Source organism: Lissotriton helveticus, chromosome 12 (genome assembly GCF_964261635.1).
Source record: "Lissotriton helveticus chromosome 12, aLisHel1.1, whole genome shotgun sequence".
Lineage (NCBI taxonomy): Eukaryota > Metazoa > Chordata > Amphibia > Caudata > Salamandridae > Lissotriton > Lissotriton helveticus.
In genome coordinates this window covers 322,095,151-322,239,329 of record NC_136073.1, presented here as the reverse complement: position 1 = coordinate 322,239,329, position 144,179 = coordinate 322,095,151, and positions in this window count along the sequence as shown.

Below are 144,179 nucleotides of genomic sequence, written 5' to 3'. Positions count from 1 at the left end.
TAAATCAGTGATGTTATAAAGTGGGACTACTCACCTGTGAGGGTCTCAAGACGCTAAGTGAGGAAGGGTAGGTCTGCAGTTCAGTCGAAGAGCTGGGTCTTGAGGTCCTTCTTGAACTGCGGCAGTGACGGTGATTGCCTGTGGTGCAGAGGCAGGGAGTTCCAGGTCTTTGCAGTGAGGTAGGAGAAGTATCTTCTGCCAGCCTTGGTGGTGCGGATCCGTGGGATGGTGGCCAGGCTTAGTTAGGCAGAGCGAAGATGTCTGGTGGGAGTGTAGAAGGAGAGGCGGTGGTTGAGTTATGCAGGTTCAGCATTGCGGAGGGCTTTGCAGGCGTGCGTGACGAGGTTGAAGGTGATAATTTTGTTGGCAGGTAGCCAGTGTAAGTCTCTCAGGTGGCCGTTGATGTGGTTGTGACGTGAGATGTTCAGGATGAGTCTGCCAGAGGCGTTCTGGACATTCTGCAGCTTCTTTTGGAGTTTATGGGGAGTGACGGCATAGAGTGTGTTGCCGTATTCGATTATGCTGCTGACAAGAGCATGAGTGACAGTTTTCCTGGACTCAGTGGGGATCTACTTGAAGATCTTGCAAAGCAGGTGGAGAGTGTGGAAGCTGGAGAACAAAACAGTGTTGATTTGGTGGTTCACTGAGACCAAGGAGTCTAGGATAATGCTGATGTTTGTGCATGGTCTGTGGGTGTGGGGGGGTTTCCGAGCGCTGCGGACCACCAAGAGTCATCCAAGGGGGAAGGGGAGGAGGCCAGGATGAGGACTTTGGGCTTGTCTGAGTTAAGTTTGAGACAGCTGTCCTTCATCCAGGTGGTGACTGCCTTCATCCCTTTGTGGAAGTTGCTCTTTGCGGCTGGGGGTTTGTCTGTGAGGGAGAGAATCAGCTAGGTGTCATCGGCGTAGGAGACAATGTTGAGTGCAAAAGCTTCTGACAATGGCTGAAAGCGGCACCATGTAGATGTTGAAGAGGTAGGTCCTCAGGCAGGATCCCTGAGGCATTCTGCAGCTTATCTCTGTGGGTTCTGAGTTGAACAGCAGTAGTCTGACTCTCTGCGTTCGGCCTGTGAGGAAGGAGCGGATCCATTCTAGGACTTTGTTGTGGATTCCGGCATCATGGAGTCTTGTTCAGAGGGTGTGGTGGAAGATGGTGTTGAAGGCGGCTGTAATGTCCAGGAGAATGAGGGCAGCAGTCTCGCCTCGGTCTAGGAGGGAGTGAATGTCATCTGTTGCAGAGAGGTGAACGGTCTTGGTGCTGTGGTTGTTGCAGAAGCCCGATTGGGAGAGGGTCAGGATGTTGTTCGTTTTGATGAACTAAGAGAGTTGGGCATTGGTGGCTTTCCTCTGGGAAGAGGAGCAGAGAGATGAGTCTGTAGTTCTTGAGATCCGTCAGGTCAGCATAGGGTTTTTTCAACAGGGGGTAGATCTCTGCATGATTCCAGTCTTCCTGGAAGGTTGCAGACGCGATGGAAAAGTTGATGGCGCAGCAGAGTTCAGGTGCGATGGAGGTTTTGGCTCTGTTGAGGATGTGGTGAGGGCAGGGATCAGAGGGGGCTCCGGAGTGGATGCTCTTCATGATCCTAAGAGGGTTATCAGAGGTCAAAGTGGTCCAGCTGGTCAAAATCTGCTGGGGTTTGGAGCCATTGGGTGTGTGGTTACAGGTGGGGTGGGGGGGTCATGGGTGCCAGATCTCCTTGATCTTGCAGTGGAAGAAGGAGGTGAGTATGTTGCAGAGGTCTTGAGATGTGGAAACGTCTGCCCAACAGAAGGACATAGTACATTTTCAATTAAGTAGCAGCAACAGATTCACCCTACTGCAAGTCCACTCACTTCCACTGGGGTGCCATGTACTCATTTCATGCTTGTCGTGACTACTGCAGGATCATAGTGGGTGCCGTCCAAATGCCAAAAATGCAGATATATTTGTACATAACGAGTGAAGTTACTTTTCAAAGACGGATATTTAAACAGGACATAGCACCAGAAAAGACTGCAGCGGTCCCACACTAAAGGCAACCAGGTCCTCTTTGATTTAATGTCTTTCAGTGGTGGTGGAGGCAGGCTAGCAGGGACAGCTGAACATACAGACCAGTAATCTGCTTCAATCATAATGCGTTTTTTGTAGGTATTTAATGGGCATTTGGACTGAGTATGGGGGAGCTTTTAGGGAACTCTCACCTCTCTGTCAGATCCGATGGTAGTTGGCTGGATTACCAGAGCATCATCTACCTGAACACTAAAACACACACACACAGAACATTTATGTAGATGAAGGTCAGTATTAGTACAAGCATTCTTCACACACAGTCAGGGGCACAGCTTGGTCAGGATCATGGGGGGAGTGAGCGTCAGATTTCCCAACAATCACACTGGCATATAATGTAAAACTACATTATAAGACAAGTAAGTTGCATGAGAAGGGCTTAAGAGGCAGTGTTGAGATAGAGGATATGGGTTGGTAGGAGTACTAACTGAGAGAAATAAAATATTTTGTAAAATAAAAAAAATAGGGTTTTCAAAACAGAGGTGAGAGAGTGTGTGTGTGTGTGTGTGCATCTTTTTGTCAGTGTGCACATGCAAAAATCCCAGGTGAAATCTGACAGGGACCTCACCAAACCTGACTGAAAGCACTTGTACCCAACTATTCATCAGAAAAATGAATTTATTAGGGCGATATAACACACCAAACACCCCCCTGAAGCAATGCCTCTGCATCCTGCCCTCCTTCTCTCCCTTTATGCCTCACCATCATCCCCTCTCCCTTTCACCCTCTGTCTCATCATTTTCCTCTCTCTCCATGAGTCATACCTTTAACCTGCTCCCTCTAATCTCCTCTTTTTTCAGTTGAGTACACCCTTCACATGGTCTTACCTCACCCTCCTCCATATTTCCTGACCTGTTCTCAGTACCACGCCCTTATCTGTCCCTCTCTTCCTCACCTCCACCCTCTCTCTATCTTGCTGTGCTTTCCTTCTTTAATACTCTTCTGCCCCGTGCCCCACCCTCCTCTTTCTGCCTCACACTTTTCTTGTCAATGTTTCATCCTCTTCCTCCCCATCGCTCCTATTTTTCCCTGCAAAAACACTCCCCTCTTCTCATCACACTCTCCTCTAATCTCTGCTCCACCCTCCCTCGCTCCCATCTCACCTTTCAGCTTACTTTCTCTACCTCACTCCTCTCAGTCTTTTTACACTTTGCTCTCCTCCCCTCTCCACGTTTCCATCTTCCCCAGCCCTCCTACACACTGTCCACTCTCTCCTGTCTCTTTCTGATTTCTACACTAATCTGTTCACTCTAGCCTTCCCACTCGGCTTGCACTCTGTGTCTGTCTGCCTCTTCCCCATCTTGTCAGCTCTTTCCTTCTACATGCTGTCTATCCAGGTCTGTCAGCTCTCCCATCAGCATGCCATCCCCCTTCTCTTTGTTTTTTCTGTGTTGAACCCATTGCACTTTTCCTCTCGAACACTACTACCCTATGCTGAGTTTTCAGGTGGTCGTCCTCTTCACCCACCACATAGGTGATTCTCCCTCTAGTCTCTGAGATCACACTCGCCCCCTCTGGTACGAAAGCAGCACCGCTCATTACATCCAGCACTGAGACATGTCTCCCACCTGTCCTCATGGGCATGCTGTACACAGGAAAAGATGTATTTGCTATATAAAATGGCTTCATAACCGAGGTTGCTGATGTGAGACCCTACACCCTTTCTGTGCTGATGTCTGTGGGAATTAAAGTGTTTCTGAATGTTTTCTGCTCCCACATATGTGAGGAATGTCACCACTAGAATACTTTTATAGTAAACCTAAAACTGCTACTTCAAGAGTTAGTATGCTAGTGTTCTAGAGAGTTAATTTCAAAGTAAAAGTCTTGATGCATCTTATTTTGTACCTGCCGTGCCCTTCTTTCCTGGACTCTACATTTAGCTAATACTGGGGCATATTTACAAGCCCCTATCGCCACCAGAGCATCATTTATTTGACACTCCGGTGGCATAGCACCATTTACCATATTTACAAGGTGACGCTAAGCCACTTAGCATGGCTTAACACCATCTTGTAAATATGTCCCTTTCTGCTGCACTCGTCTGTGGCACAGGGCGTGCAGTGGGTGTTACTGTGGGCGTTCCAGCACAACACCTATTGCATTTTGATGCTGCCCTAGATTTACAAGACTGAGGCAGTGCCAAAGACTAATGCCATGGATCACCAGGCATTAGAATGGTGATACAAGGAGAAATGTTTGCACGGCACAAGGGAGTCCAGCTCTCTAGGATTTCACCTGACTAGTATTTTACCAGCACGGTTACTATTTTTATGTAAAAAAAATGGATAAAGGAGGGAAGGTATGTTTCTAAGTTTTTCTACAGGAGGACAAAGGTTGATTTACATATGGTGCATCCTCGTCTGTAGTGTATGGAGCAAAACAATAATGGTCTGGAATGCTGCAATAATTATCAGGGCCTAAATTAATTAAATCATTCCACCATTCACCTTTTTATTCTTCTCAGAGATACTCCCTAAGTGCAAAAAGCAAATATTTTGATCCTGTCCCTCACTGGGTTTCAGGGTACAATCTACATCTCACTGAGGAAAACTAATAAAGCTGGGACCATTATGAGATTACTTGTGTTTCTGTTGAGTGGGGACATTACATGGCTGAATTGGTCCTATCTGAGCATGGCCAAGACTGATTTGGTCCATGACAATAGTAACATAGTGAATAGAAAACATGAACTGGGGCTCCACCCAATAAATGACCAGTGTCTGTGCTTAATTCAAGTAATCCTCCCATCACTTTTTGCTTTTTTCAGCACATCAAAAGAACAAAGATCTCAACAGAAGGTCTTAGGATATACCTTAGGAGAACAAAAAATACTTTGTTTTTTGACAAACTAAAATATCTCAAATTGGAAGTGCACATGGTCTGCTGCCGCCGGAGCTGCTTGCAGAGGACAAGGAGGATTAATTCTGCCTTTCCCAATGCTTTTATACCCCTGGAGAAGGGGAGGTCAACCCTGCCTCTCTGATGACGTTGCGCACATGTGGGCACGCATCACCTTCTACCTCTTCTACCTTGCTGTCTCCTCCCTGTCCCCTTTCTACCTCGAAGACATCTATGCTGGCTCCCCCTCGGATGTCACTAAGGGCGCCGTGCTCCTAGGTGCGGGAGGCGCCGCTCAATGGTATAGAGACTTTTATGATAAAATAAAACAATTTATCAACATAGCTGCCACCTATATACTTAGGATATGGGAACAAAGAAAATGCACTTCTCTAATCATATCACCCAAGCCTTCATCCAGCTGAAAGAATTACTTCATACTATGCCAAAACTACAGTATCCTTCAGCTTCCTCAGCTACCATACACCACTCAAATCAATTATTAGATAATCTTGCTCAATCATCTTCAACAAGCTTAAGCTAACATTGAACAATATACAGGCAGAAAAAAGTCATACACCTGATAATCTTCCTATAACAGCTCATAACATCCAAACTCTGAATATTTTAAACTTTTTCATCCCAACTGTTGTGGTAAATCTGTGAGCCACTATTGCAAACCACCCTCGGACTGGTTAAAGCCCAGCTAAATTATGAGACTTCTTTTCCCTTTTCTCAAAGCTCAGCGGCTGGCCTAGTTTAACTTGTATTTAGGACAAGGTATTTTCTGTATTGCATGGAAAACTGCACTGTGAAATCCCTCCTACAAAAACTCATCTTTGACCTTAAAACCTTTCAGCTAGTCTTCTTTTTACTATTTATTCCCTGACAGAAATTTTGGGAAAATGCATTTTAACCAGCTCCAGAAATTTGTCAAGCACAATAACCTCTGGAGGCCTTCCAGCCAGATTCTGGCCATGACATATCATGCAACTGGTGATTCTATTTGTTGTGGATGACTTTTAGACCTTCAGAATTCACCAAAACTATCCTGAAATTCCTTGGATGAACTGGAGCAGGGAATTTGTGGCCAAGTCATCAAATTAATTACATCTGTCCTAACTGACCGTCAGCAGATCACTAAGTAACCATCTTTTCTTTCCACACCTTAGCTATTAAACGTTGTTGTCCTGCAGGAATCAGTCACGCCCCCATTGCATTTTGATCCACTCTTCTACAACACATATAGGTCAGTTTCTACATATATGTAGACAACACTCATATCGTATTTAGCTGTCTTTATTGAGGTGCAAGTATAAGCTTTGAGTAAGATGGAAAGACTTTGGAAAGCTGCCTTATTCTAGTGAGTGTCTTTAAACTACCTTAAGGTAAGTTCTACCAAGACTGAGGTGCTACTAACATCCCAAGTCTCTCCTTCAGAGCTCATGACCTGCTGGCCTGAATTTCTAAAACCACCACCACACCCAACTAAGGTCATACACAATCTGGGCAGTCACAACTGGCATGTCTCGCAGGTGGGGGGGTCATACAGGGGTTTGCGCGGGGGTTCATGTGGGGGGATATAAAAATAAAAACGTGCCTTAGCAGGCCCCGCACCTCCTCTGCTCCTGGCCGAGTCTTGCCTTTTCATGCTGCTTTCCTGCTCTCCTGCCTCCGGCAGGAACAGGAAGAAGGCAGCCTCCCTACCCTCTCCGAAGCCAATCACAATGCTGCAATGGCAGTGTTGTGACAGGTGAGGATGGCGCCCAGCCCGGCGCCTACGGGGAGCCCATTTTTTCTATGTAGGCTGCACAGAGAAAATCCAGAGTATGCCTGACTGCTCACACGTGGGGATAATTCCCCTGCTGTGCTGAGAGTTCTAAGGAACAGGCGTGGCTGTGACGAGCTGAGCTCGTCATCAGCACACGAGCACTGTGGCTGATGACGAGCTGAGCTCGTCATCATCACCGGGGCGCTGTGCGCGCCCCCCGCCTGCCAGCACAGCGGGGGAATTACCACCGCAGAGAAGGGGTTCAATACCATTTTAGGTTTCTGCTTCTCGAACTGCAAGGAAGCAGAACGGTATGCCTGGTTGGGAGTGGTCAGGTGGGCGGATCAGGGAGGAGTAGCTTGCTCAATGTTACGGGCCCTCACTGTTTAGTCGGCCCTCTGGGCGGCTAACGGCCATGACGAGCTCAGCTCGTCATCAGCACATGAGCACCGTGGCTGATAACGAGCTGAACTCGTCATCAGCATGGGAGGGGTTAAAGTACCATTTTATGTCTCTGCTTCTCAGACTGCGAGAAAGCAGTGGGGCGACGCTCCTCTGCCCTAACAGAGCAGCCGTCTCTGAATCTGGCCATTATTTTTAAAATTAAGCTATCCATTAAAATATAAGTTACAAAAATGTTCAGTATGCACTTTGCTCAAGTCAAAATATCGATGAAATGTTTACTTTACGTCAACAGCAATGGGCAGTAGTCAATGATTTGATTCAATCTTGGGTAGATTAAGGTAAGGCCATTTATTTAGCCTCTATTAAAAACCTTTTCTGCATTAATCAACTTGTGTAAAATACTGCAGACTGCCTTGTATTTGGCTTCTCAAAGACATGACAGAAAGTCACCAGTCCTAAGAACCCTGCTATGGCTATCTGTTCAATCTAGAATTGCCTTTGGTTACTATGTTAACAAATGCTCCCTCCTCGCACCTCTGTACTGTAGTTGTTTCCACTGTCAGTGCTTGGACATCCCACTGCAGCAGGCTGCTTGAGGCTTCTCAGCTGGCTTTTTGATTTGCATACCTTTTTGATTAGTCTACTTGCCAGCATAAGTCCCTTGATTAGCAAAAACGGTTTGACATTTGGCATTCTGTAGGAGTTCACTGCAGTTTGCAGAACAAACATATAAAATAAGGGACAACCCTATACCCCACCACCCTACTTTACTTGGCCTCCGAGTGCTGAACCATGGCTGAGAGACTCAGGAAGGATCCTCACAGGTCGGAATCATGGCCACGAGGTCCAAGACAAAGTGGTGCCAGGCATTCTTAGTTGTTGCACTGTTTCACTTTTAATTTACATGGAGCTTGCATTTCGCATGGGATGATGAGGGTAGTGTACATCCTATTATGCGTGTAGAGTGCATCCAGGCTTAAGGTTCTTCAGATGCGCAGCATTCTTCCGGTGCTGATTTTGTACGGATGTGTCATTTCTGTAAAAATTGAAGACTCCCAGCAGTGTCAAGAAGCCAATAAAGTATCGTGGAACAGCAACAACCATCCTAAGAAAACACCACTGTCAATTAGGACTTCAAATCCCAGAATGCTCTAGTGGTAGATGTATAAATATGGACCACACCCAGAAACACGCTCTCCGTACTAGAACGTTTCTAGTGGATCAAGGCTCTTCTGGAGAATTCCCCGTGCAACAAGTGATTCCTAAAAACTCCTCAAGGAGCTCGCAAGAAAGATTCTTTGTTTGCTGATTCTCCAGGGGCCAGGCAATGTGAAAGAGACTACAGGGGTTACAGTAGGCACCCGGTTGCAACACCGAACTGGACAGTTTTGCAGCATTTTTTTTAATGGGGCTCACTTTTGCAGAAGTGCTGCAATATCGGTCCCTAGTAGCAAAATCAGTAGTGCTTCACACTTGCGCCCGCATTCTTCCGGGAGCTGGTCTCACAAGATTACCAGGGCTGCTTTGAGTTCCAAGTCTGGCCCTGAACACCACACTCTTGCATCAGAGATATGTTGTCACGCAGAGGGAAAACATTAGAGTGAAGTGAAGCCAGCGTTTAAAAGTGGACAAGCCACCTGGATAAAGTATCCCATTTTTCCCAGTTAAACAATGTACAAACTAAATTCATTTAACTTAAAACCAAGACACATCAACGTTCTTCTGCGCTTGTTAACTCTTTCAAGAAAATCCTTTAAGACTTCAGATAACAGAATTTAACCATGCAGAGAATAATGAAGGAAATGTTGTTTTAAGTAACTCCTCCAATTTAAAAGCGCATTTCTGTTTGTCCAAAAGTCGTGTTTAAAATCATGAAGGTTGTCTTCATTGTGTTTATTTTAGTGAAAACCTCCTGAGTAGATCCCAAATGCATAGTTCCCATGCTGCATTCCACCTCTGCAGCCAGATTCAATGTATATTTAAACAAGAATGTGAGGAGGAGGGGAGTGGGAGAATCACAATCACTTATTACCCAAGGTGGAAAACCAGCAAGTCTCTGGGTGGGTTGTGAAGGAGGTTAAGTAGATGTTAAATAGGACAATGAGTAATTCTCTGTTATTTTAGATTCCGGTCTCCTTCCTCTCAGACCCTTACCCCACATCATTACCTCACCTGGCCACATTGGTTACCTGTTTAAATAGGATGCAGGGCTAGTTGTGCCATGAGGGGACCCCAAACTGAACATCTTGCCACCCCCGAAGAAGACAGGTGTTGAATTGCTGAGCTTCTGACAGGGGCTAGTGGCATAGCTATGGTACTAAGGGCTCTGGGCAAGGTAAATGTGTCTGCTAGCTAGACAGTAAAACAGCCATTATTTGGGAACATTGGGCCCCAAACACCCTCGGACTCTGGTGACTCTTCATCTGCTGTGGTATTAATAGCTAATACCCTGAGCAGGGCCTTATTACCTAGCCAGTGCCATGTGTTGCAAGGCCCAGGGAAGGACCACCCCTCCCATAAGCTTTGCACATGAAAGGACCAGGGGAGGAGGGGAAGTGCTGTAGCAATTGTACCTTGGGTACTGATGCAAGTGTCCCTGGCCACTGGCTGGACAGTTAAATACAGCCATAATTTGGATGCAGTAACCCACATTCCCACAGGACCATGATGCCACTCACTTGCCACACTATTACTAGCTACTCCTGTCTGGAGGCTTCCTTTCTGGTGCCTCACAGCCATGGTCCACGCCTGTGAGATCAATGAGACAACAAGTCTCCCAAGAGCCTGGCAGCTTTGGATGATGTCTGCAAGGCAATGGAAGAAGGGATGGTGGTAGTAGAATTGTGCCATGGACCCTGATGCAAGCAAAGTAAATTGGACCCATTTTCACTTGCTAGTCAGTATAAAACAGCTATAATTTGGAGACATTGGGTAACTAATATCCCTGAGCCCTGATGCCACTAAACCTGATGTGCTATTGGCTCACACTCCTGAGACTGTTCAAGAACAGTGGCACACTAGGGAGGGAGCTGCCCTCCCTGGGTATCACAGTGCTGAACCATGGCTGCAAGGTCCAGGGAAGGGACAGTCTCTCCTGGGAATTGCAGTGCTGCAACATGACTGAGAGGCCAATGGAAGAGGAGCAAGCAGCATAGCAATGATGCCATGCGCCTTGGTGCAAAGTAAAAGTGCCCCCTACCCTGCCCACTGGCTGTATAATAACATATAGTCATTATTTGCGTGTATTACACCTAATGTCCCTAGGGCAAGGCACCATTGCACGTGCTGTAAAATTGATGAGTATGCCATTGACATGGGCCCATACATATAGCGATTGAACAGCGATGCTGAGACCATGGTCGAGCACTAGATTATGGCTGGGAGTCCTAGGGGAGTGGAACATTCTCACCTGTGCTTCACAGCACTGGTCAATGTCTATGAAGCCCAGGCAGGGCACCAGGCATTCCCCAGTGGGCCGAAGAGGTGGTTGCTGATTTTGTGGCCGTGGGGGCCGGTTTTGTCACTGGGGGCTGGTTTTTTGGAATATTGGTCCCCTGTAACAAAAGTAGGAGTGATGCTTCGTATTAGCACCCCCACCCCCGCTCCCAGGGCCGGTGGAGCAGCAATCAGCAATGGCTGGCTGCTGTTCCCAGTCTGCCCTGGGCTCAGGGATGGAAAGATCCCAGCCCTAGGCCTCGCAGTGCTAAACCATAGTGAGACTACCCTTTTATGGGCCTAACAGCTCTAGGTCATCATCGTAAGACTAAGTGATGGGAGCCCTCTTCCCTAGGCCTCATTGTTATGGTATAGCACGATGAGGCTAAGGAGAGGAGGCCTGTGCTTCGAGGCTATGGTCTAGTGTTAAAAAACCCAGGGAAGAGGAGCCGCTTCCCTGGGTATCACAGCTATGGTCCAGCACTGTGTGACCAAAGAAAGTAGGCCTGCAGGCATGGTCTAGTACAGTGAGGCCCAGGGCACTGACCCCTGCTCACCATGGACCTCGAGCCTTGCTCTAGTGCGGAAAAGCCTATGGGAGAGGGCTCGCTCTCCTGGGTCTTGTAGCTATGATCCTGCATTGTGAGCCAACTCTTCAAAGCCCTGGTGAGCGGGGCCTCCTCCCCAGATCCTCTCAGTCATGGTCTTGTGCTGAAATGGCCAGGGGAGAGCTACCTTCTCTTGGAGGTCAAAGCTATGACCCAAAGTTGTCAGGCCAGAGGGCCCTGTGTAACAAACCCTTAGGTAGGCCACTCCCCTCGGCCTTGCAGCCATGATATAGTGCTGTAGGGGCCATGGGAGGAGGCACTTTTCTTTCTCTACCACTGCTGGGCCTCACTCTGCTGGCTTATAGCTGCCAAGTTTGGGGAGCCCTCATCCTATACCTCCCATATGAGTCAGCACTGTGAGACCCAGAAAAGAGAGGGCCCTTTGACTGGTTTTTGTAGCAATGGCCTAGCACTGTGAAACCTTGGGGAGGGAGAAAGAAAAAGATCATTGCAATTTATAGTCCACTGGTGGGGCCTCATGGTGGTGAGCTGACCTAGGGACCCTGGACAGTTGGCCCAACTGTACCCTCCATAGGAAATTAATTGGACCTAAGTTAAATACATAGATACATTTATGTTTATAATCAGGTTGGCATGTTGCAAGACCTTTAGAACAATTTGTATCTGAGTGTAAGTCAGCCATAACCAAAATAAGAAATGATATGTTGAATAAATAAGAGGCAGCAACTGCGAAATTGGGCAAAAGGAACATTTTCACAATTTTTTTACAGCCAGGACAACCATATTTTTGGTAATATCAGCACCATATAAACAAATATACAATAACAACAATGCTACATATCACGGGCGACAAAGATTGATAAGAATGTCATTTTAGTTCACACCCTGGTCTTAAAAACTACAAATCTCCACAACATTAAGTGGTTTTGGACTTCATGACCTCCCAATTTGGGAGTTTGTATTTGAAAAACACAAGGTTTGGTGGATGGCTGTCAAAACTAATTGTGACTGCCCAGCAATATTTGGGTACCTTCAGAGCAAACACCATGACAACATTTCCTCTGAGGGTACTGAGATCACTTCTGGGCTTGTCGTATTGTTTAAATTTGGTAGTCTTCAGTCCATCAGGGTAGTGAGCATAATGTCTTCCACCATCCTGAAGGACAGAGTAGAGACGGTCATGCTTAACATTAGGCCCTAAGTCTGACATTTCTAAAACATTATTTTGTGACAAAACAACAGACACCCTATGAGTATTATATTTCAAGCTGTTCATATGATGGGTTACGTTACACCCATAGCTTAGCACTGTGTACAACATAGAGGTCACAATTTAAAACCCAAATATTATTTTAGTGTGGTGATATTCCTCTTGTGGAGATATGGTTAATTCCCTAGTCATTGTGTGGAAAACAAGTATGGTACACTTGCCTTTCATTCTTTTAGGCACTGTATAATGAGTGCCAATGAATTGTCAGACAATAACTAAATTGCTATTATTTGAGCTCAATTAACTGTTGTGACCCTCTGATTGGGGCATACTCTGTGGTTAATGCTAATTTGAATACATGATGTAATCTTACACAAAGAACACTGTTAACACATAATAGTTTTTTCATTTAGTGAGGTAATGAAGAAGTTCATACATGGAGATGCAGCATTAAATGTGAACTTGACCTTTTTAACACACTTGTTTTTTCCAATGAAGGAATGTTGCGCTCAAAGGTTGCTTTTCGTTAATACAGATGTTTCAATTTCTACATAGACCATTGTTAACAATTGAAGGATTAGATATTTAGAAGGTTAGAAATGTAGTTTTATACATGGAAAAACAGTCTTAAATGAGAAAAAACCCACATTAATTCGTTGCATGAATATGATTTTATCTTTGTTTAAATGAAAAGACAAGAGACGTTTGGCAAAACAGGAACACGTTGGTGTAATTACATGTAGCAGGTGGGAGAGTATTGATAGAGGTGGGTCTAAAAACAGACTCAGAGTACAGAAGTTTTAGCTGCCCATATATACATTTTGTGGATGCAATAAAACACTTTGACAGCCTTTGAAAAGCGTCATAGTCATAAATACCAAGAAAAAACAGCAGATAAGGGGCTCACAGATGGCTCTCGACCTCTGGGAGAGATAGTGTGGGCTAGTGTGTGCATGTCTAGATGTCCGGTGTGGTGAGAGTGTGAGCACTTTGTGTGGTGTGCATGCTGTGCCCTGATTAACTGCATGTGCCTAACTACATGTGGCATCTAACTTTGGTATTTTAAGAATGTGCGCCTTTAACCAAACATATTTAATTGGGGCTAATATCCTTGGTCCTGTTTGTGGTGGGACTACCTATCTGTGGGATCGATCAGAATTTTCCCTGGGTGCGCATTTGTTTCGAGGCTAAGTTTAACCACAGCTGTGACCTGTCAATTGGTAGGCCTGGGTTTGAGTTGCAGGGCCTGTCTGTCCACGTATTTCTGAGTTGGGGTTGTTGTAGAGGTAATCTCTGATAAATCCGACAGCATTGATATGAGTTTGTGAGTAAGAGCATGTATAGCTTGGCGGTCATTGATATCATATTTACTGATATTCTCATTATTACACGTACAGTTGTCACATCAAGATGGCATTCACTGAGATTCACTTGACAATGCGGGCATAACTTATGGTGTGAATCAACACTGAATATACTGGTATTGACATCACTGTGCATGCATAGGTTCCAGTGTACATTGCTTTGCATTTACTGGTATTGACATCATTGGGTGTGCAGAGATTACAGTGTATATCGATATTGGAATTATTGATACTGCTACTGCTATGCGCGCATACATCAGTGTCAAAATTGCTATCATATTTATCAGTATCAACTAACTTAGAAATGATGAAAAGAAGTTGCAAACTTAAAAATGCTGTCTGTGGACTATTGTATTTCTGTGAGAAGAGGAGTGATCTTGTTCCCAGGAAAGCTCCAAAATCTGATTGGCTTAATGGAGAAAAGGACGCAACATTTTGCAAAAGCTTCAGAATCCGATGGTAATCAGAGAAACTTTAAAATAGCGAACTGATTCCCGCTCCAACAATTGATAATCTGTGCTTTGATTCAAAGTTCTGGTTTGATTTGGTTAAGATATATTTGTTTTCTCCTTCTGCAGTTTTTGGCCCAGGCCAAATTTAAGGTTGCATAATGTGGGGGAGGGGGGGGACGGAGCAATCAATATCTGTTAACATCTGCCACGATGTGATCATTAAGGCAATTGGACCACTCACTCTTATCCCACTTAACACATAGAGTCCAATGGCCCAAATATCTACGTATGTTTAATTTTCCACATTCAAGTACTCACTAAATGAAGAATTTACAACAACAGATAGTTCCAGTGTTCTGAACAGTCTTATTGGCTAAGCCACTTCCATCATTACATACAGAGTGCTAATGTTCATAATATATATGGTCAAAGTAGTTAAGTATGATAATACACCGATGATGACAAGCCAGCCCTCCTGGTGCATTTCTGTTTAATAACTAATCTAGTTCAATTCATTTTCATAAGTTGTGGAAATGTGTTGAGGAGAATTTGGTACTAGAAGTGGCAACACTTGCGCACCACAGAATAAAAGGGAATCATTATGATCTCAGTCACACACCTTTTTCAGTCCCCAACTCTTGATGTTTGCTGGAGAACGCATAATGGATGTGTGATGTTTTGGGGCCAATAGCTCTTTTTTGTTTTTTTAAAACATATTTTTATTAGAAGGTATCAGCACAACACAATGCAGAGTATATTGCCCAGTACAGTTGTAGTATAATGGTACATAGTACATATCAAACAATAGTATCCACATTCCAGCAGTCCGTAATGTACGTCATGGACCATATAGTTGCATGTACAGAACACATAAAACTCATCACTGTCTTCCACTCCAAGTTGTGATCGCCATGGGCCATGACCTCTCTGTGGACAGTGCTGTAAGGACATACAGGAGCCATAGCCGAGGATTACTGCATCGACGTGCTACATAGCATGAAACCTTGAATTGAACATATACTCGCTTTCTTCCCCACCCACCTCACTCTCCCGTAGACTCAGCAAACAAGGAAATTGTTTTTTAATCATATATTCAGTTCAACCCAGTATAGCAATTTATACAAAAAAATTCAGTATTGTGGACCCGGGCAAAGAAAATCAGTATTGTGGACCCGGGCAGCATCCCACTTTATACTACAAGACTATAGTGTAGCTCATTTAATGCTTTATAGCTGTGTCAATGTGTTAGATGTGAAATATCCATATATATCCTTAAACTCGATTAAAATATTGGAAATGAAAAATGTATAATCAGTTGATTGTTATATATAAAACAGTAAAAATATTACTGATCTATATTACTATTCTATACCAGAGTCTAGTCTACCTGGTACAGTTTGGCTCCAGGAGATACATTTGTTTCTATCTTTTATGATAAAAGTAACTGTTGAAATCAGGCATCAGGCATCAGGTTATGTAATCTTTACAACATTATACTGTAGCACAGACACGTGACTAATTACACTACACATTGCATGAAGGAGAGAAGAGAAAAGCTGGGCTGAGATTGAACAATGCAATATGTATTAATTCTAGGCTATGCTGCTGTCATAGCCAAGCAATGGAAGTAGGGTACGTTTCCTTTCATCGCATTTTCTCCATTTGTTTTACACTGACATGTAAAAATGCTTATAATGAAAGTGGATGTTGTCTGGGAAGGAAATTCCAGAAGGGCAGGAGGACGTCTCCTTATATAAACTAGAAGGAGCTAGGGTTTCTTGGATGTAAAGCAAAACTGGGCTTGCAAGGAGGGGTGTGGACAAATGTGTAACACCCAGCAGGCCGATATGTTTTGTCAAGTCAAGTCAAGTTGAAAATTTGTATAGCGCACTGCTCATCCAGAGGGTCTCAAGGCGCTTGAGGGAGGGGCGTATGTTACTTATCGAATATCCAGGTTTTTAGTTGTTTTCTGAAGGAGAGGTGGTTCTGTGTAAGGCGGAGGTGGATGGGGAGAGAATTCCAGGTTTTGGCCGCTAAGTAGGAGAAGGATCTTCCACCCATGGTGGATCTTTGGATGCGTGGAATCGCGGCGAGGGCTTGATTGGACGATCGAAGTTGGTGGGTGGGGGTGTAAAAGGTCAGGCGCGTGTTGAGGTATTCAGGTCCTAGGTCGTAAAGGGCTCTGTGTGCGTGAGTGAGGAGACGGAACGTTATTCTCTTGTTGACGGGGAGCCAGTGGAGGTCCCTCAGGTGGCCGGAGATGTGAGCTTGGCGGGGGATGTCTAGGATGAGTCGAGCGGAGGCGCTCTGAATGCGTTGGAGTTTTTTCTGTAGTTTGGCTGTGGTTCCGGCGTAAAGGGTGTTTCCGTAGTCCAGTCGGCTTGTGACTAGTGCATGGGTGACCGTCTTTCTTGTTTCAGTCGGGATCCAGCGGAATTTTTTTTTGAGCATACGTAGGGTGTTGAAGCATGATGATGAGACGGCGTTGACTTGTCTGGTCATCGAGAGGGAGGAGTCTAGGATGAAGCCCAGGTTACGTGCGTGGTCCGTTGGTTTGGGTGCGTTTCCCAGGGCCGGTGGCCACCATGAGTCGTCCCAAGCGGAGGGGGATAATCCTAGGATGAGGACTTCCGTTTTGTCCGAGTTCAGTTTTAAACGGGTGTTCTTCATCCACTTGGCCACTTCTTTCATCCCATCGTGTAGGTTGGTTTTGGCGGAGTTTGGGTCTTTGGTGAGGGAGAGGATCAGCTGGGTGTCGTCTGCGTAGGAGATGATGTTGAGGTTGTGTTGGCGCGCGATGGATGCGAGGGGGCTCATGTATACATTGAAGAGGGTGGGACTGAGTGATGATCCTTGTGGAACGCCACAGATGACTTCAGTGGCTTCCGATTTGAAAGGGGGGAGGCGGACTCTCTGGGTTCTTCCGGCGAGGTATGAGATGATCCAGTCCAATGCTTTTCCTTGTATTCCGACGTTGCTGAGGCATTGTATAAGGGTGCTATGACAGACGGTGTCGAAGGCTGCGGAGAGGTCAAGTAGGATGAGGGCAGCTGTTTCTCCGTTGTCCAGTAGAGTTTGAATGTCGTCTGTTGCTGCGATGAGGGCGGTCTCGGTGCTGTGTTTGGCTCGGAAGCCGGACTGTGAAGGGTCGAGGGAGCCGTTGGATTCGAGGAAGGCGGCGAGCTGGCTGTTGACGGTTTTCTCAATGACTTTGGCCGGGAATGGGAGGAGCGAGATGGGGTGGTAGTTCTTAAGTTCGGTGGGGTCTGCTGTAGGTTTCTTCAGGAGGGCACTGAGTTCGGCATGTTTCCAGCTTTCCGGGAAGGTGGCGCAGTTTAGGGAGCAGTTGATGACATCGCGGAGATGGGATGCGATAATGGAGTCTGCTTTTTTGAAAATGTGGTGGGGACATGGGTCGGTTGGCGATCCTGAGTGGATGGAGTTCATCAAGCGGATGGTGTCTTCAGTGGTGATTGGGTTCCAGGCGCAAAGGTTGTTGGTGTTTTTTTTTTTTCGGAGGTGGGTGGGGTGGGCTGGTCGCCGAAGCTGTTATGTATGTCAGCGATTTTGTTGTGGAAGAACGAGGCTAGAGATTCGCAGAGGTCTTGAGAGGGAGTGATGTCGTTGGTGCTGGCGGTGGGGTTGGTAAACTCTCTGACGATGTTGAATAGTTCTTTGCTGTTGTGGGCGTTGTTGTCGAGTCGATCCTTGAATGCTGATTTCTTGGTGGATCTGATCAGTTGGTGGTGTTTGCGGGTGGCGTTCTTGAGGGTGGTCATGTTGTTTGTGGTTGGGTTTTTTCGCCATGTTTTCTCGAGGGTGCGACAGATCTTCTTGGATTTCTTAAGGTCATCATTGAACCAGGGGGCTTTTTTACTACCGTGTTTGATTTGATGGTTTTTCAAGGGAGCTAATTCGACAGCGCTGTGGGTGATCCATTGTGTGAGGTTGATGGCTGCTTGATTTGGGTCCAGTGATTTGGCAGGAGGGTTTTGGTGAAGCGATGTGAAGAGCTGGTCGATGGTAATTTTGTTCCAGTTTCTGCGGGGATTGGTTGTGGGTGGTTGTGGGTCGTGGTCTTTTTGTAGTTGAAGTGAACGAAGCTGTGGTCCGTCCAATGGAGTCCTGTGGCGTGGTTGAAGGAGATGTGTTTGCTGGAGGTGAAGATTGGGTCGAGCGTGTGCCCGGCATACTGGATGGGTGTGTCAACAAGTTGTTTGAGTCCGAGATTGGCGAGGTTGTCCAGAAGGGTGGTGGTGTTGCTGTCGTTGTTCTTTTCCAGGTGGAAGTTGAGGTCTCCCAGTAGAATGTATTCCTCAGAGGGAAGGGCGTGTGGGCTGATGAAGTCAGTGATGTCTTCGCTGAATTGTGTGCGGGGTCCTGGTGGCCTGTAGATGAGGGTGCCTCTGAGTGTGGTCTTGGGGTCGATGTGAATCTGGAAGTGAAGGTGTTCGGCAGCTGCGAGGGTGTTGTCAGAACTGGTCGTGATTCTATTCTATTCTATTCTATACGGAATTTGTTAAGCGCACGGTCACCCAAGGGTTTCATGGCGCTGAAGAAAGCAGATGGCAGATGGTAAATGGAGGGGCAGATGGTATATTGCTCTAACCGTACGCTTGTTTAAATAGCCAGGTCTTCAAGGCTCGTCTGAACTCTGTCAACTTGGTACAGCTCCGGATGGACAAGGGCAAGGAGTTCCAGGTCTTAGGGGCGAGATATGCGAAGCTGGATCCGCCGAGTCGTTTCTTTTTAAAAGTCGGCACCGTGAGGAGGGACAAATGGGTGGAGCGGAGCTCGCGGGTAGGTTCATATTTGTTAATGAGTTGGTTGATGAACCTGGGACTCTTTCCGTGAAGAGCCTTGAAGATTATGCAGCCTGTCTTGAAAGTGATCCGATGGGTGATGGGGAGCCAATGGAGAGAGGCCAACAGAGGTTTGGCTGACTTCCTGCGATTGCTCTTGAATATTAGTCTGGCTGCTTGATTTTGAGCAATCTGCAGGCGTTTAGCGATGGTGAGGGGAAGGCCCAGGTAGGTAGAGTTGGAAAAGTCTAGCCGCGAGAGAACCAATGCGAGCACCACCTGGATGAGGGCAGAGTGGGTCAGCAGATGGGCGATTTTTTTGATCTTTCTTAGCTGAAAGAAGCAGGAGGAGATCACAGTTCCAACCTGGGTCTTCAGTGAGAGATCGGCACTAAGAGTGACCCCAAGACTTTTGGCTGACTGGGAGGGGGATGGAGGTGTACCTAGCGAGGGTGGCCAAAAGTGGGGCCCCCAACTGAGTGCGCTGTTGCTAGGAAGTACTAGCTCAGTCTTTCCTGGGTTCAATTTAAGGTGGTTCCGATCCATCCAACTCTGGATGTGCAGCATGGTCTTTTGAAATTCCTCGACAGAGTCCGGGGAGTTGAGGGGAAATACCAGCTGCAAATCGTCTGCGTAGTTGAATATGATGACCTTTCTATCTTTCAGGGAGTGCAGTAGGGGTTTGAGATAAAGATTAAAAAGGAGGGGGGACAGTGAGGAGCCCTGTGGGACACCGCAAGTGGTAGGGAGTGTAGGGGCTGTGAAATTCTCCAGCTTTACAGCCTGGGATCTGTCCGTCAGGAATGACTTAATCCAAGAGAGAGCCGCGCCGCTGAGGCCGGCTTGTTCGACACGGTGTAATAGTATGGTATGGTCCACCGTGTCGAACGCGGCTGATAGATCAAGCAGCACGAGGGCCTGATGGATTCCACTGTCCGCATTGGTCCTTAGGGTGTTCTGCACGGCGAGGATCACCGCCTCGGTGGAGTGTGCCTGGCGGAATCCCGCTTGGTTGGGTTCCAAATAATCAGATGTTTCGACGAAATTGGATAAGCAGCTGGTTACGTGAGTTTCCAGTAGCTTGGCACCATAAGGGAGAAGGGAAATGGGACGGTAGTTAGAGAGGTTGGAGGGATCGGCGCCTGGTTTCTTGATAAGAGGGACCAGGGTGGCCTTTTTGAAGGAATCGGGTACTATTCCTTGTGATAAGGAGGTGTTCAGAATAGGGAGTATGCCCTGGGGGAGTGCAGCATAGACTTCTTTTAGAATGTGCGGGGGGCAGGGATCGTTTGGTGAACCCGATTTTACTCGGTTCATTAGCTCCAGTAATTTAGGTGGTTCGATGGGGGGGATATCCTGAAGAGTGTTAGGGTTTCTGAAGATATCCGAGTCGTCTATTACAGCATGGTTGGTTTGGATGCTGTTTTTTATGATGTCAATTTTCTCCTTGAAGAAGTCGTTAAGCATGTTGCACATTTCCTGTGAGGCAGGTTGAGAGGGAGAGGTTCTGGCGTCATTACATAGGTCGTTGACGACTCTGAAGATTTCTCGAGATTTGTTTTTGGCATTAGAGATTGTGTTCTTGTGGACGATGGCAATGCCTCCACCTGTTTGGTTGATGCGGTCCTTTCGGATGATCTTGTAGCCGTCCGGGATGGCTATGACGATGTCGGGCGCTGATGAGGCGTTCATCCAGGTTTCTGTAAGAAATGCAACGTCGGGTGATGTGGTGTCTAGTAGGTTCCATAGTTCAGTTGCGTGTTTGTGAACTGAGCGGGTATTGAGCAGGATACACTTCAGTTGGTTAGTTACGGAGCTCTGTTTGGAGTTTGTGAATTTGGTGTGGGTTCTGATGCAGTCGTACTTGCAGGAGTGGCAGGTGAAGGGTCCATGGGAGTGTCCTGGGGCGGCTTGGTAGCAGTCTGGGAGACGGCCGGGGTTGAGTGCTGAGAGGGTTGCGGCGCCGTACGTAATGCGGGAGGAGTGGATTTTGCGGGGGCCAGGGGGTATGGCGCTGGGCGCGGTCCAGGCGCGGACGGTCGTAGACAGGCTTACCTTTGGCGCACCTTCGGCGCGCATGGGGCGCGTCCGCTGCTCGTGAACGCTGCGCGTAGGCTGTTCTGACATAAGTGGATAGTGGAGGGGGGCGGAGCGAGGGAGGAGCAGCTGGGAGGCGGGAGCGGGGTGGAGAGCCGGGCTGGGAGGCACAACAAACAAACAACAAAATGGCAGCAAGCCAAAAGCGAAACAGGATTGGGGCACAACCTTAATAAACGCTATGAAATGGGCAGTGGCACCGGCACAATCAGGGACCAATAGTATAAGCAGGCAAAACGAGCAATACACAATGGAATAATAAGTAAAGAACAGTCTAGCAGTATAGCGCTACGATATCAGTATAATCAGGCACAAATAATTATAGTAAGCAGTGCGAGCAATGCGCAATAGCTCTAAATGGCAATGAGCAGTCTGGCAGTATAGCGCTACGATACCAAATTATTCAGCAGGGAGCAGCGTGGGGAGCGACCGCTTCTGAGGAACTCAGGATGGTCACAGCGCTAGATCGAGCGGGTAGAGCCTAAACTTTCAGTGGGAGGGAGGAGCAGCTGGGAGGCGGGAGCGGGGTGGAGAGCCGGGCTGGGAGGCACAACAAACAAACAACAAAATGGCAGCAAGCCAAAAGCGAAACAGGATTGGGGCACAACCTTAATAAACGCTATGAAATGGGCAGTGGCACCGGCACAATCAGGCGCCAATAGTATAAGCAGGCAAAACGAGCAATACACAATGGAATAATAAGTAAAGAACAGTCTAGCAGTATAGCGCTACAATATTAGTATATTTTAACAAACAAAACACCTGCCAGTACTGGAATCAGTTTTCTATTCAACTTTGGAGGAACTAAGAGTTAATCATAGCACTCTGTCCTGGGAAGCTTGATTCTGGTCCAGGGAAGACATGGCTTGGCAGTTCGGGCTGTACTGTTCCCATGAGGCACAGGGTCAGACTGATTTCCATATGGCCATGTCTGAACTGGGGTGGCTTGGTGAGCAAAATAACGATGGAGTAAACCCAGATCTGTGACTGGGGGTGAATGATTTGCCATTGTGTAACATTCCATCCATCATCTTGTGTGTTTTGCTGTTCACCCTATGTTGGAAGGGTATGCTCAGACATGGGTCCCATGCTCACTAGGCCACTGGAGTCAAGCTATCCTGGCTGAAGATGGCTGTAATGCCAGAAACCGGTCCTGGGAAGCTTTATTCTGGTCCAGGGAAGACATGGCTTGGCAGTTCGGGCTGTACTGTTCCCATGAGGCACAGGGTCAGACTGATTTGCATATGGCCATGTCTGAACTGGGGTGGCGGAGTGAGCTAAAGAACGGTGATGGATTAAACCCAGATCAGTTGACTGGGTGTGAGTGTTTGTATTGTCAACGCTCCGTCCATCACCACCTTTGGTTTTTCTTTGTTCGCCCTAAGTTGGCAGGGTATGCTCAGACATGGGTCCCTTGCTCACTTTGCCACTGGAGTCAAGCAAGCCCGGCTGAAGACGGCTGTAATGCCAGAAACCGGTCCTGGGAAGCTTGATTCTGGTCCAGGGAAGACATGGCTTGCCAGTTCGGGCTATACTGTTCCCATGAGGCACAGGGTCAGACTGATTTGCATATGGCCATGTCTGAACTGGGGTGGCCGAGTGAGCTAAAGAACGGTGATGGATTAAACCCAGATCAGTTGACTGGGGGTGAGTGTTTGTATTGTCAACGCTCCGTCCATCACCACCTCGGTTTTTCTTTGTTCGCCCTAAGTTGGCAGGGTATGCTCAGACGTGAGTCCCTTGCTCACTTTGCCACTGGAGTCAAGCAAGCCCGGCTGAAGACGGCTGTAATGCCAGAAACCGGTCCTGGGAAGCTTGATTCTGGTCCAGGGAAGACATGGCTTGGCAGTTCGGGCTGTACTGTTCCCATGAGGCACAGGGTCAGACTGATTTGCATATGGCCATGTCTGAACTGGGGTGGCGGAGTGAGCTAAAGAACGGTGATGGATTAAACCCAGATCAGTTGACTGGGGGTGAGTGTTTGTGATTGTCAACGCTCCGTCCATCACCACCTTTTGGTTTTTCATTTGCATGTGCCTGGCCTGGGAGGATGCTACAGAAGTTAATTTCCACTTGAGGGACAAATTTACTAACTTTTCATGTAACGCAATGCAGCAACCAAAATTGCTGAGATTGGTTGCGTCAAAGGGAGACTGATAAAGAGCACCCTGTTCTGGTGCACTTTAGGCTGTGAAGTGCCAATGCACACACTATCACACTTTAGTACAAGGGTGTGTACATTCTCTCAAGCATAGATTTTGTACCAAAAGGGGAGCCTTTCAGTACAAAGACTATGCTTTAATTATTTTCCCACTTTTGTATTTATGCTGAACAATGCAGCACTCATGAAAAGTTTTACAAGTTTTGGGAACCTTTCTCCTCTTTTATGCCTACCTCGAGGAGGTGTAATGTTTTTGTGCAAATCCCTGTTTACAGTTGTTATTAGATTAGGATTTGCATTAAAACCCATGTGTTTCAGGGGAATGCCCAAGTAGTACTTATGGAATTACTCCTTGACGCAAAGTAGTGCAAAGTACATCATAGCACTAATTCACTTTGCTTTGGTCAACTACTAACACAAATCCTGATTTGTGCTGGAAAGTAAATAACACTGCAACACTTTGCATCAGGTATGCATAACAAAGGTAGCACAAACTAGGTGCACAGTTATATGCTGTGAACCTCAGCAGAGATGCAACCGGGTTTTTTGAGTAATGAAAACATTTCTTTACTTTGGCGCCTGCCTAAAGTGAGCGTTAGTCATTGGACTTTGCGTGAAAAATAATGGGCGTTTGCACTGTACCATCTTATACAAAGAAGTAGAACGCGATTTTTGTGCTGAAAAACCACACACCTCCCAGCACTAAATACCTTTAATGTTGCAACTAAACACCAATTCACAACTTTGCGCTGCTTTCCGTGACTTTGTCAGTTTATGACAGTGACAGCATTTGTAAATGTTGGCCTGTCCTTTTAATTCAGCCTGATAGACACTATTTTGTTATTCTAAACTTTTGTTAAGGAACCAGTCTTACTGTTTAACCCGATGAAAAGATGCGTGTGTATGCCTTTCTTTCCAATCTGCTGATCTCCCAAATAGTCCCAGCATATTAAAAAGTCAGATTCAATTGCAAGAGAGACCCATTATACATAGGTTGATTTGTGGTTCTTCTTATTACTCTGCATTTCTTCATTAATTATTCATCATTACCCACGAGTTTTGCTTATTCCTTGCTCAGTGCATTGTCCCTTAGCCTGGAGTGACTTATTAACAGCATCCCAGGCTCATAGCCCCTAGCTGTATTTCTAATGTTTATGTCTTTAGATACCCTAAGTATTCCTAACTGTGCCATTTTGTGAAAGGAAAGCAAAACATGCATGATACCATTTAAAAATGATGTTATACCGTCTAGCTTGAATTGTGATTACACAGGTACTTATTTTCAAAATATGTCAATCAGCAAAAAAACTGCAAAACAACCGAACAAATGCCTTTTTACGTTGACCATCACATTTCCTGATTTAACCTGACCAACACATATGAAATAAATAACGCGGGGCTGGTGCCAGAACAAGGGATAGGTGGCGAGTTTAAGAGTGCCCCTAGAAGTATAAAATATGGAGCCAGGACAGGGGAGTGGGAAAGAAAAATATCACAGCACCTAGAAATCAAAAACCTTTGCAGCATCTCTTGGCAGGGTGCTCTAGGCAAATAACCTGGCATGCATGCCTCTATAAACCCAATGGTCTTACCAGACGAAATCAGTTTTGAAAAAAGTAAAAAAAAAATAGTGTACTTCAGTAAACTAATGTAGCCTCTACAGACATTTGTTTTCAACTAAGTTACAAGTATTAAATCTGACTTATACACTCAGGCTTTCATCCATTCGCGAATGACACAAGGATTACTATTGTTTTATTAATAGCAAACATTAAACACCAAGAGACATTCCTGCGTGTCTGGTGGGATATTCAAACAGGCAATATTTATATAATATAATTTTCTAAAACCTATAGTACAATTTCTCAGAAGAGTATCAATTGTAAACAAATGAACCCTTTCTCATAGATGCTATGGAACCTGCGATGTCACCAGCTGATCCACAATTGTGACCATCAGAAAGAAATAGGAAAAGATCAAATAAATATTCTGAAGCAAATTCTTTTTAAATTTTTTAAACTAGTGTCACTACAGCCAATGTTCTCAACAGAATGTAGAGCAGATTTACTGAGCATGTTAACGGTCTCAAACTCTCGCTTGCTTTTTGGAATGTATTAATCCCATTTTAAGAGTCAATAACCTTTTATCGACTTCTAAAATGCGGCACCATACCGAATCAGTCTTCGGAGGTGGAGTATGGTAGGTATATCCCTTTAAATCCATGTGATATGTATCAGTGTTTTTAAACTGAAATACAGTCTCAAATCTTTGAAAATTTACCAACTCCCAAGTTGGGGTGTGTTGGACCTGCGATGGGCAAGCCCAGCACAAAGGGGGTAGCTTGGCTCAAGTGTCAAGGCAGTGAAGGCTGTAGGGCTAAGCCGGTTCCGACCCAATAATAACCCCCTGCACAGTCACACCAAAAAGAAGGACACCACACCACTGCTGTAGAAAAATACGATTCCTTTATATAAAAGTTCTCTGCTGTAAATAGGGATCAATTGGGGAAGCACATTCACATTTCATTTGTTATAGCACTCTGGGATTCAGGTTGAGAATAAATACAGTAAATAGGACTTCAGGAACACTGGTGTTGCATAACTATTAGGAATAGCTTTATTAATAAATAAAATAAATATCAGGATTATATATCACCAATACATGGAATAATAAAGCCTGGTTCATTTAAATGCATAGCCACATTTTCATTCTGGTATCGCTGCCACCAATTAAATAAATCAGGAAGTTTACATTTGCAAGATAAACCCACTGTGAAAAGGATAACAGTACTTGTGGAATCATGGGGAATGCATGCGGTCTTCTCTGGATTCACGGTGCACTGGGGACTCTTTTATGTTCACGCGGGGCCCATGTGCGTGTACCTAAAGACAAGGAAACACGGTAAATATGACATTTGGCCCTCCGCTGCCACCGGGGAAGGATGTCCGCTTGCCGGTGTGGTTTACTTGAGCCTACGGCAATATCGCAGGCACCAGGGTAGCACAGTTCGAAGTCAGTAGACGAACGAACGGCTGCCAGCGGGGTCACTCAGTCTCAGCGCTCGCTGAAATGAACGCCGGTGCACAGTTCCTTGATAACGCGGCACCCCTCCAGAGGAAACGACCCACCTCACTACGGCTGCAATCGAATAGCGAATCAGTCGGGGCACAGCACTTCCTACGCCAGCATCAGGGTTCTCAGGGGCTTCACGGACCTCCTTCCGACTTCCTCATACGGGGGCTGGTCCCGCCCACGGCAACAGTTTCCCAGGTCTCTGGGAAAGGGCAGGGACGCTAATCCCGCCCAATGAAGGCCGGCCTCTCCCCGCCCCGGCGCACCACCTCACCTTCGATCACTGCACAACCAGGAAGCGCGCAACGCCAGTGGGGCTCGGAGACGTCCGAGTCCCCCACGATAGGCGCTATTCACGAAGGGGGCACTGTGGAAGGTCGCGACTCGCCTTTTCTTCATGATTTTGCCACGGGGGGGGGGGCACATAAACTTGGCTACAGTCTTTTGGGGCAATGAGGCACTAGCTGGGCAGGCGCTGTAGGCGCAAGGTTACTGGAACACGCCTGACTTGAACGCCAGTCAGGAATCAGGCTATTAACCCTTGCCACTCTACTGCCTGTGCTCTCAGCCACCTCAGGGGTCAGCAGGGCAGGTGTCACTCTGGTGTCAAGTCTGGAATCTGAATTACATCTAAAATGGCCGCCAGGGACTGGGCTTTATATAGCCAGTGCCCTGAGGTACTGGCACGAGCCAGAAGGTTCTAGAACCTTCCCTGGCTGTGTCAATGGCATGGCACTTTTGAGGTGTCTTTTGGTCACTCAGAGCCACCGTACTGGGGCTCTGGAGCAGCCATTTTGTGTACCTGAGGAAAGTTATGAAATTCCTGTCAGGAAAGCGCGCCAACCAGAAAGGGCGCCAAAACCTTAAAAGGTCAGGGTTCAAGGAGGCTCCAATGGGAGTCACTCACATGAGGGAAATATGTGTCCACCATTTTAAGGTTAAACACACACAGGTTGCCAACCTCAGTTTTCATGTCCACAGGTTTCGCCAGGCGCCTTGTACATAGGTGCCAGAAACCTTGTGAGCAACTGGGTGTCAAGGAACACCTAGCCCCATGAAACAACACACAAAAAGGTCCTGGTAGACAAATAAAAAGCGGCAAATTTTGGGAGGTTCAGGGGAACAAAAGAAATCATATTGGTGAGGGGACTCTCAGAAGCAGATGGGTCCAACACGCGTCCCCCCCAGCCGAAAGTGGGGAGAACTACCCAACCCCTTGGGAGTCCTCAACCCTAAGGCGGAAATTCCTGGAGAGACCGTCTGCATTGGCGTGGTCAACTCCGGGCCGATGTTCCACCCGAAAGTCCATTCCCTGTAGGGAGATAGACCACCTCAACAGTTTGGGGTTTTCCCCCTTCATCTGCATGAGCCAGCGAAGGGGTCGGTGGTCTGTCTGAACAAGGAAGTGTGAACCAAACAAGTATGGTCGCAGCTTCTTCAGTGCCCAGACCACCACAAAGGCTTCCCGCTCAATGGTACTCCACCTCTGTTCCCGGGGAAGCAGTCTCCGTGACAAAAAGACCACGGGTTGATCCAGACCCTCTTCATTGAGTTGCGATAACACCGCCCCAATGCCAATATCGAATGCATCTGTCTGGACAATGAACTCTTTCAAAAAATCTGGAGCCTTCAGGACTGGACCTTTACACAATGCTTGTTTCAGAGTGTCGAAGGCTCGCTGGCAACCCTGCGTCCAGATGACTCTCCTGGGTTGCTTTTTGGCCGTGAGTTCTGTAAGGGGTGCCACGATAGTGCCATACCCCTTCACGAACCGTCTGTAGTAACCTGTGAGGCCCAGGAAGGCTCGGACCTCAGTCTGGGTCTTGGGGGGTGTCCAGGCCATGATTGCCTCAATCTTCGCCTGAAGGGGCTGCACCGTTCTCCGGCCCACCAAGTGACCTAAGTACACTACTGACTCCTGTCCAATCTGACATTTGCTGGCCTTGATCGTCAAGCCAGCCCATTCCAGGGCCTGAAGAACGGCTTGCAAGTGCTGCAAGTGATCCTCCCAACTGCTACTGACGACAGCTATGTCATCCAAGTAAGCAGCAGGAAATGACTCCATCCCGGTGAGGATCGTGTTCACCAGCCGCTGGAAAGTGGCAGGAGCGTTCTTGAGCCCGAAAGGCATAACACAGAACTGGTAGTGTCCATTAGGTGTGGAGAAGGCTGACCTTTCCTTGGCTCCATCAGTCATGGGAATCTGCCAGTACCCTGCAGTGAGGTCAATGGTACTCAGATATTGGGCAGCTCCCAACCGGTCAATCAATTAATCCGCCCGAGGGATCGGATGAGCATCGGTTTTTGTTACCGAATTGAGTCCTCGGTAATCCACACAGAATCGTAATTCTGGTGTGGTGCCAGGTGGTATCGAAAACACTAGAGGGAGGTAGAGCGAAGGGTTGGATTCCTGCTCCACAAAGTACTTAAATAAACAAAGAGAATCCAACTCAAAGAGGGGGAGAGAGTGATCGACACAAGTTGAAGCACTCAGTGTTTTGTAAAATACCCCTCACACACCAAAAGGCCCCTTGGTGTCATGCTTCATCATCGGGGTCTTCGCACCCCTCTAGCGGGATGCGGCGTGCTACGACCAACGACTACGCGGGAGCACTTATAGTAATGACTATGTGTGGTGTGAAGTGTGTGGGGTGTATTTATAAATGAGTGGTGGGATGTGGTGAAAGATTAAAAAGTACCTGGCACATGAGTCTATAGAAAAAACTTTTATTCTGAACTCTGGCTGGTACTGTTAAAAGAAGTGCAGTGTGAGGTCGATTCTGTTAATTAAAGAACAGGACCTCTGGTGTGCGTCGACATGTTTCGGAGTCAAGCTCCTTCTTCAGGACGGGGGCACAACTTCCCCACCTTACTCACGTATTCTTAATAAAAATAAAAATAATTGTGTATTTACAGAAAAGTGAAGTATATAGGCTAAGTGTGCCTACAGCGGTCTGCTACAAGTACAATGACCTGTAGAAAGACAAAAAAGAAAGATAAACTAATGGTTACCCTGTAGCGGGTAGTTCAAGCAGGTGCAGCTGGAACCGCACCATTGCTTGGAATAAGCCCTGTGAAAAGAAAAAGGTACTCACAACACATACAACATATAACACAAAAGTACTAGGAGTTACTAGCAGTAGTAGTCATACTTGTGAAGCTTGCTTGTTGGCTTCATGAGCATAATGGGACGTCAGGGGTGTTGCTTGATTTGCAATCTGTAGTAAGGAATGATGTAGGTTTTAGTAAATCATTCTTCACTTACTTAGGAGAAAAAGGTTCAGATGGTCGTTTTCTTGGTTGTTTTGGTTAATACTCACATAAACAGGACGCTATGATCACCGTCTTACCCCTCACGCTGCTCCGCTGGTATGAGGCGGTAATCGGGTTTGTGCTATTTATACCCTTTATTGTAATTGGGCGGAAGTGTCTACATGCCCTAACATGGGTGTTCCGCTCGTTATTGTTAATTATGTACCCATGTATGGAGCATCCGCTCATTGACCATACATAATACTCGTATGTCCGACACGGACTCACATGTAACCAGCGTCTGCGAGCGCGAGTGTCCCTTTTGCGCGCATGCGCGTTGCTTGCGTATTCATCGTCCGCCGCGCATGCGGGTTATGAAGCAGCGCTCGCTTAGAGGGCACTGATGTTTAGCGCATGCGTGCCCTTTACCCGTGCATAACGCCGGGAAAATATTGTTAAGTTAGAGGACTCGTGGGTCGAAAAAACTTACGTTAGAGATGGCACATCAGCAGATTTCCATATTCGTGAATGAAGGCCCACATTCACGGATGTATTCAGTGATAAGAAATAACTGAAAAATGAAAATGTATTATGATCTCACATATCCACAATGATACATCTCGGTTTTGTGATTGGTACCTCATCAGTATATCGCATGTTTCTAGTGAAACATTTTAGTTGGATAGCTGACCCCAGGGCACTTCGTCATTAAGCCCGATTTTATGGGTGCCAAGTCTGAATACCCATCTTTGTTCCTTTTGGAAGAGGCCATTTTCAGAGGGTAGTTGCTCTATGATGGTCCAATTTAGATCATTCACACAATGTTGTGCTGTCAAGTAATGTGTGGCCATTTTCGTGGTGCTTTTTTTACAGCGCACATTGCTCTTGTGTTCATTCATTCTCGTCTTCATGGCCCTCGTGGTCATACCTACATACTCGAGATTACAGGGGCATTTTATAAGGTAGACCACGTTTTTGGAGTTGCAGTTGGAGAACCTCCTTTGCTCCCATGTAGTTCCATTTCGGAAGGTCAGTTTAGTGCTTTTCTGTGTTAGGTGGCAGCTGCTGCAGTTGCCGCAAGGGAAATGACCTTGAATACCTATGGATGGTTGTATGGCAGTTGTTGTAGGTTTTGGTCGGGTATGTACCAGCATGTCTCTGAGATTGCGTCCCCTACGGTGAGCGAACAGTGGTTTTTCCAGGTTTAGGTTACCACATGTTAGTATCTTCCAATGTTTATTGACAATTTTGGATACTTCGTTGGACATAGTGTTAAATGTCGTCACACATATTGGTCGTTTGTTTTCATTTGGTTCTTTTTGTCGCTCTTCCAATAGTGCCTCCCTGTTATTATTCTTGGCCCTCTTCATCGCTTTGTCAATGATTCTGGTAGGGTACTCTCGTAGTTTCAGTTTTTCTTTCAGGTCCTTAGCCTGCTGTTTGTAGTTGGACACATCTGTACAGTTACGCCTGAGGCATAAAAATTGTCCATAAGGTAGGTTCTCTCGCAGGTGCCTGGGGTGAAAACTATCGTATCTTAGCAGGCAGTTTCTAGATGTCGGCTTGAAATGAGTAGTGGTTTTTAAACAACCTCCTGCGTATATATTCAAATCCAAGAAGATCAACATTTGGTCTGAGATCGAGCTCGTGAATTTAAGGAAGGCGTTCTGGTTGTTTAACCAAACTTGAAAATCTTCCGCGGATTGTCGGTCACCTTCCCAGATGACAAGGATGTCGTCTATGTACCTCCTCCAGCATTTTATATTGGATCTGTATGGGTTCAAGTTGTGAAGAATCCTGGTGGTCTCGAGGTGGTGTACGTAGAGCCCGGCCAGACTTGGAGCAAAAGTACTGCCCATACTGGTCCCGTGGCATTGCTGATAAATCGTGGTTTTATATTGGAAAAAGTTTTTTTGCAGTGCCAATGAGATGCATTCCAGCACTAGCCCTCATGGTGTTTGATATTTCCATTGTGTGGAAAATAAGACTTCTTCGATGATCAGGAGTGTTTCATCGTGGGGTAGGCTAGTATAAAGACTTTCTACGTCTAGACTCATCAGGAGTTGAGTTTGAGGGTCAAATGTTGTATTCTGCAGAAGTTGTAAGACAGCCTTTGTGTCCTTGAGGTAGGTGTTTGTTGATTGTACCAGTGGTCGTAGAAAAGCATCAGCGAATTTTGACAGGGGTTCCAAAATAGAGCCGATACCGGATACTATCGGTCTCCCTGGTGGATTGGTGAGGCTCTTGTGGATCTTAGGGATGCAATAGAAGTAGGGGATGCAAAGTTTTTTCTGCTCCAAAAATTCCCCTTCCTTCTTACTCAGCCAGTCATGTGCTAAGGCTTCTTCAATCATGCCTCCGATTTTTATCCTGAGGCTCTCAGTGGGGTCCTGTTGTAGAATCATATAGTTGCGTCTATCTGACAGCAGTCTCATACATTCGTTGTCATATGCTTCTGTGGTTTGTAAGACGATGGCTCCGCCTTTATCTGCTGGTTTTATAGTGATGCTTGTGTCTTCTGATAGAGCTTTGGTAGCTTATTGCTCTTCCTTAGTTGTATTGTGAAATGTTCGTGCGAAGGACACATCCAGTTTGTTGACTTCTGTCATCAGAGCTTTTTCAAAAGCTAGTAGCTCTATTGGGAGCAAAGAATCTGGAGGGGTAAAGGTAGATTTTGGTCTGAGGCCGGTATCAGTTGTAGGTGTTGGGGATGGTTTGTCCATGAAGTAGGCCTGTAATTTCAATTTACGTATGAATTCTTGCATCTCAATGTTAACCTTGAAGATGTCTGGTTTCTGTGTAGGCACAAAGCCCAGGCCTTTATTTAGCACTTTTTTCTGTATTTCCGTCAATGGTTTTAGAGTTAGGTTTACCACTAGGTCCCTCTCTGGTTGCTGGATGACGGTTGGTTGGGCAGGGAGCCTGTCATGCTCCTGGTTTGTCGGGGGTTCCCTTGGTCTTTGTCCTCCCATGTGATATTGTTGCCCTTCCGGTTCTTTCCCCGTGTCCCAGGGCGGGTTCCTAAAAAAGGTTGTGGACCGTAGAATCCTCCATCGAAGTCCTGGTTCCATTGTGGGTATCCCTGAGCGTTCCCTGGATGGCCAAACTGGAATGGGGGAAAAGGTGTGGGCCCCATGTATTGTGGGAATTGAGGTGGGTACCCTCTCCACCCTCGTTGTCTCGGGAACTGCTGTCTTTTTTGTCTCCAGCCGCCTCTATTCGGACGGTACCTTTGGCCATTGCTAGAGTTAGAGCTAGATGAACTGTTGTCTGATCAATCACTGTCCATATCACTGTTCTGATTTTTGGGCACATAGTCAGCTTTGGTGTATGGGTATGCTCCTTCAGGTGTGAATTTATCCTTATCCTTTCTCAATTTAGTAAATTTACTCTGTTTTAATGTGTATTCAAACTCGGTCATCTGCTGGTTTAGCTCATCTAGTCTAATCTTCAGGTCGGCTGGTGATATGTAGGTGCTCAATTGTACCTCGATTTTTGGGATTTCAATCTTTAGTTCTTGAGTGATTCTGGCTGCCGTTTTGACAATTAGGACCAACCAGTCCCTGGTGCAGTGCCAGGAGAGCAAAGACCACTCCTTGTTAAACTGTGTGTCTGATTGGAATATAAATGGTTCGTTCTTGACGATCAAACCCGGTGGTCCCATCTTGTTCCTGAGGTATTCCGTCATTTACAAGCCATGTAGTGCTGCTTTTATTTGGTTGCGTCTTAGGTTGACTATTTCGTTCCAATCATTGATGTTTGGACCAGTCTCTGGGTTGCTAAGGCCCTCAAATAGATTGATTGCCGTCAGAATTTTATCATTTCATCCTCACCGAACGTAAGGCCATGTTCGTCCTCCATTTTTTGAGACCGCTGATGTTTGTAACTGCCTAGTGTAATTGATTATGTGTTATGATGTGAGTATTACTCCCGCAGCTGTGCGCTGCCTAGACTATATCGAAAACACTAGAGGGAGGTAGAGCGAAGGGTTGGATTCCTGCTCCACAAAGTACTTAAATAAACAAAGAGAATCCAACTCAAAGAGGGGGAGTGAGTGATCGACACAAGTTGAAGCGCTCAGTGTTTTGTAAAATACCCCTCACACACCAAAAGGCCCCTTGGTGTCATGCCCCGTGGTGCCAGGTGGGGCAGCTTTGGGTACCAAAACCACCGGGCTGGACCAAGGGCTGTTCGAAGGTTCGATGACTCCTAGCTCCAGCATCTTGGCTACCTCGCTTCGGATGCTGGCCTTCACCTTGTCAGACAGCCGGTAAGACTTTGACTTCACAGGTGGGCTGTCTCCTGTGTCCACGTCGTGGGTACACAGATGGGTCTTACCCAGGACAAGGGAGAACAGCTGAGCAAATGACCCCAGGACCTGGCGACATTCCTCCTGCTGCTCAGGAGTCAGGGATGGTGAGAGTTTTACTCCATCCTCTGACCCATCCTTTTCTTGAGACGCAAGGAGGTCGGGGAGAGGCTCTGTGTCCTCTTCCTCCGATCCGTCAGTCACCATTACCAACATGACTTCGGGCCTCTCGAAGTGGGGCTTGAGGCGATTGGCATGTAACACCCGATGCGGATGCCGAGGGGTCCTTACGTCCACCAGATAGGTAGACTTGCCCATCTTCTCCAATACCTCATAGGGGCCTGTCCAACGGTCCTGGAGAGCACTCAGCTCCCCCGGCTCCATCACCCACACCTTCTGTCCAGGCTCCAACTCCACTGGGTGAGCATTGTGGTCATACCACGCTTTCATAACTGCTTGACTGGCTTCCAAGTTGTCAGAAGCTTGCTTCCACAACTTACCCATTTGGCTTCGGAAGGCCAGCATGTAGTTCACCACATCCTGGGGAACTTTCCGGGGAGACTTTTCCCAGGAGTCCCTCACCAGGCTGAGAGGTCCACGTACAGGGTGCCCGTACAAAAGCTCGAAGGGGCTGAAGCCCACTCCCTTCTGTGGCACTTCCCTGTAGGAAAAGAACAAACAGGGTAGGAGGACGTCCCATTTCCTCCGCAGGCTTTCGGGTAGACTTCTGATCATACCCTTTAAGGTTTGGTTGAACCACTCCACGAGTCCATTGGCCTGTGGGTGATAAGGAATGGTGAACCGGTAGGTCACTCCACACTCCTTCCACATTGCCCGCATATACGCTGACATGAAGTTGGTCCCCCTGTCAGACACAACTTCTTTGGGGAATCCCACTCGGGTAAAGATCCCCATCAGGGCCTTCGCCACTACCGGTGCAGTAATGGTTCTCAGAGGAACTGCCTCTGGATACCTTGTGGCGTGATCCACCAGTACCAGGATAAACCTGTGACCGGATGATGTCGGTGGATCTAGGGGCCCGGCAATATCGATGCCCACCCTTTCAAAGGGGGTGCCAACGACGGGAAGTGGTTCCAGGGGAGCCTTCAGCTTCATCCCTGTTTTCCCACTGGCTTGGCATGACACGCACGACCGACAGTATGTGTCGGACGCCACCCTCATTCGAGACCAATAAAAATGGGGGACAAGCCGGGCAAAGGTCTTGTCCTGACCCAAGTGTCCTGCCAAGGGAATCTCATGAGCCAACTCTAATAGGAAGGCTCGGTAACACTGTGGGACTACCAGGGCCCGTGACAGTCCGTGCACTGGCGCCCTGGGTTCACTGTAGAGGAGACCTTCCTCCCAGTAAACACGATGGTTCCCAGACTCGTTACCTGCTGCCTGGGCTTCAGCCTGTTGCCTCAGACCCTCGAGGGTGGGACATTCCCTCTGTCCCTTGCTTAGTTCCTCCCTGGACGGTCCTCCCTCCACTCGCCACTCAGTGGGGATAGGTCGGTCCTCCATCATAACCATGTCCTCCTCCGCGGACTCTGGGTCCACCTCCACAGGTGGCCTATCCGTCTCACGGGGCACGGACATCGAGGCAGGCTCCTCCTGTCCTCGAGATGCTCCCTCATCAGCAGCTGGGTGGGCCATTGTTCCAGGCTCCAACCCATGCGACTTCTCCTCCCGAGCAGCCGCAGACCTGGTACTCACACAGGCCCAATCAGGTGTACCCAGCATCTCAGAATGAGTCCGGTATTCCACCTCCTTCCAAGCATTGTGCTCCATATCATTGCCCAGTAGACAGTCGACTGGCAAGGCAGGGCTTACGGCAACTCGAAGTGAACCTGCAACCCCTCCCCACTCAAAGGGAACCTCGGCCACGGGATAGTGGCACATTCTGCCGTCAGCCATCGCGGCTGGGTGAGGTATGCCTGGAATCACCTGCTCTGAAGACACCAGATGACTCCTTACCATAGTCATACTGGCTCCTGTATCTCTCAGAGCTTCCCCTCTATGGCCGTTGATGGTGACCCACTACCCATACTTGGTAGTATTTGAGGGCACCAGGATCTTTGGAACCATCTCCCGATCACCCAGGGACACTAAGGTGACACCCGCCCACTCCCCCCCCTTAACTAAGGGCATCTCCTCCCCGAGCACTACTCTAGCAACTCCCGGGGCTTTTCCTCCAGTGGGAGGTGGTGGTCTCTTTGGGCATTTCACGTCTCCTTTATAATGTCCAACACCACCGCACTCAAAGCAATGGACAACCCTTGGCTGCTGACTCTGGCCAGGATTAGGGTTCTTTAGCAGGTTAGCATTAGAGTTGGGAAAGGAACTTTTCCCCTTAAAATTATTTTGGGGGCCTTTGGAGAACTCCTTTTTCTTGTTATCTCCCCCCTCTTTCTTCTGGGGAGCGCCCTGTCCGGACTTCTGAGAATCTCCTCCCGTCCCCCTCGTGGACACTCGGGTACTTGTCCAAATGTCCGCCTCCTCAGCAAGCTTACGGGGGCAAGTAAGTTTGCTGTCTACCAGGTGTTGCCTCAGCTCGGGAAGACATTTCTCGAGTAGATGTTCCTTGAGTATTAGGTTGTACAACCCTCGATAGTCTTCCACCTCACTACCTTGGACCCACCCATCTAGGGCTTTCTTGGCATAATCCAGGAAGTCAACCCAATTGTGTGAGCTCAGTTTGTGGCTGCCCCTAAAACTCTGCCGGTATTTCTCTGGGGTCAACCCAAACTTTCTGATGAGCGCCACCTTCATGGCAGGGTAATCTACCTGCTCCTCCCGGTCTCGGGCCAATAGGGCATCCCTACCTGTCGGAGGCATGTACCGGTATAATCCACCACCCCAATGCTTCTCATGGATCCCATGGGCTCTTAAGGAGACCTCATAGGCGGTCAGCCACTTGTCTATGTCGTCTCCAGCAGTATAACTGGCGACCACGTCCTTGGGTAAATGAGGCCTGGGCTCCCTGACAAATTCATTTGACTCGACACCCCCCGGAGTGATGTTACGGGCCTGGAGGTCGAGCTCTCGTAGATTGAGCTCATGTTCCATCCTCCTCCCTTCTCTCTCTCTCCTATCTTCCGTCTCCAGCTTGGCCAACTCCCATCTGAACTGTCTCTCCTCTCTCCTGTCGGCTAACTCGGTCTCTGACAACCCTCTTGAGGATACACTGCTGCCCTCCCATGAGGCTACCTTGGGGCTGATTGACATCTCACCCACCCCCAGGGGACATTCCGCAGTTCCCTCAATGACAGTACCTCTGTCTGACTCCTCCTCCTCTACCGTTCCCTCTGGGTGTGCTTCCATCCAGGCTCGCAGACTAGTACGGAGCTCCTCTCTTTTGGCCCCTCGCCTAACGAACACTCCCCTTTCCTGACAGAAATCCTTGAGCTGTGCCACAGTATAGGTCTCCAGCTCTGACATTTTGAATTCCATCTTGTCAGTGAAAAGTGTGGACAACCACCACGAAGTAGGTTATAAGGATATGAGACTCTGAGGGTCACCTCCACCCACCTCCAGAAGAGAATTTTGAAAAAACAAAATGTTAAATCAGAGGGCCACTGGGAGAAAACTCCGGGTGTGTACCTGTGACGCACACTGAATTATTAAGGGGTACAGAACAAGCACGGCTCGCAATCCCAACCGCTGAGCACCAATTTTATGTTGGACCTGCGATGGGCAAGCCCAGCACAAAGGGGGTAGCTTGGCTCAAGTGTCAAGGCAGTGAAGGCTGAAGGGCTAAGCCGGTTCTGACCCAATAATAACCCCCTGCACAGTCACACCAAAAAGAAGGACACCACACCACTGCTGTAGAAAAATACGATTCCTTTATATAAAAGTTCTCTGCTGTAAATAGGGATCAATTGGGGAAGCACATTCACATTTCATTTGTTACAGCACTCTGGGATTCAGGTTGAGAATAAATACAGTAAATAGGACTTCAGGAACACTGGTGTTTCATAACTATTAGGAATAGCTCTATCAATAAATAAAATAAATATCAGGTTTATATATCACCAATACATGGAATAATAAAGCCTGGTTCATTTAAATGCATAGCCACATTTTCATTCTGGTATCGCTGCCACCAATTAAATAAATCAGGAAGTTTACATTTGCAAGATAAACCCACTTTGAAAAGGATAACAGTACTTGTGGAATCATGGGGAATGCTTGCGGGCTTCTCTGGATTCACGGTGCACTGGGGACTCTTTTATGTGCACGCGGGGCCCATGCGCGTGTACCTAAAGACAAGGAACACAGTAAATATGACATTTGGCCCTCCGCTGCCACCGGGGAAGGATGTCTGCTTGCCGGTGTGGTTTACTTGAGCCTACGGCAATATCGCAGGCACCAGGGTAGCACAGTCCGAAGTCAGTAGACAAACGAACGGCTGCCAGCGGGGTCACTCAGTCTCAGCGCTCGCACAAATCAACGCCGGTGCACAGTTCCTTGATAACGCGGCACCCCTCCAGGGGAAACGACCCACCTCACTACGGCTGCAATCGAATAGCGATTCAGTCGGGGCACAGCACTTCCTACGCCAGCATCAGGGTTCTCAGGGGCTTCACGGACCTCCCTCCGACTTCCTCATACGGGGGATGGTCCCACCCACGGCAACAGATTCCCGGGTCTCTGGGAAAGGGCAGGGACGCTAATCCCGCCCAATGAAGGCCGGCCTCTCCCCGCCCCGGCGCACCACCTCACCTTCGATCACTGCACAACCAGGAAGCGTGCAACGCCGGTGGGGCTTGGAGACGTCCGAGTCCCCCGCGATAGGCGCTATTCACGAAGGGGGCACTGTGGAAGGTCGCGACTCGCCTTTTCTTCACGATTTCGCCACCGGGGGGGCAGGGAGGCACATAAACTTGGCCACAGTCTTTTGGGGCAATGAGGCACTAGCTGGGCAGGCGCTGTAGGTGCAAGGTTACTGGAACACGCCTGACTGTAACGCCAGTCAGGAATCAGGCTATTAACCCTTGCCACGCTACTGCCTGTGCTCTCAGCCACCTCAGGGGTCAGCAGGGCAGGTGTCACTCTGGTGTCAAGTCTGGAATCTGAATTACATCTAAAATGGCCGCCAGGGACTGGGCTTTATATAGCCAGTGCCCTGAGGTACTGGCACGAGCCAGAAGGTTGTAGAACCTTCCCTGGCTGTGTCAATGGCATGGCACTTTTGAGGTGTTTTTGGTCACTCAGAGCCACCGTACTGGGGCTCTGGAGCAGCCATTTTGTGTACCTGAGGAAAGTTATGAAATTCCTGTCAGGAAAGCGCGCCAACCAGAAAGGGCGCCAAAACCTCAAAAGGTCAGGGTTCAAGGAGGCTCCAAAGGGAGTCACTCACATGAGGGAAATATGTGTCCACCATTTTAAGGGTAAACACACACAGGTTGCCAACCTCAGTTTTGATGTCCACAGGTTTCGCCAGGCGCCTTGTACATAGGTGCCAGAAACCTTGTGAGCAACAGGGTGTCAAGGAACACCTAGCCCCATGAAACAACACACAAAAAGGTCCTGGTAGACAAATAAAAAGCGGCAAATTTTGGGAGGTTCAGGGGAACAAAAGAAATCATATTGGTGAGGGGACTCTCAGAAGCAGACGGGTCCAACAGGGTGGTATTCTATTTGTGAAAGGGAAGGAGTTCCCTGTGACTGCTTCCCCCATTGTGAATTCTTTTTTAAAATTTAGGAGCAGAGTAGGCAGCGGTTTAGGGGACCACTTCCAACTTTCAAACACATTTTTTTCCCTCTAAGAAAAACATGCTGCATTAAAAAATGTTTTACTTTATTAAAAAGTAATCAGACATAGCGTCCTGCTGACCTAGCAAGCCACCCTCCCTGTGATGGCATCCTGCCATAGTGACTCTCTATCTATCTATCTATCTATCTATCTATCTATCTATCTATCTATCTATCTATCTATCTATCTATCTATCTATCTATCTATCTATCTATCTATCTATCTATCTATCTATCTATCTATCTATCTATCTAACTATCTATCTATCTATCTATCTATCTATCTATCTATCTATCTATCTATCTATGGCTTATGACCCTAAAGGAATGAACGTGAGCCACTGTATACAGTTCATAAAACAAGTTACTCTGCAGAATGGTGGCATGGTAGAAAACACATCTGACCTCAAGAACACCATTTAAAAGGCAAGACCACCAACAACCACACAGATTCAGTGCACGTGAAAACGACAAAAGTTAGTTAAAGTTGTTTTAATGAATCTTTCAAATGTACCTTTAAAATATGTGTGCCTTAATAACATATATGCAAAGAAGATTTATATGGCCTTTTCCTATATATGTCTAACGTTGACATTTGCAAAATTTTATGAGTACCCTATACTTTACATGAAACAATTATGACTTGATTGACGCGTTTATTAACACATTTATTTGTGAAATTAGTAATATTTGTTATTCAATGTGAGATTCATATTTCAGCATAAGTCATCGTGAATGAGCTGATTTTCATGTAGGCCTCAAATCTTATTTTCTTTTCCAAACAAGAACACTATAAACTGAATAGTCTGAAGACTGTGGGAACCTTTAGCAGAGTTGCCACTTATTCTAATTCTCAATTTGTTTCTTTGACATTCACAGCACAGCTTAACTGCATTTGCAACAAACTCTGCAACATACTAGAACAGATGCTTGAGAAAGGACTATTGACAATACGAGAGCATTTTTTCCTTCACTTTCTGAAATATCTCATTGTTCATATGGCTAAGCTACCAATGGCTTAAGGGGAACTACGTAACTTCATTAATAACTTTATTCAGTTATTAGACAAAAAACAACCATAAAAGTGCAGTTGATAAGTTACATTTAAAATATGTATAAAAACAAAAACAATAATAGCACAGTAAAATATACTCATCACATTTCATTAATAGATTGATTTTCGAGATCTAAAAACATTTTTATAAAACACAGAGACAGAAGCAACAGTTAATATGTTATCTAATTTTTGAATAGCTTAAAAAGCAGGACAACACGGATTAACTTCCATGATCTTCAATATGGCCACAATCCATCTTCTCCTAGGAATTGTATAAAATTTACAGAAAAACAAGATATGAATGTCTGACTGTTCAGACAAATCATCACATGGGCATTTACTAAGTTGTATTGACCAGTTATTCATATCGGTGGAACTAAAACATCAAAATAAAAGGTTTAACCTAAAACGCGTTAATAAAAACCTTTCAAAATCGCTCTTGTTTAGCTTAACATATGGTTGCATTTTGCTAGAGGTCATTATTAATTGATGCGTGACCACGGTCTTTTTTGTCATTTCGACATTGATTCTGCGCTCTCCCAGATACCTCATACAAATATTCCTAAGGTCTTTTCTAGAAACATGACACAGCAATGCAGGATCGTCATATTAATCAGAGTAGCCTATATTTATAAGAAACATCTTTACATAACTTAGCCATCCCATCTTGCCACCGTTGTCAAGACTCATCACGTCCCTCGTAATAGAGCGGTTAAAAACACACTCCTCGGTGGTCCAGACCCTATGCCACAGAAGAACCAGTGCAACCTTAATAATGTCTTCTAAGTATGGTTGCCCTAGTTCAGTGTAACAAACGTATGTAGAGACACTATCCGGGACTGCTAAGAGATATCTCATAAAGTTGTTTTCCACCAGCTGCAACGATTTCACATTTGCATATCCCCATATTCCTGCACCATATGTAACGATTGCTACGCAGGTCGCTCTATACACAGTTAATAGCTCCCCGATTGGTTTTTAGCCCATCTTTTTACTAAAAATATTCAGGGCCACTATAGATTTACAAAACAACAGCCTCCTTGTCTTTATTGCAATATTCCATAGAACAGATTGATCGAACAATACACCTAGATATGGGAAAGTTGGGGTAAAATCCAGTGGTTTTGAATCAATGTACATTACTTTTTTCTTTTTATCTGCCCCAGATCCACAGTTCATGCAGAAAGTTTTAGTGCAATTAATTCTTAAGTCCAGGTTGGTCATTAATTGTGAGAAAGATGTAACCATCCTTTGCATGGCCAGGGGCTTCCTGGCCATCAGGACCGTGTCATCAGCGTATAACAGTGCAGGGACAGAATTTTTTGCATTCACCGGCATGTCCCTGCATTCCCAAAACAATGTTCTCTCCAGATCATTGATATAGATAGTAAAAAGAAAAGGGGCAAGGACGCAGCCTTGCCGCACTCCTCTTGCAACGATGAATGACTCGGTACACTCTCCGTTCTTGCCATACCTAACTCTGGCTAGAGCCCCCGAATAAAGCTCCCTGAGAAAAATAATTATATTTTTCTCTACCCCTAGTTTCTCAAGACTCAGCCAAAGTTTACTGTGAGTGACGCAATCAAAAGTTGACGTTAAGTCAACAAAGGTTAAAAATATGCAACTTTGGCTTTGGTGTATTTTTCTAAAAGAATGTGCAAATTGAGGCACTGGTCAATAGTTCCCAGGCCTTTTTTAAAACCATATTGTACATCACTAATTATTGAGTGTTCATTAGCCCATATTTGTAATCTATTTAAAATCACACGGCCAAAAATCTCGATGGTTGAGTCTAATAATGATATAGGGCGATAGCATAAACAGCTTGTTCTATCTCCCTTTTTAAATATGGGTACGATTATCGACTCAAACCATGAAGGTAGCAAACCATTGGAACAGGATGTATTAAACAGTTGGGTAATAAGTGGGCCCCATAGGTCCATATTATTTTTATACAGGTCAACCGGAACCCCATCAGGGCCTGGGGCCTTTCCTCCTGAGCTTACTTTTATGCTTACAATTACTTCGTTCAGGGTAATACCCAAATCCAATTTAATATCAGTGTGTGGGGTCACCTCCACCATAACATTCTGAGTTAAAGTTTCCTCCAGTGAGCTCGGGGCACTGTATAAAGCTGCATAATGCTTTACCCATTCAATCTCAGAAATGGCTATTTCTACCCTTGCCTTAGTTTTGTCATTTAAAAAAGGGGCATTAACCGCTTGCCAAAAAGCTGCAGTGTCTCTGTTCGAAGATGCCTTGCACAATAAATCCCAAGCTTCCTTTATGAAAGAAAATGACGAAAGGGCGAGACAAGTGGTGTGATTATTAATAGGGTTTGTGCGGTGTTGTTGCTTAATAGGTAACTAGTGAGAATTAGTAAAGCAATGTTTTGGAGCATTAATGTTTGAATAAGTTGTTGTTGAATTGAAGTTATCAGGTCCAAAGTGGCCTAAGATCCCGGGATATACATCTACGGGTGGTGTCAGTGTGGCATACGCTGAGTAAGTTTGGCTGCTGTGTTTCGAAGGTGCTGTGCGTGAGACGTCATCGGCAGTAACTTCATAGAAGGTAACTTTGTGTGAAATGTAATAGTTGTGTGATTTTTCTCAAAGTTCACAGAGAATAATCGTAAGGATGTTTAGGTGGAGTCACGCTGATTGAGATTTTGCTTGGAGTGTATGGCTAAATACATTTCTGATTGAATAAAGATCTATAATTAATTTCAGTGGAGCAAACAAGAGTTTACTTTTGAAAATCTTTACTGAATATACTGTTATTAATAAGCTGTGTCAAGATCAGTGCTGAAAGTAAGTTGGATTGTAAATGAGAGGTAGCTGCTGCAAGGAGTCGTTTGACCTCATAGAATGTCCTGCTGTGATTGGTCGGTTAGGGTGAAACTGTGCTGGGATTGGTTAATAGTGTCTTAGAGAGTCACACAGTTGAGCTGCACTCATGACAAGCTGAGCTCGTCACGGCCATTGGAACGTTCGCACGCGGGGATAATTTCCCGCTGTGCTGAACGTTTCAAAACGGGTGTGGCCATGACAAGCTGAGCTCGTCATGAGTGCAGCTCCACTGTGCCTCATGATGAGCTGAGCTCATCACAAGCACGGTGGAGCTGCACGAAGCACCCCTACCCCCCGCACAGTGGGGGGGGGAAACACCCTGCAGTGAACGGGTTAATATTGATAAACATTTTCCTAGCATTCTACTGATAACTTCACCTGGAGTTTTTTGGTGGTTACTACTGATAATTGTGCTTAGGGTGGTCATAGTGTAATGTTAGTACACACCCCCAGCACAACCCCTACACTTCACAGACACCACCACACTACCCTAAACGCTAAAACACTACCCCCAGCATGAACATCTACAGTACATAAACACCACTGCACTACCCTAAACCCTAAACCCTAAAACACTATCCCTTATAGTACACGAACACCACTGCACTATCCTAAACCTTAAAAGACTACCCCCAGCACGACCCCCTACACGCAGGGTAACTTTTTCTCTCCCTGTAAATATGGAGGAGCCACCTGTGCAACCAGTACGTCACAAAAAGTGACGTACTGGTGGCGCAGAGAGCTTGTAAATCTGCTGTACAATTTTTTTCATTTCTCCTCAGTTTTTTTCTTACAATATACGCTACAATGCAGAGCATACATTGTAAGAGAAAAATGCCTTCACTGATTGTTTTTGTGCGGGAAGGTGTGTGTTCCTGCACAAAAAACAAACTCCACACGACACAGATATTGTTGCACCATGGTACAAGGGTGCGTGTATCACCACATGCCTGCAGTTTAAACAGCAGTGCAGAGGGAAGGACAGACTTCCAACATATTTATGTATATTTGTTGCATCTCTGTCCTTCGGAAGTAGCTCAGCATGCTGTAGTTAAAGAGCTTACAGTGTTATGCTACAGCACTTCCTTAAAGTTCTGCAGTTATACATTCACCTTATGTGACAAATGCATTCTTTACTCAATTATGCAGTATGTATACATTTATGTAAACTTTCACATACTAGCATATACATTTAACACTTTCTTTAACTAGAGTAGTTAGTTCTGAAAATAACTATTTTTTTTGTTTTTTGTACTTTTATATATTTTTTATTTTTAGAAAGCTTTTTTTTGTTGGTGGGGTTTTTTAGAAAGAAAAAAAAGGTCAACAGGACAAACAAAACCATGAACTTTGAGGGAATAAAAAAAACTAGCATTGATGGTTATCAATTGCTTTGCAAACTAGGTCTACTGATTGCTCCCCATAACAAATTAAACTATTGCACTTCACGCAGTGCATTCTAACTTTCACGAATTGGGGACGTATGTCTGGTCGTGATGTTGGAGGTGATGCTGCAAAGGTACTTGGTATTGCCGGTGGTGGAGGTAAATTTTGGCGCAGTCTTCTAAATTGTTCGTGAGCATAGTTTACAGGATGCATGGATCGGAGTTGCTTGCGCATACTAGCAGTGCCACAGGAGTAGTTCTGGTTTGGATCTCCTCTGGACAGTACTGCCTGGCAAATCTTGCATGTTACTTTGGTGGCATTATATTTCTTTTGCCCCTCTGGAAAAGTAAAAAATGTCCATAAGATGGATGTGTATCTTTTGGGAGCGTGAGGTTCTGGTACAAATTGTTGAGTAACAAAATCATCAGAATCAGATGATTCTTTGAGTGGTGTAGCCATTTTTTTATCCAAAAAAGAAGTTCAGGTTTCCAATAGACAAAAAGTGACTTATTTTCAGGATATGTGTTCTCGTAGGGAAGGTCTAAGTAGATTAATTGAAATGGGTGGGGTTCTTCAACAGTTAGAACAGGAAGCATTTAAAACCAATGAAATCTTTATTTTCTTTGGTCACCTGGGATACGCGTTGGGTGCGTACAGCACGCATCTAGTGCGACTTTTCCAAATTGCATTTAAAAGTGATAAAAGTTTATTAAAACTAAAAGAATATAATTTTTTCCCCTTAATATTTATATTAAATACATATATATATATATATATATCTTTTTCATATCGAAAAATCTTGCGGAAGTCGCGCGCTCACAGCGTTGAGCACGTACATGATTTCATGCAGAAACGCGTGCGGTGTGGCGTGATACGTATATGTTGCGTATGCGCTTGAAGTCACGTACAGGTCACATAGCAATCGCGCATGAAAATATGTACCCATCGCATACCCTACGTGCATCCTACAGAACAAATGTAAAATGGCAGCTACGTTCTGCACAGCTATCGAGAGTGGTACGATTTGGGTGCGGAACTGCTAAAAAAATTGTATAAATAAAAGAAAACAGAAAATATTACAAAAATATTTCCAAAAATATAAAATATATATATATATTACATTTTTTTATTATTAAAAATTTGTAATGTAATCTTAAAAATAAGATATCTAAAAATGAATATATTTAAATGAAATTTGTAAATCAGTATCAAAGAAATAAATTTAACAATTAATAGATTTAAAAATTGTTACTGAAAAAATCTTTCAAAATCACAGAAAAAAACCTTGGGTTACAGGCAGGTTATACTTTGGAATTATCATTTAAAAAACCTTCGAAATTCACTGAAAAAAACCATAGGTTTCAAGCAGGTTATAGTTAGGAATTATAATTTAAAAAAAACTTGAAATTCACTGAAAAAAACATAGGTTTCAAGCAGGTTATAGTTAGGAATTATCATTTTATAAAACTTAGAAATTTACTGAAAAAAACATAGGTTTTAGGGGTGTTATAGTTAGCTGGACATTTCACTCATAGAAAACCATTAAAATACCTCCGTTATAGTTAGTTGTACTAACTGTAACTCTCATGCCTGCAATCCACTGGTGATGATGTCACATATTACATCATTCATGACATGGCCAGTGACATCACTGATGACATCACTGATGACATCTCAAATGACATCACTGATGAAATCACATCCAGCACTTCAAACACTACTTGCACATCAACCAGACCTAGATTTCCAGGACCTACCTGAAGATCAATTCATCCAAGACAAAATTCCAGTTATTTGCCAAGAACCACAAACAAGACACAGTACAAGCCAGGCTCAATGACATGAACAGTGCCAGCTTTGGACTCCAACTCATACCAATTGCGAATCCACTTAGATTCACCCCTGACACTAACTTCACCATCAAGGGACAAACTGCAGATGAAGCAACGATGGCCTGATTCCAGCTCGTCCACAAAGCGACTTCAGAACCGCTGTTCAAGCCCTCTTACTCTTGCATCTGGATGGTGGTAATTCCTTACTCCATGGCCTACAGAAATATAATATGTGTACGTATATATATATAAATATATATATATATATATATATATATATATATATATATATATATATATATATATATATATATATATATATATATATATATATATATGTATGAAAAAACGAAGGTTGCCCTCTGTGGAAAGGCCGCACCCGGGGAGCTTACACCTCCTTCGTGAGGACAGCCGTTGAGCCAGCCTCCCCCTCCAAACAAGCGCCAAACATGTTTCGGACAGCAAAGTCCTTGATCACTGGCAAAATGAAGGACGGACAACAGCCAGTATTGGGACAAGCCTCTTTATTTGAATAAGGTCCCGCCCCAGTGGGCGTTGAGGTCTCGCCTGGTGGGCGTGTGCAATGTATATATATATATATATATATATATATATATATATATATATTCACTGAAAAAACCATAGGTTATAGACCATATATAGTTAGGAATTAGCATTTAAAAAACCTTATTTTACTCACACAAAACCATTGAAATTCGCATATATAGTTAGTTGTACTAACTATATATCGCGCACCCGCAATCCACTACTGATCATATCACATATTACATCATTCATGACATGGTCAGTGACATCACTGATGACATCACTGATGACATCTCAAATGACATCACCGATGACATCACTGAAGCGATCCGGGGCGCGGCACGCAGCGCGTAACGTAAGCGTAACAGGTCATGTGACTTGTTAATAAAACTTTCTATTGGTTCATTTCACTTTTGGTTTCCTAATGATGTAAGGCTAGGTCATGTGACCTAAAAATAACACTTTTCATTGGTTTAGAACTATTTTTTTTCCAAAATGATGAAAGCCCCCACCTTTTTTCTCACTCTGACTTTCAACTTTGTGAGAGGAAGACCTATTTTCCTTACTAAGAAATAGCTTCAGTAGTAGCTGCAGCTGGTGCACCCCCACCACCACCACCACCTCCTAGGAAGAGAGGACCACCTCCTAAGGTTATCCTTCAGCAAGAGGAGGAAGAAGAGGAAGAAGAGGAAGAGGAGCAAGGGACAAGGCAGTTTTTGCCTGAGGAGCCAAGGTGGTCCCATGTAAAAGAAAATTTCATTTGGCAATTTTACAAATTTCCCCGGGGCCAAAAGAAAGTAAATGCCCGCTATGTTACTTGTCTCATCTGCAAAAAAGATTTGTCCAGAGGGACTGATAAGAAATACAGCTATGGCAATTTCACCATGCATCGCCACATGGAGAGGTGGCACCCTATTAATTATAGTGCTGCGCAGGTACGTGACCTGCAGGATAACCCCCCTCCTGTGGCCAGAACATCAAATGAAGAGACAGTGACGGGACCAGAGGCGAGGGAGACGGTCTCAAATATCCAGCTGAACTTTGGGAATGTGAAACAAGTGTGCGTTTATTGCGGCCAATTGATTTGCTACAGGGAGAGTAGCATAAATTTAATCAACGTAGCTATTGACAATCATAATTGTCCAAAACGCCCCAGAAAATAAATTATCTTTTTTTTTTGTTGCTCCTGTTGAGCTCCTCATAATGAATCATTTTCGTTTCCTCCCCCCAAAAAAACCGTTCAAAAAATACAAAAAAAGTAAAAAAAGTTCAGAAAAATAATTAAAAAAATATAAAACAACAAAAACAATAAAAAAAAAGTTCTTTTCAGAACTACCTCCCATTTATAAAAAATTGCTAGAATGTTTAGCACTCTGGCAACCTCTATTTCTTTTGATTCGCTTCCCGGTTCGCGCGCCGGTATGCGAACCGGAAGCGAAAAAAAAAAAAAAAAAAAAAAGGAAGAGTGAGCATAAGGGAAGGAAACAGAGAGTAATGTTAAAAGATACTGTTTAATAGATCTATTTACCGAAGAAAAGATGGAAGAGGGTATAATTGTGAAAAACAAAATAGATAAGGAAGTGAAAGAAAAAAAGGAGAGTAGAAGAATAATAAACAAGAGTTTCTTAGAGAATGTGAGTGAATGTTGAAATTAAGAAGAAAAACAGTAAAGGATGTGGAATGAGAGGTAGGGATAGAACCGGACTAAAAGAACAACCCTGAGGGAAAGTGTTAAGAAAACAGTGAGCGAAAGTAAATAGGAATAAAACAAGATGTATGACAGTGACTAAGGTTAAAACATGTGGAATAACAGAGAGAAAAAACAGAAAGCAGAAAAGAAGAAGTGACAGAAAAAGAATGATTGAAACAGCAAAGACATGTAAATAACATAGTGTGCTTGAACTACAGGGAGAAAGCATAATGAACAAGTAGTGAAAGAGTGATGAGTCAGAGATAGTGAGAGTAATAGAGACGGAGTGAGTGAACAGGAGTGAGGAACTATGAGAACAGAGGGACTGAGAAAAGGAGTGGAAGGAGTAGAAGTAATAGAAAAAGGAATGAGGGAAGTAGCAAAGGCAGAAAACTGAGGGTTAAAGAAATGAAGCAGTGGAACTAATAGAAGTTAAATGTGATAGAAATGTAACGAAAAGAGTACAAAACACTTACCTTATAATTGTCGTTAACTTAGTCACTTGTTATTTTTATACTTTCAATCTGTGAAAGAAACAACAAAAATTTGAAAAATATTAAAACATGTATTTAAAAATTAGAAAAGACAAGGGAAAAGATTGACAATCATCCAATTTTACAAAGAAATAAAGTTAGAGATAAACATGGAGAAAAAAAAGAGAAAGAAACGGTGATAGACAGTCAGAGACAAAAAGAAATTGTAATAGAGTAAATTACTAGGAGAAAAAAAAGGAAGATACTTTGAGTGACAGAAAAGAAGGATAGAAGAGAAAACTAAATTGAAGTTGTGTAAGCTACTAAAAGAAAGTGAGTAAGGTAAACTATATAAGGAAAGGGTGAATCAGGAAAAGAGAGTGAGGGAGAGAGGAGACAGAGGAAGTGAAGGAAAGAGTGTCAGATATAGACTGAGTGAGGCAACAAAGAAAGATAAATGAGTGAGGGTGAGTTATACTAACTGATTGCACCAAAAAAGGAGAACCCAAAAATATTTAATTTAGAAAACAAAGGGAGGAAAGATGGAAAAGACAAGCGAATCAGAAGGTCTAAAAGCTGGAAAAGGGTGCAAGGGAGAAAAGAAAAAAGCAGAGTTGGATTAGGGAAACAAAGGTTGAAAGATAAGTGGAGTTAGAGAGCAAGGGTGAAAGAGAATAAAACAAAAGGCAATGTGAGTATGTAAGGAGGATTGATAGAAGGTAGTAAAAGATGAGTGAGCACGAGATAAGACGAGTACAAATTAAAATTAACTATACAAAGTACAGAATTAATTATACATGTTAAATGGTTTATTTTTGCTGTTCTCAGAATATATCAAATTTCACTAAAAACAGTGAGTTGAAGGTATTCATCATATAACAGCGGGGAAAAAAAACACAATCAAAATGATTGTGTTTAAAAAACCCATATAACATAACCAATCAGAAATCAGAACTCCTTAAAAGTAACTTACTTTCCATGACGTCGAAGGATGTCCTATGAACAGCTTATACTCTGTTGTGCTGTTATTATTTTCAGCCCGCCACTTTCTGAAAGAAAAGCTCCATCGTTTTGACAAATATGTTACATACAATAAATGACTTCTCGCTCTCTACCGCACTTCTCCTCAAGGCCAAATCGTGTAAGAGCCATTTATAACTCTTGGAATTCTTCTAAGCAAATCCCGTCATTTTCTTTTTCTGCAACTTTCAGAAAGAAAACGTTCAAGATCACTTTCACAATCCTGTACTAGTAATATCTCACCCTTCTTTCTCACTCACATTCCACATTTCCTATGACACTGATACTGCTTAATATGCGGCAGACTTACACTACCTCTATGACTATTACAATTATTTAATTCTCTTGATCACTGTTAATCACAAAGCAATTTAAAACAGTACATAAAATTATATCAACTCCTACAATCATTATAGGCCAGTTACCTACCCTAAATTCTTTCTTGTGAAAACACAAAGTAAGAATATTTTAAGTCAAAAGGCAACATTGTTTCATAGTCAAATGAGAATCATTTCCGAAACGCCAGCTTCTTTTACATTTTAAATAAGCTGTGTAATAAGCGGATGTTGTCAAAGGACCATCATGTCATATATTAGCTGCAGTTACAAATGTTCTTCCTAAAATCAACGACTGTGTAGCCACAACATTTGTAATTAAAGTTGAAAACTTACTTTCATCAGGTTTATATAGTTGGAATTTTAAAATGACATTATAACCAAAGGTTTGTACAAAAAATGTGGACAGCATTGCGGACTTACATTACCTCTATTCCATGTTTTGATTGGCTGCTTGAATTAGCTTATTAAAAGAAACAGTTTTTCTGAACTCATTCAAAGTGCAGTTATTTTTCCATGACGTCAAGTGTTATGGTAAAAACACCGTTTGCTTTGGGAAATACTCTGTTGTCCACCACTTTCTGTAAGAAAACCTTCTTATTTTTCAGGAACTACTTAAAACTCAAAAATAACTTTTCACTCTGTACTACACTTATCCTCAAGGCCAAATAGTGTAGGAGCCATTAGAACCTCTTGAAATTCCTCAGAGCAAATCCCGAGATTCTTTCCCTAAAATTTTGGTTGTAAAAACACCAGGTAAGAATTTTTAAGGTCAAAATGCAATTTTTTTTTTAAAGTTAAAACAGAATCATTGCAGAATGACCAGCCGTTTCTAGACTTCAAATAAGCTGTGTAATGTCCTGATGTTGTTGAAGGACCGTCATGATACATAATTGCTGCAGTTACAAAAGTCCTTCCTGATATTGACAACTGCGAAGCCACCAAATTTTTAATTAAAGTTGTCAATTTTGTTCCATCAGGCCTACATCTTAGGAACATTAAAATGACATACTGGCCATATGTTCGTATAAATATTGTGGACAGCATTGCAGACTTACATTGGCTACACTCCATGTTGTGATCGGCTGCTTTTACTAGCTTATTAAAGGACACTGATTTACTGTCAGGCAAAGTTAAATATATAAATCTTTCTGAGTCTACACTAGTAGTACTTGATATCCTACAGTTCTCACAGTCATGCTGCCATTGATAAGAAAGGCCAAACAGATGATCTACATCTACACCTTCATCTTGCAATACATCAAGCATATATATTAAAAACTCCTGACAATCTTGCTGAATATTTTGAGAGAATTGCGTTTGACCTGAACATTTGTTTAACAGATTTCGAATTTCAGACACACTTTCTATTTTTGTTCTATCAGTGCTACATTTCTGTAACACAAAGTTCAGTAAACAGCAAAAACTTTGATCCGAATTGATCACAATCTGTTCTTTTAAAGTTTCTAGAGAAAAGACAACATTAACCACTACATTAGCATAGCAGTTGACACCAGAACTATTTTCAAATTGAAAACCAACAACATCTTCAACAGAATCCATTTTCTTTCTGCTTATAATTTCGGGTTCATCGACTTTTCGTCTTTTTGCTACAACCTCCCTACTATTGGTCACATTTCTTCGTTTCCGGCCTACCACACGTTTCTCAAACAAAGGATATTGAGGCAAATGTGGCGCATACTCTCTTCTTAACCTATTGTATTCCTTAACACAATCTAGATCCGCACAAATGTTTGTGACATCACACTCAATCAAGTATAATCCCGATAAAGTTCTGACTCGTGACAATGCCACATATGCCATACCCTCCTTGAACACAGAACTGCCAATATTCACCAATGCACTGTCTACACTTAAACCTTGTGATTTATGGATTGTCACCGCATATGCCAAGCAAACAGGAAACTGCTTACGGCGAACATATAAGTCTTTTACAAGCAAAAACCTAGCAGAGCAACGACCAATTAGCTGTACTTCCTCAATGCCATCAAATTTAATTTTTAAAAATTCAATTCCATCTCTATTTCTGTATTTCTCAAAATCAACAACATTACCCATTGATCCATTTACCAGACCTCTTTCAACATGTAAATTCCTTCTCAAAATGATACGGCAATTTAAGCACACATTCAGAGTCTTTTCAAAACCAGCTGTGTTAGATATAGTCTTCTCTAATGAATCCAATTTAGATTTCAAATTCTCAGACAAAATAATTGTTGCTCCCATATGCTCTATTCTGTCAATAGCTTCCAGTTTCACAATCTCTTGGTTTTCTAAATTCAACATTTTGATGTTGAAGATGGCACATTCGCAAAGAGTTGGCACCCAACATACTCCAGATTTCTTCTCAGTAATTTTCCGAAAAATATACTCTGGCACAACGTCTTCTTCTGGATACAAATTTGACAGTAATCTTGCATGTAAAGCTTCTTTCCCATGCTCGGTCACTTTTCCGATTCTAACATCTTGTAGAATATTCTTATAATCTACATCCTTCGCTTGACGCATATTTTCACGCAGTTCAGCATAATTGAAGTTTAACCATATATTAACGTTGCCAATGCTCCCTAGGCACTTCCTGGTATCTTCATGCGTAAGTAGTTTAAAAACTGGTTGTCCTTTCACTGGTGTCAGCTGCAGAAGATCACCGAAAACAATGATGTGTTTGCCACCAAATAACACATCATACTCTGTTTTGAGAACTTCTTGCATTCTCAAATGCACAAAGGCAAGCATGACATTGGAAACCATGCTTACTTCGTCAATGATAAGAAGTTTCATTTTCCTCAAGACTCTGGAAACTTCACAACAAGCATCTCCAGATAACTTGTGGTATTGTAATTTGTTATCATGCTCCACTGGCAGCATCAGTAGACGATGCAAAGTAATACCTTTAATGTTATGTGCTGCCAGTCCAGTTGGAGCGGTGACAACACAAGACAGCGATGACTCAGTCCTTTTCTGCAAATAACATGAAATTGCTTTAATGAGGAAACTTTTTCCAGTTCCCGCTTCTCCACTCACGTACAGTCGGACAGGCTTCAACAACGTACATGAGCACTCTTTCTTCTCATGACTTAATCCGTGATCAATTTGGTTGGTAACTTCGTCATATATTTTCCTCTGCTCAACGTTGAGTTGTCTTTCCAAGTCTTCTAAGTTAACCGCATCCTCCTGAGCATGTGCCATGGCTCTTTCTACTTCAATCATGGCAGTGGCAGCTTCATTTTCGATAACTGGTCCTCCTAGTGGATCCTGACTCAATGAAACAGAACTCTGACTGTCCTGAGAACTGTCTCTAGCAATCTCGGCTGCAATCGTTGCTTCCTGCTCGATTTCCGATTCAACATTTCTAGATATTTGGGAAAAACAGGACATTCTATGGTCTCCTTGGCGGCACTGAAAGAGTCTTCATAACAGAGGAAATCTCCAAGCAGTTCCTCTTCTGCTCGCCAAGGCTTGAAAAGTTGCAAAAGAGCTAAATAGAAAAACTCTTTTGTTTCAGGAGATTCGCCACTCAATTTTCGATGGTTTACCAATTGGCATTTTCTTTGCTTGACCAGACATCCCTCACTTCCAATTACAGCATACACTCCTTTATCAATATCTTCTTTGATGTTCCTCTTGAATATGTAATTTTGTAGAACCTCATACAGACAAACATTCTCGAGGTGACTGCTTCTATTTGGATAATATGTATCCAACATGTTGGTCTTCAAAATATCGGTACTGTTTGGCTCCTTTTCCGCCAAATACTCAATTTCCCGCACAGGTTTCAGAACTCGATTACGCGTTGCAGCAAGACCAAGACTTGCCCAAATGATACTCCTAGATATGGCATAGAGACTTGCTGAAGATAAACGGTCAGAACATTCGTAAGCTCCGATTTCTCGATGCGACAACATCTTCAGACTGAAACTGTACAACTTCTTACTGAGGCTATTTTCATGGGAAATGTCCTCCCACATATCCTTCAATTCTGTCTTTTCTTTTTTGGTGATGTAAGATGTCACATACCGAGCCACAGCCATACAGTTATCAGCCACAAACTGTATATCCATGTTAGCATTCCACATGGACAAAATCACTGGGTTGTAGTCGTTGATGTACTTGGACTCTTCGTTCCTTTTCAAATTGTATGTATTTTTGGGTGATTTCCTCGTCACATTATGTCGCAGCGAAGACATCAAACTGTTCACTCTTCCTTTAGAAATCACCGGTCGTGGAAAGCTGAAACGACATTTTGTGTAGAACTTGTCCTTGTTTCTGAATTTACGACGACAGTACTTTCCACAACGATGGCTTTGAAAGCGTAAAACTTGTTCTCTTAGGCTTTTCTCTTCCTTTGTCTTTGGAACAGCACATGTAGAATACTGTTCTATGAAACTCATAACTAAGTCATCCGGATCTGTTCCAAATTTGGGTGCATCTTTGATCCATAGCAGCATATGTATATGAGGAGCACCTCTTGCTTGGTACTCCTTTCTCCCGAAGAAATCCAACACCTCTCCAAGAGGTGGATTTTTGTTGTTCATGATGAAAGACATCATAGCTTCAAATCTATGATTGAAGTACCTGCATACATTCACTGGATCCAAAGATCACAGTTCTCCGGGTGTCTTGAATTCGATATTTTCAATGTTTCCATTTGCCTCTCGTAGAAATTCAAGTAAGTCTTCCCAGCCATACTCGGCACAGCTGAGAGTGAGGAACCATGTGGGAGTTCCTAAGTTCCTCAGCATACATTTTAAATCACCATGACGACGGTACCAGTACTCATTAGTACCACGCTGACACGCCATGAGATTAATCAGGTGAGAATCCAAAATACTGTCTTGCACATTGACTTTATCCATAAAGTCCCTCGCCGAGATATTTTGCATCTGTACACCACTTTTCAAAATGTGGTTCACTGCATATGACAGTCCAGACAGATCGCTTTCAAACAGTAGATGAAACAAATAGGGAATGCATTGACGAAACCTAGGATCTTCTGCATACAATCGTAAAGTCCGGTATTCAGAAGCAGGAATTTGATGAGGTCGCTCATCATATCTTCCTCCTTGACCTGTTGGAAATAGCTGTGGGAAACACCGAGCTTCCAAACTTTCCTCCCAAACACTAATGGGACTCCCTTTGGCTTGTTTCATTTGAAACAACTCAATAGCATTCCCCATGACTTCCTTGGAATGCAAAGGATGAACACTATAATGTTCATATATTTCTTCATTTTTAGAGGCTTCTACTTTCTCAATTTGTCCAGCACACAAATCGCGGTCCTCTTCTTCACTTACTTCCTCTTCTGCAACACATACATTCTTGTAGTGCTGATTGTTTTTCATCAAATACAATATTGCCTTTTTGACTTTTCTAACATCCACTAAATCTTGCCAGATTTTTTTACTCTTTGTCGGAACCCCGTTAACTAAGATAACCAGAGGTTCCTCTTCCACTTTCTCTACTCCAATTGTATTAATGTTTTTCTTCAAATCTAGAGGCAAATAAACAACTCTTCCCTTTAATCCTCTCTGTAAATCTGATGGAGGCAATTTCCCAGTCTTTGGCTCCATTCGTACAATAGCCTGAAAGGGATGGACACTTTGAATCAAAATAGATTCATAAGTATTTAAATCCTTCAATTCAGAAGGAATGTCAACCAATTCCAGATTATTATGAACCGCTCTAGCAGGCATCTGGTTTTGATTTAATTTGCTACAACAATAAGTACACACACGTAGATCCGATCCCAAATCAAAACAATTTTCTACCATCAAGTATGTTGCGAAATCCTTCCATTCACTATTATTTTCCCTTTCACTTTTTGCATATAAATCCACTAACTTAGTCTGATTCTTATAATAAGTGCGTCGACAACATACACAAGTGAAATTAGGCCTCTCACTTGATTTCACCTGAAACGTGGCAATTTCCTTCTGAAAATTATCTGTACTGGAAATCTGTACACTCTCTTCCATATTACCTTCTTCTTCTGGGTCAATTTCAACATTCTCCTCTTTACTTGCAAAGTAACAAAACTCAATTTCTGCACAAATATTCTTCACATCTACTTCTGAACCATGCAAAAGAGCAGTGCATAATTGTTTAAGCATAATTGCTGGACTCTTAGCATAATACAACATTCTAACTAATTTCCTCACTTTATTATGATGCACTGCTAGCATCCTGAAATGATGAAAAACACTCTGGCATACTCTCCTGGAAAGACAAGCCAATGAATGACCATGCAAACCTGTCACTTCTCTCACTCTGCAAGGATATAATTCTTGCAACAACTTCATTTTCTGTTTCAAACTTTTCTTATTAAATGTCCGTAGAAAATCACAAAGCAAATTGATGGAATCCTGTCGCACACTGCAAATACTACTACACTTTCAGGTATACACTGGTCCCTTAGGACGTTTTCCTAAAACCTCATTACCTAACACCTCTTCTGCCTCTGTTGTCACAAGTTTTTCTTTTTCAACCGGACAACCATCTTTCACCTCATATGCTCGACCACTGGTGTCAACTGCATGCACCAAATCATTATCCTGGAAATAACTCTCCTCATTAAAAAATGCCTCAAAACTTGAACTATGCATCCATTCTCCTGAAAAAACTTCACAAAAATTACTACGATTAACTGTTCTTTTCCATCTACTATTTGATTTGAAATCATAAATTGCCTTGTTTAGTTTCCTAATTCTATTGATTATCAAAATAAATAACTTTCGCTTAATTTCGAATGCCTGATCAATAATTTTCTCAAGATTTTTCTTTCTTTTATAAAAAGCCACTTTCTGTTGACCTTTCTTAATATTTTTTTAACAAATTTCCAATTATCCTGTTGCGGAACATTCGTCTACGAATGTCCCTAAACTGATTTTTCCTTCTACTACCATGCACAGAGTTATCTCCTGCTCTAGCAGTAACATTTTTGATTGGCCTTTCCTTTCCGTTTAAATTGGCTCTCTTTTTCTGGACTAAAACATGTTCTGTACTGATACTTTTTTTCTGGAAATGTTTCTTAGGAATGATTTTGTTGTTTTACCCGGAGCTTTCTTGGTGACTTGACGAGTTTTTATTGTAGAGGACTGCTGCAAGCATTTAGTAAGCTGCTGTGTTTGACGTTTTGTAGCCTTTCTCCTTCTTTCCTTTGAAGGCATTCTTGAATTTTGAAATGATCTGCAGTTGAATCTGTGGTAAAATATAATAAAAAATGTTATTAACCACTATTACCAAACAGTAAATCAATAACAGTCATCAAAAAATTAACACACTAGTTGTCAATTCTACATACAATAATTTTTAGTGCATTGACAATTTTAAAACTTACAAATAGTAGCAAAGAAATGGAATGCTTCTACATTTGACCTGTGCTCTTTTATATGTGAATCTCAACTAATTTTATTAGCATATTTCACTATTTTATTGAAGACACTTCACACAAGCTGTTTTTGAAGTTCTATTTAATTTTAAATGAAACGGTTAACATGGTTACTTTTCATTTCCAGTAATAAAAAAAAAAAAAAAAATCTTTATAGGTTAATAGGCTCGAGCAGGTCAGCTGCCCACCCTATGTCATACAATTCTGACAAATCAGCATCCTCATCATATTCTTCATCATCCACAGGATATAATTCATCCAACGGATCTACTTCCACTGACGTTTCAATGACAAGTTCAATGATAAGATCGAGATCAACAGATTGCTCATTATCACTCATGGTTGATGTTCTCGTTATCTTTAAAGAAAGAGAACAACAATGAGATGTTGCAGAGTAAGAGACAAATCTCAGGGACTATAATAGTAAAATTGTTTAACAAGAGTAACATTTTGCAGATATTATTTAGCCATGTCTATCGATGCTGAGGAGATAAGGCCTATGTCCAAGTTTTCAATGAACAGGACTGATCTCTTCTTAACCTTGGATAAGCCTCACCGACTCTGTGTCCCCTGCTCATACTTAAATGTAAAGGGGCACATTTATGTCAACTGGCGCATCCCCAGGGATGCACCAGTTAACGTGCGCCGCTGCTCTGCCACCCATGGTGTGCCGCATTTACAATACGGAGCACTATGGGGCAAAAACAGCACAGATGCATCACGCATCTGTGCCGCAAAAGCAGCGCATTGCAGGAATCACGTCGCAAGCGCGACATGACTACTGCAATGCACATGGGCAAGCCACACATTGCATGGTTCGTCACTCCTTATGCCTGTTTCAAACAGGCGTAAGGATTTGATTCAGCAATGCCATAAAGCTGACTCAGTGAAATCTTGTAAATTTCACTGTGTTAGTTTTACAGGGCTTTCATGCAAGCCAACGCCCACCCTGCAACAAAACGCCCACATAAAACTTGACGCAGGTTTCATGTGGGGCAAGATTTTACAGCGTGACACATCTGCCTAGATGCATCAAGTTGTAAATATGTCGCAACATAGCGCATCTTTTGCTCCGCCGCTGCGTCACAAAAGTGACGCAACGGAGGCGCAAAAGAGGCGCACGGCCATCATAAATCTGCCCCAAACATTTTAAATGATTGTTTCAGGATGCCGATAAGGTGTGGCCTATCCAGAGATTTGTTTGAGGTGAGGCCTACTCAGGGTTACAGATTAAATTTAGGTTTGTTGAAGAGTACAGAGGAGATAATACATGTGCAGGCCTACCAATGAAGTGAGTCATGTCCACTGCACTCTTGAACAAAGGCCTGACCTCCTCTGTCTCCCTGGACAGTCCTAAACCTCATCTGCACAATGTGATTCGTAATGTTACGAAACACAGGTGATGTAATTGAAAAACGTGCATTTTTTTTTCTCATTCCAGAATCACATCACTTGTGTTTCCTTTGCTTAGGTATCTCATTGTGCAGATGTAGTCTAGCATATGAAAGAGTACGCAGAAGGTGAGCACTGTATGCAACAACTTTGACACTTACAGAAGCCTCAGCTTCTCCATGCCCCCTACACAGTCCTAAATATATACAGTTAAAACTGACGGTATCTTGTTGCAGATGAAATGACGCCTATCTTGCAACATGGTGCATCTTTTGAACTGCTGCTGCATCACAAAAGTGACGCAATGGCGGCGCAAAAGAGGCGCACGGCCATCATAAATCTGCCCCTAACATTTTAAATGATTGTTTCAGGATGCCAATAAGGTGTGGCCTATCCAGAGGTTTGTTTGAGGTGAGGCCTACTCAGAGTTACAGATTAAATTTAGGCTTGTTGAAGAGTACAGAGGAGATAATACATGTGCAGGCCTACCAACGAAGTGAGTCATGTCCACTGCACTCTTGAACAAAGGCCAGACCTCCTCTGTCTCCCTGGACAGGCCTAAACCTCATCTGCACAATGTGATTCGTAATGTTAGGAAACACAGCTGATATAATTGAAAAACGTGCAAATATTTTTGCTCATTTAACAATCACATCACCTGTATTTCCTCAGCTTATGTATCTCAGGTGATGTAATTGAAAAACGTGCATTTTTTTCCGCATTTCACAATCACATCACCTGTGTTTCCTTTGCTTAGGTATCTCATTGTGCAGATGTAGTCTAGCATATGAAAGAGTACGCAGAAGGTGAGCACTGTATACAACAACTTTGACACTTACAGAAGCCTCAGCTTCTCCATGCCCCCTACACAGTCCTAAATATATACAGTTTAAACTGACGGTATCTTGTTGCAGATGAAGTGAGGCCTATCTTGCAACATGGTGCATCTTTTGCATCACTGCTGTGTCACAAAAGTGACGCAACAGCGGCGCAAAAGAGGCGCACGGCCATCATAAAACTGCCCCTAACATTTTAAATGATTGTTTCAAGATGACGATAAGGTGTGGCCTATCCAGAGGTTTGTTTGAGGTGAGGCCTACTCAGGGTTGCAGATGAAATTTAGGCTTATTGAAGAGTACAGAGGAGATAATACATGTGCAGGCCTACCAATGAAGTGAGTCATGTCCACTGCACTCTTGGACAAAGGCCAGACCTCCTCTATATCCCTGGACAGGCCTAAACCTCATCTGCACAATGTGATTCGTAATGTTAGGAAACACAGGTGATGTAATTGAAAAACGTGCAAATATTTATGCTCAATTCACAATCACATCACCTGTGTTTCCTCAGCTTAGGTATCTCATTGTGCAGATGTAGTCTAGCATAGCCAAGAGTACGCAGAAGATGAGGACTGTATGCAACAGAGCAATGTACATTACTCACCTCCCTTGACACTTACAGAAGCCTCAGTTTCTCCATGGCTCCTACACAGTTCTAAATGTATATCATTATCATCATAGTGACTATGAAACTCTTGCAGAACATATTGTGAAACCTTAATGACTTCAAGAAACGTGTTTTTAAAACGGCAAACAAGGAAAATTATTCTCACATATTCATGGTGGAAAGTGAAATATTTATTTAAAGAAGCAGACACCAATATGACCTTCTCATAAATGTGAAAAGCATTTCTTTTTTTAAAAAAACGATTTTCTGGTCATAATTTGAAAACACAACACAGGTCCTATGTAGAAGCACACCCTGTCAGTACTTAAATTTGCCAACCACACATGGGGGCGTATTTACAAGGACCTTGCACCATGGGGAAATGACTTAAATTAAAATGGGGAAAATAACATCAAAGTGATTTAAAGACCTTGTAAATATGCCCCAAGCAGCCTATGAAACTCTAGCAGTACATATCAAGAAACTTAAATGACTTCAAGAAACGTTTTTAAACACATCAAATAAACCAATTATTTTCCCACATTCATGAGGAAGTGACTTAAAATGCCCTAACACACATGAAAGCGTATTTTTAAGGCACTTGCACCATTTTTGCGTCACTTTTAACATGGCTATGTAACTCAAAGAAACAAAATCTAAATTTGCCAAGCACACATGGGGGCGTATTTACAAGGACCTAGCACCACGGGGAAGTGTCTTAAATTAAAATGGGAAAAATAACATCAAAGTGACTCAAAGTCCTTCTAAATATGCCCCAGGCAGCCTATGAAACTCTAGCAGTACATATCAAGAAACCTAATTGACTTCAAAAAACGTTTTTAAACACATCAAATAAACCAATTATTTTCCCACATTCATGAGGAAGTGACTTAAAATGCCCTAACACACATGAAAGCGTATTTTTAAGGCCCTTGCACCATTTTTGCGTCACTTTTAACATGGCTATGTAACTCAAAGAAACAAAGTCTAAATTTGCCAAGCACACATGGGGGCGTATTTACAAGGACTTTGCACCACGGGGAAATGTCTTAAATTAAAATGGGGAAAATAACATCAAAGTGACTCAAAGGCCTTGTAAATATGCCTCAAGCAGCCTATGAAACTCTAGCAGTACATATCAAGAAACCTAATTGATTTCAAAAAACGTTTTTAAACACATCAAGTAAATCACTTATTTACCCACATTCATGGGGAAGTGACTTAAAATGCCCTAACACACATGAAAGCGTATTTTTAAGGCCCTTCCACCACTTTTGCGTCACTTTTAACATGGCTATGAAACTCAAAGAAACTAAATCTTTTTGTAAAACACTTGACACAAAGCAACATTTTAAATACACAACTTTCTTCATAAATTTATCCCTAAAGCATACTATTCTCTATCTAAATTAAATGAATCTTTTCTCACCTTAGCAAAAACTTTTTGAGTTTCAAAACAGTCTCAGACACACACCAATTTTTCTTTAGCAGAGCAAAGGGTATGCACTCCAGAGACTACAACCAACAATGGCACAGAAATGCTGTAATTCATCACACATATCTCTCATGTCACCCAATCAAAACTCTTCCCTCACTTTTTTCAAATCAACACCCTTCCCCCCTCAGCCCTTTCTGCCTTTTTTCCATAGCAACCACCTCCTGAAAGACCTCTCGTGTTTACAAGTTCACACAACAATGTTTCAATTGAGCTCTGAACTCTCAGTACACCTGCGTATCCAGTGCAATCTTTCATAAAATGATTTTTTCTTGACCATTCAAATTACATCTTTCAAAGAACTCATCCATGCACACTAACTTTCTGTTTTCAGCAATCAAAATCCACCAATCACTGCTACTGATTCATTAGCACAGAAACTCCACAGTTTTTTTCATTACATACTCCTACTGTTTCAACTGCCATTTCATTACCACACTTCATCTGACTGCAGCAGAACCTCCTCTCACCATGTTTTCTGTCTGGATTGTTGGACATAGTTACATCCACTGGGCTCAAAGGTATGCTGATAACAGAAATTTACACAACCTCAATTTACAAAATGTGGAAATCAACTGGATTGGCCACAGAGGATTAAGATGTCACCAATTGATACCATTGGTGAAAACCTTTTTGCATTTGCCAAAACCTGACCTATTAATTGTGCACTGTGGAGGAAATGACGTGGGCACTTTGACTGGGGTAGGTCTGGAAATGCTTTTAAAGGACACCTTTGAGCAATTGATGGCACTTTTTCCTCAAACTGCCTTGGTATATTCAAATATATGCCAAAGACAGAAATGGAGGTGGTCAAACGAATTTTGTCCACAAATTGAGAAATCGAGGAAGCATGTAAATAAGTCTGTTTCAGCTTACATGAGAGACCATGCAATGGGCTCCATCTACAACAATAACTTGCGTTACTACATGCAAGATATCTACAGAGAAGATGGAGTTCACTTCTCAGATGAGGGGAACAGAGTTTTCATCCTGAATTTAAGACTATGTATTGGTACCTACTTATAAGTACCTAAATCTACCACAGACCCAAAAGCTCTTCTCAGAGCTACCCTAACTATGATCACTATAAACAATTTTTAAATGTAACTTTTTTTTTACTAATTTTCACAATTTACGCTTTCCGGAGCACTACCCGGTACGCGCACCGGACGCTAACCGCGCGAAAATTTGAAAAACAATGTTTTTTTTTCGCACATATGGGCCTCCTCAGCCACCCTCAGAAAACCTAGGGGGTCAGGATACGTCTACCGTGCCCCCTTCTACCCATTCTGAACATTATTTGCCCTCCATCTTGTATCTCAATTCTACCGAAACACAAAATGGAGGACTCCCGTAACGCTGCCGGTTCGCGTACCGGGGCGCGCACCGGGAAGCGCTCGCTTAAAAAAGCTGGGAAAGTAATTCACAGAAAAACCACTGGAGACACTTTCACCAAATATAGATTAACTCATACTACATACCAATCCCTACCATTTTCACAAATTTGGTTGGAATTCCATTTAGCCATTTAGCCTGTAGACCTCTCTAAATACCCTGAGGTAAATTACTTCACAAAACACATCTGAAGTGTTGGAATTGACAACCAATTAAAATGTTACTGTCATTTTCTACTTTTTTTACCTGACATTTGATTGGTTATGTACCTGAATATATATAAAGAAAGAGAGAGAAACACAGCCATTTTGACTACTACTTCCTGAAGTACATTGCAAGAGCATATTCACTGACAACTTAAACTTGTTTTTAAAAGGTAAGATGTTATTTTGAAAACTGAAGTATATTGTGCACTTTAAGTTAATATGGAAAACTTTTTCTGATAGTTATATACTATCCCTCTGTAATAGTTATAGATTTAAATAGACTTCTCTGTTATAGTTATGGATGGATTTAGGCTTGTCTTGTATAATTATGAATTTACTTACGTTTCATCACATACACTTTTTTATATTTCTATTTCCAGTCTGATACCATACACTGCCCAAAGATAAATTCACTGTTAAAAACTACCTATCTAAAATTAATCCCAACAGTGCCCTATCTCTACTGATATATATATTTTATTATGCAAATTTCAGGCAAAATGGAAGGAGAACAAAAAGTGTCATTTGAAATTGTCCTTGCAGAGACCAATCAAGAAAACATTGAACCAAATGACATTGAATTCATGGATGAATCACGGGACCATGAACTACTACAATGTGTACAATCTGTAGATTTCCTCCTTCAAAATGAGGACATTTCAGACACTCAAATGTTGCAAGTTATGTTCACTCAAAATAGGGACATTTCGGACACTCAAATGTTGGAAGTTATGTTCACTGAAAATAACGACATTTCGGACAGTCAAATGTTAGACGTTCTATTAAATTTTGAAAAACAATCACAAAAATAAATTTATATTTAATAATCAAAAATTGTTCGAGACTTTAATCATTCTTATATGTAATTCATAAACTAGTACCAAATTGATTATAATGTAAAGTCAGACTTATAGTATACTGTGCAACTTTTTTATGTTACATAGTAATTTTGCTCATAGTTACTTCCTTTCTCCAACTATATTATCTCCAATGTGTATTTAACATCTCTTTATCATCTCCTGCCTCCATATTTTTCTGCTTTCCTGACACACTATGGTATGAATTCCATATTCCACAATAACTTCTGAAACAACATGCAAGATATCTACAAAGGAGACGGTGTATATTAATTTTTTGACTCTGCATTGGTACCTACATATTGCTACTTAACTTAAATAAAAACAAAAAAAAAACAACAAAACGAACAATCAATAAATATACAATATTTGAAAAGTCTATCATTCTTTTTTCCTCATAGTACGCTCCCCAGACCGCTTCCCGGTGCGCGTACCGGGTGCTCCCCACGCAAAAAAACGAAAACATTTTTTTTTTTTGCCCCGCGGGGCCCTTTTAAAGCCTCCACATCAAACCTAGGGGGTCAGGGAGGATCTACTATGCCCCCTTTTGGTCATTTCCCCCTTTGTTTTGGCCTCCTCTTGTCTCTCGATCCTACCGAGAGACAAGATGGCGGCCGCTCCGGACTGTTTAGAATGTTGACAGACACCGGAGAGCCAATCAGCTTCGCTTCGCGAAGTTCCGTTACGCGTCAGGTACGCGCACCGGGGCGCTAACCGGAGCGCTGTTACAGATATATATATTTTTTGGAGCGTTAATTTATCAAAATCCACTGGAGCACATATATTGAGACCTAGCAAAGGCACATCGGGCAAACAATATCTACAATTTTGCCAAGTTTCGTGGAAATCCATTCAGCCGTTCGAGCTAAAAGTGAGTCCAACCACCCTATGGAAAATTGCATGGGAAAAACGCGTTTTGGGACCCCCTTTTTTCTCGGCCCCCCCTTGACCAAACCCCCCAAATTTTCAGGGGCTGCTCAGAAACAAAATGTTCCATTTTCCTGAAACTTTCAGCCAATTCCGTCCTCAAACGCCAAAGTTATTAGACATAGAATTTTCAAAAATCCGATAGGAAAAAAATCCTAACTATATATACCTACTGGCGACCGCCAGTAGGTAATATATATATATATATATATATATATATATATATATATATATATATATATATATATATATATATATATATATATATAGACTCCTAGACTCCATATTGGCACCCCATAGGGGCGATATATATGCTGCAGCACATCTCATTCAGGACATGAAGAAATATTGTCACATCACTTCCATCCAAATAGAACTCCATTGTCCCGCACAATCTTCAAAACCAGCATTATTATTTACAAATACATTATGGCCAACACGCCTACTTATTTTGCACATAGGCTCACCATCTCTGGAATTTCTCAGTACACCTGCAGCCAGGACACTATCAGTTTGTAGACTAAAACCTTTTAAAGAGAAAAAACAAGACAGCATGCCTTTCCAGCTATGCACCCAGGATCTGGAACAACATCTCCATATCCATTAGGGTCGTCTCAACACTGGTCCAATTTAGGAAAGAGTTGAGGACTCAACTCTTCGAAGAAGACTACCTCACAATGCTTTATCACTCTAGCTTCTGCTCCTATTACTTGTTGACTTCATACAGGTAATAAAGGAACCAACAGTATTATAAAATATCAGTAACGAGTAAATCACATCATTAATTGTCATTGGTGAGACAAAAGTGGATTTTTGTAAAACTAAAGAAATAGTATTTACATTAAAAGATAATGCTGGTCCAGCACAATTGTTTTTAAATTCCTGCTAAACTGTATGGATCTGAATGTTCATGTGTGCTCCCTGGATGTCTAAATAGGGCGTAAGTCAACTGGGGTAAGGGCCAAATGCCAGAATTGAGTACTAAGCAACTATTTTGAGTGTCTGCCAAGTAAGTTAATGTTTAACCTTTATTATATCCAGTTTAGTGCATCAGTCCCTTTATTAGTTGCCTCTGCATTGATATTTTCAATGAGACAGATTTCTTCTCAAGCGCAATTTTTAACTCACAGCCAAGATTCACAAAGGTTTAATGTCGGGTTAGTGTTACTTTTTTAAATGTTAAACTGACACAAACCTTTTTGGGGATTAACAAACCAATGCAAATTGGTATTTGCTTTGATTTGTATGAAAATGAACGCAAAGCAGCACAACATGCTGCTTTGTATTACTTTGTGTCAAGGGGGCGTTAGAGGGATGGTACATGGTTGTTCCCATGCAGCCACCCATGCATTTTTTTGATAAACCCTATTTACTAACATTAGGAGACAGGGTTTAGCGCCAGAAATTAACACTGATTAAAAGCAGGCATTAAAAGAAGAAATGTGTTCATTTCTCCTTGCTTTTCTATCTTTGCATGTGTGCTGCACTGTACAGCACACATACAAAGTAGGGAAAGTTTTTAAACTTGTCGAGCCATAGTATTTTGTACAGGAAGGGTATCCTTCCTGTTCAAATCCAATGCTAAACTCAAGCAACCACTCAACACTATGGTGCAAGGGTGTGTGCCTGGCGCAGTGAAGCACAAATCAGCGGCGATGCTAGGGAGAGGGGAGGAGAGGGCCATATCTCTGTAAATATGGCTCTCTGCTGCTCTCTACCTGTCACGCAACACAGCGCAGTCTCTTTGGCTGCTGCGCTGTGTTGCGTGACACCTTTGTGAATCTAGGCCACTGAGATTTTTTGTGGTGCTTCACCACTGCAATGAGGTTTTCTATCTACTCATCTGTGACGCAAGGTTTCCTTTTACCCTCATCATTCTTTTCTCTCCTGTTTCTTGGAGTACTGGCTGGTGCTGATTGTCTTGGCTCCCAGACTGTGCTCTTTGTGCTTCTTTAAACTTCTCTGCAAGTGTTTCCCGTGAGAAGGCTCAGTGGCATATTACCAACAATTAGCGATAATTATCGCTATGTTGGTTTAGCGGCGATATTTTTATCGCTGACCTGCGGTGATTTTTATCGCTTAGGAACCTTGCTATTATCAAGGTTTATCTCCTAAGACCCCCTTTTTTCTCGGCCCCCCCTTGACGAAACCCCCCAAATTTTCAGGGGCTGCTCAGAAACAAAATGTTCCATTTTCCTGAAAATTTCAGCCAATTCCGTCCTCAAACGGCAAAGTTATTAGACATAGAATTTTCAAAAATCCGATAGGAAAAAAATCCTAACTATATATACCTACTGGCGACAGCCAGTAGGTAATATATATATATATATATATATATATATATATATATATATATAGACTCCTAGACTCCATATTGGCACCCCATAGGGGCGATATATATGCTGCAGCACATCTCATTCAGGACATGAAGAAATATTGTCACATCACTTCCATCCTGATAGAACTCCATTGTCCCGCACAATCTTCAAAACCAGCATTATTATTTACAAATACATTATGGCCAACACGCCTACTTATTTTGCACATAGGCTCACCATCTCTGGAATTTCTCAGTACACCTGCAGCCAGGACACTATCAGGTTGTACACTAAAACCTTTTAAAGAGAAAAAACAAGACAGCATGCCTTTCCAGCTATGCACCCAGGATCTGGAACAACATCTCCATATCCATTAGGGTCGTCTCAACACTGGTCCAATTTAGGAAAGAGTTGAGGACTCAACTCTTCGAAGAAGACTACCTCACAATGCTTTATCACTCTAGCTTCTGCTCCTATTACTTGTTGACTTCATACAGGTAATAAAGGAACCAACAGTATTATAAAATATCAGTAACGAGTAAATCACATCATTAATTGTCATTGGTGAGACAAAAGTGGATTTTTGTAAAACTGAAGAAATAGTATTTACATGAAAAGATAATGCTGGTCCAGCACAATTGTTTTTAAATTCCTGCTAAACTGTATGGATCTGAATGTTCATGTGTGCTCCCTGGATGTCTAAATAGGGCGTAAGTCAACTGGGGTAAGGGCCAAATGCCAGAATTGAGTACTAAGCAACTATTTTGAGTGTCTGCCAAGTAAGCTAATGTTTAACCTTTATTATATCCAGTTTAGTGCATCAGTCCCTTTATTAGTTGCCTCTGCATTGATATTTTCAATGAGACAGATTTCTTCTCAAGCGCAATTTTTAACTCACAGCCAAGATTCACAAAGGTTTAATGTCGGGTTAGTGTTACTTTTTTAAATGTTAAACTGACACAAACCTTTTTGGGGATTAACAAACCAATGCAAATTGGTATTTGCTTTGATTTGTATGAAAATGAACGCAAAGCAGCACAACATGCTGCTTTGTATTACTTTGTGTCAAGGGGGCGTTAGAGGGATGGTACATGGTTGTTCCCATGCAGCCACCCATGCATTTTTTTGATAAACCCTATTTACTAACATTAGGAGACAGGGTTTAGCGCCAGAAATTAACACTGATTAAAAGCAGGCATTAAAAGAAGAAATGTGTTCATTTCTCCTTGCTTTTCTATCTTTGCATGTGTGCTGCACTGTACAGCACACATACAAAGTAGGGAAAGTTTTTAAACTTGTCGAGCCATAGTATTTTGTACAGGAAGGGTATCCTTCCTGTTCAAATCCAATGCTAAACTCAAGCAACCACTCAACACTATGGTGCAAAGGTGTGTGCCTGGCGCAGGGAAGCACAAATCAGCGGCGATGCTAGGGAGAGGGGAGGAGAGGGCCATATCTCTGTAAATATGGCTCTCTGCTGCTCTCTACCTGTCACGCAACACAGCGCAGTCTCTTTGGCTGCTGCGCTGTGTTGCGTGACACCTTTATGAATCTAGGCCACTGAGATTTTTTGTGGTGCTTCAGCACTGCAATGAGGTTTTCTATCTACTCATCTGTGACGCAAGGTTTCCTTTTACCCTCATCATTCTTTCCTCTCCTGTTTCTTGGAGTACTGGCTGGTGCTGATTGTCTTGGCTCCCAGACTGTGCTCTTTGTGCTTCTTTAAACTTCTCTGCGAGTGTTTCCCGTGAGAAGGCTCAGTGGCATATTACCAACAATTAGCGATAATTATCGCTATGTTGGTTTAGCGGCGATATTTTTATCGCTGAGCTGCGGTGATTTTTATCGCTTAGGAACCTTGCTATTATCAAGGTTTATCTCCTAAGCGATAAAAATTGGCCGAAATGCATGAATATCGCTGAAATGTCAGCGATATTCATGCATTACCGAGCTAATGCTCTTAGCCATGTTATCCACCTACCATTGGATAACATGACTAAGAACTGCTCTGGGGCAGGTGTTAGCTTTTGGAGATATTCGCGCTTAGCCCGAATATCTACAAAAGTTGGTAATAGGAGATAGCGATGTTAGCGACTGTTTCCAGTCGCTAACATCTTGGCACGCCTACTTTGCATGTCATTAGTGATAAATATCACTGACATGCAAAGCGGGGCCCAAGAGGGTCGCTATCGCCTACTAGCTGTCGCTAACTGGTGTTAGCGACAGCTAGGTAATAGGGAGATAATTTTATCTCCGTTTTCTTGGCTTTTAAAGCCAAAAAAGCGGAGATAAACCCCCTTGATAATATGCCCCTCAATTCCAAAAATGTCGGTGGGTTCCTGCACTATTTCTTATTCGCGCTTTGAAACACAGCTAGTTGCATGTGCATCACTTTTGAAGCAAATGCTTCATCATGTAAATGTAAATGTGTTGGACTTGTAAAGCGCACAGCTGCCCGCTGGGGAACCCGTCCTGGCTTTCCCTGTGAGATGGTCCCTTCTGGGTATCTCCAAGGTGAAACCAGGCATCCCCGGCGTCTGTGGGGGGCTGTTGTAGAATTGAGGCAAGTTTAATGCCCAGAGTTGCAGAGTGTGATCCCTGGTTAGAGTAGGCACCGAGGCGAGAATTGTCGAGTCCGCTGAACCTGGTCCACGACCCTGCCGCGTCAGGAATTGAACCCTGGTCCCGGGCGTTCTCTGCTTCTGGGTCGGCCGCCTCTAACCAGTGAGCCACACCACTCCACTGGTGTTTGATGTTGCACGGGCGCGTGATGCTTCACAGGTCTGGTCCGATACATCATTCTTGTGTTGGCGAAATTCTGCCAATTTTTGTGCTGTATTACTAAGTAACACTGTTGTATCGTCGCAGGACTGGTGGGCAACTTTACTTCCAGTATTTGTGAAAGAATGGCAAATCCATCACTTAAGGGAAGGAGGCATAAAGGGAGTATCATCAACCATCTAGTCATGTCAAGTGGTCAAAAAATAGAGAAATAAAAAAGTTTATTGTATCAGAGGAAGCACGACTTTGCAACAATTGGTTTGATGCACAGAATGTGCGGCATGAGACCGGCTTCACGTGGACCAATGAGACACTCAAGAGTGCTGCACAAATGTAACACTGCAAGCAAGATGTACAAAAACTGAACGTTCACAAGTTGCCACATTTTCTCCAGACTATAAGTAAAACATCGGGTACTGAAAGAGAAAGAAGAGAACGAACACGGTTAGAAAATTTAATTCTATTACTTAACTGTACTGGGGATGTTCTTTCTCACAGATTCCTGTCTAGGCAAACCCTGAAAAAAAGAATTGGCAGGGTTTGAATTATTTTTTCTTCAGGGCGGAGAGCAGGGCAGCCTTTGCACAAGTATACTGTGGTAAAAATCTGATACTATTTAAACTAGGGAGAAGCAAACAGCTTTTTGGCAAGTTCTTGCTCAGATTCTGCACTGCAACATTGGACGGAAAGGTTTTTGGGCTGCAGTCCATGACAGGCTCGATATTATTAGGTTTAGCCTATTAGAAAGGGCATGCACTGTCTGTTGTGAGGCAGATTGTGGCTTACCATGATTATGGAGGGGCTTTGAGGCCGCCTATTTTTTGCCATTGGTTGACTTTGATGGAGCAGGGTTTTGCAAAAATAAAACCTGCTCGGATCTATACTCCCATGATACGTCCTAACAGTAAATAGACGTAGTAAAACTAACGTGCACCAACATGAACACAAGGGAACTGCTTTGCGCATGCCTGGAGTTACATATTATTGTGATAACATGTGCTTGGAAAGAAACAAAGAAACTGCACCAAACAGGTCACTTGCGCATCAGTATTTGCATGTTGCTTCCTGCTACAAGATAAGGACTAACACTTGCCACTAACTTTGTTTGCCTGCATCCTGCCCGTGGACTCAGCCGGGTTAAGGGGAAGCGCTGTGCCTGGGGTCTTCGCCTGCTCGCCTCCCGCCGCCTAACTCCTTCTTGCCATCACGGAGTAGGGCCGCCGTGTGGAGCGTGGGCGGGCCATCCAAAACTACATACCCCAGCAGCCCTAGCGGCATCCAACGAGAGTGTTTCGCGCCAGGAGGCGCCTAAATACAACGCCAGCCCTGATGAGCGGGGGGACTAACACTTGCCACTAACTTTGTTTGCCTGCATCCTGCCCGTGGACTCAGCCGGGTTAAGGGGAAGCGCTGTGCCTGGGGTCTTCGCCTGCTCGCCTCCCGCCGCCTAACTCCTTCTTGCCATCACGGAGTAGGGCCGCCGAGTGGAGCGTGGGCGGGCCATCCAAAACTACATACCCCAGCAGCCCTAGCGGCATCCAACGAGAGCGTTTCGCGCCAGGAGGTGCCTAAATACAACGCCAGCCCTGATGAGCGGGGGGACTAACACTTGCCACTAACTTTGTTTGCCTGCATCCTGCCCGTGGACTCAGCCGGGTTAAGGGGAAGCGCTGTGCCTGGGGTCTTCGCCTGCTCGCCTCCCGCCGCCTAACTCCTTCTTGCCATCACGGAGTAGGGCCGCCGAGTGGAGCGTGGGCGGGCCATCCAAAACTACATACCCCAGCAGCCCTATCGGCATCCAACGAGAGCGTTTCGCGCCAGGAGGTGCCTAAATACAACGCCAGCCCCGTCTCGCGGGACGCCGGGCTAAGCACGGGCAAAGGGCGGGCCCTCTGTGGCCCTCAGAGGCCAGAGGAGGTCGGGTCGGGCGCACCTCTGTTTCAACTTCATTTAAGGTACTTTAACCACCACTGACTGTTTGACTTCGTGGATGAACTATGGCATACTTACATCCTCTTCCTACATATGCACTGAGAGGGTCAACACGCTGATATATTCTCAACAGACTCGCTCTTTTTGATCAGCACTGAACTATATGGTGTACGGCCCATTACATTATTTGCATTATTTGCACTAATTGTTTATTTATTGACTTGTCTGAATAGGATAGTCATCAGAATTTATTTTGTGAACTGATTAGCATATTTACATTGTCTCAACATGTCTCCAAGGGGCAGTCGCGGTAAAACTGCAGCTGGGAGAGCTTCAGTGATCGGCCCTAGAGATAACTTTATAACCAGAGCCAATGATGCAATAGACCAGGGTATTTTACTTTTGGAACATAGGGTTTCGCAAGACCTAGCCGAAGCTAAACGTTCATCCCTTGGTCTTATTGCATTGGCAACCACACCCACCCAGGCCAGGCCTAGTAACATTAGACCTTTAATTGATGCACGTGCTGATATCCATACTATACCAAACGAGGTAAATCTATCTGCCTCAATTCCACTGATAGATTCTGATACAGATATAAGTATGGATTTGGAGAAAACTCCCAACTTACCTATTAATCCTACCCCAGATGAAATATCAGTAGACAGCACGAGGCAACTAAGAGGTAGACGGGAGGGCGCTATTCGAAAACAAGCACAACATGTATTAAAGTCCTGTACGTCTAAGGTCAGAAAACACAGTATGCCCAAAAGAAAGACTAGGAAAGGCGCTAATTCTAGCCCCCATTTAAGTACGAACAGAACAAAGGAGACTACTGAGGTAGACAGTGAGGTGCATCAAGGGGGGATGATAGGCATGGATGGAAATTCTGATGCCAATACTGCCAACACTGTAAACGACCGCATGCTGGAAAGAATGGGTGAACTACTTAGTATCTATTTGTCACCTATAGAAAGTAGGCTCACTCGCATAGAACAACAAATAGCAGAATTAAGTATTCCTATTAAGAATATATTCAGAGAAGGTGCTCCCAATGGCGTGTGAGCTAAATCAAGTTCCACAACACTTGCAGGCACTAAACTAAAGAACCCTCAAGCGCCAATTATAATTACAAATACAACACCTAAACCCCCGCAGGCCTTAGATAAAGGAACCACCGTTAATCAGCCAGTAGTTAACCCTAGTATTACTAATGTAGCTTCAGAGCCAAGGAAGGATCAAAATATCAAACAATTGAAGGGGATTTCTATGAGCCAATCCCACAACCCTTCAAATGATTCCCCGATGGTTCAGCCTCCCCCAAAAACTATTAGGCAGATTCCATTACGTATTAATCTACCACCTGAGTGTGGGGCATACGTGTTGGTCCTAGTTAATGTTTCAAAATTAAGGGAGGACCAAGAAGAAACCCCTATGTCCCTTAAAAACAAAACCTTACACTGGCTAATTGCAAATTGTAATTTTCTCATAGAAGGGGCAAGGGAGATCATCCACACCCAGAGAGTGGGCTGGATAGGCCCACTGAGGAAAAAGTTTGAGGGGGACTGTGTAACAATAAATTTTAAAAACCCCCAATGGGCGGAAAAAACATTGGCTAGCGCCCCATTACCCTCACCTTGGGAATTTAATACTACTCTCCTCCCATTAGGCTATTTTTACAGACACCTGATATCCCCTATACAAACTATGGCGAATAACTTAGCCATTCCACACCAGGATTTGAATTTTGGAGCAAGGATTAAATCCCCGCTTTTTTCCCAGAACCTAGATTTTAACTATCAGAATGCCCAGACCTGGCGTCATCAGGCCCAAACGCCAGCTCATCCTCTGCACTATCCGCAACTCTCAACTATGCCCCACTATGACCATAGAGAAAGGCAATATCCAGCATTCACTCCTAATCAATGTATACCGATGAGTGAAGCTAGGCCACTATTTAACATCCCCACTCATAATCGGTTTGAATACTTTTCAAATTTAAATGAGCAGGACTGACTGGATAAAATTGCCGATAGTAGCAATATCAGTAGTCAAGTTACAAATAACAGATATGAGGGACACTCAGTAATAACTGAAGAATGTTTAAATCAGAATAGCCTAGCGACTGATATGAATACTAATAGTGCCCCATCTGTAGTTGTTCTCACTATTAAGGATATGCCGAGGAGTGTTGGGAGTAAGCCCACTAAGCATCGTAGTACCCATGGGTTATCAATTCTCAGCTGGAATGTGGCAGGCCTGGAATCTAGGCTCTCAGACCCTGCATGGGCTGAGATAATTGACGGTATGGATATTCTTATGTTCCAAGAGACATGGGCTGTTGGGAATTTATATATAGAGGGTTACCACTGCTTTAGTATAACATCACCCAAACCTAGCTTTGGTAGAGCAGTGGGTGACTTGTTCACTGGGATCAAGATCTTGGCCGGTGGTTCAATTAGAGACTTGTCCAGCGATAATCTTAATATCCAAATCCTTGAATATAAGTTAAAGTCAAAGACCAGGATTTATTTAATTAATTCTTATAACAATGATTTTTATCATGTACCGAATAAGAATCTTCTGGCACTGTCAAAAGCTTTAAGCAAATTGGAATGCACTTTATTATCAGATACAGAGTCAGGAATTCTAATAGGGGGTGATTTTAATGCTAAACTAACAATGAGACATGGGATTGAGGAAGGGACTTATCAAGACCAAGCGGAACGTAGGGGCACTGAATTAGTTATTATATTAACTGATTTTGCCCTTGATGATGCCATGAGAATAGGTTATAGTCCTAGTTCCCCCCAAGCCCCCACGTTTATTAGTGGGAATAGCAGCTCCACCATTGACTATATATTCATGTCACCCCACTTAATAGATTGTATAGTAAAGACTACAGTGACGGTGACATCTTTCAGTGTTCATAATCCATTGATAGTAACTTTGAATCTCAAGGTGAGAGTATGTGGGTATTTTTTAAGTAAAAAGTGCAATATTTAGTGGGCTTTAACACTACTTGCAGGCTGTATATCAAACATACCTGATCAGATAATTCAAGCCGGCCCAACAGGGTAATGACAGTTAAAAGAGGGATCAGATTTGCCTCAAAATGTCAATGTTATAACGGTCCCTATAAAACAAAAACAAAATTGATGCTGAGTGGCAAACGTTAGCATGTATGACTTAAAGAGAGTTGATGTACATGCACTGATCTGAATGTCTACAGTACTAACTACTCTTTTAACACAGATTGTAAGTGTAGCTGAACACATCTGGATTTTGAGACAAATGTGTGGCAGCAATGTGAGGAGTAATGTGCTTCTGGAATCTTCATCCCCTAATAGCACGCTATAACAACATAGTCGTACATGCACAGATCTAGATGTTTATAATGTCAACCTCTTTTCCAATATAGACTGTGAGCATTGCTGAACAGAGTTGAAGTATGAGTCAATTTGTGGCAGCAATGTGAGGAGCAATGTACATTCACAATTTTCACCTCCTAAAGATACCCTAAAATAACATAGCCAAATACCCCTTTTTTTAATGTTTATATATGATTTAAGGGCTCAATGTAGTTACACTATGGGGTCGATTCCGATCCGGTAAAAAAAACGTCCGTACCAATCATATCCGGAGCCCTCTCCGTACGACTCATACACACGCCGTACGACACGACAAGTACGATCCGGACCGGGGCATCAGGACGCGATTCGTACGGTCCACCTCAGGTAAGGGCGATTCGTACGGTAATGCACACAATCACATACACACCGTACGGTCCGTACACCCCATGATCGCGGGGGTACGGTCTGTACCCCTGCGATCGCAGGGTGTACGCACCTTTACACCCAGCAAACATGGGGTACGGTGTGTACACCCAGCGAACACGGGGTACGGTGCGTACACCCAGCATACATGGGGTACGGTACGTACACCCCCTGATCGCAGGGGTATGCACCGTACCCCTGCGATCATGGGGTGTACGCACCATACCCGGGGGGGCCCTTCCGTACCTGTTTCGGTGCAAACTCTGCTTTAAGGCTGTTTTCAGCTCCCGTAAACAAAGGGTCGTACGGTGCGTACCTGACACGTATCATACTTGCTGGGTCGTATAAACCAGCCACGAGCCATACAGATGTCGCGTACAGCGGGTTCGGACGGAGACTCATATGGGGATGCGAGTCGTACGGTCTCTGTACGATTCGTACGGAGTCCGGCTCCTGGTACGAATCCTACTTCGACGTACATACGTGGGACGTTGCAGGGTACAATTGGTATGGGGAAAACGCTCCGAAAAGCTATTCGGAGCGTTTTTTCCCGAATTGGAATCGACCCCTCTATGTAGCTAATTGCCTAACCAGATCGGGTTTCAAAATCTAAATATTACATGGAAGCCTGCAATACAACTTAATATATATTATTCTGAGGTCATTGATTAACTATTGTGCGAAAATAACACAACTACATCGATCTTAGATAGATTAAGATGGCCGCCATGTTACGAGACCTAACATAGCAACACCTCTGGGTCAAAGGCCACAGATTCACCTTCTGAGTCGTGAGGTATAAGGAATGCTGACTCTGCCGGCTCCAGTTCATACTGCTGCCATAGGACCGATGCCCGTGTGCGAGCCATTTTTGAGCCATTTCAGAGTCAATGTTAATAAAGTTGCGATATTTTCTTTCTCGGTTCAGAGACCGCACAGAAAATATTGATCAATCTAGTCCCAGGTCCGTATGTATTTGGTCTGAGGAGCTGTCAGCCCACGAACAGTTCAACAAGTGTATATACAACCGGCTCGGGCATTTAACACTCATTAGAAATAAAAAATGCACAAGTAGCAATGCGAAATGGTCGGGTATGTTCAAGTCATATGAGATGTCCTTCCCTTTTAAACTAGGTTTGTAAAACAAGTACTTTAATATTCAAGAGCTGTTTTTCACGATAGCAAATAATGGTTTGAAAACGAGAGAGCATAATTCAATGGTATTTTATAATTCAAAGGATTGATAATACTTAAGACACTTATAGTTACCACTGAAAACAGGTTAATCAGCAAAGCAATGCATGTTTTTAATCATAATCTGTGAAGTTGATCGGCAGCACATCGTTAGTATGCAAATCAACCTCTTAGCATCAATATTATTTTTGTTTTATAGTGACCGTTATAACATTGAAATTTTGAGACAAATCTGATCCCTCTTGATACTGTCATTACCCCGTTGGGCCAGTTTGAATTATCTGCCCAGGTATGTTTCATATACAGCCTGAAAGTAGTGTTAATGTCACGCTAAATATTGCACTCTTTACTTAAAAAATACCCATATAATCGCACCTTGGAGTGGTAACTCCGACATTGTAGTCGTGGAGCAAATCTGACCCCTTTGGAATTTGAATTAACAGTGCTGAGTCCTATTCAATAACCAGACCCCCAATCAGTCAACATAGGAATATATGTATTCTCAAATTCTCAAACTCACTTGGGGAAAGGCATTAGACGGGCTTACTAAAGTTCTGGGGCCAGATGTAGGTAGTCCAATACGGGTCGGTAACGGCCGAAAATCGGTAATTTCTCCCGTTACCGACCGGTATTTGGACATCGAGATGTAGATCCCCCAAATATTACAGATTCGGTAAAAATACCGAATCGGTAGATTACCGCATCGGAAATATTTCAGAATCAGTAAAATTACCGATTCGGAAAACTTACCGATTCGGAAAATATACCGAGTCGGTAAATGTTCCGAATCGGTAAAGTTACCGAATCGTAAAATAAGAAATGGAAAAAACAACACCATTGAGATGTAGGTGACCCATAATTTAACGATTCATGAAAATTCGGTATTTATGAATCGGTATTTAACATGGATGGAAAGCCGGTGGTAATCAGGTGCAGCCTATAAAAAAGTGCCCCAAAATGCGACACTGGAACCAGAATGGCGGCTTTCTACGTCATAGCAAGACGGCTAAGGCTACAGGCAGCAGGTGAGAGGGAATGGAGAAGGGAGGAGCAGGTCTACAGGCAGAGGATTACACTCTTCCAATTGACAGAGCCAGAGATACTGCAAAGATACAGACTGCACCCCAAACCATCATGGACCTGATCAGGGACCTGCACCCACTCCTGGAACACCCAAAACCAAGGGCCCACGCCATCCCACCCCATGTGCAGGTGCTCTGTAGCATACACCTGCTTGCATCTGGGAGTTACCAGAGTGTTGTTGCTGTGGTAGGTGGGGTGTCCCAGAGCTGCCTGTCGCCTTTATTCAGAAAGTTCCTGGATGCCATGATGCAAAGAATGGAGCATTACATCCACTTCCCAGACACTGATGCGGACTTGCTTAGGACCAAGACTGACTTTTACCTCATGGCAAATTTCCCACACATGATTGGCTGTATTGATGGGACCCACATCCCAATATGCCCCCCAGCTGCCACTGAGCACATATACAGGAACAGGAAGTCATCTCACACAATTAATGTACAAGTAATCTGTGATGCCAAGTATTTGATCACAGATATAGTGGCCATGTACCCAGGAAGCACCCACGACTCATATATATTCCAAAACAGTGGGATCTACACCCACCTGACAGCGGGTGAATTCGGGGAAGGATACCTGCTAGGTAAATTACTGTGTGACACTCCCTTGATAGATGATGCAGACGTATGTCAATGTGTGCCTGTGAGTAATGTATTTTTCACTCTCACATTAGGGGATAGTGCATATGCACTCCGTTCCTTTGTCCTGACACCCTACCTCAACGCCACAACCCCAAGCCAGACATGATACAATGTGGCACATAAATCCACCCGGAACATCGTGGAGCGCACCTTTGGGCTCCTGAAGAGCCGGTTCCGCAGCCTCCACAAAAGTGGAGGGGCACGGCAGTACTCACCAGTAACATGCTGTAAGATCATTGCAACCTGTGCAATGTTGCACAGCCTCGCAACTAAGAAGGGCACAGAGGTGGAATTGGAGGACTATGAAGACCATGACGATGAGCAGGCACTACCAGCAGCCAACACAGTAGGAGTACCTACACCCACAGACGGAAGACAGAGATGGGCAGAGATCACACACAACTACTTCTGAGTAAGTATAGAGACAAAGCACGTGTTGTACTGCAATGCACGTAGTTTATTTGGAACTACGTTAAATGTCAGAAGACACAATTGTAACATACTAGTGTGCCTAACACTACTGGGTGGACGGGGGTTACCTCACCCTCCCATGTCCAACTGAATTTGGATGACTCACTGCTTGCGCCCATGACCAGCACTGCGTGAGGCGTGAGGTTGGCTTTGTTCCAAGTCTGCTGTAGCAGCGCCGGTAGTCTGGCGTCTGCTGCTCCTCCGTATTTCTGGGATAGGGGTGCTGCTCCTGCTACTGGAAATATCTGTCTCCGCCAGACCTTCTGCTCCTGTGGTGGATGCCTGGTTTGTCAGCAGCACCTCCATTGCTGTAGTGACTCTCCCCATCCCCCTCGTGAGATCAGTACAGCAGTGCACCAGCCCCATCTGCATCGCAACTGAACGGCGACACAGCAGTGAAGTCATAGTCGCAAGACGGTGCATGCCCCTTGTCTGCTGTTGCATGCAATGCCTGACCCTGCGCCTTTGGACGCGGTCCTCACGTAGTTCCTCACAGAGTGTCATCACACACTGTGACATGTCCCTGACTCTTTCGGCCATGTCCCTCATGTTGTCCGCCATTGCTGTTATTCCCTTGTTCATATTGTCCAGATTTGTGTTCACATGGCGCATTTGTCTGTGCACTGCAGTAATACCTTTTGCTTGCAGGCGCTGCACCTTGAGCATTGTGGTCTCAAGACCACGGAATACACTCTCATCACGGCCAGTCACGCTAGCCTCCCGGACCCTATGACGTCTTGTGCTAACGGATCGACTGACAGGAGTGGATGTCAGACCTGGTGCATTTCCTGCAATTGCCTCAATTGAGTCCTCACCCTCCCTTTCCTCATCGGAGGATGTTTGAAGGATCCTTAGCGGGGTAACGTCATGCCTCCTGGGCCTGCTGATGTCTGACACCTCTGTGTCTGCTGGTGTGTCCAGTTGTAGTGACTCATTTTGTGGAGAGTCTAGGAGCACAGGAGATGCTTCAAGTAGCATGGTGTCTGCCTCTGGTGTGGCAGCTGCTTGTGCGCAGGGTGCTGTAGGTGTTGCGGTGCTGGGTCCTGCATCCCTGCCTTCTTGCTCACTCCTATCCCTGTGGGGATGTGTCTTCTCCCTCTCCTGCATAGACTTGCGTGATGTCTCTCCTGTGGACAGATATGGACAGTGTCTTAGTGGTGCTTTCAACGTGTTAATCACTATTAAATCACATTGTGAAATCACTATTTCCTGCTCCCCCCATGTCTCTATTCGTATTGTGTGGCATACCTGACATTATTTCATGTTTACTGCTCTGATGGGTATTCCTATGCCTACCACTCCCATAATGCATTGCAGGTGAATACTGCAGTCTGTACTGGATTTCCTCAACACACAGCCACATTGGGGGAGAGACACAGGCAAGGGGTGGGGAATGATTGACATGTCCCTTACCTTTCTTTGATGAAGCTCGGGTTGAGCTGTCTGCATCACCAATCCCCACAACGCCCTCTGGCTCCAGTGTGGACTCCACCAGCTCTTCCAGATCCGTGAGAGCAGGTGCCCTGTTCTACCCTCCACCTGTAGCATTGGCCTCTTTATTCCTTGCTGCCAATTTCTTCTTGGTTATGATCCTTAGATCATACCATCTCTTCTTGAGATCGTCCACTTCCCTGGTTGTCACTCCTGTCGCATTTACTTTAGTTTGAATCCCCAGCCAGGTGTTCCTTTTCACAGCCTCTGGTACCTGCAGAGACTGCTTTCCAAAGATTTTGGGGTAGTGCTTGACAACCTCCTCCACCAGCACCTGAAGTTCACCTGTGCTAAACTTCATCTTCCTATCTCCACCTTCCCTCTGGGAGTCTTGGGGATCCATTTGTTTGTCCTGCAGAGCTCAGATTCACAACAACCTGTCTCTGTGTAACTGCTCTCCTGTGTGATCAGGTACTCTGCACCTGCATGGGTGTAGCCACTTCCTGGTTGTGGGGTGGGGGGGATGCACAGGATTGGTAGATTGCTCTGTTGGTTGGCTGAGGGGCGTGGTGGAGGCACCTGATTGGTTGATACATCAACTGCCTGATATTTTGTATCCTCGACTCGGTATTTACCGAATCGGTAAGTTCCATTAATTCCTATGGCCATCCGGGCCCATAGGTTTGAACGTGTGTTTCCGATTCGGTATTTGCCGATTCGGTAAATACCGATTCGGTAAATAACGGGTCGGGGTTTCCCGAATTTTACCGAATCTGTATTTTTTACCGATTTTTTACCTACATATCATTTCCCTTTTCCTAAATACCAATTCGGTAAAAATCGGTATTTAAGACTCGGTAAAAATGTGTTACCTACATCGGGCCCCTGGTGATGTGTGCTTAGTTTTCCCATGGCCTCCATCAGGATGCATTCAGTGCATGGAGGGCCGGAAAAACATGTGTGTTTCAAAGCATATTGTAATGCCTATATGCCTGTGACAGCAATGCATTCATGTCTGCATGTGTGTCTATACACTGGTCACTGTTCCATATGTGTGCCCGTGGCAACAATGTATTGATTTTGTTTTCCAACAATAGGGAGAAAGATAATTTAGGGTAGGGCAGTTACTACTCGGAAGGAGTAGAAGGTCCAGCTACAGAGTACGCCCTGAAATGTATGTGATATAAAAAGGCTGAGCTGTTCCTCAGAACAAAAAGGAATATACTAGTCATGCAGATATGTGAGGATGTTGTAGAATCTCAATGGGAACTACAGTTGGGCATCCATAGTATTGGATGTAATGCCCTCACACACCCTTGCGGGTGTCATGCTTCATCATCTGGGCTTGCTCCTCGTTGGGTCGGCGGTGCAATACCCAATGGGCGACACCTCAAAGAGACGCACTTTGGCGGAGATCTTTTATCCAACTGCCATATGATGAAGTGGGGGTGTGGGGCCAGAATAACGTAGATTTGGTCTGTGAGTTTAAAATAGGGCTAGGAGTACCAGGATCACGTTTATTCTGGGGGTCCCGTGCTCTAATTAAAAAAGAAAAACTAACCAGTACTCGTTGGAATATTATGTTTCCTGTCTCGAGTCTAGGTTTAGTTTGTGCTCTGGTTTCTCGCCTGTGTCTAGTGACTGGTGATTCTTCAGTACCCAGAATATCAAGAAAAATAACAATTTTTTTTCTTTTGAATTACTGTCTACGTTGGTGAGATCTGTTCTAGGATCTAATGTTCCGTGACTATTTAAACAAATAAAGTGAGTGTAGTACAATGTCTAAACCTGTGTTTCGTGTCACCTACCTGGATGGGGAGAAAAGAAAGCAATGCAACAGGTATGAAACTCTTGACCAGGGTGACCTTGTACATAGTGTAGCGCTAATCGCATGTGAACTAAAACCAATGTGAAACAGCGTAGTGAGCATGCCTGCATGGTGGTTCAGTCAAGCTCACACTCTATAAAACCACAATTAAAAAGCAGTAGCAGCAGTTATTCGACGGTGGTTGTAACTGGAACACTCACTTAATGGTTAGAGAATCTAGGCAACAACAGTACCTGGCGATCTTTACATCGGATATAGACTTCCAGTCTCTTGGCTGAGTATAAGTAGGAACATGGGAAATCATGCTAGCTGTGGTCTTACGTTGGGTAGATTGTCTAAGGATCTTTGCTAGTATAACATGCATGTATCAGTGTGCATAACCAGTTAAAACTACTTAGTTTATTCAATAGATGAGTATAGTGTTGAAGGTTCCCCACTAAGTAGTACTCTTAAGGTGTAGCCTAGGTTAATGCACAATAGATTGAAGTAGCACTCAGTTTACTTTGTTGGAGAATTGCGCATAAAGAATTTAAAGGCTAAGTATATAAGATGTACTTAGCTAGGAGCGTTGCTATGTCATAAGATGCTTGAGTCAAAAGGACCATCCCTGCTCCCCTATGTTTATTTAATGGTAGATATGTTCGTAGGCTACTAAGGCCTGTGGGTTATCCGGTGTTGCACAGGTTATAAGCGCTAGTATGCACCCCCTTTACTTATGCTCAATGTCAAATTTACCCCTCAACTGTTTGCGGAGGGCGCATGTTGACTAAATTAATGTATACTCATGGACCCGCTTATAGTCCCTGTGTCCTTCAGGAGTGTCGCGGGTTAAGTACTAAAATTCCACCCGTTGAATAGGTTGGTAAGAATCCATGTGTTAATCAGCGTGCTACATAATCAGGACTTTAAAAAGGTGGTGCTGCTTGGATCTTAGGTTAAAACAGGTAAGGGTGAGCCCAGGGGTTGTTCTCGCGCTTAGTACTCACAGTTAGTTGTCCGTGTAACAAGCCTTCAGCACCTACTACGCACCGCCAGGTCCGGTAGGTGAATGCTAACCTGGCGGTCATGTTTTTAAGGTATGGTAGATTGGTCATTTGATTACAGGACCAATGCTAAAAAAGTCATGTGACAGTAATGGAAACCACAGCGGCCATTATAGAGTGGTGTTGTTAGTCCATAACAATACTCATTACGCTGCAAGTAGGTGTTCAGGTTATCTCCTACATGTCAGTAATGAGAGCCCTACTCGAGCTAAAAAGTCAGAGGTTGCCAACGGAGGTATATGCTATTGGAAAACATAGCGACCCCTCCTAAAATTTCAGGGTCCGTAGTAACTGTTCTGTATTATACGGCTGCCAGACAGTGTGTGGCGCTTAGTCAATTTTAATACCCAAACAGGGACATAACTCAAGTAGGTTAGCTTGCTCCGGGTATACTATGTGTAGAACACACTAGAAGCCCATTAATTAGTGGTCTATGTATAGTTCAGTAACATGCGCTAGAGCACTCAATGAAGGGTAGTGTACAGTAACTGGCTACATGGCAGGGTACAAGTGTATTGCAAACTACGTAACTGTCTGTAGCAAAAATTTATATTTTGCATGTAGTATTTAGCTAGTGGAGTCCTAGTAGAGTTTAGAGGTTACTCCACGGTATGTCCTCGTTGAGGCCCATGCTGTCTGTTGATGAGCGATGTATCCACCTTTGCTCTTTATAGAACAGACTCTGTTTGGGCGCCTTAGGGTTTGCTTCCAAGACTAACCACTTGAGAGAATCAGCAGTGTGGTTTTTCTCAAAGTAATGTTTACACGTCTTGGTATTGGTCTTTTTACACCGGAAATTACTGCGGTGTTCAGAAACGTATGTCTTTATGGTGCGTGTCATCATTCCCACATAGTATAATGCACATGGACAGATTAGCAGGTAGATGCAGTTAGTGCTGTTGCAATTCGTGTGGCACCTGAGCTCCCAGCTGAAGGAATCGGTTAGTGCAATGGTTTTATATACACTTGTGTAAGGACACGCACTACATGAGCCGCAAGGGTAGCGTCCCACAACTGCAGGTAGTTGCCAAAGAGTGCTTTGACAAAGGGCAGGTTATATTTTAGGTCAAGTTTTTACAAGGATGTCTTTAACGTTCTTAGATCTTTTGAACGCAAACCGGGGAGGTCCTAATTCAAGCATTCCTGTGTTCAGAATTTGCCAATGTCGTTTCAAGATTTTTTTCACTTCATTTGAAGCTGGTGTGAATGTAGCAACGCAAGTCATAGGTTGGTTATCAACTGGATCTTTGGCTCTGCGTTCCAGAAGGCTATCTCTGTGGTTGTTCAGGACATGTTTCCTAGGCTGGGGAATTACCTTGGTGTGGTAGCTCCTGTCTGCTAAATTCCTAGAGAGTATCTTGGATTCTGACTTATAGCTCTTTGTCTCGCTTCAATTTCACCTAACCCTTAGAAATTGCCCAAAAAGCAAGTTAACTCGAGTGCTTTGGGAAGGTGGCTGGTGAAGTGTAGGAGACTGTTACGGTCTGTGTTCTTTCTGAACATGGTAGTGCTTAGTTTGCCTCCTACAGCCAAGATGGTCAGTTCTAGAAACGCAATCTGGGAGGCTGATGCCGTCATGGTGAATTTAAGGTAAGGGTTAAGAGTGTTGATCCAACCAAAGAATTCATTATAGGATTCCCTGTTGCCAACCCAAAAGATCAGGATGTCATCTATGAAATGTTTCCATAATTTAATGTTGGAATAGTATGGGTTGGTCTGCCCGGTGATGTGTCTTGCCTCGAAGTCAGCCATATACAAACAGGCTACACTAGGGGCAAATGTACTGCCCATCGATGTCCCATGTGTTTGGTGGTAGTATTGCCCTTTGAATTCAAAGTAGTTCTCAGTTAGGGCTTGTGTTGCACATTCCAGAATGAATGCGGTAGGCGTTGGTGATTCCCAAGGACCTGTGTTCAGAACTTCCTCAATGACCTCTAGTGTGGCCATCTGTGGGATGTTTGTGTAGAGGGCCTCCACATCTAGGGTAATGAGGAAGTCAATTGTGGCGCTGTCATCAAAATCATGTAGCAGGCGTAACATGTCGGTCGTGTCCTGAATGTACGAGGGGATTTTTCTCACCAAGGGTTGGAGAAAATGATCGCAAAATTGCAAAAGGGGTTCAAGGACAGAGTCAATGCCCGATACTATGGGTCGTCCAGGGACAGGTGTTAATCCCTTATGGATTTTGGGTAAAATATAGAAATAAGGTACCCTTGGGTCTTTTTTCACCAGAAAGTCAGCTTCTTTCTTGCTGATCCATCCGTGGCATTCAGCGGATTCAACCAATCCACTGATTGTACATTTTAGACGTGTGGTCGGGTTGGCGGGGAGGGGTGTGTAATATCGTCTATCACCCAGTTGTCTTAGACACTCAGTGTCATTGTCTGTTGTATTCATGAGGTCCGTTGCTCCCCCTTTGTCAGCCTGTTTTATAGTGATAGAGGTGTCACCGGCCAGGGATTCTAAGATCCCCATCTCCTCTTTGGAGCTGTTGGTGTGGTTGTGGAGCACACTAAGTGCTCTGATGTCTTTTAGTATTGCTTGTTCGTAGGTCAGAACCTCGTTAGGCACATCCCACTATGTGGTGTAAATGTTGATGCATTATGGAGGCCAGAGTCATCTGAAGTTTCTCTGGGTTTGCCATCAAAGAATGCCTTGAGTCTGATTTTCCTGAAGAACTGTTGTATTTCACAGATCTGTTGGAACTTGTCAATTTTTGGTGTTGGAACAAATCCGAGACCCTTATGCAGAACCCTTTCCTCCTCAGTTGTAAGTTGGCGTGTGGACAGATTAACTACCAAACTTACTTCCTGCTCGTTTTGCTCTTGGTGTCCATCCCTTGTGCTGGACTGTCCTCCCATTGCACTCTCTTGTCTGGCCCGTAGCCTCTTTTTCGTCCGCACCCTCTACCCCAACCTCTGTCTAAAAAAGGCTGGTTGTTACCTTGTGGGACAAACTGCGGCGGGCATTGGGGGCCAAATTGTGACATTGGTTGTGGGAATGGAGGGTACTGCCAAAAAGGCTGTCCCTGGTAGGGAGCTAGTGGAAAATTGTATTGTCCACGCCTATTTGCTCTTCTCCCTCTGTTTCGGTTAGGGTGCCAATCATCCCCACTCGAATTACTATCACTGTTGGAGCCTCTTCTTGAGGAAGTTGTGCTAGAGTCTGAGAGATAGCCCGTTCCTGGTGGGACATAATCTGATTTTAGGTAAGGATACACCTTCTTCTTCGAGAAACGTTGGATATCCTTCTGCAACTTGGTTATTTTTTGTTTCATAAGATAATCCTTATGTTCAGCTAACTCCTTGTTCATTTCGGCTAGCTTATTTTTGAAACCAGGATTAGGGACCGAGCTTTTCAGTGCACTCTCTGCAGCTTGGATGCGTACCAGTAGTTTGTCAGCTAGCCTTTTAGCTGTGTTCACGATCAAGATGAGTGGGAGTGGCAGTGGAAGCAGGCGGTGATAGCTCCCCTGCTGAAGAAGCCTTCTTTAGACACGGTTTGTTCTAAGAACTACAGACCCATCTCTCTGCTACCTTTCCCTACCAAAATTGTGGAGTGCTGGGTAAGTCTAACCCTCTTCAAACATCTGGAACAGCATCACTTATTAGAGGAAGATCACTTTGGCTTCCGGCCGGCTCATGGGACCGAAACAGCACTGGTCACTGCCGTGGACGAGCTTCAAAGGCGTGCAGACAGGGGACAAGCAGCGGTTTTGATCCTGCTTGATATGTCTGCCGCCTTTGATAGGGTCAACCATGGGATCCTGCTGGGCCGCGTAAGTGATGCTGGGGTGGGAGGTAGCGCTCTGAGGTGGTTTCGGTCATTTCTGCAGGACAGACAGCAGGCGGTGTCCCTGCCTCCCTTTCAATCGGCTTTCTCTAAGGTCTCACACGGGGTGCCACAGGGATCAGCAATTATTCCCATCCTTTTTAATTTATACTTGAGACCTTTGATTTCACTCATTAAAGCTTACAAAATTAAAATAATAAACTACGCTGACGACACGCAGATGATCCTCTCCTTTGAGGGAGAGGACTCTACACCTGTCGAGGTATTCCACAACTGCCTGCGTGATACGTCATGCTGGCTCAAGAACAATTCCCTCCAGTTTAATGCTGGGAAGACGGAGGTGCTCTTTAGCACCGAGAATAAGATCTCCCGGCCATTTCCAGAGAATTTTTGGCCTCCTGAGACAGAGACTAAAGTGCAGCCAGTAGAATCAGTTTGCAACCTAGGGGTCATGCTTGATCAGAAGCTCAGCATGGAGACACACGTCAATAAGACGACCTCTTGCTGTTTTGCTATTTTGCAGTCTTTGCGGAAGATCATGCCATTATTACCATCTCCATTTACAACAAGGGGTGGTGATGGACAGAGTCTCTGAATTAAGCAGAATACTCTCACCCAGTCAAGAGATCAGGGCTAGATCCAACACCGTTTTTTAGCTCATTGCACCATCCCAGTTTCAGAACCTGGCTGTATGCAAATTAGTCTGTCCCTGGCCCAGTGCATCATGGGAACAGGGCAGACCAGACTACAAAAGCCAATTCTTACACTGGGAAGGAAACAAGCTTCCGGGGACCGGTTTCTGGCATTTCAGCCGTCTTCGGCCCGGCTTGCTTGAATCCTGATGGTGCAATGAGCAAGGGACTCACATCTGAGTATACCCTTCCACGCTTAGGGTGGACAAAATAATTTACAACAAGGGGTGGTGATGGACAGAGTCTCTGAATTAAGCAGAATACTCTCACCCAGTCAAGAGATCAGGGCTAGATCCAACACCGTTTTTTAGCTCATTGCACCATCCCAGTTTCAGAACCTGGCTGTATGCAAATTAGTCTGTCCCTGGCCCAGTGCATCATGGGAACAGGGCAGACCAGACTACAAAAGCCAATTCTTACACTGGGAAGGAAACAAGCTTCCGGGGACCGGTTTCTGGCATTTCAGCCGTCTTCGGCCCGGCTTGCTTGAATCCTGATGGTGCAATGAGCAAGGAACTCACATCTGAGTATACCCTTCCACGCTTAGGGTGGACAAAATAATTTACAACAAGGGGTGGTGATGGTCCCTCACCACCCCTTGTTGTAAATAATTTTGTCCACCCTAAGCGTGGAAGGGTATACTCAGACATGAGTCCCTTGCTCATTGCACCATCAGGATTCAAGCAAGCCGGGCCGAAGACGGCTGTACTGCCAGAAACCGGTCCCCGGAAGCTTGTTTCCTTCCCAGTGTAAGAATTGGCTTTTGTAGTTTGGTTTGCCCTGTTCCCATCATGCACTGGGACAGGAACAGACTAATTTGCATACAGCCAGGTTCTGAAACTGGGATGGTGCATTGAGCTAAAAAACGGTGTTGGATCTAGCCCTGATCTCTTGACTGGGTGAGAGTATTCTGCTTAATTCAGAGACTCTGCCCCTCACCACCCCTTGTTGTAAATAATTTTGTCCACCCTAAGCGTGGAAGGGTATACTCAGACATGAGTCCCTTGCTCATTGCACCATCAGGATTCAAGCAAGCCGGGCCGAAGACGGCTGTAATGCCAGAAACCGGTCCCTGGAAGCTTGTTTCCTTCCCAGTGTAAGAATTGGCTTTTGTAGTTTAGTTTGCCCTGTTCCCATCATGCACTGGGACAGGAACAGACTAATTTGCATACAGCCAGGTTCTGAAACTGGGATGGTGTATTGAGCTAAAAAACGGTGTTGGATCTAGCCCTGATCTCTTGACTGGGTGAGAGTATTCTGCTTAATTCAGAGACTCTGTCCCTCACCACCCCTTGTTGTAAATAATTTTGTCCACCCTAAGCGTGGAAGGGTATACTCAGACATGAGTCCCTTGCTCATTGCACCATCAGGATTCAAGCAAGCCGGGCCGAAGACGGCTGTAATGCCAGAAACCGGTCCCCGGAAGCTTGTTTCCTTCCCAGTGTAAGAATTGGCTTTTGTAGTTTGGTTTGCCCTGTTCCCATCATGCACTGGGACAGGAACAGACTAATTTGCATACAGCCAGGTTCTGAAACTGGGATGGTGCATTGAGCTAAAAAACGGTGTTGGATCTAGCCCTGATCTCTTGACTGGGTGAGAGTATTCTGCTTAATTCAGAGACTCTGTCCCTCACCACCCCTTGTTGTAAATAATTTTGTCCACCCTAAGCGTGGAAGGGTATACTCAGACATGAGTCCCTTGCTCATTGCACCATCAGGATTCAAGCAAGCCGGGCCGAAGACGTCTGTAATGCCAGAAACCGGTCCCCGGAAGCTTGTTTCCTTCCCAGTGTAAGAATTGGCTTTTGTAGTTTGGTTTGCCCTGTTCCCATCATGCACTGGGACAGGAACAGACTAATTTGCATACAGCCAGGTTCTGAAACTGGGATGGTGCATTGAGCTAAAAAACGGTGTTGGATCTAGCCCTGATCTCTTGACTGGGTGAGAGTATTCTGCTTAATTCAGAGACTCTGTCCCTCACCACCCCTTGTTGTAAATAATTTTGTCCACCCTAAGCGTGGAAGGGTATACTCAGACATGAGTCCCTTGCTCATTGCACCATCAGGATTCAAGCAAGCCGGGCCGAAGACGGCTGTAATGCCAGAAACCGGTCCCCGGAAGCTTGTTTCCTTCCCAGTGTAAGAATTGGCTTTTGTAGTTTGGTTTGCCCTGTTCCCATCATGCACTGGGACAGGAACAGACTAATTTGCATACAGCCAGGTTCTGAAACTGGGATGGTGCATTGAGCTAAAAAACGGTGTTGGATCTCGCCCTGATCTCTTGACTGGGTGAGAGTATTCTGCTTAATTCAGAGACTCTGTCCCTCACCACCCCTTGTTGTAAATAATTATTACCATCTCAGGCGCGTGCCCAGGTGGCAAGGTGTACCATCCTCAGTAGGTTGGACTACTGTAATGCCTTGCTACTGGAGTCCCCGGGCTTCCTTTTGGACAGGCTCCAAAGACTACAATCAGCGGCTGCTAGGCTGGTTCTGGGGCTTCCTAGGAGAGCACATGCGCAAGAGGCCTTGGCGAAGTTGCACTGGCTCCCTGTGCGACAGAGGATACAATTCAAGGCCCTCTGTCTTGTCTTCAAGGCCTTACATGGAATCAGCCCTCTGCCCCTGCAATCCAAATTTGCGAGGTATTCCCCATCCAGGCTGCTTCGCTCCTCAGCGGCTAGACTGGTGAGAGTGCCTAGGTTTAGGAAGACCAGGTCAGGGGGTAGATCTTTTGAGGTAGCCGCGGCTAAGCTCTGGAATTTGCTTCAGTGCGAAATTAGGCACATTAAGGAGCTTCTCCCGTTCAGAAAAAAGGTTAAAACTTGGCTGTTTCCTTAGTATATGTAATCTGCCCGTTCTGTCCGGTTCTGTCTGACACTTCCGCCCTATTTGAGCCTCAGCGCCAGGATGCCTGCAAGGTGACAGTGCGCTTTATAAGTCACATAAATTATAAGTCACATAAATAAGATCGTGTGTGCACTTCCAGGATATTAGTGACCATTCAATTTGAAACTGGCCATCTTCCCCAAAAATTCTGGGGAATTCTTTTACAATGAGTCCATTGGGGGCGATCCTAGCCTTAAAATATTCTGCCATCATGGCGCCGTATAATATTATCCTTATCCATTCTCTTTTCAAATCTGAGAGTGTTTGCCAGTCAGCTGAGTTGCTTGCTGTGGCAGTATCATTGTCGAGACCTAGGATAGAGGGTATCCTCAGAATAGTTGCTGCATCGTCTTCGAAGCTCAAACCTTGTCCATCCATATTCGATGGTAAGGGAACTTATTGGGTGAAGACCATAAAAATACAATAAAAACCTGTCCACTGTGGACGGAGTAACCTTGCTGGGGAGTCAAGGGGTGAAGACAATAAACGGGGGACAGAACAGGTCTTTACCCTCCAGGAGAAATTACCACGGTGGTTAAACGCGCATAAGCTTGTTTTCCAACAATAGGGAGAAAGATAATTTAGGGTAGGGTGGTTACTACTCGGAAGGAGTAGAAGGTCCAGCTACAGAGTACGCCCTGAAATGTATGTGATACAAAAAGGCTGAACTGTTCCTCAGAACAAAAAGGAATGAACTAGTCGTGCAGGTATGTGAGAATGTTGTAGAATCTCAATGGGAACTACAGTTGGGCATCCATAGTGTTGGATGTAATGCCCTCATACACCCTTGAGGGTGTCATGCTTCATCATCTGGGCTTGCTCCTCATTGGGTCGGCGGTGCAATACCCAATGGGCGACACCTTAAAGAGACGCACTTTGGCGGAGATCTTTTATCCAACTGCCATATGATGAAGTGGGGGTGTGGGGCCAGAATAACGTAGATTTGGTCTGTGAGTTTAAAATAGGGCTAGGAGTACCAGGATCAGGTTTATTCTGGGAGTCCCCTGCTCTAATTAAAAAAGAAAAACTAACCAGTACTCGTTGGAATATTATGTTTCCTGTCTCGAGTCTAGGTTTAGTATGTGCTCTGGTTGGTCGACACGTTTCTCGCCTGTGTCTAGTGACTGGCGATTCTTCAGGACCCAGAATATCAAGAAAAATAACAAGAAAAATATTTTCTTTTGAATTACTGTCTACGTTGGTGAGATCTGTTCTAGGATCTAATGTTCCGTGACTATTTAAACAAATAAAGTGAGTGTAGTACAATGTCTATACCTGTGTTTCGCGTCATCTACCTGGATGGGGAGAAAAGAAAGCAATGCAACAGGTATGAAACTCTTGACCAGGGTGACCTTGTACATTCCAAGTGTAGCGCTAATCGCATGTGAACTAAAACCAATGTGAAACAGCGTAGTGAGCATGCATGTGTGGTGGTTCAGTCAAGCTCACGCTCTATAAAACCACAATTAAAAAGCAGTAGCAGCAGTTATTCGAAGGTCGTTGTAACTTGAACACTCACCTAATGGTTAGAGAATCTAGGCAACAACAGTACCTGGCGATCTTTATATCGGATATAGACTTCCAGTCTCTTGGCTGAGTATAAGAAGGAACATGGGAAATCATGCTAGCTGTGGTCTTACACTGGGTAGATTGTCTAAGGATCTTTGCTAGTATAACATGCATGTATCAGTGTGCATAACCAGTTAAAACTACTTAGTTTATTCAATAGATGAGTATAGTGTTGAAGAATCCCCACTAAGTAGTACTCTTAAGGTGTAGCCTAGGTTAATGCACAATAGATTGAAAGAGGACTCAGTTTACTTTGTTGTAGAATTGCGCGTAAAGAATTTAAAGGCTAAGTATATAAGATGTACTTAGCTAGGTGCGTTGCTATGTCATAAGATGCTTGAGTCAAAAGGACCATCCCTGCTCCCCTATGTTTATTTAATGGTAGATATGTTCGTAGGCTACTAAACCCTGTGGGTTATCCGGTGTTGCGCAGGTTAAAACAAAATAGGGTCCCAACCATCATGCCACTGATATTCTGTAAGGAACATGAACAATAAGAGCCCCTGCAATAATTAAATATAACGAGGTTGACGACCAAAATGCCTTTTTATCTTCAATTGACACCACTGTTAAAATAATGCACCACTGTTAAAAAAAAATAATTGAAAGAGGCACCAATATGTATGCTACTACTACAAGCTGAGGCTAATGAGCAGTGTCCAAGAAATGTTATTGCTTGTAAATTGCATTTCTCTTTCAATATTTCCTTGTAAAAATAGCCAACACATGTTTTACCCTTTAACAATATTAAAAGTTGAACCACAGTTGAAACAAATCATTGACCGGTCAGATAAAGGAAATATGGGCGCAACACTGCACTAATAACACAAAATTGGTTTTGCCTAAAATATCTATTGATAAAAAAAATGAGGACTAATGAGTGAGTATCTTCAAGTAGGAGGTGGATTAGGACATGACGTCAATGCAATTATATTTTCCATCCAAAATAAATGCCATCATGTTCAGGATCCAGCAGCCTACTCATACCAGAAGTTGGTACGAATGTGTGACAGAATATCGATGGGCAGAATATCGACCTGCAAAAATAATCGACACAGAAATATAGAAGTAAAAAATATCGAAGTCCAATCTACATAAAGGTAAGTACAAAAATATCGAAAAAAATATATAGTTGACAAAAATATCGAAATTAAAAATATTGTTCTTTTTAATGTTTTAATAATGATGTAAAATTAGGTAAATAATACATATAATTAAAAGAAATGTAGTTAAAAATATTAAAGGATAATTAAAAATAATAACGAATACATTAAATGTTAAAATAAATTAAACATATACCTATACATTAATCTATACTAATATAATAAAGAGAGAGCCCAAACCTTTGAGGCGGGTAATCTCAGGAACCACAGCACCAATCACAACCCCCAATACAGCGTTAGAAAGGGCAGTTGCAGCAGAAGGACATAGGCTATGCAGACGCCCACCATATACATTTAAAAGGTAAAAGAACCGTGCCAGCAAAGTAGTCCCTTGTGGGCATGTCTGCGTTGTGCTGTGGGCGTGTGCTGGGGGCGTGACAAACGCTGGGGGCGTGTGGTACGTCCGCCCTTCATGCCATGTCTCATATTGTGCGCTAATCCCACCCTGCTCCCTTTAAATACCCCTGTACCCCATAATCATAACCCACCCTTACTCCTTAAAATACTCCAACACCCTTAAACACTAACCCATCTTAACCCATAAATATACCCTGTACCCCAAAACCCAAACGTATTCCTAAACCCTAAAAATACCCCTTTACCCTAAAACCTAAACCTAGCCCTGAACCCTATAAATACCCCTGTACCTCAAGACCCAAACCTACCCCTGAACCCTAAAAATACCCCTGTACCCCAAAACCCAAACCTAGTCCTGAACCCCAAAAATACCCCTGTACCCCAAAACCCAAACCTAGCCCTGAACCCTTAAAATACCCCTGTACCCCAAAACCCAAACCTACCCCTGCACCCTAAAAGTACCCCTGTACCCCAAAACCCAAACCTAGCCCTGAACCCTAAAAATAACCCTGTACCCCAAAGCCCAAACCAACCCCTGAACCCTATAATACCCCTGTACCCCAAAACCTGGACCCTAAAAATACCCCTGTACCCCAAAACCCAAACCTAGCCCTGAACCCTTAAAATACCCCTGTACCCCAAAACCCAAACCTACCCCTGAACCCTAAAAATACCTCTATACCCCAAAACCCAAACCTAGCCCTGAACCCTAAAAATACCCCTATACCCCAAAACCCATACCTATCCCTAAACCCTAAGACTACCCCTGTACCCCATAACCCAAAACTATATCTGAACCCTTAAAATACCCAAACACCCCGAAACATATACCTCAGTACCCCAAAACATATACCCCTATACCCATACTTACCTTATCCAAACATTAAAAACAAAACATGCTTTTACCATTCATGCATTCACAACGAATTTCTTTGTAAATGTATGCATGGTAAAAGCATATAAAATGTAATGCCATGCGTTATAATGGCATTGCGGAGTCATGGTACTTTCGTAATGAAAGTATGCAGAGTCATGGTATGCGGAAAGAAAGTTGCGGAATAATGGGTGTTTACAATCCCCCGGTAAGTACATTGGTGGCACGGCGGCCCACATCTCCAGCAACATACTCATATTTTTTCACCACCCATTTGAAAAATGCACAGGTCTCTCTCATTGATGCAAAAACAACAATTGATGGACAGAATGCAGAACAATGTCATACATTCACCCCAGTACAGAGAGCTGGGCCTAAATCCATCGTTTTTTTGCACTCCACACCACCCCAGGTCAGACATGGCTATGTGCAAATCAGCCTTGACCCAGTGCCTCATGTGAACAGTCTAGCCCGAACTGCCAAGCCATGTCTTTCCTGGACCGGAATCAAGCATTCAAGGACCGGTTTCTGGCTATCAGCCTTCATCCGCCTGGATAGCTTGACTCCAGTGGTGTGGAGAGCATGGGACTCACGTCTGAGCATACCCATCCCACTCGGGGTGACATTGATGGCCAGCACTGACATACACTTTTAGACACACCTCCCGCCACAAGTACTAGAATTGCGAACTTTAGAGCTCGGGAGCTACGTTCGAATCTCGGCATCAGCTCAACATCCTGTGATTCCAGGCAAATCGCTTTGTCTCCCCGTGCCTACCAAAAATGAATTTGTTCTTCTGTAATGTAAATTGTGCTCATGCCATGTTGTCGAGTTCGCGCTATATAATATTGCAAAGAAAAATAAAGTAGGGAAACTCGAGTTCACATACTACTGAACGCGCACTCTTAAGTGCATTAGCAGTGCACTGTTAATCAGAGCGTTTCACAGGCCTGTCACAGATAAGAAATGCTATCAAAACGAAATCCTACAAAACAATATACTACTGGCCGGCAGCAATTTATACCCGTTGGATAGCGTAGGGATAAAAATTACTATTCCCACTCCAGTGAGTGCAACAGTAGGGAAAGCGCTGGATAGCGTAGGGGTAATAATTACTATTCCCACTCCAGTGAATACAACAGTAGGGAAAGCGCTGGATAGCGTAGGGGTAAAAATTACTATTCCCACTCCGTAGAGTGCAACAGTAGGGAAAGCGCTGGATAGCGTAGGGGTAAAAATTACTATTCCCACTCCAGGGGGGGCAACAGTAGGGAAAGCATTGGACAACATAGATATTAAAAAGAACATATTTATAAATGAAATAAATATTGTAATTAAATAATGATGTATAAATACATTTAGAGAAAAAAACTACACATATATCAAAGAAAATATTTACTTTAATAATATTAAAAACGTCCCACCCTATTCCCCAATAAACACACAACCCACTCCACATAACATTTCACACAATTAAATTAATGTTCAATTAATCAAATTATAAACATTATTTTGCAATTAATAATTAAATGTTAAAAAAGTTCAATAATAATAAATAATATGTAATAAAAATGTATAACCAATTAATAATTAATTAAGATACAAATAATTACCAATACCAATACCAATACCAAAATAATAATATTTATTGCACCATATTTACAAAGTGACGCATCTAGATAGATGCGTCACTTTGTAAACCCCTGCGCCACATTATACCTGCGCCAGGTATAATGTATGCAAGGGGGGCGTTTTGACGCAAGAAAAGGTCATGGAAGTGACGCAGTGAAATCTATAAAATTTCACTGCGCCACTTCTATCTGTCAATTTCTTACACCTGCCTCACAGCAGGCGTATGACTGAAACAGGCCCTTTCACATGGGGCTTGCCCCATGTGAACGGGCACATTGCTGGTGTTGCGTCACTTTTGTGACACACTCCAGCAATGCGTCACTTTTGCGCCATACAGATACATCAGAAATACTGACGTATCTGTAACTCCTTGCGCAATGATGCGTCATACTGTAAATATGACGCATCATTGGTGTCGCAAGGAGGGCGCAGTGAAAAGTGACGCATCGCTGTTTTCAAGCAACGATGCGTCACTTTTCATAAATGAGGCCCACTAAAGGGAGGACTACAGAGGATGTCCCTTAGAGAGATAAGGTCGACTTGTTTCTGTCCTGTCTCGGACCAATTATTCGGTTCTGGGACCTTCTTTAGGACCATTAATCAAAGTCACTTTGTCATCACTGATTTTATGCATATGTACATACTTATATGTAGGTTGGTGATGATCTACTTGATAAAGAGGGTAGCCCACAACTTGCTGTTTGAGGAATCCAGCATTGTTAGACCTTAGAAAATACAAAAGAATGTACTTGAAATACACAAAACACAATCGTGGTCCCACTTATTAATGCATTGACTGCTTATTCTTAATATTCTTTTTAATCAGATGTACCTTTTTGTGAATTGCAAGAAGAAATACCCCCAAACTCATTGAGGTTGTAGGCAAAAAAGCTTCTCCCTGGGAAAAAAACTCTGTGGAGAAAAATAAAATAGGAAAAAAAATACCATTGTCCAAAGTTGCTGTGTTTCCACAACATGCAATTTTACGATGTGCATAATTGTGCATTTGAGAAATGACAATGTCAAAAATCAGATATTAATTCATAAAACTTTATTTCATGGTGTGACCTGAGGAAGATTGATACCTTTCTAAAATACACAAAACCAGATTGATAGGTGAAAAAAAAGTTGTCAGGTGCAGATTCACACATGCTTGTGAAAATAGCCATTTTTAAAACGTTTCAGATTTGAGCTTTGCCCACTAGGCACCACAAGCTGTCTGTTTGCAAAAATACTTATTTTCTTCTTACAGTCGGACTCAAGCATGCCAACTGGTTACTGTTGGTTGGCTTTATTGTTGCTTTCATTGGCTTGATTTTTATTTGTTAGTTTGTGTGGCATTTATTTCCTCTGTTTTTGTATGTCCCTCTCATGGAGCATAGCCTCATTATTTGTGTTGTTGCAATACTTACATTTAAGTCGCTACGTTTTTCTTTTTGGGTAAGCACTTCATAAGTGTGCATGTGTTTTGCAACTGTCTTCTTTGTGAGCTTCTCTTCTCACCTCCCAATGAGTGCTGCTCTCTCTCACCCATGTGCTTCTCCCACCACCCCTTCTATTTTGCACTTGCCTTTTTGTGTTTTTCCCCCATGGTGGTTTCTAAACTGTATGCTTTTCCTCCCCAGCTACCAGGTTCCTCTGTCTCAACTTTGTGTTACTCTGCCCCACCCCCAAGTTCCACATTCCTCTCTCTCCCTCTGTGCTGCTTCCCCATCCGTCCCTCGTTGTTGCTTTCCCCAACTGCTTTGGAAAAAGAGATTTTAAGCCACTCTCATGTTTATTTACAAATTCCACTGCGTGCTCCTACAAAAAGACATGAAGAAGTGCCCACGTCATAGCCTATTTTTCTTTTTTTTTTCTTTTTTTTTTCTTCTTCTTTTTTTAGTCCTCATACGCCGATAAAGATATTTTTAGTATTTTGATTGTACCAAGAATCTTTATAGGAGCTCTTTGTGCAGACACCCAGTGAAAATCTCGCAATGCCACCATGTGGACAATCAGCTCAGTCTCTCACTTTTCCAGACCCTTAGACTGATCTTCGGGTGAATCATTCTGCAGAAAGGGCTAATCATTGGACAAAGTTGTTATAAGCCATCGAGCCAAATAATGCAGGGAGTCCAGAAATGCTTCCTTCTCTTCCATACCATACTATCCAAACTAAGAGTGTGCCTAATTGCCCTAATCCAATTTACATATGTCGGTATAGTGGGGCTCACCCATAGTTTACATATTTCCCTACGGGCTAAGACAATTAGATATAAAAATAACTTATTATTATCTCGTGATACATTCTCATAATTAGAAGGAATTCCCAAAAAAACTTGTTGCGTACTAACCTGTATTTCATACCCAAAAAGGGTTTTCATACCTTCTTGTATGTCAAACCAAAATTCTCTGAGTGCGGGACAGGTCATGAACATATGCAGGTCATCTGCTTTTTCCAAATTGCACTTTGGACAACAGGGAGTGGGCCCCTTCGAAAATTTAGCAAGCCTGGCTGGAGACCAATATACTCTATGAAGAGAAAACAAGTGGTTCCCCTTTAAATTGGCAGGTGCGACCGTGAGATGTAATAACTCAAAAGATACTTGCCATAAATTCTGCAAGTCGGTATCCAGTACTTGATCCCTCCATAGCTGATCTGGGAGGGCGAATTATCCATCTTCTTCCTCAAGTAATGTCCAATAAAGGACTGATGTTTTAAGAGATCTAGGTTTCTTCATTAGGAGCTCATCGAGGACAGTCTTGATACCTTTATCCCCTGTAACAGCCTGAGTCCAGCTTTTAATTTGAAGATACTTGAATCTGGATAGATTTTTATCTGTGAGGACAGAAATGTCTTCCCAACTTAAAAGGTTCCCTCCAGGCAATAACTGGCCCCATGTTCTGATGTTTGCATTCTGCAAAGCGATAGATAGTAAATCTTTAGTCCATTCAGGAGAGCCAGGAGAGTCCCATATTGGGGCAAGAGCGGAATAATATGGGATATTCAGCGCTCTTCTAGCTCTGGCCCACACATATGCCATGTCTCTAAAAACCTTTAGTCTCACTTTTTTAAAGTACCGCATGTCTCCAAACTTAAACAAAAATGCATTAGATCCTCCCTGGATCTCTGATAACATGTTTTGAAACATAAAGTCTGTTTCTGTCTCTCCTAGGGTGTCAAATAACCTTATTCCCGCTTTCAATAATAGGGTCCAGGCATAAACTCTCAGATCTGGTGCGCATAATCCACCCTTGCTTTTTTTCCTGCGAAGCTTTTTCCAAGAAATCCTTATGCCTTTAGAGGCCCAAATAAAAGAGTTCCATTTGGCTTGAATCTTGCTTAGTTTGGCTTCATTGAAGGCAAGTGGAATGTTCTGGAATATGTATATTAATTTAGGTAGCAGCATCATTTTTACTACGTTGATTCTTCCAATTAGGGTCAATGGCAGGAGTGACCAGCTTTTCAAGGATTGCTCAACTTCTTTCTGGATTTTAGAAAGATTCTTTTCTGCAAGTTGATTTATGTCCTGCGTAATTTGAACTCCCAAATATCTGATTTGATGTTTCAAAATTGGAATGGAGTTAGCATAGGTTATGTTCCAACACATACATTCTGATTTGAGTTGATTAATCAGGTAACCAGACACTTGACCAAAGTTCTCTGCTGCTTTATATATGAGAGGAATTGATTTGATAGGGTCAGTAGTGTACAACATGAGATCGTCCGCATATAAAGCGACTTTTTTCACCCAGTTGTTATATTCAAAGGGTATAATATATTGATCTTGTCTGATCTTTTCTGCGAACGATTCCATATATAGATCAAAGAGCAGGGGGGAAAGCGGACACCCCTGTCTTGTTCCTCTCTGAATTTTTATAAGAGAAGATAAGCTTCCATTTATTAGTAATCTAGCTGTCGGAGCCTGGTAAAATGCTGCTATTGCCCTCCAAAAATTCCTCCCTAGATTAGCTTTTTCTAATACTTTGCCTAGAAATGCCCAATTAACGCGGTCGAATGCCTTGGCGGCGTCTAATGTGATAACCGCTAGTGGGATTTTAAATTGAGAGGCAACATCTATTGCACCCACCAAAGCTTGTGTAAGATCTTGTATAGAGCGGCCTCTGACAAAGCCCTTTTGGTCTTGATGCAACAATTGGCCTGCTAGCCCATTTAATCGTTCTGCTAATATTTTTGCCATAAGCTTATAGTCCGTGTTAAGGAGGGAGATCGGCCTATATGAATCACATTGGGATGGTTTCTTCATTGGTTTTAAAATAAGGACCACTATGGCATCATTCCAAGAGACAGGAATTTTGCCTCCTTCCTCATATATAGAGGTAAAAAGCATTTTCAAAACCGGTATTATTACAGGTGCAAGCACTTTATATATCTCGGAAGGTAGCCCATCAGGGCCTGGAGCCTTACTTTTTTTAGCGGAATCAATTGCTGAAGCTATTTCAATGGAGCTAATATCTCTATTAAGATTATTAGAGGCCTGATCATCTAAAGCTTTAACCTGATACTGATCTAGCCATGACTGTATTAATTGCTGTTGTGGTAAGAGGTCTTCTCTATATACTTCATCAAAATGGTGGAAGAAAGCCTGATCAATATGTGTACTTTTATCTGAGATCACTCCCGTGTTTGATATCTGTATTTCCTTAATAGAGTTCTTCTTAATATCTTTTTTTGTTTTCCAGGCTAAAAGTTTTCGCTGGCCTCACCATATTCGAAATGTGCTAATGAGCTAGCCTGCCATCGTTTCCTCAGCCTTTCATCTAGTAACTGTTCCAACTGTTATTTACATGTTAGCAATTCTTTCTTATTATTCTCTTGATCAGTCAAGCTAGGATCTAATGCATTCTGTTCAAGAGCTTTAATCCTTGCCTCAATCTGTGAAATTTGTGCCTTGTATGCTGAATATTTTGCGATCTGAAATGCTAATAAACGCCCTCTCAAAAAGGCTTTATAAGTGTCCCAAACAACCGAGAGTGTAGCTGTACCTAAATTAAAAGTAAAGAACTCATTAGATTCCTCGAGTAATTTATCTATTATTTCATCTTCCAAGAGAATACTTCTGTCTATTGTGTATCTTTTAACCAACTGTGGACCTGACAGTTTTAAAGTTAGAGTGACCGATGAGTGATCAGAGATGTGGGCGCCAAGATGTTTTATCTCCACCACTTGCTGAACTAGGTGTTCCGCAATCAAAAAAAAATCTAATCTAGACTTATTCCGTAATCTCTTATTGTGGAAAGTAAATTCTCTTTTTGTACCGTTTTTTTGTCGCCAGATATCTTTCCATCCAAACTGGATAATCGCATTAGATAGAACAGCTCTAGTTTTGGAATTATGTGTAAACCTTACAGTGGTAGATTTGTCTAGCTGTGGATCAAGTACTAAGTTAAAATCTCCTGCAAGAATCACCGGATCCTCATAATCTAAAAGTTCAACAAAGAGGTCTTTGAGAGGAAGGGTGTCATCCAAATTAGGACCGTAGTACCCCGCAATCGTAAACTTAAAAGCATGTTGCTTTATTTTTGCTATAACCCACCTTCCCTTTTTATCACACTTAGATTGTAACAAAGTTATCTCTGAATTAGATTTAATCAGTATAGCCACCCCTTTGGTAGTAGTTGGTTGCGAGGTTGTTATCACCTGCTGAATCCATTTTTTTTCCTTGAAGATATCTCTTAATTCTTGTTCGGTGGAGTGGGTCTCTTGTAAAATAAAGATTTTTTCAGGTGCATCCTTTATGTACTGAAGAATTCTCTCTCTTCTATGCTTAACCCATAACCCATTGACGTTCCATGAAAGAATATTAAGATATGATGAATGAGTTACCCTATCCTGCATTATTTCTAATGATAAATGTGTTTAAAATCAAACTTTGAGTGTGGCGATTTGGACATTTTTTTGTTTTTTTTCCCCCGGATGCTCCCCACCCAGTGCCTCCCCCTCCCTCCCCCCTCCGTCTTGACCCTCCCGTGCTCCCCTGGAGAACCCCCCTCCTTTTCCTGGCCTACTTGGGCCATTGAGGCTCTTTCTCCCGGGTGTCTACTCTATATACATGGCAAGCCTTGAAAGTATATAGCTAAATTATAATGGTAGTTGATGCATGAGCTAATTCTCAGTGCGTTAACTATTCATTGTCTTGGTCTTGGTCTCTTAAATTATCATCTGTGAGTAATTGTAGGTATTCTTCTGCCTCATCCAACCTTTTTAGGACTTTCATTTTATTTTTATACATCACTTTCAGTGATGCCGGAAATTTTAGCTGAGCGGTAGCGCCAAGTTGTTTAAAAGGTTCTAGCAGCTTACCAAGCTCCCACTGTCTAGATGCTGTGATGGAAGACACATCTGATCTGATCTGATAAGAAAAGCCGTCTGTCAAAAGCTCTGTGGTTCTTAATGCCCTATTGAGGATTTCCTCTTTTAGAGTGTACGTCAGAAAATGTACTAGGATCTTCATAGGCCTGCTCTTGTTTGGGTTCTGCCTGAATGGGTCCCTATGAACTCGTTGGATATCTTTTATTATTTCTTCTTCAGACATCTCTAAATCTATTGTTTGTTTAATCAATCTGGCCACAAAAGCTTTAATATTTCCCCCTTCTGCCCCTTCTGGAACTTTTAAGAAGCGTAGATTATTTCGCCTTTGTGCGTTTTCTAAGGACTCCATTTTTTCTTGGAGTCCTTGCTCCTTCAGTCTGAGATCCTCCAGCTTTTTTGTATGTTGAGTAACAGACTTTTTTAGTTAGGCTACTGAGGATTCTAGATTAGTAGTTCTAGCAGCTAAAGCATCGAATTTCTCCTTAATCACCTGCTGGTTAATTAGTGTTGCTTCGAAACCACTTTTAACCTCGTGGCTCAGGGCTTTTAGCATTAGTATCACTGACTGGTCCATATCTGAAACATTTGTGGGGACTACAGATAAGCTGTCCTCGCTGTTAGAATTCATTATATGCGTTAGATCTTCTTCTCTGGATTCAAAATCCTTATCCTCAGAACTATGTATAGTATTTTGTTTAAAGGGTTCTACAGGCTTAGGGATTCCCTCGAGCTCCAAGTCCATCTCTAGCCCCTCCAAAACTTGGTACTTGTTAGTAGTTTCCAAGCTGCTTATAGCTACCCCACCTAAAGCCTCATCCGGCAATTTAAGTTCTAATACTGAAGGCACGGCTTTAAAATATGCCTTCAAGGAAGGAGGTGGTTTCGTCTTTTCAGCTATTTTCTGAGCTTTAGCACCTTTTTTTCCAGCTTTTTTAGAGATTTTATTTTGGATTTTGAAATAGCAGTAGGAGGAATATCTAAAGGGGCATTTAGATTAGGTTGCTTTCCCCCCTTGCTCCTAAGAGTATATCCGAAGCCTGGGAGCCTTGAGTCTCTCTTTCTGACATATGCAATTCTGGGGTTAATAGAGCTAGGTCTTTGAAAATCTCACTTGGCCCATTGCATTGTGGGTTTGGTGGTTTTAAATCCCATCTTATAGTTTCAATTCTCCCCCCTGGGTAGTAAAGACTATATCTATAGCCAGCTCTTCTCCCCTTCTTGAGCTCGTATGCAGCCTTGAGCCAACGTGTTAAGCCCTGTTTTGAGGCATCATATGTTCCTACCTTTAAGGTGCAGGTAGCAGAATGTGGCAGAAGAGAAGTCACGGCCCCTGCCGTGTCAGTATGAATGAGCCTCTCCAGACTGTTTGATTTTTAAGCTCTGACACAAAGAAAGTGATGAGAAGAGCGAAAAACACCAAATATCAGCCAAATATCAGCCAATCTGTTCCCCTTCAGTAACTTTCAGTGACGGCTTGTCTTTTCAAGTCGCTCTCGCTGCCACCGCCATTCAGTACTCAGGAAGTTCGAAAAAGCCGGTGGAAGCGCCTTATGCCCCGGGCTCCGATTTACGCTTCCCCCAGCCAGCCTGAGTCGTTTTGCTTATTTGATTAATTTTGATCCCTGTGGTTGTCTGAAAAGCCGATGGAAACAGAGAAGACGCCAAAGCTCTTGCACAATGAAACTGCTCCCGCTGTTAACGTCGTAGAAGCTCGGAGCCGATACAAGCACTCTGTAGCTCGGGTTACGGCTCCGCCCGCTCACCTCTGCTCTCCGCTCTCCGCCAGCCTGAGTTGTTTAGTCCTAATTTTTGGCGATTACCATATGTTGCTGTATTTGGCTGTAACCGTTTCCACTTGCACCGAGAATACTAAGAATACCAAGAAGAAAAAAGTTAGAACAGCATTTTTTTATCGTTCGCTGCCCCGCTCATACTCCGCACAGCACAGACACCCGAGGCTCCAGAGCCTCCCGACTAGCCACGCCTGCTAGCCGCCATGTTCTCCCCATAGCCTATTTTTCTTGTGGTTTCTTCTTTAGCCAAACTGTACATAATGACTAAACAACATTGGCAAAGCCAATAGGTTCCAAATGTGACACCTATTTTCTTTGCCAATGCTGATCTTACCTGTACACCTGAACCTAAAATGTGCAAACCTTCTGTAAGAAATTGGAGTATTAGTTGAATGGAGTGAGAACCCACCACAAATAATAACCACAATCCTTGGCAGGGTGAACCACAAAATGTCATTAAATAAATATGGATTTTTCCTCTGGTAACTCGGCACAAAAATGAGTCAGGCTTAACTTAAGTCAATGTGTAAAGTATTTACGCAGCACTCAAGCAGTAGTAAAGTGAAAGCACAACACATGAAAAATTGCAGACCTATTTAGAAAAATGCATTTTAATAAATAAAATCAGATCATCACAACAAAAATCCAGAAGGTAGATATGGAGATATGAATGTTTAAAGTTTGAAATACAAATAGCAACAAAAAAAAACACAAAGCACAGCCACATTTATCTAGTCGTGCTAGCCTGGGTCAAAGTCAAAAGTTAAGGCTACTGCGGTGGAGAGCGGGTCGGATCCAGGGGCCAGGTTTGTCCTGGTGGAAAGTTTAACTTCTGACTTAGAAAGGTTATGAAAAAGGGGGTCGTTTCAAGTCATTCGGGGCAAGCTACAAGCTGTATCCTAAGCAGGGCTCTCTGACGGCGGGTTGTTGAACTGCAGGGTCAAGGTGCTGTTGTTGACAAAGTAGGAAAGCTCTGAGCAGGCGTAGTCTGGTCTCAAGAGGGACTCGATAATGACAGGTTGCTGATTGGCATTGGGCCTAATGAAGCCCTCTATGTTTAGGCTTAAAACCTTTTCTGGAAGTCAGATTTCCTTTGGTGGAGCAAACCATCAAGCTGAGACTGACCAGTAATTTGAAGGCTGTGGCTCCAATGATGACCCCGCTCTCCGTCGGTTCTCCAGGCAGAAAGTTGTCCAAAAAGTTTCTAAGTCCCTGATCTTGTAGTTAGGGGACAGGAGAAGTACACTCTCATATCAGCCAAGGGATCTGGATGTGGTGGCGTCACTTGGGGGTTATTACTTACTCCAGCAGAGGCCAGTAGTAGTGTCCAGGGCAGGTCCAGTTGGTACTGTCCACCTGGGCAGTTGCAAGGAGAGGGCTTCTGGAAGCTAATTATGTCCCTGCAGCTCAAACAGGAGGTCAAAAAAAAGACCCTTGGAGTCACTACTCGGGTTCTAGGGTTCAAACCAATTAGGTCCAGTCTTCCTTAAGATTTTTCAGACAGTCTTCTGATTCTTCATACGTTTGGGAGTGTTCTAAAGAGAGGTTTTGGGGTTGCCACTTTTATAACCAGTGTCAGCCTGTGAAGAAGGATGATCTTTCTCCACCCCCTAAATGAGTTTTGGTCAGTTCCTCAATACCCTCTGGGTTTGGTGCCAGCCACAAGACAAAGGAGAAGCAGGCCTAGGTGAGCTTCATCTGACAGTGAAACGGTAAGCATCCTTCGAAACTCAGGAAGGGGTTGGCCACAGTCCCCAGGCAACCCTGTCAAGGGAAGAGTACTCCTCCACACACCCAGAGACTTTTTTTCACTGTTTGGGACGAATACATATCTCACCACATGGGAGCCATCAGGCGTCAACTGTAAATGTAAATGTGTTGGACTTGTAAAGCACACGGCTGCCCGAAGGCGTCCCGCGCTGGAGACCGCTGGGGAACCCGTCCTGGCTTTCCCTGTGAGATGGTCCCTTCTGGGTATCTCCAAGGTGAAACCAGGCATCCACGGCATCTGTGGTGGGCCGTTGTAGAGATGAGGCAAGCTTAATGCCCAAAGTTGCTGAGTGTGATCCCTGGTTAGAGCAGGCACCGAGGCGAGAATTGTCGAGTCCGCTGACCCTGGTCCACGACCCTGCCGCGTCGGGAATTGAACCCTGGTCCCGGGCCGTTCTCTGCTTCCGGGTCTGCCGCCTCTAACCAGTGAGCCACACCACTCCACTGTACATTGGCAAGAAAGCCTTTGGTTTTCAGTCAGGAAAATGACAACTTTCTAAAAGTGTCATTTCCAAAATAGTAATACAAACTATAATCTGATGTGACCATAAATTGGATTTTAGATTATTATTAAAATGAGTCCTTGAACGAATTGTCTAGCTGCTCCCAAACTTAAATCAAGCATTATAAGTTGGTATAATGTAAGTTTCTGTTTTCCTATATGAGAGTCTGCCTAGACACCCGTGAAAAATGAGTTTTTTCACTGGAATGACATGTAAAAGAATAAATATACATGCCTTGTGTATTCAATACCATGCACCCCGAACAATGGGCATTTAGGGCTTAACTTAGCTGTGACTTTTAAGTGTGAAAATGTAAGGTCCAGGCCTGGCAAAAGTTTTTTTTGCCAAGACAAAGTCACAGTTTTAAAACTGTACCCCTGGCTGCTGTGGTAGGCATGGACACAATATTTATGGTGCTAACTTAGTGGGTGGCACAAGTGCTGCGGTCCACTAGCAGCATATAATTTTCCAGCAATGGGTACAAGTAGTACGGTATACTGCAGTACTTATAAGTAAATTAAATGAGCCAATCAGATCTCTACTAAATTTAACATGTTTGAAAGGGAGGCCGCAGACACTTCTTTACTGTTTACTAGAAGTAAAGTGCACAGAGTACTATGTACTTTGAAAAATGGCTTCAGAAACAGAAAGTAAAATGTTGGGCTACTCTGCAGAAAGGGAACATTTCCAACACCTGCTCGCTGGAATTTGCAAATAGTTACAAAGCCTTTGAAGAACTAAAAATACAACAAGGGTCATACCATAATATTATGTGCTAATTGAATATTCTATTCGCCTCCACCTAACAATCTAAAGAACCTATTTAACCAGTAAATCATTTGAGCTGGTGGTTGCCGGTGGGGGACACCGGCACTTATTTTTGGGGCCAGGCACTTATTTGTCTGCATCAGACATTTACAGAGAGCAAGAGAGGGAAAACACACAAAGCAGAAAGACTGAGGAAGGGAGATGTAAAAACTATTAAAAAGGAGGAGAGGTGGATTGAAGACTTTGCAGCCTTGTTATTCTGCATTCCAGCATTTAATTGCACTGGTCGTGAGCTTCTGAGTAGAGCTTAGGGCACCTGCACTCATTATTTTACAAAAAAAGCACTGTGATTAACTCTTGAATCAGAGGCAAATATGAGGCATATCACTCCTTGCACGTTGTTCTTCCTGGAGCCAACTTTCTAATGCAGGAAATTAAATTTAAAACAACAAGCTTGTGATGTAAAAACAATAAATAAATAAACTAATCAGGATAAGCAAAGAAGACTCGTTACAGTTTCTTGCTACGCTTAATGGAAAAAACTATTTTTAAAATCATGCATTAACACATACAACTGTGGATATAAAAATACCATTGCTAGGTTCTGTTTTCAAAAACAAAATGCAGTCCTTTCCACGGCGCTAAAGGGAATAATTTTTATAAAGTATACCAACGGAGGGGTCTTATTCACACCGTATTGGGAGGTTATCTTAAAACCACCGGTGCACAAGTGAGAAAAGCGAAACCTTCAACTGGTTTCACTTAACAGTAGTATATAAACACTTGAAACCATGAAGCTGGCTGCCAAACCTCCACATATAGATTTCTGATAGCGAGGATTGGGGAAGTGAGAGACAGAATAAGGCAACCTAACCTGGAAACAGGTTAGTGGCATTATTTGATACTGTGTGGAACCACACGATGAAAGTGTTTCCTTCCTTCCGCCACTTCCTGTTTTTAGGTTGGTTTGATTGATTTCTGCTTTCCAGTGAATGGATCGCTTTAAGAGACAATGCCGTCACTTATCAAACCTGGCTCTTCTGTGTCTGCTCTGCACGGATGTCTGGGGTGAAAGGCAGCCGCCAGCAAGTGGGAAGGAGTGTTTTGAAATGTTTGTATCCTGGCTAAGTATGCTGCTTTCGAAAAAGGCTGAATCAAAAAATAGATTTGTTTTTTGTACAAGAAAAAAATCAATAAATTGCTGCCCATGACGGGGACGTCTGGCTATCTGGCATTGGAAAGCCTTATAATTGGAAAAAATCCAAAATGTTAACTGGTCATTTTTACACCGTCAACATTCTGTGAATTCGGATAGCACTTGGTGAGTTTAAACTCCAGTATCACACTTTATTATTGACTTATTTGCGGGTGTGAAAATAGCATCCACAGCAGTCACTGGAGTCGGAATCCGGTACTCTACATTAAGAGAGGCCTGGTGTCTCCAGCTTCAGAATGATCGAGTCTGCAACCCCCAGACCTGACATTTCCGGACCCTGAGACACTGGGCCTGGAGATGCTGCACGCCGGGTAAAACTGTTACTAGGGGAAGGCCCGTGCCTGATCCCTGCAGGACTAAGAGAGGAACATGCATCACTGGCCCTAGTCAGACTCGAGGCACCCCTATACCCCAGGCAGCAAGGCCAGGACTGAGTGCAAAACCTTTCACATGACGGCGCCAGGGTCAGATACTGTGGCCCAAGGGCAACAATGTCCCACCAGAGTCAACACCTGCAAGCATTAGAAGAAAATGTTCCTCCAATTAGGCACTGCCCTCCCCCCCCCCCCTCCACCCACATGCATGAGGAAGGACAGCCAGGTAACTGGCACAGTCCTGGGCTGAGGGCAAACACAGAAACTCCTGTCCAGAGCACAACAATGGATAACCAGACAATGCTCTCTCCAAACGACCCTACCTTAAGCCCCTCCTGCACCCATCCAGCCACGCCAAAGGCCCTTCCATTCTGAGTCGGGCGGACTGGCCTACAGGGCAATTAGACAGTGCCTGAAGGGCTGATCTGACCGGTCAGTGAATAGGTTGGTTACTTATCTGTTTGTGGGCCTGTTTATGATCTGGTGGGGCAGTTTTTATCGTTCGTTTCCCTGCAGCAAGGACAAATGCATACAGTCTCGAATACCCTGCAAAACACCTATATAGAATGTCCTAACTAGTTGAAAACTGCCCCGATTTGCAGAATGTGGGACACTTTTCAGCTATCTTAATTACTAATGAGGGTCGCTTTTATTTTGGTGCCCGACCTATTTTTTGTCCCAGTCGGACCCTGCTTCCTTTGATATTTCCTCTAAGAAAATAACTGCAGATTTGTCCTTGGAATTGGGTAATATATCACATGAAAAATTACCTGGTGTTCTCAGGTCTGTGGGACTATTTATGATTGTGCGGACAAAATGAGAAGTCACCTAAAACTGGTAATCTATAATCAGTGCCGTATATTGGCAATTTAGGAAAATTTGGTTTCCACATTGTTCTTTATGAGGCTAGACAACATGGAATAGAGACGACTTCTTGCCTGGAATTCACTGCTACGAATTTAAAAGGAAATGATCAAGCACAGTCCTCATTTCTGACTGTGAAAGCATCAAAGACGCAAATGTGCAAACTTCTACACTTGCGCCATAAGCAGTGGGATAGTTGCGGTCCACCCGGGCGGCATGGTTTATGGGGGCGGCGGGAGTTATATAAGTCAACTACTACCATGCCCCTGTCCCCGAGAACAAGTAGTCCGTCGGCCACCACACCCTCCCCCAGAACAAGTAATCGGTAGTTCCACCACCCCCCCTGATCTTACCTGCGCCCAGGAGACAAACTTAGGGGCCTCCCTGGGTGGCAGTACCTCTAGCTATACCACTGGGCCTAAGAGAAGGAACCTTTCAAAACGCAAATCCTTATGAAAAATATGCGCCATGTTCTCCTGAATTGCTTCAGATTTTAAAAGAATGAGATCAGGGGCATGGTTTCGAAGTGAGACTCTAAAGCTGACTTCCTTCCTAGATGGTCCAGAAAAGCATAGCAAGTATTTCCCAGGTCATGCATGGCGATTGGGAGAGAAATTACACTTAGAATAGTATATGCCCATTTTCAGAGCACTGTAAAGTTAACCTAGTATATTATTTGTCACCAATACCCTCCTTGTTAAATGCTCTCTCGCCCTTATCGGCCTCCACAATCTTCTTTAGTGGTTTCCTTAGCAAAAACATCCTTTCATCCTAGGGTTATTGATCATTTACCAAGGATCTTTCAGTCATGTGTCACCAAGTAGTCAGTTTTTAAATTCCTAGAATAATACACAGTGCCAACAAACACCCAGATTGCAAATGATGCATTGAAATCCATCTACTATAGAAAAGGCGCACAAATACTTATTTAAAATTATCAGAAACTTCTGCTGCCCAAAGGAAGTTTCTAACAGATTTTTTGATGGCATACCAACCAATCAGAATACCATGGCAGAACATGTTTAAAAATGTTAACAACAGATGATAATATTTTAGAATATTTGGGGAATCAGTGACAAGAAAAATCTTAAATCCAGCAATGTGATACAGTCTCAAATTAATACACTAAGAAATGATGGTACATTTTAAAACTTTCTCCTAAGGAGCACTCACTCACTCTTTATTCCAACACAAAACAATCTTATTAAGGCCCTTATGTTGGATTGGGTGGTGATGAAAAATCAGGGCATGAAAGTAGTTGGTTTACACTAATATCAAAAGAAGGATATAAGATGAGTTACTGGTTGGTAGATAGTCAGAACCTCATAGAGAAAGAGCACTATTAGTCTTCATGCCAAAGATAAAGGGAAATGTTCTGAAATGGTGATGAGGAAGCTACTGTGCTAAAAACAAAGGATGCATCATTTTATTGACAGACTTACTGAAAATTGTGACTGAGTAGTGTGACTGAGTAAACTTGACAGAAATGTCAACTGGTTGTGGGTATGGTATCCATAACATAGGGACAACCCGGCATGTTCAGGAATGGGGTGTGGGGATACTGACGTGGGCCTGCTTCAATGAAGGAACACTTTCTCACTGGCAGAAAATCTACTTGTCTGTTACATTAGTAGAGAATCCAGAAGCAAACTCGGCGAAGGGGTTGTCAAAGGTATTTATTCGACAGATAGCTTTGGAAAGACAATATGTTTAGTCTTTGGTTGCGATTTCATGGTTTAACTGACCAGAGAGAAGTCTACCATGGCAAATATTTGTCAAATGTTTCTCTGCTGTTTTATATGTTGGGAGTTTTTCCATGGACAGTGGCACTGAACAGAAATAGACTATTACCAGCTCCTCTATACCTTCATCATTGCAGCCTCTACCTTTGAGCGAGTGTCGTCACTCAAGGACAGGCTAGCTAAGGTACTGCCATTAAATATTTTAAACATATTTCCTCCATAGTTCCCCCACTCTACTTTTGATTGCTCGCTTCTCCTCCTTTCCTTCTGCTGAGATCCAAAGTAGGCTTGCAAAGCTGAGTTCTGGATCTGGATACCAGAGTGCTCCACAGTGTTTGCACTTCAGCTGATGAGTAACAGTGGTACGCATGCAATTCAGTAGAGGTGTAGAAGTGGGGACATGGCCCCAAAACAATGCAGCATTGTGGCTTGTTTGACGGTGCTTGAGTGCTTTTTAATTTAAAAAAATTAGGGGAGACTTTTCTTTTAAGTTCAAAAGAATTTTATTAAACAAAAAAAGGTGTCAATACAATAAACAAAGTAAAACATAATAGAAATAATGATACTCAAATAAAGCATTGCATCAATAATAATAGGTAGAGTAGGCCGTGAAGAAGCAAATGAGGCTGTACAATAAAAAGATAATAAAAGAAAAAGTAATAAAACATAGTGAAAATAAACTGCATAGAAACGATAAGGTCAATCAAGGGGGGTTAGAGACTTCTTGCTGAGTGGGAGATTAGTGAGATGATCGTTTAGCACATACATCAAGGTACGGGGTTACAGGAAGACATAAATTATTACGTTTCATTGCCATATGAGGAGGAAAAACAAAGGCAGTATCCAGTCTATGATTATGACAAACATTGTACCACCAAGCTCTAAAAGAGATATTCGCAAAATTCTTCCAATTAACAGTAATTTGTTGGAAAGCAACAGCTATCAGTAAGTCAATGATCTGAGCATTGAATGTAATGTCAGCCCAACAAGGAGAGATACTCCCTAAAAAAAATATGAGTAAAAGAAAAGGGGATTTGAGTGTGAAAGATATCATTAATTTGGGACCAAATTTGTTTCCAAAAAGTATGAATGACAGTACAAGAAAAAAGCATGTTGAATAGAGTTGCACTTGGTGAAGAGCAGGACCAACAGAGATCAGAAACTGAAGAGAACTTTTTACTCAACATGTGTGGGGTAAAAAGAAGTCTGTTGTAAATAAAGAAAAGTGTTTGTGTGAGAGTGGCAGCTCGAGAAGATTTGCGAAGTTTGGTCCATAATTTATCCCAGAGAGAAATGGGCCAGGAAGTAGCAAAATCACATTCCCAATGCTCCTCTATCGTAGATTTTGGTCGTGGTGAAATGGTGGTGTGAAGAGATTTGTAAATGAAAGAGGCTTTAGAAGAAGTACATAACAAGGAATGAAGTTGTGAGGTTGGGTTAGGATGAGCAAGTCGAGCAGGAGAGTGCAAGAGACGGGCATAAGTGGACAAAAATGCTTCTTTAAGTTTAAGGAATTTACGGGCAAAAGGAGCAGGAAGATTAAAAGATTGGCTGAGTGTTGGAAAAGATAAGAATGTAGAATTAGAGAGAAAATGAGAGACCCAAATTAATCCTTTTTGCCTCCAAGACTTCCAATAGAAAGGCTTGCCGTTGATAAGGAGACTCTTGTTATGCCAAATGGTAGTGTTTAGAAAATGAGCAACAGTGGAGGGAGGGTCAGGAGAGGAAGATAAAAGTAATTTGGTGGTAAATCTATGAATAGGAGTGGATAAAAGCTGTGGTTTACGAGCAAAAGAAAGATATTCAGCAAAAGTAAACGGGGATAGTGAGAGGCGTTCTACTGTAACCCATAAAGGGCAAGCATCAGCAGGGTCTCGTAACCAAAAAGAAGCTTGCCGCAGAAGGAAGGCCTTGTGGTAAGTTGGAAAATCTGGAAAATTGACCCCGCCTTCCGATTTGGGACGTGTTAGTCTAAAAAGAGACATGCGAGATTTTTTGCCCAACCAAAGGAAGGAAGAAAGAATAGTGTTAATTTTCCTAAAAAAATTAATGGGAATAGGAACTGGAATATTGGAAATAGTGGAGAGAACAATAGGGGATAGCATCATTTTAATGGTGTCAAGGCGACTCCACCATGAAAGATAAAGAGGGTGCCACCTAGTTGTGAGATCGGAAAGTTTCTGGGTACATTTATTAAGACAGAGCGAAACTGTATCAGCGAGGGAGGGGGTAACGTGCAATCCCAGGTATTTGATATGGGAGGGGCTCCAAGTGAAGTCGGAAGTAGCAAAGTCAGGTTTGAAAGTGAATTTTGTTAAGGGTAAAATTTCGCATTTGTCATTATTCAGTTTATATCCAGAGGTTTGCGAATATTCGCGAACTTCAGCAAGGAAGGCGGGAATGGAGTCAGTAGGGTTGGACATAAAGAGTAAAATATCATCTGCATAAGCAGCAAGTTTAATGTGTGATTGCGATGTCTGGAAACCATGGATGTTAGGATTTTGACGGAGCTTGGAGAGAAAGGGTTCTAAAGCTAAGTTAAAGAGAAATGGGGAAAGGGGACAACCTTGTCGGACCCCTCTTCCTAAATCAAAAAAGGAGGAAACTAAGCATTAGCACAAACCGCTGCCCTTGGGCTAGAATAAAGAAAGGAAATTAAGGAAATAAATTTAGGACCAAAACCAAACCATTTTAGGGTAGAGAAAAGATAAGTCCATTCCACTCTGTCAAACGCTTTCTCTGCGTCTAATGCAATTGCTGCTAGAGAGTTTTGAAAGCGTGGGGACTTGGATAGAACATTAAACAAAAGTCTAGTATTGTCAGTAATAAAGCGTCCCTTAATAAACCCAGATTTTTCAGGGCCCAGTAAGTCAGGCAGAAAGGGATCCAACCGTGCAGCAAGTGATTCAGCATAAATCTTATAATCAATGTTAACCAGAGTAATTGGTCTATAATTTATACAATGTCGGGTGTCTTTCCCTTCTTTAGGTATAACACGAATGTGAGCATCAGAGAATGTGCCAGAGGAGCTACCACGGGTAATGAATGACTCAATGAGGGAATGTAATTTAGATAATAGTAAGTTAGAAAAGGGGAGGTAGAATCAACTGTGAACCCATCTGGTCCAGGGGCTTTGTCCTTTTTGAGGAGTAGAAGTGCAGTAAGTACTTCTTGTTGAGATATGGGCAATTCTAGAGAAGTTAAGTCAACAGGAAAGTTGTGAGGTTGTTGTATGTTAGAGAAAAAATTAGAGAGAGAGTGGGCAGTAGGGTGAGTCTTAGAGGAATAAAGGACAGACAATGGACAGACTTTAAAGTCTGTCCATTGACTAAGAAGACCAAGACGGTGGACATTGGAACAGATCGACCGTGGGTACAAACAGCATTCACTAATTGCAATAGTAAAAAAGTGGTCTATTTGATTTCCTGTCCCTGCAAATTGAAGTATGTAGGGATGACGTCACGGAAAATTAAGTTGCGCATAATGGAGCATATGAGCACTGTGAGGTGCAAAAAACAAGCTACACGCCTTACATCACATTATCTTGAAATAAATCATCAACCAGAAGATATGGTTTGGACCATATTAGAACAACCATTCATTCCCCAACATATTACCGACATATCAAAGTTTCTTCTATGAAGGAACAGCGATGGGTTTTCAGATTGAAGAGCGATAATGAGGGATTGAACAATTCTATCCCTTGGTCCACTCTGTGATGGGTTGAAAGGCACATGGCAGCCGTCTGTAAGGCTCTATATTTGGTGTGATTGTTTATGTTGAGACACTGACATTATGATTTGTCTATAGATTGTGTTAACTATTGTGCCATTTTACATTTTTACCATTGTAGGTATACGGCCTATATATGTTTCATTAACATGTGAAAAGGATTAGATCAATATACCTTTGTTTTTTAAATGGCTGTTTCCAAATGGTTGTTATGAATCTGCACCACAGTTTAACTATGGTAAAATATAACAATGCCTGTTCGTATGACCTTCACTGTATTTTGACAACAAAATGAATATTAGGTCCTGGGATCAGCATTTTCGCCAGGTATTAATAATGCCTGTGCTGGCATCTTTGCAAAATATTCTAATAAAATGGTGTAATAACATGAACGTGTTTGTATACATCACAAATTAATGACTCCTTATTGTGAAACGGGGGACCCCTGACCAGGTGTTTAGCGCATGTTGGACTTCTTTCCTTTTTGTGCACGAGTGCCCTCTTGGCCGAGTTCTGGTGCGTACTAGAAAACGGACTCATTTCCTTAAAAAAATACAGCTCCCATGAATCTGAGGCTGTTCTGTAGTTCTTGGGCGTGATCACGCGATATTTTGCGCGTGATCACGCGCGCAACGAGATCACGCCATCGACAACAAGGGTGATCATGAAATGGTCATGTCCCTTTATATACCATTGGAAACATCCCGTCAGTACCCTCCCGTCGGCTTGGAAGACCGTCCGAGGTACCGACGGTTAGGTAAGCGCGCTTTTTAATGTCTTGGCGCTAGGCTAATTTAGTCGCTTATTCGGCCATATGTTTGAGCATTTAAGCTGATTTTTAGCCGGGGACCTGACTTGAGAAACCCCCTTTTTTCATCCTGAGCTCGCTTATTAATGTCTTGGCGCCAGGCTTATTTAGACGTTTATTCAGCAAACCGTTTGATCTCTTGAGTTTACTTTTAGCCTGGGACTTGATCGTGAGATCCATTTGTAGCCTGACTCTTACAGTATATACGTATGATCAAGTTGGCTGATGTTATGGACTGTTGTTTAGAGGTACTAAACAGTCTTTTGGGGCACTTATGTCTCTTTGTGTTGTCTTATCACGATCATCTGTCACATAGAGATGACACCTTCATTATTGCTCACCATTTTATTATATTTTCCATGAAACAGGAACATTAACAATCTGTAGGTGCCTACATTTCTCCATCTGTATCGAGTAGATTGCTATTTATGATAGTAGAGAATGAGTTTGAGCGGTGTGGGCTTTATTTTTGTCACTGATATTAGGTCTATGTTAGAATGTTCAGAATCAATTAATCACCATATACATTCTGTGCTTGGTGTATTTTTGTTTTCTTTTTAGAGTGGTGCCTGCTTTGTCCTGAGCTGTTGCCAGGTGGGGTGAGGCTCTTTCCCCATATTCTTGAGGTAAAACTCAATGGGAAATATAGCCGATTGTGAAGGCTAGTCTGATGGCAAGTTTACAACACATAGATGTTATTGAAGACAAGTAGTACTATTCTCCTAGACTCTAGTTTGTATCTTTTGTATTCCCTTTAGATTTTCCAAGAGGGACGAGGATTGTGAACTGTGAGAACACCTATTCACAGTGTATCCTTTTATATTGGTATTTTTCTTCACATCTTAGCAGTAGCATTGTTTTATATTGGGTCCTGACGAAAGCACTAGGTGTATTTTTACCGTCAAGTGCTGAAACATTTTGACCATTTGTTTAATAAAGGACAGCCATCTATCGAGACTGTCCCATTGCACTGTTTTTAACTTATGATCGTCTCAGACATAAATAAAGCTGGTGGTCTGGTTACGCTTCAATTTTAATATTCACTCACCTTTCTTTGCACTGCACTTTTTCCCATACATCTGACCATATTACATTTGCTCATATCTGTACTTATACCTTGTATAACATTCTAGAGCTTCTCCATCACCATAATGGAGTACTAGCTCTGCTAAAGGATACCCAGATGATGAAGCTTGTCACCTGGTATGGTGTTTGATGGGAATCCACATAACGTATTGATGTCTTTCTAGAGTCTTGCCTAGTTTAGTATTTCTGTGTTTTTCTTTTGGAGACGTCGGTATATTTAGTGTATTTACAGGTGTATCATTAATGACAAAAAATTAATTACAGAAATCAATAAAACAGGCAGTAAATTTGGGATCTAGAAGCAAAGTATTGTTAAAACGCCATCTCTTAGGCCCAGTAAGTTTAGGCAAGATATCAATATTAACCAAAATGGGAGTGTGGTCGGATAACAAAATAGGGCCAATTTCTGCATGGGTGAGAGTCTGGGAAACAACAATTTAATCAATTTGTGATTGTGAATGATGGGAAGGGGAATAAAAAGTAAACTCTTTAGTTGTCGGATTACACAAAGGCCAAGCATCAACAAGTTTGTGCTGTGAAACTGCTTGAACAAAGAGTTTATGAGGTTTGTTGGGGATGAAGGAAGCTTTGGAATGTCTGTACAATAAAGGATCAAGAGGTTGATTACAATCCCCTGCCATAATAAAGTTATCATCAAGGAACTTTGTGATACGGGTTGCCATCGCATGCCAAAAGGTAGGGTCACCTCCTGTGGGAGCATAAACGTTTAGAAGAGAGAGAGGAACACCCCTTAAGGAAAGTTTGATGTATAACCACCTACCATCTGGATCTGATTCAGATACCAGCAAAGAATGAGAGTGAGATTTACGAACTAAAATAACTACACCATTGCGTTTACCATCACCGGGAGCATAAAAAACTTCACCCACCCAACCTCTTTTAAGTTTGACAGACTCAGCTGCAGACAAATGGGCTTCCTGCAGAAAAGCAAGGTCTACACTTAGGGGCAGATTAGGATACCGGTTTTTCCGTATCCTCCGGGCCGGCGGAAGCCACCGCCGGCCCGGAGGATACGGAAAAACCGCAGCGGACCCACCAAAGACCCACCGCCACATTAGGATGGCTGGTGGGTCCAGGTTTCCGTCCGCAGATTTTCCGCCGCGGTTGGCTTACAACCGCGGCGGAAAAGCCCTAATATGGTGGTGGTGTCTCTCAGACACCGCCAGCCATATTAGGTTGCCCAAAAAGAAATGCTTTTCCACGGTGGGTTTTCCGCCGTGGAAAAGCATACGGAGCTTCACTGCGGGGGCCCGTTGCGGGCCCCCTGGGTGAAGAGGGGGTGGGGGGTGCACATGGGGGGTACCTATGGCCCAAGCCTACATGAGGGCTTTCAGTCCCAAGCACTGTTTCCCAAGGGGTTTCTTTATATGATATTTATGCACAGCAACTATTTACTTGTAAGTTTTGTTACATCAAATCTAGACTTCCTCATTCCAGCCCTTCGCACCGACCACCACAACAGCCAACACTGCCTAGACTCTTGGTATTAGAGAGAGTGGTCAGAAAGAGGGTAAAAGCCAAAGGGGGTGCTAACAAGGATATATATTACTTAATGGGACTCAGTTTAGCAATCCTGTCCTTGAGTGGTCAGGTAAGACTTAGATGAGGAAGTCTTGAGTCGGTGCAATGAAGGCTACCTGTTAGTAATTGAAGAATTAAGGATTTTATCTAGATGCGATAAATAGGTATCTGTCAACATTTGTCAAATGCTCTTTCCCCTAACTTCTGGTCTTTCACCTCATTTAGGGATGGGAGGACTTCTTTGTTTCCGATGTAGGGCCGAAGTTGGCTCTACCATTGGGTTAATCTTTTTTCAGTGGGCCCACTAATGCAAGACCTCTAACTGTATGGTTTTGGAAGGCCCACCCTATTTAGGGCTGGGCTTCTGGCAGAGTTTTGTGCAGCTTTGCCTAGAACCGTCATGCAAAGTATGCAATATTTCCAGCATGCTGGGAGACATTTCCCAGTGCATAAGGCACATTGTTTTTTTATGGCAGTGTGAGTCTTTGCAAAACAAAAAAGGAGATTGACCTACCTTGTAGCGATGATTTGGAGTGCACCAGAAATTCAACAGTTTTTCTGAAAATGCTCCTGTTCTTGTGTCACTGGGCCAGTTTTCAGAGAATCTTTCCTTGTCATAAAATTGTCTAAGGCTAGATTTGGTGGGTGGGCTGCATTTGGGCCAGCGTGGGTAATGCAAAACAAGTTTGTTAATTTTAAATAAGAATGTGTACAACATCATTTCTGCCTAACAGCTAAAGTGAAAAACTGTGTAATCTGGGAGAAGGTTTAAAAAAAAGGCTCAACTTTTGCAACCACCATATTCACAGCCAGTGATAATTCGGTTGAAAAAAACTACTGTCGTACCGCCTACTTGACACTGTATGTAACGGAGCTAAGAGGGATAAAAGTTGCCACGTCGCTTGTGCCCAGTATGCCTGCTGTGTAAGCACCTGACAAGACTGTGGAAATTATTGGTTGTGCTGCAAAATAATCCTTCTGTGTCTGACAAGTGTGATACATGCATTACTGAAATTTGAAAATATTGTTCTGCAACAAGTCTTACCACAAGAAGGCAATCAGCTGAGAATAAAAAATGGGTGTACCATAAATCATTCCTTCCAAAAGACTTGGGGCATATTTACAAGCCCCTAGCACCACCACAGGGTCACTTTTTTTGATACTCCGGTGATGCTCTATGCTAGTCAATATTTGCAAGGCCACGCTAAGCCACTTAGCATGGCTTCATGCCCCCTTCTAAATATGCCTCTCTACAATGCAGTTTTCTGCGGCAAGGGAGTGTGCAATGGGTGTTGCTGTGGGCGTTCCCAGCACTTTGGGTTTGCACATTCCGAGGCTCCTGTAGCGTTCCAATGGCAAACATTGACATCTTATCAGAGTTTACTGGGATAGAAAGCATCTATGTTTTGTTGAATATCGGCTGTTTCAAATGAACTATAGAGAAAAGTGTCCTGTGTTTGGAGACACTGGCATCAGCATAGTTAATAACCTTTACTTGTTTAACACTAGCAGGGAGATTGTTTAGCATCTTAATTGCACTTTTAGCAATGATGCTGTTGGCATATCAGCACATCTGGCTACCATGGCAGCCTCATCTCACTTTATCCCTCATTTTCTTCCAGCTCCTATAAATGGTCCTCAACATTGACACCTATACAATATACAGTTTCCCATATGTACCTCAAGATCCCACTTCATACATTAGAGAAGGCAGCATAGAATGCTCAAGGAGTAAATCTGCTTACTTGCCCTATCTCAAAGTATAATATACCCTCTATACCCTCTTGCTTCATGTTGCAAATCCATGACTAATGTACCACTTTCAAAAACTCTGATAAGTACTGACCCGATATGTATTCCATAAAAGTGTGAATCAAAGAATTAAAGTAAAGGTAACAATTTCTACTTTTTCACCAAGACTGGTTGGAGTAGGGGAGAAGAGGTACAGGTCTTTGTAGTGGAAAGTACAAAGACCTGTACCTCTCCTCCACTACTCCAACCACGGAAAATGCACTGTGTGCATGGTGTTAAAATGTACAGATGACATGTAAATGAATATTTGTACATTGGACAGGTCTCCTTGACTGGATTGTATTACCAGTCTTCGTGAAAAAGTTGAATTTGTTACCTTTACCTTAATTCTTTGATTCACAGTTTGATCAAATACCACCACCACTACCCCCTCCCACCTTTTCTTTTCTCCTACGCACAACCTGTGTTTTTCAAATTGTTTTTTCCAAATGTTAAAACAAATGATCTGTGAATAATTAGAAATCTGTTTGGTGCATATACTTTTGTGGTCACAGAGAAATATGTGCACTCTTGAAACGTGTTGAGTGCTTGTGTTTTGGTAATGGATATTGATTATCAGTATTGTAGTACATTCACACAATACAGACTGGTTATTGTAATTAATATATTGTTTGAAGAATTGGTCACGGACCACGCTTATATTCCCGTATTGCACCCAGGTCCGGTTGACTTATTGGGTTACCCCGTTATTCATAACGATTATGGAGAACAGTAGCCTTGCAAAAGTGAAAAACGAAAATGGCTGTAATTCACTATTAGGACATGCCACAAACACCAGTTCATGTTCTACCTTATACTTACAATGCACCCTGCCCTTGGGCCTACCATAGGGGTGTCTCATATGAAGAAAAGGGAAGGTTTAGGGGCTGGCAAGTGGGTGCACTTTCCCAGTCATCATGGCAGTACCAGCCTGCACACAGGCTCTGCAATGGCAGGCCTTAGACACACTTTTATAGGCTGCTTCTGTGGGTGGCACAATCAGTGCTGCAAGCAAACTAGCAGCATTTGGATTACCAGCCCTGGGCACTCCTGGTTGACGGTACTAAGGTCTGGCAGGTAAACCAAACCAGTCAATCATGAAATCATTAATCCATACATCAATTTCCAATAGGAAGCACTTGCACTGTGACACTGGACAGCAGTGGCACAGTGACAAAGCATCTAACACCAGCGAAAATACATGAGGCAACAGCAAAAATGGAAGGGAGACCCACGCCAAGGTGCCAGGTCTAACAGTAACTTTCAAATATATCACTAATATTTCTTTGTGTACAGTCTCACCATTCTGCGCTCTACCACCCGCTTTCTTTTATTGTGTAAACTACTGATATTAAATAAACCTTTGTACTTGCAGCTAAAGGCTCTCATTGTAAGTTGGCAGGTAACAGGTGGTGGTAAAAATGAACAGCAAAAATGACCCGTTGAAGCTGGTATTACCACCTCAGTTAAAAACCATCATAAGTGTTATGCCTGTAATAGGAGATACAATGCAGAACTCTCAACAACGAATGCCACATATGATTTCCAAATTCCATACAATTTTCTGAATACACTATTTCCATCTACTTCCTGCAGGTGGAAAATGTGCGCTTAAAAACATTTGGTTTTATCGGGTTCATTCAAGCAACCGGTAAATTCGATATGGTAGTTATACCTAGGTGAAATTCAAATTACACGGTGTAATTTTCCTAATCTTGGAAATTTTACGTCGCGCTTGTTACACGAAATCCACCAAATTACAACTTTACGCCACTTCGCGTAATTGTGCCTCATTGGCATAAAATGTTACTATGAAATGCACCATCCGCAGTAAATATTTCCTGGGAACATATGGAAACTACGAAACGCGATTGGGTTTTATTTGATGTGTTTTCATTCAATGCATCTATGTGGCAAAAATTGACACTAGGATGCATTTTATGCTGAAATATAGCTTGGAATGACAGATTTGCTATTCATGTAATTATTCGTGAATATATGATGGCAAACTACACATAGTTTCCTATTGACACTGTTTTCCTATCTTCCGCTTCGTTCTTCCTTCGCCTTTCTCTCTTTCTGTCCCTATTTCTCTGGGTCAAAGTCTGATGAAATAAAATAAGTCCTGAGTGCCACTTCCTGCCATCTGCAACCACATCACAAATTAAGCCTAGTATATCCAAGAGTAAAATATTATCTTGCAGGAGAGTTTTACCAATAAATATAGAGACAAATTACATTTACTGTGCCACGAACAACACTTCTCGATTTAATAATTCAGTTTCCAGACACCCGTAAACCTCATGAGACACCCATTTAAGGAAAATAGGCGACCGTGACTTTAACCCTTCAAAGACAATGTCCTGATTTTTAAAATATTTTTCATGATACTGCTGGATGCTTTCAGGAAGTCTATGTGACCATTTGAGGAAAGAGGTTATCGTGAGATTTGTAGTCTTTTGTTTGGCTGCTTCTGGTTGTTTATTGTGGAAAATATAGCACTAGAAAAAAAAGTTAATATGGTACAGTTCAATCTTGACGGATGAAAGCTTAAATGCATCTGTAAATATCTCAGTCCTGTCACTCCTCTGGATATGTGAGCTGGGTGCTGTTCAAGAACTGATTCCCCCTACTAAATTATACATTGATCGACCATTCACCAAAAAAGCCAACCTGACATTTTTTTAAAGGTGAAGTAATATAGCACATTTGAATGAATGATTAATGAATGGCTAATCAACTTTGTTGTGACAGGCCCATCCCTCTCGACTTCTTTTGTTTCAGCCTAACCATTCCTTCAACCACACATCTCATTTATTGAGAGTTGGTTCCTAAGATATATTGATTATATTATTTACTAGTAATCTCCATTGCCCTGATTCGTAACCCCCAATATCTCAGTTGGAGGCGGGGCAACCTCAAACTGTAACCAAAGGACAGAGATCAGGGTTATTCACTCTGATATCATTCATTACAGTCCTTCATTAAAGATTTCCTGCCGCAGTGCAGCTTCTTTTGTAAAATTATGCTGTTGTCCTTTGATGATTGTTCCTAATACGTAACAACAACAAGTAACTGATCGATGCTTAGCAGACCGCTCCATCCAAAGTGTGTTTGACTGTGTAGGGAGCCATGCAGTGATGTAACACAGGTCCCCGCAGCCCCTGCAGTGTGAGGGGGCTGCCCAGCCCCAGGGGATCCCTCAGCACAGTACTGTGGCCAGAAAGCTCCTGATTGAGTCCAGAGGGGCCCCACCATGTACCCTGCAGAGGGGGCCCTCAAGTCTCGTTATGCCAGTGAGCCATGCGAGTCATGCAGTTATTACTCGATTGACATCAAGTTTCTGCATGGATAGAGAATAGACATTACTCTGCTATGTGACGGCACTCAGGGACATCCTAAGGATTTTAGGGCCATGGGCCAAATGCATTTTGGGGACCTCTGTTCAGAACAGCTTTGAATTTATGATCCACTTTCAGCTCCTTCCTGCCCTCTCTGACTAGGTCACTGACAGTGCACATGCACACACATCCACATTCTAAATGTATTCACATCTAATTTTCAGGGATAGTGACTTGTATTTCAATATTGTAACGTAACAGCAGCGCTCTAAAATTACTGCAAATAATCTCTGTGACACTTTCTCATTTCTGAAATGTGAGGTCCTGTTTTGAGCTAAACTAACGTTTTTATTGGATGTTGCATGACATAAACAGAACATTTATGAGCCAAATGTATGTAATAGACTCTCACACATCACCCACATTCAAAAATAAATTAAAGCAAAACAGTCTTTAAAACAATCTGTTAAGAATTATTCAAGATTATTAGGGCCAAACACAGCTGGCTCTATCAGGGGGCCCCTGAAAGGCTAAAGCCCTGGGCAGAGTCCACTTTGCCCATACCTTAAAACATTTCTGATGGCACTAGTAAGATTGAGCACATACAAAGTTTTTTTTCCATAAACATTCATTTGCATGAGCATTTTACATTGTTACATGTGCCACCAAGGAGGCATAGATATTCTTCACATCACGTAATAAAATCAAATCGAGAACAGCATTACAGCACCGCCGATACGAAGCAGAGCCATCTGAAGATATAGCTTGGGGTGATTGAGAATTAGGAAGCACTAGGAAACTCACATCGGACATCATATTAGAATCTCTTTCAAGGGGAGGAGTACGGTAGGTAGTTGTGTGCATGGGGATTGGAAAATCAAGTCCCAATCAGCATCCAACTCATGGACAGAAACAATAGGTTGTCCTATCAATAACATCGGGGAATCCCGAAAGGAGGGAAGGAAAGTCACAGACGCCCTGGGGAGAAGCACAGTACATAGCATCAAAGAGAAACTGTGTTGGACCCACTCTTGGTGGCGTCATGGACGCTAAACCACCAGTGGAATATGGACAGCAGGGCGTTGCCCATTATCCAGTAGCGGTTACCATGTCTTATTGTAAACTTACAGCATCTCCTTCACCTTGTAAATGAGCCTCTCATCAGGGGGTAATCAGAACAATTCCTTTTTTTTAAGTATATTTTTATTGAATTATTTTTTACAACATATAATATGTATTCGGCCTCGCTTTTTTGTCGCTGGGGAGCAGCCGAGTCTGGCCGTGTTGGTCTTGGTACTGTTCAGCTTTACGTATGTTTGGGTGTTCCCCCTATCCACTGTCATGGTAAGAGGAAGTGAAAGGGTGTGAGGGGGCAGGAAAGGAATCAAGGGAGAGAGATAGAGGTAGCATACAGGAAGTTTAACTGTTTTTCTCATTTATTTCTTGATCCGGCGGGGATAAGCTAGAGCTCCGAATGGTTTGTTTTATGGGGCCTATTCATGGCGGGTCATAAGGGCCTAGGTATTTGTCCAGAGACTCCCACATTCCCCTGTATGGTTGTCTCCATGGTGAGATTCGCAGTTCCATCAACAATTCCCATGTCCATTTTTTTACTTTTGAAAGGAAAATCCACACTTTTGTCACTGCATTTGCCAACAGTATCATTGTATGTTCATTGATGAATAGTGCGCCAAGTACACCAGCCCCAGGTGCAGAAAGGGGTACGTACATGTTGTCCAGAACTAAGGTCCACAGATGTTTCTTGGTCTTATAATTGTTATTTTCTATGAATCTATTTTCATGAGTCTAGAGGACAAGTCAGGGAGAAATGATCGGACAGCCAGTGAAATACCTTTATCTGTTATTCATTAAATTGTCCAAGTATGCAAAAAATAAGGGTCATTAGTGCTACTGACAAAGGTGATATGAGATCTTCAGTATCTGATAATACAAGCACATATTTTGCAAGCTAAAACGCAGAGGAAGCATCTTTTGATCTTGTACAATAGATTGTAGCGAGGGTAGGGCACAGTCACAGACCCCAATCAGTGCTGGTACAGTTTGCTAGGTTATCGGGTTATAGCCCTAATTTTACACACCTATTTGTAATCAGCAGTCAAAATAGCAGGGTACTTTGGGAATTGGGGTGAAGGAGCATGTTAGCACTCTTAGTTTCAGCTCATAGGACTCAAGATTTAGTCTTATCATATTGCAAGGATATCCCAGTAGCAGGGTTAAAGAACATGGCACCTGTGGTATGCAGTTTCAAGCAGTGGTGTCAGATTTTCATCTCAGAACAAGATGGCGAATTTCTGGGATGCACAGACCTAGACATCCCAACAAAGATGGTGACCTTTAACCTGTATAGGAATTTTCAATTTGGAAGTGGTAGGCCAAAAATGAAAGAAAACGCACTTGCAGCAGCGTGTTGCCCAGAAACGGTGCCTAATGTTGGTTTTCTCGCATTCATCCCATCTTTCTATGGCCTTCCTTCCAAGAACTTGATTTTCTATTTTGGTACTTCTGTTTAGGTTCCTTTTGGTTCATCTTCAATTGCTGATATGTGTGTAAAGACTTATCTTTTTGCTGTTACTCTCCTTGACAGTGATGAGTGAAGTTGAATTTCACTCACAGATGTTAAGAGCCAACATAACTTAAGTGATATTAATCAGATTTATACTTGAATAATTCTACTAGATGGTGGTAATGCCTCTAGGGTACCGGGTGTTTTCCCACTTTCCTACACCTTGTTCCCTGTTCTTCTGGGTCTGAATTAAAGTACTTGTATTTTTTGGCTCTTGGGAGGCAGAGGATTCCTCCTTGCATCCACCATAGTGTTAACATGCCATTGTCTATTGACAGTACGGCAAACCCTGTTGGTGAAGGCTTTTCGGTAGAATGGTTTATGGTGTTCCCGTAGGATCAGCAATCCAACAACACCATCCTTATTAACCCTGACATGGTGGTCCATTAGTTTTTCCAGAAGTGACTGAGTGTACTTTCTGGAAAAGAAGTATACCTGGAAAGTACAGAAAATGCGATTAAACGCCTTCCAAAAGTATGTCGGCTTCCTTTCCCCCTGTTTCAGTAATATAGTTGGAAAAAGAAGGCACTACTTAGGTCGAGTACTTGCTTTTTCAGCACTATAACATGTTTCCTTTCTAATATTGGAGGAATCTGTAATTATGGTCTCTACCAATCCAGGACAGATTTCATAGCTATAGGCTAGCATGTTGCTGTTTGATATCACTCATAGTAGGGGATAGGAATTGGCTTGATATTTGGCAGGCAGTGTCTGCTTTACCACTGAACACAATATTAAAATGTGTACCATCATTGGTACTATGCAATGTTTTTCTAATTGAAATGCTACTGTTCCTACAAATTAGTAAATAGGTGGCAGATCATTTCTAAAACTGGTCTAGTAATGTACTTAAAGAGTTAGGATGACTTACCCACAAATATGTGAGGACTTTGTTAGCAAAGACACAACAGATATTGTAAGGTTAGCAGGCCTGCTTGGCCATTGACAAGACCTCTTTTTTAATAGTTTTACAACTACTGTGTTACTTCTATGAAGTTTGCCTTTTTAGCTATCTGCTAGGTGAAATGTCTAGGCCCCTTACCATTTAATCATCCTTAAAAGGTGATGAGCTGATTAGGTGTGTGATTGTATAATTGTGTATGTATATGTATATGAGTGTGTTTGTGTGTGACAGTGTGTGGCATATCGATATGCATGCTTGCTTGCGTATATGCAATCGATATGATGGCAAAGTACATCTATAATGCTCCTGGCAGATGTTCCTAAGGGTTTATTTTTGTAGGCAAGGCTGTTTACTCCGGCATTGTTGGAATTCGTACCACACACACCAAGCAATGACTCTTGCACTGCCTGCTCAGGCTGGTTTGTGGAACTGAAAACCCCGTGCCGCAGAAGGCATAGTTTCAGATCAAGTGATTGTATGTGCCAGGTCCCACCATTTTGCCCGTGAAATGAATATATACCAAGGACATTCAATCCACTGTGGATGTATTTCCCACTGCCCCGCTGATCTAGTGAGATGCCTGTTTCAGCAGTTATGCAGATGTTTCTACTAGGGAAACCTTAAGTAGCTTAAGACAGCAAACCTAGTTTCAGTCAGCAGGGCAACAGTCAAACCAGCTGCCACTAACATTACCCTGTAGCCTCACCCCCAACCACCCATGCCACCAACCATGTTACCTCCAATCTCCTTTGACTGCAGTCTCGCCTTCATAAAATTCTGATGTGGTTCAATAAATTAACACCAGGTAATGTATACTTCCCAATACTCAGGTCTGCCTTTACGTCTCTGTCTAAACTTCCTCCAAATGACTTGATTAGTTTATTACTTGATCCTTAACAAAAGAGGGAGAGGGAGAGGAAGATGTGGATTCTGTCTCCCCTAGTAATTATCATAAACAAAAGGAATCCACAGGGTGGAAGGTGGTTGCTACCACAATGGTGGGGAGCAACCTGGGTTGTTAGAATACCCCTCACACACCAACAGGCCCCTTGGTGTCATGCTTCATCATCGGGGTCTTCGCAAAACCTCTACGGAATGCGGCGTGCTACGACTTCACGGCTACGCAGGAGCACTTTTAGGTGAACTATGTGTTTGGTGTGTGTGGGTAAAACAATGTGAGTGGTGAGGTGAAGGTGAAAAAATTAAAAAATACCTGGCACGTGAGTACAGAAAAATTTATTAAGTCTCCGGCTGGTATTATTAAAAGAGTGCTGTGATGGTTGTGGTCTACTAATTAGGGTAACCCAACCATGTCAGTGCGTCGACATGTTTCGGAGTTTGAAGAACTCCTTCTTCAGGACGAGGATATGCACTACTTATCCCCACCTTACTCACATGTGTGTAGATATAAAAGTGTGCTCTACAAAAAAGATATGGTGAAAATGTACCTATCTATGTTTAAAATAAGGTCCGTTGCGCCCAATTGGCGATTCAAGACACCTGAAAACAGAAAAGTAAAATCAAAAACAAGAAATTACATGTCTTTTTACTTTTTGCTGTGTGAAATACACAGGGGGTAACAAGGAACAAAAGTGGAGGTCCAGGAACCCTGAAAAAAGGAAAAAACGAAAAAACGAATAACACTATAAACAAGACACACAATCAGGCATAATATCTGGTGGGACCACTGAGGGAAAAAGGTCCTCATACAGATGTATTGCTTACTTATGGAAAGAGGTTTACATGGCCTCATGAGCCACAGCGTGTAGGAGGGGTCCGTTCTACCAGGTGAGGCAACCTATGAGGTATTCAAGGAAATGAATCAATATGATGTGAACCCTCGTTTTTGTTGAAAATAGTACACACCACATCCATACACTCATTCACACTCACGGTTACTTTCAGGGCTTCCTGACTTCCTCCCTCTTCACGCGGCTCCGACGAGTGAATTCAGAGTTACAGGGAGGGTTATTTATAGTCTAAAAAGACTCAATTGGCCGCTGATTGAAAGCGGAACCTGCCCATAAAAGTATAATGCTAGTGCGCTCTTTGTCGCTTCTGCGCGCATTCCGGATGTGTTCCCACACGATCACGCATGCGCGCCTGAGTGGTAGAGGCCGGCCGCGCATGCGCGGTAGTGTATCCTCGCTGCTCGCCTGATGGGCATGCGCAGAGGAAAGACGCTTGATGGGCATGCGCAGAGGAAAGACGCTCGCGTCTCGGTATACTGAGGATGTTATCAGCGATAACTACAGGACTTGAACTGCTGGAAATGTTTGAAAAAAGTGGTCAAACAGATCCTAATCTTGGGAGACTAGTAGGAAAAGACTACTGTCAGTACACAGATCGAGTTTATCGCTACAGTGATTAATGGGAAATGTGAATGATCAGGGTATTGACATGAGTCAAAGAATGTAAGAATAAATACATATATACATGTAAAGAGGAAACTATATGTATATACATAAGGGGAAGCATGTTTCAGAAGGTTGACACTTCGGCTACATAGGCTCTGATCACAAAACCCCCCATTTGAGTTGTCGGTGCAGCTGTTCCATGAAAATCTAGTTTATGCAGCACGGTCACCTCAGTGATGAGTTTAGACTCATTCAAGTAGATACCGCATGGCCGTTAGTAGGCGTATAAGGACAGATCTCATGGGTTTCTTAGCGTATTTGGCTCCATGGAATGGAGTCGTTCAACCCTGTCACGTCTGAGCCCAGACGAAACACCCATCTCTGTTCTTTTTCAAATAAGCCCCTTTCTGATGGTAACTGCTCAATAACAGTCCAATGTATGTCGTTCACACAGTGCTGTGCTTCAAGAAAATGAGATGCCATTTTTGTTGTCTGTTTTTTGCACCTTACATTGCTCTTGTGTTCGTTAATTCTCGTTTTCACAGCACGTGTGGTCATTCCTACATACTCCTTGCCACAAGGGCACGTGATGAGATACACCACGTTGCGGCTATTGCAATTTGTGACTGCTCGTTGTTCCCATTTTTCGCCATTCTTGAATTCTAAAGTCAGACTTTTCGTGGTCAAATGGCAGTTGTTACAGTTCCCACATGGATAATGCCCGTGTAGTCCTTTCAGCCTTGTCTGGTGTACTGCATCGGTTTTTGGTCTAGTGTGGACCAGAATGTCCTTCAGGTTTCTCCCCCTTCTATGGGCAAAGATGGGTTTTTCCAAATCCAGATTTACACTAGTCAGGATGCGCCAATGTTTGTTTATTAGTTTGGATACCTGGTTTGACCAAAAACCGATGCAGTACACCAGACAAGGCTGAAAGGACTACACGGGCATTATCCATGTGGGAACTGTAACAACTGCCATTTGACCACGAAAAGTCTGACTTTAGAATTCAAGAATGGCGAAAAATGGGAACAACGAGCAGTCACAAATTGCAATAGCCGCAACGTGGTGTATCTCATCACGTGCCCTTGTGGCAAGGAGTATGTAGGAATGACCACACGTGCTGTGAAAACGAGAATTAACGAACACAAGAGCAATGTAAGGTGCAAAAAACAGACAACAAAAATGGCATCTCATTTTCTTGAAGCACAGCACTGTGTGAACGACATACATTGGACTGTTATTGAGCAGTTACCATCAGAAAGGGGCTTATTTGAAAAAGAACAGAGATGGGTGTTTCGTCTGGGCTCAGACGTGACAGGGTTGAACGACTCCATTCCATGGAGCCAAATACGCTAAGAAACCCATGAGATCTGTCCTTATACGCCTACTAACGGCCATGCGGTATCTACTTGAATGAGTCTAAACTCATCACTGAGGTGACCGTGCTGCATAAACTAGATTTTCATGGAACAGCTGCACCGACAACTCAAATGGGGGGTTTTGTGATCAGAGCCTATGTAGCCGAAGTGTCAACCTTCTGAAACATGCTTCCCCTTATGTATATACATATAGTTTCCTCTTTACATGTATATATGTATTTATTCTTACATTCTTTGACTCATGTCAATACCCTGATCATTCACATTTCCCATTAATCACTGTAGCGATAAACTCGATCTGTGTACTGACAGTAGTCTTTTCCTACTAGTCTCCCAAGATTAGGATCTGTTTGACCACTTTTTTCAAACATTTCCAGCAGTTCAAGTCCTGTAGTTATCGCTGATAACATCCTCAGTATACCGAGACGCGAGCGTCTTTCCTCTGCGCATGCCCATCAAGCGTCTTTCCTCTGCGCATGCCCATCAGGCGAGCAGCGAGGATACACTACCGCGCATGCGCGGCCGGCCTCTACCACTCAGGCGCGCATGCGTGATCGTGTGGGAACACATCCGGAATGCGCGCAGAAGCGACAAAGAGCGCACTAGCATTATACTTTTATGGGCAGGTTCCGCTTTCAATCAGCGGCCAATTGAGTCTTTTTAGACTATAAATAACCCTCCCTGTAACTCTGAATTCACTCGTCGGAGCCGCGTGAAGAGGGAGGAAGTCAGGAAGCCCTGAAAGTAACCGTGAGTGTGAATGAGTGTATGGATGTGGTGTGTACTATTTTCAACAAAAACGAGGGTTCACATCATATTGATTCATTTCCTTGAATACCTCATAGGTTGCCTCACCTGGTAGAACGGACCCCTCCTACACGCTGTGGCTCATGAGGCCATGTAAACCTCTTTCCATAAGTAAGCAATACATCTGTATGAGGACCTTTTTCCCTCAGTGGTCCCACCAGATATTATGCCTGATTGTGTGTCTTGTTTATAGTGTTATTCGTTTTTTCGTTTTTTCCTTTTTTTCAGGGTTCCTGGACCTCCACTTTTGTTCCTTGTTACCCCCTGTGTATTTCACACAGCAAAAAGTAAAAAGACATGTAATTTCTTGTTTTTGATTTTACTTTTCTGTTTTCAGGTGTCTTGAATCGCCAATTGGGCGCAACGGACCTTATTTTAAACATAGATAGGTACATTTTCACCATATCTTTTTTGTAGAGCACACTTTTATATCTACACACATGTGAGTAAGGTGGGGATAAGTAGTGCATATCCTCGTCCTGAAGAAGGAGTTCTTCAAACTCCGAAACATGTCGACGCACTGACATGGTTGGGTTACCCTAATTAGTAGACCACAACCATCACAGCACTCTTTTAATAATACCAGCCGGAGACTTAATAAATTTTTCTGTACTCACGTGCCAGGTATTTTTTAATTTTTTCACCTTCACCTCACCACTCACATTGTTTTACCCACACACACCAAACACATAGTTCACCTAAAAGTGCTCCTGCGTAGCCGTGAAGTCGTAGCACGCCGCATTCCGTAGAGGTTTTGCGAAGACCCCGATGATGAAGCATGACACCAAGGGGCCTGTTGGTGTGTGAGGGGTATTCTAACAACCCAGGTTGCTCCCCACCATTGTGGTAGCAACCACCTTCCACCCTGTGGATTCCTTTTGTTTATGATAGTTTATTACTTGTTCATTTATTCTTTCAAAAAATCCATATGACTTTCCATTAAATGGGAAAGTCTCCTAATTGCGTCCGGTCTGTAAGGCAATACTTCTACATGCTCTCTGTGTGGTCATTCGGGCACATTTCATTCCCTACATGCTCTCTGTGTGGTCATTTGGCCATGTTTCATTCCCTATAGGACCTTCTGGAGTCAATGCTGAGACTGAACCCAGATAAGCAAGGCTCGAAGTTGAGCAGATACTGAGGCAGTTGACAGCTTTCATTCCTGGGGTCCTGACATGATCAGAAATGGTCAGAGCAACCAACAAGGGGCTCAGGAGTCTTGGTGAGGGACCGATTTAGAGCTCATTGGTAAAGGTTAATCCGTCAATGTCTCTGGAGTAAAATCTTCCAGCAACATTTCTACCTCTGTGCAATCCATAACCTGGTAGAAATTCAGCAGGTGAATTTTCCTCAAAATGTATCATTTTCTCCAGCAACTGCTGTACGTTCCTTTTCGATTGTCCCTCGATATAAGGCCAGGATCGAACTTTTTAAACTGCTGACTGCATATTGATAACTATAGCTACATGGGAATTTACTTAGCGTACAATGAAAATAGAACATTTGAAATAATTCAGTTCAATTGATTAGTTCATTATGAAAAAAAATCATAAAAGCACATTTCCGACACCAACATTAGAACAAGACAACACATTCCAAATCTCAATTATTGTTGAAAAATGATCAGTAAATCTGAATAGATATCCAATACATACAAATGAAGAGAATGCCTTTGACAGAGGGCAAATCAAAAAAAAAAATTGAAATACATAGTCTCACTTCCAATGTCGAGAGGATCTGTAAGTAGAAAAGCACAGGGGTACATCTAGTCACTCAAGAACTCCAAGGTAATGAAATGAAAACTTTTTTGTGGAGGTGCAATAAAATCTGCAGAGAAAAACAAAGTGCGTCAATGTTTGCAAGTGCTCATCACAAGGACAGACCTGGGGCTGTATTACACAAAGTGCTCCAGGGGCGCCACAGGCCTTTGTGCCCTCTTTGCTTAACCCGGGGCACTTTGGTTTTACAGAAGGGGCAGCAGATGCATGTGTGGCCCCTTCAGTAATACTGATAGCTCTGGTGCACGTAAAGCGCCAGCGCTTTCCTCAGGGAGCGCTCCCTCATTTGCATAGGGGCATGCCCCATGCAAATGAGGGGATCCCTTTGCCTCTGCGCCCGTGCCGTAATACAGATGCAGGCGCAGAGGCAAAGAAGCTCTCAGGAGGCGCATTGACAGTCCGAAAAGTGGTGCACTGTCAAAGCGCCCCCTGAGTGCTATGGGCCCCCCAGACAGTCAGTGACTGCACCTGCCTGCAAGGGGACCTCTAATCCCCTTTAAAACTGCAGGCGGGTTGCCGCCTGCACAGTGAAACACTGAGCAGCTCGTTCAAAGGAGTTGCTCCTGTTTCACATTAATGCACTGCCCCAAGGGCAGTGCGTGTTCGCGTATGCCCTGGGGGCTCATTCATCATAGTACAGCGCCTTTTCCTGTACTGCGCTGGGCATCCTTTTAAAATGTGCACCCATCGAAATTAAGGAAAATGCGCAGCATGTATAATGCGGCCCCAGGATGGCAGTAGGGTCAAACTAGCCCCGGGGGGAACAAAGCTGGCTTTTAAGTAGACCTATAGTAAACTGAGTTATTTCACGATAAGCTCCAGCCCTAGCCACATTTGAACCAATATATAATCTGTGTTGGTGAGTTTGTGTTGTTCAGCATTTGAAACACAAAAAGGTGCGTCAGTGAAAGCTGACTGCTACTATTACCACTTCACAAATCAGTACATACTTAAAGTCGCATGAAATGAAATGAAATGAAATGAAATGAAATTTATAACGCGCAACTAAGCCCTTAGGCATCAAGGCGCCTAACAAAATAAAATCAAAAAAGGCAGAACCAAGCTAAGGATATGCACTGGCAAAAAGCCATGTCTTGAGTGCCTTTCTAAAGGCCTGTTTTGAAGGGAGGGTTTTAATGTCAACGGGCAGAAGTTCCACAGCCTTGGAGCTAAGGTTGAGAAGGCTCTGCCACCCCACCTAGCTCTACGGACACGGGGGATAGATAGCAGGGCTTTATTAGCCGAGCGCAGGGATCTGGAGGGGGTATAGGATATTAATAGATCCCTTATACCTCCTGACTTGTTCGTGACCAAGGCCCCATAGATCAAACAAAGGCACTTGAACGAGATCCTGGCATCGATTGGGAGCCAGTGCAATGCTTTCCTAGCAGCCGTAGCAGAGGCCCGCCTGGGCAGATCTAAAACAAATTTTGCGGCCGCATTCTGCACCATTTGAAGTCGCGTGATATGACTCTTGTTAATGCCCAGGTATAGGGCATTACAATAGTCGAGTCTTGAGCCTATCAGTGCAACTACTATTTGCTTTCTTGCTGGTGGGGACAGGTAGTGTTTTATTTTCTTCAGGATGTTTATTATGCCCCAGCAAGTGGAGATGGTCCCAACCCCAAATGAGGATCGATCATAACTCCTAGGTTCCTAGCCAGGGCGGTGGGTGTGGGGCACACTCCCAGGGAAGGAGGCCACCATTCCGCTGACCAAATGTCCTCCTTGCCTCCGAACACCAGAATTTCGGTCTTCTCGCTATTAAGCTTCAATGAATTGCAAATCATCCATTGAGCCACTGCCTCCATACAGTGTCTAAAATTGGAGGCAGCCGAGGTGACCGGATGGGCGAGAGACATCATAATCTGCATGTCGTCGGCATAGGAGACTACCTCCATCCCGTACGATCTAATAAGCCTGGCAAGAGGGGTCACATAGATGTTGAAAAGGGTCGGGCTTAATGCCGACCCTTGTGGGACCCCACAACGCACAGGAAGGGATGGAGATAGGAACTCCCCTAGCTTGATTCTCTGTTCCCTCTGGCCAAGAAAGGAGGAAAGCAGACTAAGTGCCGACCCCTCAACCCCTATCTCCCTCAGCCGTGATGTTAACACTGAGGGAGACAGGGTATCAAACGCAGCCGTAAGATCTAATAGGATGAGGAGAGTGGTCGCAGGTACAAATTATACAGGAAAGACTTAGCCTTTCATCGTTATGAGGTCGATAACCAACAGGGTCTGCTCCAACTGCTTGATAGTAAATCTGATTTCATAAAACATTATGAACCTGCAATATTTGTGGTTGCACATGATGAACAAAAATGCAAGTTATTAATAATGGGTGAGGGACAATCAACATAAGTGCAGGGCGCAGGATTTTGAGTAGATTAAATATGCAAATGCCCATACACTTAAATGAACTATTATTAAAAAGGCTCTACCTGAATAAATGTACTTGTTTTGTGCAGTAGTGATTTAACAGCTGCTACAAAGGCCACGCTGTTTATTGGAAATGTAAATCCTGACCTCATCTACGGGGTATTTGTCATTTTTGAAGAAGGCGGAGGTGAAAGAAACAATAACTTATTTACACTTTACTAGTCGTCCTTAGTCGTGTATCCCAAAGCAGCGTCGCCTGATTGATGTGCAAATTAGCAAAATCCTTGCACTGCGCACATATTTCACTACAAAAGGTAGATCGCACCCTTCATTATAAAAACACCCGCTTTAAACGCCAGTCTGACCACATGGTGCCTCTCGAATAACACAGTCCAAAAAGCTGTGACGTCATGCATTCGTCATGCCCCAGGGAAATCTAACGAGCCACTGAATGCAGGCTCAGAGGCATATTCTCAAGCCCCTATCGCCACTGGAATGTCACTTTTTCTGATGTTTTCGTGGCGATAGGGTTAGCCCCTTATTCTCGAGGCAGCGTTAACACACTTAACGTGCCTTTAAGCCACATGTAGTGGCTTAACGCTGCCTTGAGAATAAGGCCCCTTTCACGCTAAATTTAGTGTGAAAGGGGCACGCAGTGGGTGTTGCATGTGTGCAGCAATTTTCCAGTGAGCTTTGTACTGACAACTTGTGCAAAAAACGACAGTTGCATTGAATCAGTCAAATTGAAAAATAACATTTGTAACAGTCTGTCATGACCAGGGCCGGACTGGGAATTAAAAACAACCCTTAACACCCAAATTAATATATGTAGAAACTAATTTTTCTCCTGCCCTCCTGCCCTCCCTCCTCTCTCTTTTCATCTGTATTTCTCTCCCTCGCTCCCTCCCTCTCTCTGCTATAGTAAATGACAGAGGCGCAGCTGAATACTTGGCCCTAAAAAACATGCCTCAAATGGCTTGAACCCCCTGCTGAAATACCAGATGAGTTCACTGGCAGGTTTGGCCCTGGTCATTACTCGTAGCTTTAAAACGGCTGAAAGTATGCCCTACACCAGTACAAAATTGCCTGCAACGGATGCAATGTAAATGGTTGGGCCAGTATGTATAAAACAAGGCCGATAAGTAAATTAGTAACAAATGAGATGGTTATTTACTGAGATTTTGTGTGGGCCCTTGTATGGCGCAAAGTCAAAGTAATACAAACCATTGCTTTGATTTTCTTACCATTATAAAAGCCTGCTGGCACAGCGTAAAACTGTGCTGAGAAACGCGTGCGCCTACGCAAAGCTTAATCAATTAATCCCTAGGACTCCAGCTCACCAGCGCAAAATGCTTTTTTCCTAATTTACTTTCCAGTAAAGTACACTTTGTGTTACTTATTGCCAAGAGAGCACTAATTGCGGTACATGTGCGTTCTTATGCAACCACCCATTCCTTTTGATGCAAAACACTTTCTGCAAACAATAGTACACAGGGTTTAGCGCCAAACGTTAATGCCAATTGAAAGGAGGCATTAAAAGAAGCAATGTTTTTATTTCTCCTTTCTTTTCTGACTTTCATGTGTGCTGCACTGTACAGCAAACATACAAAGTAGGAACAGTTTGAAAGTGTGTATAAGTATAGTATTTTGCACTGGAAGGATACGCTTTCTTGCTCCCTCCCTGTCAGGCAATGCAGCGGAAAGTTTTTGACTGCTGCGCTGTGGGAGAGCGATATCTCTGTAGATATGGCGCTTTCTTGCTTCCTCTCTGTCAGGCAATGCAGCGGAAGGTTTTTGACTGCTGCGCTGTGTTCCGTGGTTGCTCTGAAAATCTGGGCCTTAATGCCAGTGACATAGCACTGGCACCGTATTACAGGTTTGCCTTGAGCTGACAAGAAAGGGTTGTGCTTGCCCTGGGGAATACAAAGAGGCAAACATCCCATAACATAGCATCCTGAAGCTTGCAACCTCTCTTTTATTTGGTGGAGAGTTTACGTGTGGGTCAGCTGAAAAGGTCTGACTCATTTACAAGAACCCAAAATCACTCTAATGCAAATTAGATTTCCAGTGGATATTTGGATTCTTTCATCCAAAATACTCATTAGAGCAGAAAAACGAAAATAGCATCTGGAACCGGAAATTGGGCATCTTTTGCTTCTGTTATTTCCCCATTTTTCCCATTTTGAACTCAAACTTACCTTTTGGTAAAACATAAGTTCAAATATAGGTGCAGAATCTTAATGAACTCAATTTGCCTTTAGATCGTCTTAGGCAGTTATGTTAAATGGAGGAAATTCCAGTTGCACTGTGCCAGCACTACCATCAGGGTCTAATTCACCCATTTTTAACCTGTTTGCTTGACCCTTGCAAAGCTGAGGGTGCAAAATGCTCACCTGCGAATTACCACTACTGTTGGGTGCAATATACAATAGGTTAATAATTTGCACCAAATTACGATTTGCACCACACAATGGACATTAAGCTCATTTTGCTCATGATTTCCTGCAATTCAGGGGTGCAAAAACCACAATGCCATGCAATTTGCACTTGTGATTTGCTACAGGTTTTTGCTGAAAATCTAGAGAGCAAATAATTATATCAGGGGCAATTGGCCCCTGACTTGTATCCTGATATGTTTCTGGCACAAAAAGGTTCCCAGCCCCATTGTAATAAGGGACTTAAGTCCACATGGAAGAAGAGACCATCTTAGAACAGAGTTGCCCTGCATCTCCTACCTTATATATCATTTTGTAATGTTTTTGAGTGTGACATTTTTAAGGAGGCAAACACTTTGCCTTCATTTTCAAATATAGTACAATTCACAAAGGTTGCACAGATAAAAAAATGAAGACAGTTTAATGGATTTGATATCCGTCTTGTAGTTTACTACAGCTTACTTGTTTGTTTCTTGCTTGAGTACTAATAATACATCTAATCTTAAAATCTTAAAATTACCTCTGTAATCCAGTACCCTGAACATCTGTGACTTTAAAAGGCAGATACACTGTTAGCATTTATAGAGAATGGGCAAACGGTACGTTTCGGTACTTCAGACACACTGAAAAAATCATGGCCCAAATAAAATATATCAAACCATAATAATAAAGATAGTTCAGCAGCAACCTTCCATGGCACTGAAATGGTTACAAACCATTTTGTTCAACCAGACTATTTACAAGTAGCAACAGGGTATCTGTTTCCTGTCATCTCCATCATATATCTTGAGGCTGGGAGATTGGAGCCCAATTACAGCCTGATATCTAATCAATACACACCTTATTCCTAGAGCAGGAAGTAAAGGAGTAGGCCCTTGGGAGCAAGAGTTCAAATTACTCCACTGTCGATTCTAGATAGCAGCTAATGATAGGATATGCCTCTGAAAGGAGGGCTAGGAGTGCTCTGTTTAATGGGAATAGTTAATTCGAAAATCAGCCTTGCTTTTGGTGTGTGCCTCTCGCCTAAAGCCTGCATGGATAAATTGATATTTTAAAGTACAACAGGTACAGTGTGTGACCATTTCTCTCAGATTAGAATGGCATAATTCCCATTGCTTGCACAGGGAAAGCTAACAGCATTGGAGCAAGTGCAAACTCTTTATCTCTGAAGGTGATTTTGAAATAACATGTTTGCCCAGCAAGATAAATGCGACTGATGCAATCTCAGAGCTCCAAAGGTCCAGGGGATAATTAGCAGTCATTTATCTTAATAACTGTTACTGCACATTTCACTACCGTTTTGATATCCTTTGACCCTGTGACTGTGGGTTAGAGGAATGGAAAGAGTTTGATGTTTTTCACTCATAATCACGAGTACAGCTTTGCAGTTATAAAAACCTTTCACTGACAATATCTTTTCTGGAAGAAAACACACTTTACATAATCTAGTTTTGAGAATAAAAACATGAAAATGATGCAGTCAGCAAATTCAATGTAGGAAACAAAAGGCCACATGTACAAAATTTAGGAACTGCGATTTCCTAATTACGATTCTTAAGAATTGCAATTAGAAAATCACAATTTGTAATGTAAGAAAACATAAAGGTTTTCAACAGTGATTCCTAATGGGTCACAAATCAACATACCTCATGAATATTAATGATGTAGGTCGCAATTTGCAGCCCATCCTGAATGATAGCCATCACAGGGATGGTGCCTGCTGGGGTCAGCAGACCATCATGTCTGTGATTACTTTTTAATAAAGCTAACTTTTTTTTTTTTAAATGAAAACGGAATGCGTCGAAAAAGAAAAGATGAAACTTTAAAGTTTCATTTTTTAAGAGCACCACTGACTGCTATAAAAAATATAATATTTTTATTCTCTAATAGGGAAGTGGTTTCTTTGGGAATGGTTACCTCTACCTTTCAGTAGTCAGAAAAACATTTATATTTTGCGACCGTAATTCGGTCGCAAAACGTTCATACATAGCACTGCAAATAGGTATTTTGAAGGAGCGCCATAAGCACAACCCTTCCACAAAATGAATCGCTAAACCAAATTACGATTTCATAACAAGTTACTGAATCATAATTTGGCCTTTGTACATATGAAAAAGCATTTTTTTGCGGTTGGAAACGGCCTGATCATTTTTTACATATGGCCTTATGTTTTTTTACATCAGGAATGGCGATTTCCTAATTGTTATTTGGTAAAAATCGCAATTAGGAAGTCGAAGTTGTAGGTTCTTTTACATGTGGCCCTTAGACACATGAAAGAGTATAGAAAAAGAATGGATTTTAACCTGTATTTCATACCACAGAAGAGGCACTGGGTGTCAAGGGAGTTCGAGGGTGAAGTGACTACCTGGGACAGAATGGGTTGTGTCTTTCACTTCAGCCACCTTTGTAGTTTTTCAAGATAGGATATCTTAGTCATCTGTAGTTCATTAGTAAATAAAGGAAGTGGGAAGGATGTAGTATGTCCTGATCTAAAAGAGTGCAATTTGGTGTATTGACAGGGCAGGTGTTAGACCTGACAACATTGGCGTGGGTCTCCCTTCCGTTTTGTTGCTGTTGCCGCCTGTGTTTTTGCTATGTTTTGGCTGGTCTAGATGCTTTGGGCACTTTGCCACTGCTATTCAGTGCCAGAGTGCAAGCGCTTCCCATTATAAAGTGTTGTATTGGATTAGTGACTCCATTGTTGGATTATTTGATTTACTTGTCAGACCCTAGTACAGTGCACCATGTGTGCCCAGGACCGGTACATCAAATGCTGCTGGTGGGCTTGCAGCACTGATTGTGCCACCCACAAAAGCAGTTTGTAAAATGTGGCTCAGGCCTGCCATTGCAGAGCCTGTGTGCAGTCTGGGACTGCCATGTCGACTTGGCAAGTGCAACCACTTACCAGTCCCTTAACCTTCCCTTTTCTACATGTTAGTTACCCCTAAGGTAGGCCCAAGGTACCCCCATGAGCAGGGTACATTGTATGTAAAATGTAGGACATGCCCTGATGTGCGTGGCATGTCTTGATAGTGAATTAAAGCCAATTTTGTTTTTCACTATTGCAAGGCTACCAGTTCCCATAGGCCAGAATGGGCAGTTTGATTATAGCACCTTATAATCCTAACTGACTCAGGGAACTAGTTAGAAATTCAAGTTTAGTATGCCTGAACTCAGAATGTTAAAATATATCTTTTAGTGAAGGTGGTTCTTACATTCTGTGTTTGAAAATACCACTTTTAGAAAGTAGGTATTTTCTTGCCTAAACCATCCAGTATGTCTCTGCTGCGTTTGTGTATTCCATGTCTGCTTTGTGAGTGACAGGGGGCTGGAGAGGGCCTTGGCTCCAGCAGTCTAATGGGTCAGGGCTGGGCTGAATAGGACCTACATTGAATAGAGAGTAGGGGGGGGAGATTTCCTTTCACTAACCTAAGCCCTCATAGAATAGAGAGTGGGGGGAGGAGATTTCCTTTCAGCTACCTGAGCCAGGTCTGCTCTCAAACAATGCTGTCTCCACCTCCTGCCAGGAAGCTGCACCCAGGAGGACAGAACTGGTTTTTACTAGGTACAGACACTCTGCCTTCAGAGAACAAAGGATTTTGCAGTATAAATAATGGGAACAGACCCCATAACTTTAGATCACTTCTGGGAATCAAGACAAACCTTTGCCAAGGAGAAGAACCAAGGAAGCTGAAGGACGAGGCTGCCCCTGTGCTGTTTGCTATTTCTGGGGTTGGCCTGCAGTGGTAACTTTATTTGCCAAGGAAAGGGGAAAAGGACTTTTGTGAACTTTTCATAATCTTGAAGCAGAATCTCCAAGGGCTCGAAGTGTGCTTGCCTCCTGCCTGAAGTCTCAGGGATACAAGACTTCACCACCAGCTCCCCTGAATTCCCTTGCTGGGAATTCTTCCTGCAGAGAGGTGCCTACTGTTGTTTCGGCCCTCTGAGAAGACTGCGTGTTGCTGGGAGCTGGAAGCGAGACGCAACGAGGAGAAGCGTGTTGCCGCCACAGCGGTTGCCGTCGCATCGCCGAAGAAGCATGCCGCCGCTGTTCACCGTCGCATCACAGACAAAGCGTGTCGCATCCCTAGAGAAGCATGTCGCTGCCGCAGAGGTCGCAGGGCCTGTCGCGGCTCAGAAGTTACTGAGTTCGTCGCACCACCGTCGGGCGTGCACGCATCGCATCCAACATTGTCGCATCGCATCAAAGACGCCATTTTGTTGCATCGCACCGGATTGTCACATCACATCGAGGAGCCATCTTGTCACACCGTTACCGACCCACAGTAAGAAACAACGCATCAACTCCCCACACAGTAAGGAAGCGACGCCTCGCCTCCCCTGCGCAGCAGTAATGAACCAACGCATCTACTCCCCTGGGTGTAAGGAACGGTGCATCAACTTCCCTGCGACCCTTTTGTTTGCATTGTGTGACCCATCTAAGGTACTTTGAGAGTAAAGTGTTGCATTTATCATCTCCATTGAACTAAGCTATTTCTACCATTTTAAAGACTTATTTTTGATTACTGTATTGTGGATTTTTGTCGTTTGGTATTGTGTTAAGTCTAGTAAAGATTACGTATTTTTGTAA